At 31.9% G+C, this 144,179-nt stretch overlaps 5 protein-coding genes across 8 annotated transcripts in view; 2 read left to right on the top strand and 3 right to left on the bottom strand.

The window, feature by feature from the left end:
* LOC132733760 (cadherin-87A-like) overlaps nt 1-23,727 on the top strand; it is a 51,980-nt gene extending 28,253 nt beyond the window's left edge. For both annotated transcript variants that reach the window (XM_060720449.1, XM_060720442.1), the window contains 22 exons: nt 1,387-1,574; nt 2,948-3,074; nt 7,241-7,383; nt 7,970-8,303; nt 8,698-8,867; nt 9,583-9,600; nt 9,913-10,065; nt 10,767-10,898; nt 11,630-11,819; nt 12,147-12,364; nt 12,734-12,928; nt 13,747-13,857; nt 14,443-14,545; nt 15,133-15,381; nt 15,616-15,884; nt 16,482-16,570; nt 16,991-17,083; nt 17,691-17,844; nt 19,738-19,865; nt 22,101-22,126; nt 22,750-22,790; nt 23,287-23,727. In XM_060720449.1, the coding sequence (XP_060576432.1) occupies nt 1,387-1,574; nt 2,948-3,074; nt 7,241-7,383; nt 7,970-8,303; nt 8,698-8,867; nt 9,583-9,600; nt 9,913-10,065; nt 10,767-10,898; nt 11,630-11,819; nt 12,147-12,364; nt 12,734-12,928; nt 13,747-13,857; nt 14,443-14,545; nt 15,133-15,381; nt 15,616-15,884; nt 16,482-16,570; nt 16,991-17,083; nt 17,691-17,844; nt 19,738-19,865; nt 22,101-22,126; nt 22,750-22,790; nt 23,287-23,598 (3,443 nt within the window). In that variant the 3' untranslated portion in view covers nt 23,599-23,727. The remainder of the gene's footprint in view (nt 1-1,386; nt 1,575-2,947; nt 3,075-7,240; nt 7,384-7,969; nt 8,304-8,697; nt 8,868-9,582; nt 9,601-9,912; nt 10,066-10,766; nt 10,899-11,629; nt 11,820-12,146; nt 12,365-12,733; nt 12,929-13,746; nt 13,858-14,442; nt 14,546-15,132; nt 15,382-15,615; nt 15,885-16,481; nt 16,571-16,990; nt 17,084-17,690; nt 17,845-19,737; nt 19,866-22,100; nt 22,127-22,749; nt 22,791-23,286) is intronic.
* Nucleotides 23,728-67,479: 43,752 nt separating this feature from the next.
* Nucleotides 67,480-70,781, top strand: LOC132733707 (heme-binding protein 2-like). Its single transcript, XM_060720387.1, has 5 exons — nt 67,480-67,609; nt 68,112-68,268; nt 69,069-69,201; nt 69,538-69,718; nt 70,574-70,781. The coding sequence occupies exons 2-5, from the start codon at nt 68,116-68,118 to the stop codon at nt 70,743-70,745; spliced, it is 639 nt and encodes a 212-aa protein (XP_060576370.1). The 5' UTR covers nt 67,480-67,609; nt 68,112-68,115; the 3' UTR covers nt 70,746-70,781.
* An 818-nt stretch (nt 70,782-71,599) lies between these two features.
* LOC132733750 (ovoinhibitor-like) lies at nt 71,600-78,342 on the bottom strand. The gene is made up of 7 exons (XM_060720430.1): nt 78,187-78,342; nt 77,028-77,132; nt 76,042-76,230; nt 74,389-74,568; nt 73,920-74,041; nt 72,059-72,248; nt 71,600-71,750 (listed from the first exon to the last, which is right to left on the bottom strand). Exons 1-7 carry the CDS (start codon nt 78,209-78,211, stop codon nt 71,683-71,685), a joined length of 879 nt encoding a protein of 292 aa, XP_060576413.1. The 5' UTR covers nt 78,212-78,342; the 3' UTR covers nt 71,600-71,682.
* A 1,356-nt stretch (nt 78,343-79,698) lies between these two features.
* LOC132733728 (uncharacterized) lies at nt 79,699-119,551 on the bottom strand. Of its 3 annotated transcripts, none has more exons than XM_060720420.1 (6): nt 119,396-119,551; nt 115,858-116,005; nt 107,811-107,956; nt 107,139-107,227; nt 105,231-105,306; nt 79,699-79,948 (listed from the first exon to the last, which is right to left on the bottom strand). In XM_060720420.1, the coding sequence occupies exons 2-6, from the start codon at nt 115,977-115,979 to the stop codon at nt 79,887-79,889; spliced, it is 495 nt and encodes a 164-aa protein (XP_060576403.1). In that variant the 5' UTR covers nt 115,980-116,005; nt 119,396-119,551; the 3' UTR covers nt 79,699-79,886. The 3 variants fall into 3 exon arrangements, with proteins under 3 accessions (XP_060576403.1, XP_060576390.1, XP_060576395.1); XM_060720407.1 differs by lacking the exons at nt 105,231-105,306; nt 107,139-107,227; nt 107,811-107,956 and adding exons at nt 96,440-96,617; nt 97,010-97,107; nt 98,780-98,925; XM_060720412.1 differs by lacking the exon at nt 79,699-79,948 and adding an exon at nt 103,875-104,259.
* On the bottom strand, nt 119,546-134,694 carry LOC132733716 (uncharacterized). Its single transcript, XM_060720396.1, has 8 exons — nt 134,628-134,694; nt 127,738-127,785; nt 127,309-127,419; nt 125,635-125,677; nt 124,769-124,835; nt 123,401-123,553; nt 122,404-122,578; nt 119,546-119,556 (listed from the first exon to the last, which is right to left on the bottom strand). Exons 2-8 carry the CDS (start codon nt 127,775-127,777, stop codon nt 119,546-119,548), a joined length of 600 nt encoding a protein of 199 aa, XP_060576379.1. The 5' UTR covers nt 127,778-127,785; nt 134,628-134,694.
* Nucleotides 134,695-144,179: the final 9,485 nt, after the last annotated feature.

Genomic DNA, 144,179 nt, shown 5'->3' with positions numbered 1-144,179 from the left:
AACAGGAATTGTATGTCAAAGGTCAAAGTCATACTTAGTGTTAGTGGTAAAAGGTCTGAAATAAGTGCTTATTTGTTTGTCTGGACTGACATTACTCTGGTTAAAGGGTTTCTCAAATAATTTGGTACAAATAATAACATCAGTAAGACTGTTTGCCCTGCTATAGCTCAAGGGAATCATTGCTTCAAGGTCAATGCCACATCTAAAAGGTCAACCCATTTTGGTCTGTATCTGTACAGTAATTCTGCTATTATGATGGGGGATTTTGAAATGAGTGAGAGCAAAAAACGTGTTGGAGCACCACATTAAATTCCGTATTCTGGTATATACCGGACAAGGCACTTGAATGAATAAATTAAAATTCTAAAATCACACCTTTTCACGCACCCAAGTGCACTTTAGAACTTCTAATTCATCTTTTCACACTGATTTATATACGAAAAAATGAATGAAATCTGTAAGAATCGGCCAATAACGCTTTATATTTTCTGCTTTGTGATCATGATTTCTGCAAGCGTCTAGAGGTACTGCTCCAACACTGTAGTGAGTTAAATCTTTTTGAAATTCATGAGCAAAAATGTGAGACACGATGAGATAGGAAAGGAACTTTTTGTATTGAATTGAATTGTATTCCTTTGTCTTTCTATATCAGCATACTTAGCTAACATATTACCATCTCATTTGGCATCTAGTTATTACTAATGGTTCAATTAATTTGGCCCTGCTTATATTGTTTCATTCCTTGTAAATCATGACTTCATAGATAGTCTTATTTTATATTACTTTAACAGTTTTCTGGTAAATCATAATTTCATAGGTAGTCTGAGTCTTGTTTTAAATGAATTCAGCAATTTTCTTTATAATTTCATGGATAGTCTTGTTTACATTATTTACATTATTTCAGCAATTTTCTTGTAAATCATAATTTCATGGAAAGTCTTGTTAACATTATTTCAGCAATTTTCTTGTAAATCATAATTTCATGGAAAGTCTTGTTAACATTATTTCAGCAATTTTCTTGTAAATCATAATTTCATGGATAATCTAGTTTTACATTATTTCAGCAATTTTCTTGTAAATCACAATTTCATGGATAGTCTTGTTTACATTATTTTCATTATTTCAGCAATTTTCTTGTAAATCATAATTTCATGGAAAGTCACGATTGTTAACATTATTTCAGCAATTTTCTTGGAAATCATAATTTCATGGATAGTCTAGTTTTACAAAAATTCAGCAATTTTATTGAATATCATAATTTCATGGAAAGCCTTGTTTACATTATTTCAGCACTTTCCTTATAGTCTTATTTATTTATTATTCAGCAAACTTTTCATACTCCTTCATACTCAATCATTAATTTTTATCTTGCTTTTATTATTTTAGGTACATCTCTTCTACAGTTGACCGCTGTGGATGCTGATGACCCAACATCTGATAATGGCAAATTAGAGTACACTATAACCACAGGAAATTTAGGTGGGAAGTTTGGGGTGAATAGAATAACAGGAGAGGTATTTGTAACGGAAGGTGCCGTGTTTGACTATGATGTCATCAACAGATATCAAATGCAGGTAAGTCTAGCTGTTGCTCAACTATATCAAGTATAGGAAAAGCTATGCTGTTCATCCAGGTGTTAGAATCTGCATTTATATTCTGGTTTAAAGATTTTGTGGTTTAAAATTATTTTTTGCTATTTCCAGAATTATCTCTTTTTAAACTGATTGCGAATTTCCACTGAAATTGTTATATATTACTTTATTATATTCTTAAAGGATTGAATGGATCTTCAAAAATAATTATGATCCATCACTTACAAGGTTCATATCTCTAGCATCCATTCTAGAACTATCACCCCTTTAATAAAACTCAATTTTGAGTTTTCTTTGAAAATTGTTATATTTTACTCTTTTTTTTGTTTTTAATTTCTTAAAACTTCAAATATATTTTCACAGCCATCACCTGTATTTGTTATAAGGTTTATACTTCTAAAACTATATTTTAGGAATTATCTCCTCTTTGAACGGAAAATTTTGTTATTAGAATTTAGATTATTATTTGAATTATTAAAATTTTTACCAAACTTCATATAATTGTTTCTTATCTGTAACATCATGAATAACAATATTCATAAATCTATGTTTTAAAAGCATTTATATTTATAAAGAGTTATTTTCTTGTATAACTTTTCCTAAAAATTGTTATCCAAAAAGGTTTTCCCTTAACGAAATTTCCAAGCAAACAACTGTATTTAAGCAAACGTTGATATCAATTTGTAATCAGCAATAGTTCTAAAGATAATATTGTAAATAAGTTTAATGTATTTATTATGTAAACATAATTTCTCATAAAGGCCCATTATGCCTCAGAAAAGTTTTTATTTTTACTTCTCAAAGGCTTTTTCATTTTGTTGTACTTTCATAGTATCCAACAAGTTTCTTATCGGCAAACTACTGTAACCATATTTTTTATCTGTTGCTTTTGGCCATAAATATATAGATACATAGAGGATATCTGTTTAGTTCAGTATAAGATCAGAATATATTTCACCGAGTGAGCACCAAAAGGTATATTTCACGAGTGGCACAGCCACAAGTGAAGTATGAACTTTTGGTGTTCACGAGGTGATATAAATTTAGATCTTACACTAAATTACTTCACAAATTTTCTTTTTATTATATACATAGAAAGGTTTGAAAAGACATAATCTAATACTAAATGAAAAGCGCGTCAAATAATAATACAACATGACATCATTTACGACGTCATGTTATATAAGTTGGTTCCTAGTACTGTGCATGCTGGTATATCACTGAAACAACAAAACGGGCTGAAATTCAATGAAATTTTAATGAATTAAAAATTGATTTGTTTCTGAGACAAAATGTGCCTTTAAGTATGTTTTAATCTGAATTATCAGTGCATACATTGTGTTCTTTAATTTCAGGCTGTTGTAAATGACAAAGGTACTAATCGTCTAACTGGAAATGCCACTATCGTTATCAATATTCTAGACAACAATAATAAAGATCCATATATTGACCCATTCTTACAAGAGTTTACAGTCTATGATGGTAAGTTCTTGGAAATTTTCAGCATTAAATTTTATATGCCTGATGATTGTTTAGTTTGCCTTTTAAAGTAATTGAACTTGCTGTCTGTCTGTCTCTATGCCCATACAGTGAAGGTAAACCTTTTTATGCAAGCTTGATTTTTAGCTCACCTGAGCAATGCTCAGGGTGAGCTATTGTGATCGCCCTGTGTCCGTCGTCCGTCGTCGTGCGTCGTCAACTTTTCACATAAACAACATCTCCTCTGAAACAATGACTGCACATCAACCAAACTTTACAGAAATGATCCTTGGGTGGTCCCCTTTCAAAGTTGTTCAAATGGTTCCGGTCTGTTGCATATGTAGGTCACAGGGCCAGAAAAGGATTTCAAAAAACACAAAATTAAAAAATCTTCTTGTCTGAAAGTACATGGGCCAGAGCTTTTGATTTTTTGGTATATGGTATCATCTATGGGTCCTCTACCCAAAGTTGTTCAAATTTTGTCCCTAGTGTCAAAATTGGCCTCGCCCCGGGGTCATAGGTTTTTTCCTTAATATGTCTATAGGTAAATCTAAAAAAATCTTCTTCTCTGATTTGGCAAAGGGCTACCGGATTAGATATTTTGGCATGAAACATTGTGTAGTAGACCTCTATCAAGATTGTTCAAATAATGGCCCTAGGGTCAAAATTGGCCCCGCCCTGGGGGCGTCATTGATTTTCATTACAATACATATAGTGAAACTTGAAAAATCTTCTGGTCTGAAAACTAAATGGGCCTAGAGCTTTGATTTTTGGTATATGGTATCAATCTATGGGTCCTCTACCAAAGTTGTTCAAATTTTGTCCCTAGTGTCAAAATTGGCCCCGCCCCGGGGGGTTCATAGGTTTTTCCTTATATGTATATAGTAAAATCTAAAAAAATCTTCATCTCTGAATTGGCAAAGGCTACAGATTTGATATTTGGCATGAAAACATTGTGTAGTAGACCTCTATCAAGATTGTTCAATAATGGCCCTAGGGTCAAAATTGGCCCCGCCCCGGGGGTCATTGATTTTCATTACATACATATAGTGAAAACTTGAAAAATCTTCTGGTCTGAAAGTAAATGGCCTAGAGCTTTGATATTTGGTCTTGGTATCATCTGAAGGTTCAATACCAAAGTTGTACAAATTTTGTCCCTAGTGTCAAAATTGGCCCCGCCCCGGGGGTCATAGGTTTTTCTAATATGTATATAGTAAAACATAAAAAATCTTTTTCTCTGAATTGGCAAAGGCTACAGGTAAGATATTTGGCATGAAACATTGTTGTGGTAGAACCTTTACCAAGATTGTTCAAATAATGGCCCTTGGGGTCAAAATTGGCCCCGCCCCTCGGAGGTCATTGATTTTCATTATATACATATAGTGAAAACTTGAAAAATCTTCTGGTCTGAAAGTAAATGGCTTAGAGCTTTGATATTTGGTCTATGGTATCATCTATAGGTCCAAAACCTAAATTTGTTTCAAATTTTGTTCCTGGAGAATTAAAATCGGCGCCCGCCCTGGGGGTCATTGTTTTTTCCCTATATGTATATAGTAAAAACTTAAAACATCTCTCTTTTAAAGAACCCAAAGAGCTAGAGCTAAGATATTTAGCATGAAACATCTTCTAATGGGTGTCTACCAAGTTTGTTTCAAATAAAAGCCCTGGGTCAAAATTGGCCCCGCCCCAGGGGTCATTGATTTTTTCCCTATATGCATATAGTAAAAACTTAAAAAATTTTCTTTTAAAGAATGCAAAAGAGCTAGAGCTAAGATATTTAGCACGAAACATGTTCAAATGGATTCTACCATGTTCGTTCAAATAAGAGCCCTGGGTCAAAAATTGGCCCCGCCCCGGGGGTCATTCATTAGTGCGACTTTTTTTTTTTAGATATATACATATTATATATATATATATTCACACATATCCTCACTTACGGGGCCCATATATAAGACCGAGTTGAGTGGCATTATTTCATGCAGTCAGTTTTTATATATGCCACTATATAGGCCTATAATGAACATTTCCATTCAACAGAACTAAGGGGTACTAATTTATATATATAAACTATTATTATTTTGATTTTACCATAGGTGAAAACAATTTGACTAATAACATAAAAACCCATAATAAATATATTACATTTGTGGGACATATATCATTTACTAACTAAAACCCGGCCTACGGCACTATGTTAGAAGGGTAGCCTACGCCCCCATACATCGTTTTAAACATGCCAGAGTTGCGAGGCCTTATATATGCCCCACTTTAAATATACACCCCACAAGTATGGTCTCAAATAGACCGATGCCGTCCGTAAATGGAGGAATGTGTTTGTATATATTATATATATATATTATAATATACATACATATTTAAATATATATATTCACACATATCTTCACTTACGGGGCCCATATATAAGACCCGAGTTGAGTGGCATTATTTCATGCAGTCAGTTTTTAATATACGCCACTATATAGGCCTATAATGAACATTTCCATACAACAAGACTAAGGGTACTTAGTTTATATATAAAACTATATATTTGATTTTACCATAGGCTGAAAACATATGTGACCATAACAGAAAACCCCATTAAAAATATACATTTGTGGGACATATAATCATTTACTACTAAAACCGGCCTACGGGCAATATTTAGAAGGGTAGCCTACGCCCCATACATCGTTTTAAACATGCCAGAGTTGCGAGGCCTTATGTATGCCCCACAATTAAATATACACCCCACAAGTATGGTCTCAATAGACCGATGCCCCCGTAAATGGAGGAATGTGTTTTGTATATATATATATATATAATATATACATACATACGTACATATATATTTACATATATATAAGATATATATATACAATATAGATACATACATAGTTTCATATATACACCACACACCCAAAAAATGCAATACATATATATATATATATATATATATATATATATATATATATATATATATATATATATATATATATATATATGTATGTATGTATATTGTATATATATAATATATATATATAAATTACATATGTATATACATATACATATACATATATATATATATATATATATATATATATATATATATATATATATATATATATATATATATACATAAAAAATCTTTCTTTTAAAAACACCCATAAGCCTAGACCTTAGATGTTTAGCATGAAACATCTTCTAATAGGTGTCAACCAAGTTTGTTCAAATAAAAGCCCTGGGGTTTAAACTGGCCCCGCTCCGGGGGCCTATATACAGGTGAGCGACTTTGGGCCATCATGGCCCTCTTGTTCTTAAAGTTATACTCTGCTCAAATTTGATATTGAAAGTTTGGATAATTGCTACTCAGTCTCTTTGTAAATATATGATAAACATGTTTTTACTTAACACAAATAGATATTTATGTTAAAAATTCTACACAGATATGTTAAAAGTTCTACACACTATAGGTGGTCACAATATGAATGTAATAGGGTCAGTAAAAAAATTGGGACTTTTTTTTGTGAAGAATGGACTAACTTTACTTATTCAGTAATAGGGAAACTTCCCATACATTAAACTTATTCATTTTTATGCCCCCGGGCATATAGTAATTGAACCGTCCGTCCGTCTGTCCGTACGAGGTTAACCTAGAACGGCAAGTTGGATATTTCTTAAGTTCTACCTGTACCAATGGCTTCTTAGTTGAAACACTTACTAATCAATACAAAGTACATGATCTGGTCAAGTTACATAACTATGGCTTCCATATCTACCAAGTTATTGCCCTCTTCAGCACTTAGAAAATGAATTTAGTTGAATTAATATTGGAAACGATTGTCTATTAAAATGGTGATTGAGTAATAATTGACTGTGGAAAATGTTTATGGTACAAATACAAAAACTGCATACGTTATGAAAAGACTGCCCCACATTACTTAATTAGCAAAACCGATACATTCTGTATATTCAGAACAATATTCAAAGAAATTTTCATCAGCTCAGGTGGATTTTTTTTGTTCATAGAAATTTTTTTATAAAGGTTGAAAACAATTTTGGCAAAATGTCAAGTTTTTTTTTATTTTACCTGTTCACTGACAAATTTACACTTGGATGGGCATAATACCTCTCTAACTAATGTCATTTTATCATCTTTTCTTTCCACACAGATGCTCTGCCAGGTTTTAAAGTTGGAAGCATAAAAGCGTATGATCCTGATTTAGATGCATTACTGAGATACGTATTTACTGAGCCGAAAGAAGCCAGTTCAAATGAAGGCAATGTTGTGGATCCTAATATTGTTGATTTTAGGGTTTGTACATTTATTATTTATTTTATAAGCTGGTAATAATTTTGGCATATAATTTGTTATTTGTTATTCAACTGGTTATCTGTTAGCAATTGTGTCTGGTCTGTATCTTTAAAATAGAGAGAAGGAAATTGGAATTATTTGGCGGAAATGTTATAAATTAATCGTAAGAGGATGTGCAGGGTGCAGGTTTGGAATTCCTCTGATACCAAGGTCATTATTTCTGACCAAATGGTTCAGGGTGCTCACTTCAGATCATTTGCCCCTCACATGGGCTTTGCAGGACTTTTTCATGTGAGTAAGTACTCCAGGAAGTGAAAGAGTTCCAATTGCTTGAAATAAGGTTTTAAGGTTTCAGCAGTTAATTAACTTTGCTCTATTGTTGGAAACCAAAATGTCTGTTCTTCTCTGACAGGTTTAGATAAACTGATGCATGGAGAGGCACCTATATTCCCCCCCCCCCCCACCCCACACATGTAACTTAGGAATTTTGCCATATGACACTCTGGAATGCTGCCATATGACCTCTTTAGTGTCAATGTAACTAATATATCTAGAAGTAATGTATGTTTTATATTTTTACTTACAGGATCTCTTTACAATTGAATATGAAACTGGTGACATATATGTAAACAAGGAACTCAGCAGCGTACTAACAGCTATTGTTTCTTACGGGGTAGAGGTTCGTGACATCACACCTACTCCATATCAGGTCGGGCCAGGAAGAATCGTCATTTATGTATTACCTTTCAATAAAGTTCCGCCGCGGTTTGACCCATACGAGACTCCAATTTATATTAATGAGGAACAACCTATTGGAAGCGTGATATTGAGTTTCATTGCTCAAGATGACAATGGAATAAGGATGTATACTATTTTTGAGCAGCCCGATGACAACTTTGTTGCAATTAACCCTAACACGGGTAAGGCTATTCTTTGATTTTTAGTTAACCTGCTTATAGCTCAAGAGGGAGAGCATTGGATTAGTAATCCAAGACTTAATTGCTATAAAAATTTTCTAGACTCTAAACTTAAGGAAGCATGGAGTGGAAAACATTTTAATAGAGTCCATGAGATAAAAATTAAAGTACATGTAATAGATAGGTGCTGTCACACTGATTATTTTATCATAAATCTTTCTGTTATTTTATCTTTATTATTTAAATGTAACATTATGTCATACCATAGCAACTTCATTCAGGATCACTCATATATATATACGTATGTAACAACACATATGATTGTCATATTACATGCAATAAATATAGCAGATATAAAACAAAAATGCTTATATAAAAAATTTCTCATTTATTTTAGGGTCAGTAAGTATATTGAATAGGATCGATTATGATGATGCCCGCCAGGTGTTCAATACCTATTTCAAAGCCATGGCCATTGATCTCGGAGACCCTGAGTTGAGTGCAACAGCTTCGGTCAGTGTCATCTTTATGAATATCAACGACAATTTCCCAGAATTCATTGATCCGGTAAGAGAAGAGCTCAGCTTTAACATCAATTTCTCATTTCTCTTAATGATGATTATTTCATAAAATTAAATGAAATTGCGTTTTGATACAATGTGTATGGAGATACATGTACAAGTCATTGTATATGCAGAAATTTCTCTTATTTTATTATAAACAGGGTAAATTATTAGGGATTAAGATTACTGAATTCTGTCATACTTAAAAATAAAAATCATAAAAATCATTTATTCTTCGACAGTTGATTGGATCTTTAATAAAAAGTACAGGATATTTTGTCCCTTGGAGTTGTGTATATTTGATCTTGATTGTACATTGAAAGTTGCAATAGGTGTGTAAGGTATGATAGGTGTGAAAGTGTGCTACTTATGTGAAAAGTGTGTTACATATGTGAAAAGTGTGTTACCTATGTGAAAAGTGTGTTACCTATGTGAAAAGTGTGTTACATATGTGAAAGTGTGCTACATATGTGAAAAGTGTGTTACATATGTGAAAAGTGTGTTACATATGTGAAAAGTGTGTTACATATGTGAAAGTGTGTTACATATGTGAAAAGTGTGCTACTTATGTGAAAAGTGTGTTACGTATGTGAAAAGTGTGTTACCTATGTGAAAAGTGTGTAACCTATGTGAAAATGTTATAGGTGTGAAATTTTGAAGCGAAGTTCATGTTATTTGTGATCATATTCATCAATTCCTCCTTTTCTTTTTTTCTGTAGATCCGTGGAACCAAGAAGGTATGTTAGAAAGCTTGTTATATAAGCTGTTTATATCTTTAGTTTCTGTGACAAACTTTTAGTAGATGGTCAGATTTTGAAAGTTTGTTTCATTATTATAATATTATATTTGACAGAGATATGATTATTTAGTATATACTTAAGAATAACAGTTCTAAAGGGTACTTCAGAGCATACTTGAAATTTTGGACAGATTTAAAGTTTTGAGTAGTAACTTAAATTAAACACAAAAAATGATTATATATTTGTTTCCTTTTGCATTAAACCATTATTTTTTGTAAACCTAGATTATTTTTTTTTTTTACAAAACAGAACATTTACACAGCTAGAATACCGGAGAATTCACCTGATGGTACATTTATTGCTACCGCTTATGCCTTTGATAAGGACTACCCGGATAACAACACTTACGACCAGGTTCGGTACTTTATGGACGATGACAGATTTGATGTAGATCCAATGAATGTAAGTATAAAACAACTTGTTAAATATTTTAATTCTTACTGTGCTAAATATAGTATATCCTCTGCAGAGTTAACACCCTTTGGGACACAAATATTTTGTTTGTTCCTTAGAAAGGTAAAATATAGTGGAAATCTTTTCTTTTAAAAGAAATATTATTGTTGTTGTAAAGAGTTATTGCTCTACAGAGAGTGTTTCTACAGAGGGCTATACTGTTTCTTAAATGGATGCGCCAATTTTCCAATATGGACAAAACCATTTACCATTTTTAGAGAAAAAATTTCAAAAAATTGTCTGCACTGTTTGCATGGGTAGAAATAAGTTGCCACCAGGAGGTTAAGGGTTAAGTTTTCTATGGACTGTTCCAGATTTAAAGTGGGAAAGTTTCTTGGTTAATTTAGCATTTATAAGGTTTAATGAAGTGAATATATAGTGAAAATAGAAAAAGCAAGTTGTATATTTAATTTATAAAGAAATAAAATTTTGTTACTGTTCCATAATAAGGCAATTTATGTTCTTTTCTTCCTTTGTTTTATGTTTTCAGAGGAAAGTCCTGAATATTGTTGGTAAAATGTATGACTTTTGGTCTAACTTTTAGTGTATTGTATATGCTGTTCTTGTGTCATTTATATAATAATAGAATTATATTGAACGAAATTAATTAACTGAAAGGAGAAACTAAGAGATTATATTTATATATTTAGGGAACAATATTTGTACGTCTACGTAATGGTGCAGTGTTGGACAGAGAGAAGAATGCACGTCTTAATGCACGTGTCTTTGCCATTGATAACCCGAAAGGACCAGCTTCTAATCAGAACAGAAGAGCCGCCTCGGTAAAACTCAATAATCATTTTCTGTATAAAATCTTATGTTTAAACCGAAAATTATGAAAACTTGATTTTTGACTTACTTTTGACTGCAATACAAGATTTAATTTTGTGCTTTGCTGAATTTCTATTGAATAGATTTTTGAAGCAGATATTTTAATAGTCAATACATGGTTTTGCTATGTTATATGATGATGATGATTTCTCAACCCATTTATTATTTGTATATAGTTAATAGATGTCTTTTTGTGAAGATTGGCTAAGGTTGTAAAAACTTATAATGTCTTAAAGCGAAATTTATAGTTTTTCCTCTTTTTTTTATCAAAGCTACCATACAAGCTTTTATAAAAGATTTGTCATCCAACCCAGATGCTTGCCTCTGCCTATGTATTGCCAAAAAAGTTGTCACATGACCTCTACTGTACTAGTGAGACTTAAAACTGATCAACTTCGGAACAATTTTTTTAAGATACCAATTTGAATTATTCTTCATTATGTGAAGTTAAATACCCAGTATCATGCAGAATCCAGAAAAATAAACCGTCAAATCTTTTTACCCTGTGACTGAAATCCTGAGTAAATAGATATTTAAACATGCAAAAAGGTATTTAAACATGCAGATTAGGCTTTTCAGGAAACAAATTTGAGTGTAATGTTGATTGATGTTTAATCATGAAAAAATTCATAACGATAAAGTTAAGAAATTAGATACATGTACAATGTATGTTTTATCACAGGTGCAAGTAGTGTTAACTGATGTAAATGACAACTGCCCGGCATTCTCAAGTAACGAATATCAAGTGACGATCTTCGAAACTATTGGCGTTGGAACTGATATATTACAGTTATTCTCGACTGACCGAGATATTGGAGAAAATGCTATAGCTTACTACAGTAAAATCAGTGGTTCCGGCACAGATTATGACGGTAATTATTTTGTCAGTTTAAAATTGTTATCCATCATCATGATTCAGTTGCTCCTTGGACATGTCTTTGCAAACACTGTCTTTCTAGATCTGTATTCGTGCCACGGGGGCAACAGGGTCTTTCTTAAAAAAATTTCTGTAGCTTTACATTGTATATATCTGTATATGAACTAGTGGGAGGGTTTTGTCTGAAGTATAATTGATGAAAGAAAGACTTGGTAAGTTTTAAAGGGTTTTTTATGCTATAGACCTGGTTCTCTGACTTTGAAAGAATTGTATAAGTTTTCTGAAAAAAATCTTCCTTATCATACCTTATGAATTGTTACAGATTTCTTCGATGTCAGACGAGAGTTTGGACGTGTTTACGTGAAAAGAAGTTTAGTACGACATACAGGAACATATCGGTTCTTTATACGAGCCACAGATAACGTTGGATCTGGATGTTCTAAAAACACGACTGTGATTGTGAAAGTGATGCCGTCTGCCAATGCTCCACCAATATGGGTTATACCTCCGATTGACAATATGACTATATTTGTACTAGAGGTAACATGCTCTCAGTTTTTATATACATGTATAAATCAATAGAAATGATATTACTGCGTTATTGATATTTTTTCCATCAATAAATTACTGCTTAAAGTTTTGTTGTTTAAAACACACAGAAATGGAATAAGGGTATCAGTTGTAGTGGGAATCTGTTTGAATCAATTTCATGACAAATTTACGTCGCTGTATAAATTATTAACATTATGTAATGACTTTTTGAGATATAACTGTAAAATTGTACTTTGCTATGTTTATCACGGGATATTGTATAAGTTGGTTTGATGTTTTTTTTATTATAGAGTAGAAATATTCATAATTTTTCACTAAATCTCTTCTAAACTTGAGTTTTGCTGGGCATTTATCTAGGAGCAGTACAACGGAATGTTGGTATATGACGTGTCGGCTCGAGATGAGGATTCCGGAGTGAACGGTCTCGTAGATTACAGTTTCATTTACAACGGAATAGATACCCAGGCTACACCAGATTTTAAAATTAACAAGGTTACAGGGGTTATTCAAGCTGAGATTGTATACGACAGAGAAAAGGTTGACAAATATGTGGTAAGTCTTAATTTCGCAGCATGGTGATCACTTGCGTGTGCCACTAGTATTGAATCATAGGTCCAGTCTGAACATCTGTTTTGTTGTTATTTTTGTATTTGAAATTGATATCCCTTTAAAATAACAATCTACAGATCCAAATTGTAAAACAGCACAAGTCTTTTTCACTATTTTAGCATAACAATAATTAAGATATCTGATTTAATTTTTTTTGTATTATACATTTTATATACAGAAACAACTAATTGTATCTACATTTAGAATGAAGTTTATTAGTGATAATTTATAAAAATCTTGAAAGGGAGAGATCCTTTGAAAGCAATGAGAACAACATAATTACATGAAAATAGCAGCGTGTTTGATTGAATCTCCTTGTTGGGGGCAGTTTGAAAGTGACACACCCCTCACGCCCCCTAGTAGTGCCGGCTTAGGCGGTAATTTCCATCTTTAACACATAATGTGCTGGAATCAGTGATCTCGATGATTCAGAAACAAAATAACAATCATAATAATCATTAATCATTACATTCACTGGTATCACTCTTATAAGCATTTACCACTTGCCCCTCACCGCTGTGGGTTTGAATCCCTACAGGGACTTTCATGTGAGAAAGCTATCCAGCTAGCTTACGGAACGTCGGTGGTTCTACTCAGGTGCCCGTTCATGCCTGAAATAATGCACGGAAGAGCATCTGAGGTCTTCCTCCACCAGTAAAGCTGGAACGTCGCGATATGACCTATACTGTGTCGATGTGACGTAAAACCCAAAACAAACAAACAAAACTTATAAACATTTAAAATGTTTATTTTAATTTCAGCTGTTATTGAAGGCTAGAGATAATGGTAAAACTCGACTGGAAACAACTCGTTTCCTGACAGTGGTTGTACTTGATGTCAATGATAATTATCCAGTGTTTAATGAAAGAGAGGTAAGTTTTGAGATAGATAAATAAATGCCATAGATATCATTATTTCTTAATGGAAAAATTTCTTATATTATTAGGTGTTACATGTATTTTTTTTTTGTATTTCCATTGTAATATGATGATTGTATGTTTTGAAAAGCAGTATTGAAATGATAAGGTGGGGCATTCGTGGCCAAGTGGTTAAAGTCATTGGCTTCAAACAACTTGCCCCTAACTGGTGTGGGTTTGAATCTCATCCGGGACTTTGCATTCTTTATGTGAGGAAGCTGAGAATCCAGCTAGCCTGTTTTCTTACTTGACCTACAAGTATTTTTGAATATATTTTACTTAAAATTAAGACAATTTTGTATGTTTAATATTCAAATTTACCCTTGTCGTAGTACAATTTGAAATATGTTTTGTTAGCTTCCATGTTAAAATATGAAGAAAAAATATGATAGAAAGAATATTTGTTACCAAACAATCTGATTTTACCTGAAAATTTAATTGATCTGTTGAGAAGAAAAGAAGAAATCGATCTCTCAATGAACACAGGACAAACGAAGAAAAAAATGTAAACATAGTTTAAGTCTCGTGTTTTATTTTCAGTACCAAATTGACATCACTGAGAATGAACCTTTAGGAGATATCAAACAGATACCGTCTGCCACTGACCTTGACCTGAATCCAGTCATTTATTATGATATAATCTGTAAGTTGGTTTAATCTTTTATTACCTATGTGACCTTAGTCTCCCACACAGTGATCTCCCCTTATCAGTACAAAGATTACAATCTGCCAAGGGAGGTAATCACTGTGAGGAGTTTGATGTGACAGTACTTAATTTGGCTTTATAAAGACAAATGGCAACCATAGTTCTTATTAACACAGTTCTGTTAAATTTTATTTCAAGGCCAAGTTTAATAGCCCGCCCAAAAATTATGAAAAATTTATTTTCCTCAAAAGCTTTTACTTTAGTTGTCAAGATACCAATTCTGGCAAAGATGCTCTTTGACTATATACCAGAATCATTTTGATCTAATTCTTTTGCTTTTTTACTATAAGTATACATTTGTACTGAATTACTAGAAACTGGTAGAATCTGGTAGAATCTTTAATAAAGTAAGTTAAACTGACCTAGTGTTTAAACATGAGGTTCCTCCTTACATCCTTTCTACTGAAATGAAATAGTATAACTTCTGTATTGTAACTGTTAGTCTTATTATCGATTGAATTTCAGTTATTTTATAAACTTACCTCACAGTGTGCAGTTTCATGATTTTATTTGTCATTTTTCAGCTGGAAATGAAGACGGTGTGTTCGAACTTGATAGAAATACTCGAATGTTGAGTCTGGTCAAACCAGTTGACCGAGAGTCAAAAGGAATCTATTACATTGACGTTCAAGCGACCAACGGTGAAGCAGACTATACTGTCATTCGTAACCGACGGCGTCGTGCAGCTGATCTGAGCATTATAACATTGAAGATTATTATCGGAGACATCAATGATTTAGCACCTGCTTTCTTGCAAGATGAATATTATGGATGTAGGTTTCGATAAACTTCCTTTGTTTTCTTTTAATAAATGGATAATTTTATGCCACTAGATGGTGACCATTTACTTTGTAAATTGATGAGATATAATTTTATTTGATTGCTGCTTAACTTTGGTTGATGTAATTGATGTAATAGTCATCAATCAAATGATTCCTTTTGTAAAAAAAAGTATTTGTCCAAAGACTCGAATATGTTTACCTAAAATGCAATTTATAATTTCACAGGTGTGTCAGCGCGCGCTCCCTATGACAAGCACATTCTGACGGTACAAGCTGTTGATCGTGACGCTATTGGTACCCCTGTCGTACGATACAGCGTCATCGGTGGTAACGTAGTTAGAAATAAGACACTGTTTGACATTCATCCGAAGTTTGGTGTTGTAACAAATAAGGTTCTGATGAGGAGTTATGCTGATACTACATTCTTTATAACAATAAATGCTCGTGATCGAGAAGATAGTGAGACTGCCGAATCAGCAAACACTGTTGCTAAGGTATTTTTATATCAAATTTTATACGAATAATTACTGAAAGTTGATATTCTAACTTCTGCTGAACAATTTTGCACCCTTATTACACTGAATATCTTAAATATCTTAAAATTGATTAGTCCATCTTTCAATCTGAGCAAACCTAATCTATCATTTTCATAGAAAAAATTATAAACTAAGTTGTGACAGACAAAGAAACATTTTTTATGCAGACATTTATCAAATGGGGTAGATGTGCCAGCTGATAAAGGTCAGCATTTTTCACATGGATAAGTTCCCTTACTGTTAGCACAATAAGGGTTAGTTTCATCTTACTTTAAGTATATAGAAATTGAAGCCATCCGGTAAGCTGACCATAGGTAGAGCATTGGGCTGTAACTCAGGGGCCTCTGGTTTGATTCCCGGAAGGCGAAGTTCACTTTTGTTGTGATTTATCATGAAATCCTTTCTACAGTCAGTTTCACTGTACCTCTACTCTTTTAACCTATTTACATATAATTCATACGTGTCACACGCCTACAGTTTAATTTTTTTGGCCTTTATTTGTGTGTGTGCTTTATAATTATGTGTTTTATTGTTATCTTGATACATTTTCTTCAGGTATTTGTAAATCAACCAGGCAATGAGGTGAAACTGTTGATTACACAGAACACTGGTGAAGTACGTCTATATCAGTCACAAATTCAGAGGTACGATTCTATTTTTAAATTTCTCAGTAGCTGGGTAATGTACAATTTTTGTATTAAAATATATTTATCGTAGATGGATTTTGATGAATACTTTAAGTATAGCTTTTTTTGTCAAGTCTGCTTCCAGATACTTAGCAGTCTGTGATGGGGTCATAAAATGTCGTATATAGGGTCATGTATATGAAATATCATGGTCATTTGAAACCCATGTAAGGGTCAAACTGATCTTTGAGAAACAGACACTGTGCCACAAATTTTGACCTCTGTGATAGTATTCAGGGGGAGGGCATAAACTTCTGAATTTCAATCAATTTGATTGCTGAAAATGCAATGTATAGCTTATACTTGACAGTGTTACATCATTTAAAAGTTGTAAAATTCTATTTATATTGATATTGTTGGTATACTGTGTTTTTGCAGCATTTTAGAGGAAGCGACAGATTTGACTTATGTGTGTATAAATGACATACAAGATCATGTAGTGGACTCAGTTGGTTCAGTTACTACATTATGGTGAGTAGAAATACAAACCTTTTGCTAATTATCACTTTATCTATTTCATATTTAACCCTATCTATTTCAAATTTAACCCTTCACTTGCTAAATTTGCGTAATGGATAAGCCCGCCATTTATTTTGGAACAGTCTATTTGAAATTTGAGAGATTTCAATATCAAAATGTGAAAAATAAAGCTACCAACAGAATAAAGCCTTGTCATACTGCAAGGAGTTGTAGGCTGTCCTGGCTCTTTACTAGTGGTAATTAAAGGCTAATCACTTTTTCTATGAATTTCACAATGTTATACACTGTTGTGCCAAACAATTTTGCAATCACTTGCTCAAGAATCTGCAGTTAAATCTGACACTCTATTAGGCTTATCAGTCACATTGATCATCTTTTTTCTAAGACAAAACAAAGAAATTTGGTTTATTGAATTGACTTTTCTTTTTATATGTCACAAGGAATTTGGGTGATAGGAACAGCTTACCATGTTATATAGGTCACAGCAATTTGACTGATAAATACAGCTCTCCATGACATATTTCATTAATCAATTTGGCTGATTGGTATACTTTGCCATTATAAACTGTCACAAAAAAACTTTACCATTCGTCTATAGGTCTGATGTCTACATCACTGGTATAAGGAGAGAAGTTGTAGATGGTAATGACAGATTTATAATCTTGTCAAACACGGAGATGAAGAACATTGTTAATAGGGAGAGATATGATAGAAAATCTGACTTTGATCTTCTGTATATCAAAGAAGTTGAGGTAAGAACCATTTATTTTATGTTTTTGAACATGACTTAATATATCTATATGAAAAAAATATTTTTACAATGTATTTAGGATAATGATTTTCAACTTTAACTAAAGATTTCATTTACTGTAATTGTTAGTGGAAAAGCCAATTACATTATGGACTTATTAATTGGACTTCAATGAAACTAGATGATAAAAAAGACCACAGTACATGTGGTTGCATTTACATGTTTATGACAAGAAAAAAATTGGTAGTATACAAACTATTTTTAATGTTTTAATTTATATTTTTCTTGGTTTATTATTTGTCACATTTTTGAACAAAATCTAAAGATTTTTTTACTTTTCTAAAAAGAAAAATGAGGTAAGACTTGGTGATTAGATACTAATGAATTTTCTAATGTATACCAAAATGGTTCTAACTACATTGGCTTTGAAACCCCTCAATCCCACATCCTACCTGCTAACTTTCACAATTACCAAAGGAGAAAAATATGTCATATTATTTTGTAAAATATTCCTTTACCCCTTGGCTTGTTGAATTAACCTGTTTTTAACTGAAATTTGCTAATTTTGTATGATATTCAATAGAAGGTAAACAAATTTTGTATCTTAACCCGTAATTTGTTTGATCTTTTATTTATTTTTTTTATTTACTTGTTATAAATAAATAATGAACAAAGGGGGATCTGTGGTCCTTAGACACCATTTAACATTATGTCATATATGTACGTGAAACAAAAGCTTAGGAAATTCTGTGTTAATATGTTTACACCAGTTGCATTAAATTGATATTCACTTCTGTGTTTAGTAAACATGGTTATTTATTCCTTTGCATCATTAGATATAATATTTCCCTGTCCTAACATGTTTTGTCTCTTTTTCATTATATCTACCTCCCATGTATTGTAACATGTTTTTTTTTCCAATTCTTAAACCAAAACCCGTTTTATTTCGCTCTCCCTTGTAACATTACAAGTTTAGTTTTCCAGATTCTTATGTTCAATTATGTTTTGTTTTCCCATGTATGTATTATTTTATGTTTTCCTCATGTATCTCTGTTTTCCCTTTTCTTAAATTTAAATGTTTTGTTTCCAGGTCCTTAGTAAGTATCCTCAGCAAAGAATTGTGTTATATTTGAATATATTTAGTGTTAATTGTGTACATATCATTAGCAAATGTATAGTTTTAAAGATTTTGTTGTGTCCCCTTGTGATTTTTGTTTTTGTTATTCTTATTTGAAAGTCCCATTTAATGATGTACATGTTTATTTCTTCAATTATGTATTTGTCATTGACTATCATGCATGCTACAATGAGCTTAATACAAATCATACTGACCTTAACTGATACACATATTGTTTAAACATGCATTTACAAACATACATATAATACTCTCATATTGAAATGCATCTAGCATGCTCTCATATACACCTATCATTCAGGGGACTATTTAGCATAATTTACTGCATAAATGCAACAATATAATTGGCTATTTTACTTAGTCATTAAGGTCACTATGAAATATGCACTCATTTTCAATATATTAACAGATATACATTTCTTACATCTTTTGATAAACAGTGATACCTCGATATATCTTACCTCAACCTTGGAAGAAAGACTTCCCTTGACCATTGAAGAAAGTCTTACCTTGACTTTGGAAGAAAATCTTACCTTACTTTTGGAAGAAAGTCTTACCTTGACTTTGGAAGAAGTCTTACCTTGACCTTGGAAAAAAAGACTTACCTTAACCTTGGAAGATAATCTTACCTTGACCTTGAAACATTTTTACATTGACCTTTACACTTATCTTTTATTGACCGTGACACACATCTGACATTGACCTTTAAAGACTTGTGTTTTTGACCTTGACATTATACAATGTATGTTATTATTACAGGCGGCCAGTAGCAGTCAGGAGATAGAGCTGGAGGATCAGGCAGTGCTTATTATACTTATCATTATTGCTGTTCTTATTTTCCTCGTCATCATTTTCTGCATCGTTGCATTCTTATGCATCCGTGCTGCGTAAGTATAGTATAATTTATAACCCAATCAAACAAACAAAATATATTTAGGGGAGAACTTCTTTCCCCAGTAATCGTTACTGTGTGTTATTAATCCTAGCCAAAGTGTTTTTTCCTAAGAATGTTAAGAAAAGCAACATGTACGTTCTATCAAACAATTTAGTCATACATGTCGTTAGCAGAGTAACGTCTTAGTTATAATAAGTTACTACATAATTTAGTACTACTTTCACCGATGTACATTTCTAATGCAAAATTGTAGCAAAATTGCCAGAAATATTGTTGAATTACAATAGAAGTTACACTTACACTATTGTGAAGCTTTTATAAAACCTGAAAATAATGTATCTCTTGATAAGATGGAATGCAAAGATGGGAGTCCATGGCTGAGTGGTTATGGTCATTGACTTCAAAACACTTGCCCCTCCCTGCTGTAGGTTCAAGCTGTGCCAATGTCTTCGAATTTTTCATGTGAGAAAGCTATCCAGCTAGCTTACCTTACAGAACTGAGACTGGTGGTTCTACTCAGGTGCCGGTTTGTGTCTGAAATGATGTACAGGTCACGGACCCCTGAGGTCTTCCTCCATCAGTAAAGCTAGAAAGTCACCATATGACCTAAACTGTGTTGGTGTGACATTAAACCCAACAACAAAACAAAATGAATGCAAAGACAAAAGTCAAACTGCTTAAACAAAGATCCAGGTTTGACAAATAAGATCATTATAGATGATAACTGATAAATTTAATTATTTTCAAATTTACTGGACTCTTTATATAATTTTCTTTTATAGCACAAGGTAAAATTTATGAAAAAGTCTCCCTTTAGAAAGTTTGATTTCACTCTTTTTTCCCCCCATTCACCTCAGACTTATATTAACATGCATAAAATGACCCCATCATCTTTCTATCTTGTTCCAGTTTTATGGAGTGTTTATAAATTATAGAAATTTTATGAATGATAAATTTTTACCTGTTTGAATGTGTGTAGTGAGCTGCTTAGTGCTTTGAAGTTGAAATCATTGATTAAAGTTGGTAGAAAAAAGTTAAATGTCAGAATGATAATGTTTAGCCACCAGTTCATATACACATAGTATTGAGTTAGGCTGTTCAGATTTGCAGGTTATCCTCATGGTTGTATACCGGTTGCAAAGTGAAGTTTAATGGTTGCAAAGTGAAGTTTAATGGTAGCAAAGTGAAGTTTAATGGTTGCAAAGTGCTACTATGCTGCTTGCATAATTTCTGTTGAGCAGTCCAATTATCACTCTGCATTTCTGCTTGCCCCTTGATACTTAAGGTTTAAATCCCAACATGCATTTTGGATTCTTTCATGAGAGGAAAGCTTCATCAAGTATGTTTGGTTAAAGCAGTGCCTATTAGGTCTTCCTCTACCATTATAACTTGAAAGTAGCCATTTGGCCTTTACACTGTTGGTGTGACCACAGGAGCTTGACATTATTGATGGAATGTCAAGGTCCTGTGGTGTGACTAAACCCAAATGAAAAGTAGTCCTCTAAGTTTATACCTTTTGCAATAATATCATACAAAGCTTGATTGAAAATTAATTGCTGAATAAAAAACGTAGAGAACCTCACACATTTTGCTTGACTAAAAACATCACTTATAGTTTGTTAAAAAATATTGAACCTGTCTTATAATATTGTTTTGAAAAGCTTGCATACTTTGCTTTAAATCTTGATTGATTTGCTGAATTGATAAATTTGTTTAATTTTCTAATTCTGGTACTAAATAAGAAACTTAAAAAATTAAATGAGCTTAAAACCTTTTTTCTTGTTTCTGAATTAAAACCCTATGTTGTTCTGCTAAACTAATAGCTTTCTTTGATTTGCTGTGTTAAAAAAAACGTAACTTATGAATTGTTTCAAAGACTAGTTTAATATGTAACCTTGATTAATCTGCTAATATTAAGCTGTGCTTCATTTTGACATCTGCTTGACTAAGTTAATCTATGGAGTCAAAACTTTTGTATAATTTGTGGAATAGAAAACCTATATATACTGGCTATAATTAACATTATACCATGAGTTATGTCATTATAAACATGAATAAATAATTACATGTAGCAGTTTAATGTGAAATAATATTTCTGTATGGCTTTCATCAGAAAAGTATGGTATGAATATAGAACATATTTGCTTTATGTGTGTATATAACTATGAGAACAGAATGACATATTATCTTTATTGATGTATAATTATTAAATATTTTCTCATTTTAGCAAACGTCAGAAGAAAGCCATGTTGTGTAAGTATACTTACGGATTTTATTTAATATTTTCATTTTTGTCTTTCCCTATCATTTTTTAAAACCCCTTCTTGGAGACTTAGACAACTACTGCTAAACATGCCAGGTTATTGCTTACTGAGCCAATAAATGAGCCGCGTCACGACAAAACCAACATAATGGGTTTGCGACCAGCATGGATTCAGACCAGCCTGCGCATCCTCGCAGTCTGATCAGGATCCATGCTGTTTGCTTACAAACGGTATAACAAGTAGAGAAACTGATAGCGAACAGCATGGATCCTGATCAGACTGCACGGATGCGCAGGCTGGTCTGGATCCATGCTGGTCGCAAACGCACTATGTTGGTTTTGTCGTGACGCGGCTCAAATATGATACTATTGGCGGGTTTCTACAATTTACTGTCCAATGGAGACCACAGACTGGAAGCAACCGGTGTCGTGATTAGTATATCCCTTATTCTAAACATCAGATATAATGATTATTTTGATAAGATTTGAATGACTTTTTCTCATTTAACTTTTTTGTTTGTGTTACTTTAAATCTGTATTTTGATAGTTTAAATTTTGGGAATAAAGTTGAATGATGGCATTTTATGAATAAACAAGATGTTACCTATTTCAGTACACAAAACACATGCAACGCCACCTCCCCAGATGATGATTGTAAGTTTATTTTAGTTTGTATTTTTTTTTACATTAATTATTAAATAAATTTGTTGACGTAACTATCACAAACTTAATATTGTCACTAAATACTATTTACTCTGTGATCCGTTTTCATAATAAAAATTACACTTACTTGAACCAAAAGTGATAAGCTTTTACTGCAAGCATAGAACCAGGGCATCCAGCACTTTTTGAAATCCCTTAAACTAAATCAGCTTTTCAAAATTTAAAGCATGGCAAATCTGTTTTACAAATTGAGAAGGTTTACAAATTGAGATGGTTAAGAATTAAATCCATACACAGTTAATTTTTCTTGCATTGCTTTGGATTTGCGCATTGTTAAAGGGGTTTCATTTTCAAAATGGGAGTGGTTACTGTAAGAGAGCCATGTAAAACTACACAGATTCTTAGACTGGCCTGTCCATTCTGTACTGGTATTATATGCAAGTCAATATTTTCACCACAATTTAAATGGGAAACTGTTTTGTTTCAGGAACAAGAACCTGTAATTGTTGAACCAGTAATTTATGATAATCGTGCATTTGTTACTGAAGAGCAAAACATAGTGATCCAGGATGATCCACCGAGGGTAGTTCAGCCAGATCCTGTGCATGTGCAATATGCCGTCGTTCAGAAACGTTCACCATCTCCTCAGTACGTTGAAGAGACGACGTATTTTGAGGATGATCAAGACGCCATCGTTGTCGAATTGAAGGACGACGTTCCCAGACAGCAAGATGTTTATGACACTGAACCAGAGTATAGAATAGAAACTGAAGTTGTAACCGATCAAGAGCGAATGTAAAGATAAAAATGCTACACTATATAATATACATGTGCGTAACTCAATAAAATGATGTCAATAATACAAAACTATACAAATGTTAAAGACAATGAGATGTTGTGACAGTTATCATGGTGTCATGACACAAGATATGATGTTATGACATTAATATTGTTATTATGACACAGTACATGTTGATATGACACTGGGGATCATGGCATGTCACTGAATATATTTTATTAAAGCACTAAACATAATTTTATGACTATTGCCATCATGATATGTTAGTATAGACATTACTTAAGTTACATGTAATAAATGATTGACTACTTGTATTGTATGAGCATGTCAGCATGCATTTACACTTTCAGAACAAAGTAGTAGAAGTACCATTATCACAGTTGTTAAATAAATAGGTTGATAAAATGCCAAAATACAGAAATGAATATTTTATATTTTTTTGGCCTCAGGGAATAGGCATCTGATAATAAATTTGTAAAAGGCATTTATATTTTTCTCCTAACTGTGCATGATTTTCATGAGTTTTAATCCATCTAAGTACAAACATTTTCTACAGGTACTCTGTTATTTAAAGAATGAAGAAAATTGATATTTTTGAAAAGTTTCAAAGTAGTTTTCAAATAAGTTATGTGATAGATAACCAATATGAATCGTATCATTGTGTCAGCCAATATTATTTCTTTGAAGTAGAAGAAATTGCTGTTGTATTTTTATATAACTATAGAGATACACACAGTGGTTTAATCACTATCGTGTTCCATATTTGACTCAACATGTACAAATTGTAAATAATATATTGCTTGTATATATTTTATATTAGTGCTATACTAAATTTTATATCCGTTCACAAGAAAATGATTACCCCATGAAGATCCCTCTATAAAGTTTTGGTAAACATATTGAGAATATCTTTTACATATTGATGAATTGTCAACAGTTTGACAACATAAAATTCACCTTGATTTCTCCATTAAATAAACACAAATGTGTAATATAGTTGCCGTTTTTTGTTAAAGATTTAAAATGTTGAATATTTTAGAATTATGTTGTATATTTAAGAGCCATGTTGATTATTTTGTTAAATAGATTCCACATGTGATATTTCTGGAAAATTTAAAGCAATGAGTGAATAATTAAATTAGACTTTTGTGCCCTGAAAAATACTCAAACTGTTTAGATTATGTTCTTCTATAAACTACATGATTATACAGTGTTCAAGAATAATACATTAATTACAACCCCCAAATAAAGAATATTTTTGATTTTTTTCTTTTTCAATTTTTTTTTAAATATGTTTACAGGGTTGCCATCTTTCAAGAAGAACTTCTATTTGAAAGGCCCTGTTAAACGATATTAATTGTAATCTCAATGAATTTCAGATAACAATAAATATTTGAATGTATATCTTAAGTTTATTTTATATGTACAAATAGTACATAGAGATTTTTTACTGTGCAGATATATATTTTTGCTGAATAAAATTAATAAAAAATGATAACTTGTATTTTTGCTAATTACATTTTTTAGCCATTTCCTGCCAAAAAATTTTCCTACCATTATCATGTTGACATACTGTGCCATCCATAAAAACCTTTACACCTCTTGTAATTTGCTTATTGGATGTTTTACAAAGATTTTATACATTTCTGAGATAGATGTTTACACTAGTTGAGTGTAATTGCCTGTAAACTTTATAAACATTATCATTTAAGGTCAATTAAAGAATTAAAAGGAAAATTAATAACATTTTCATATATTAGCGGAAATCCAAAATATGTAAAAAAATTGTTGTTCACATACACATTAACTGGTATCTAAAGTATAATTGTATGCATGTTTAGCATGAATAAAAGATTAGCATGTTATAAATAAGAAATTGACAAAGTAAGAAATTAATATTTGTGCAAGATTATAGTAATGATTCTCTTAATTTTAGCAGTGAAGTAGTCATTCTCAACAGTACACGCACCGGCGCCATTACATGTCCCTCCCTTCACTAAGTGACTATATTGATCCTGTGACACAGTGTACCATCATCCTGGTGCTATTATTTGTTGATCTGGTCCAACAAATGCATTAAAGAAATAGTAATGTCCCTCAAAATGTCAGTGCATACCATGCCATGCAGTCTTCCAGATACTTTCAGCAGTATACAAGTTGCCCTGTACAACACTACATCAACACATCATCAAATTACCCATCATGGAACTTGACAGAGGGAACTTGACTGTTTGTACCATATAGTTTGACTTGGTTTTGTTGACATAAGTAATGATGTTACACAGTATCACATGACTCGTATTATAGCACAGTGTAAGGAAAAGCATACAGCGTATTTGTGATGTCACATTCAGTTGCCAGACTTCAACCTCTGCAAAAACGTAGGGTATGCCAATAAATGAAAGTTGTTAAACATACTCTCTAGCGGACCGCAAGGTCTTAAAATGGACATTTGAGATTTTTGCAATAGATATTTGTGTTGCACAAGGTGAGAGGCAAAATGAAAATACAATCTGTTGAATATTAGAAAAAAGTCACTTCTGAGTGCATTATTTTTAATTAATTTCAATTTCCTTTAAAATTGTGAACAGGTACATGTATACTTTGATGTTATTTTCTTCATTTTCAGTAAAGTTCCTCTGTATTTAAGATAGAAAAAATAAATTATTTTTACTAAATTGATACCAAAAATATTTCTGAAATGGATGAATATTTGTATATCTACAAAAATGTATTTTTCAATGGGTGTAAAGGTATTTATGCATGGCACTGTTTATAAAAAGCTAGCATTAGCATGTCTTGTTGATTCCACACTTGCTTTAAAACAACACATCAAATATGGAACCATCTGATTAGCTCCGAGTTGGTAGAGCATTGGACTGAATCTGGGCACCCGGGTTCAATTCCCCGAACAGTACAGGTCACTTCATTGATCATGAATCCTTTCTACAGTTATTTGCAATGTAATTCTGCAGTGGCGAATTAATAAAGGCTAGATTGAAATATGCTTTCCCAGTAATTGATTATTAATTGCAGTGTTTTTAAAGCTAAAAGTTGTTACAATATATGAAAATATTTTAATTTTGTAGTGTACAAATGTGATAATTCTGGCCCAATAAATTTCGTTTGTAACAAATCAAGAAAACGTGTATAACACACAAAAATTCCCGAATTAGGTCTTTTCGAAAGTCATCCCATTTTTTTCTATTCCAATGTGTGTTCTACTTTCATTATTTATATGGGACTTGAAATCATAAATCCCAGGTATTAAAAGAAACCATTCTTTTAATTTGACATGAAAAATGCATGTAATGTAACTATATTAGTCCCTTTTGTTACGATTTGGTAACAATTGTCATGGATTTCAAAATTCAATCTTTATATGTCAATTTATGAATTCTATGTCATTGCCTAGCAACAGCAACCCATTGGTTCACATAAGGTGGTTACACGCCATTTTCACCTTACAATAGTGCCGCAGTCGTGACATATTTCCCAAAATCCAAATAAAAAAGAAAAGCACGGTTCTGTGCAGTATTTTTGCAATAATCGGACGTTGCATCCAAAAAAGATGCATCATATGAGAACAATACCTGAAAGGTATATACCAACAAGACAATTTGATTACGCTTTCAAGACCTCGTGAGCAAGACCAGCAACACTTTGCAGTTTTCCCGAATCAGAACCGGTTAGGCAGTGCGAATTACCATCCGCTTACAGTCTTCTGACCCAAGCATCTTTTTCTCTGAAACTATATTCAGAGTTATAAATATTGGAATTTTTTCAAATAACTAGGGGAGCAAAAAGTAGTCAAATCTTTGAAACCTTTCAAATCACTAGGGGTATTTAAACCAAAAAGACGTGAAAAAAAATCTTTAAAAACCTTTCTGTCTAATCGATATCCTAGTTTAATTTATGAAGACCTCTCTTAGAATTGTTCAATAAGTATACTACTTAAAGTTTGCTAAGCACCAAGTTTTCCACAAAGTTTCGTGCATTCTACATCATATGATATTGTAAATCGTGTAGTAATGTATCGAGAGCGTACCATGTATACACATAATAGGCCATTTCCACGTGCATGTAGTGCAAACAAGGTGACCCTGTATTTTGATAGTCTTTATTAGACACAGCATACACGTACCAACACATGTAGGGTGTTTATTCTTCGTTTTCCATTGAAATATTGAACATTTAAGATTGAATAATGGCGAATGCAAATGTTAGAGGGCATTTATCAGAAACAGAGTTGTGGCGGGCAGTTAATGGTGGAGCAGGGGGCTCGCCATTGTGATGTTGGTGAGGTTTTTGGTGTTGGCAATACGGTTATCACCAGAGCCTTGGCAAGGTTCCAACAACATGGTTCACCTGTTCGACGACATGGTGGTGGCAGAACAAGGGTGACTACTGACGCTAAGGATCGTTTTCTGGTCATCAAGAAACCGTTTTGCAAATGCAATTCAACTTTGTTCTGACCTTCAAAATGCTTCAGGGGTGCGTGTGTCAACACAAACCATACGTACACGTTTGCATTAAAGTGGCCTGTGATCGAGAAGACCATGTATACTGATCTCGCTGTCTAGAGACCACTTCCCGCTCCGATAAGATTGAGGCATAGACCCTGTTGTTTGGAGCAGGATGGACTGGCGGCATGTCCACTTCACCGAAGAGTCAAGGTACTGCCTGGACTACACAGATAGCCGTGCTAGAATATGGCGAATGCAAACAATGCGGAACACGACCGCTATGGCGGCGGATCAATAATGGTCTGGGGTGGAATTAACTAGAATAAACGAACTGACCTCATTGTTGAGGCACATTGACTGCCTAGCGGTATTGAGATGAGATCCTCAACACCCAGGTAAGGTTGTATGTTGGTGCAATTGGAAATGGGCTCATTTTGATGGATGATAATGCTCGCCCCCATACAGCCAATGTCGTTAAGAGTACTTGGAAAGACAGGGTACAAATGTATTACTCGCTTGGGCTGACCGGTCCGGCTCTTAATCCCATTGAGCATGTATGGAATGAGCTACAGGTCCGTATTTCAGCCCGTCAGGTCCAGCCAAGAAGCACCCAGGAGCTTGGTGCCACCCTTGTCGACGAGTGGAATATCATCCCACAAGCCGTCCTGAGAAACCTAATAGGGAGTATACAACGACGGTGCCAAGCTGTCATTGACAACACTGGGTCACATTCTCGCTATTATAGCAAAATCAGTTATTTGCAAAGGTTTTTTGGGGGCAAAAATGAGTTTTTTACAAATTCCACCATATGCGTCTAAAACACAATTTCATTACAATCAAAACAAATCAACATGAAAATACATTACAAATAGTTACAAATTCCTTAATGCCGTTTATAAATCACTATGTCATATACAATCAGAGGCACTTATAACCCGACACTAACATTTTTTTGTAAAATAGGTTATTTGTGAACGGATTTTTTTCAACTTGGGACTTTACAAAATTCAACATATCATACTTACTACTTGGAATTATATTTACAATTCATCGATGTGAAAATAGAAACAATAGCAAAACAAATAGGCTACTGTAAAATGAAAACTCACAGAATGACTGTAAACATCGTAATACAATGAACAGTCTCTGAATCCCACTTAATCTGTATGTTAACCAGTTCTTACACTGTGTATGTCCTCGCAATTGGCTATAACAAAGTAAACACCTCTGCCTCACAATTCTCTATTCCTAAACAAGGGCTAGCAAATTGCTAGGGGTTTCTGGTCGCTTTCTCACACGCCTGTTCAATTCAGCCGACAAGTGTGGTGTTTAGATCTGGTGATTTGGGACGCAGGGTTTGTTGGAACTCAAGGAAGCCCTTATTCAGGAATGGAGAAATATTCCCCAAGCCATCACTACGTCATAACCATGAGACAGGAGTTTACACTTTGTTATAGCCATGGGGTGACATAGAAAGTATTAGAACTGGTTATTATACAGATAGATTCAATGGGATTCAGAGACTTTTTATTTTGTTACAATTTTTACAGTCATTTTGTGACTTTTCATTTTGCAGTAGCTTATTTGTTATGTTATTTTCTCTATTTTCTTGTGAATGAATTGTTAATAAAATTCTAGGAAATAAGTATGATAAGTCGAACTTGTATGTTCAAAAGTTAAACAAAATCCGTTCATAAATAACCAATTTACACCGAAAATTGTGAGTGTCGGGTTATAAGTGTCTCTGAGTGTAAAAGAACAGAAATAAATCTAATATTTGACTAGGTACAAAACTTCTCTTGGTGCTTAGAAAACTTTGAGTAGTATATACAAACTTACTCTACTAATACATGGGGTTGTAGTTGTTTTTAATCTCTGTAAAATTGTAATACTTGTCAACTGTTTAAAGACATATCCTACTGTTTTGGAAAAATAATTCTTTATAGAATTTTCTTATTTCTTTGTATTGCATGGTGAATAGAGAAAGAAAAATATACGTAGACGTGTTGGATGTTTTGTAAACCGGAAGTTTCTATGGTAACCGTATATCCAGAAACTGTAAAAATTGCCACACTTCTTTTTATAAAATGATAAAAATGTACCAGACAGTTGAATATACAAGACAGTTGAATATACACAACAAACAGGATCTTAGACATAAATAACTTTATCTTTTGATGATGTATGAAATAAAGAAATAAATGATCTGAATATATTTTTACAAAATAAGTTTTTCATATTTACAAAGAAAAGAAATGAGAAAACTAAACATGAATCCTGTAAATAAATTTCTTTCATGGAATTTTCTATATTTATGATATATAAGCTAAAGGTAAAAATCAGCTAATTAAAAAAGAAAAATATATTGACTTTTTAGGTTGTTTTTTTTAAAGGGCAGTCTCCATAGTAACCGCATATGCCAAATTGTCAGAATAAGCACTTTTTCTTTAAAAAACAATGAATTGTACCAAATGCATTGTTACATACATCACAAACTTTATAACAAATACAAATTACTTTTACTTCTGATGTTATATGAAGTAAATCTGAACATTTATTTTTAATATGTCTTCCATATGTTTTTTTTTATATCTTTTAATGAATTATAACAAAAAGTAATAAGTACTGCAAAAAATGAAGATATCTGAACATTCTTTCATAAATTTGTATATTTTATTCTATTCATCATTTAGCAAAAAAATGATATGCATTTTTTAACAAACACATTTCGCAATAACCATCTTTAGTTCAGTAGATATTACTAAACAATTTAAAATTACTTCTAAATAGCAACCACCTTGTCAATATGATAAATGACAAAATAAATATGCATCAATTCATGCAATGTTCACACTGATTAGAGATGGTAACATGCTCAAATCCAAAGTCAGTCATAAATAACTGAACACATTCTCTATCAACTGCAAGACTCTGAGGTGCTGATTACAGACAACTTTTGTCTATTTTCATTGTCATCAGTTAACTATAACAACTTGTTCCTATTGCATATAACAGTGATATATAGTTTACATCAGCTTTCTTTTCAAACATATATGTGTGTATTGTTATACTATGACAACACATCTTGCCAAATTTATTTTAGTAAATATGAGTTTATGTAAACTACACACATCTTCAAGGACATTATGAGCAGAATATTGAGCATTCATAACAATATTCACAAGATATTCTTGACTATATTTATCTAAACCTGGAATTTATTCTTTACACAGAGGCAGAGTATCAACAAAACCTATTATTACAATTTACAAAAAAGTCAACAAAAGACATAGCTAGTTCATCTTGGAAAGTCAAAAATTCTAAAATTATCACCTTTCAGTACACATATATTTCTTTTTTCTAACCAAACTACAAAAGTAGAAACTGTTCCAAGGCTGTTCTTAGAGACAGTTCATGTACTGGCTTTCCTTTTTAACACAACAAGTTATTTACCAGTCAATCCAGTCACCTGCGTTACTCCTAGAGTAATTAGTTGGGTTGGAAAAGTATACTGGTTAAAGTTGTTTCCCTGACAGAGCAGCTATTTGTGTCATATCACAGGATTTATTAAGACCTTTTTAAAATATCAATTGATTTGTTCACCTATGCCACATATGTTAAAAATACTATAAACTCTGTTTTGTTGGCTACTTGTTACAGAAAGATGGCAAACGCTATGGTGCTTTACATACAATCATATTATTGAAATACCCAACATATTTGGTAATATTTTGTCAAAATCTTTATTAAACTTTAAAAAAATGAGCAAAGATCTGTTCTCATGATGTGAGTCCCGGTCATATGGCAAAGAACTTTGTTTGTATTCTATGAATCAATTAGGTAACCACACCAAATATCATTACAATGACCATGTATATAATCCGAAAACATGCTGACAATTGTAATACAATGCTTTTGCAAGCACTGCAATAGATTTTTTCTGGGCTACTACATATCTGAACCATTTCTGAATATATTGAATGAGTTGTAGGGCACTTGTTCTTTTTGTTTTTTGTTTTTTTTTTTGCAAGGGATAAAAGCTATTGCTAAGATGTTTTCTTGTGCGATTCATATCTCTCCACTTAAAATGAATGGTTTAGCTCCACTCAAAGCTCACTAGCGGTTTGTTGTGTCGGCATTTATTATCAACACATCCACTTGAACGTTTATATTTTGTTCAATATTCAATACAACTTGGGCTGTAACATCTGGTCCCATTGATTTTGATGAGCCATCCCAAAGTATATGAAGAAATTCTCAATATTTCTTGATTGTTTACAGCCCAGACAAGATAGTTAGAGGAAAATGAATCATTGATGTCTGTTTATGGAACATAAGGGTATATGATAAGTATTTTATTTTGTCTATACTTTGGACTTTTACGGCACGTTAACACATAACTGGCCATATCTGTATACAATGGATTTATATTTGATAAATTAGTTTGTGAAATTACTTTTTATTTTAAGATATGAGACTTTAGTTTCTACTTATTTACTAGAATCACGTTCATTAATACTGGGTCAATAGCGTGTGTGACAGCCCGACAATGTTCGTAAATAATATATTCAAATCTGAAACGTTTAAGTGAATTGGTCTATAATGAAAGGTCTGTTATACAATGGATAAATTACGTTGTTTGTATTTAGTATTAGACGTTACAAAAAACCATGAAAGAATTCTACAGTGTGAGATACATTATCCGATATTACATAAATTTATAAAGCAGATAGTACAGTGTGGCAATACCACGTGACATTGACGCCATTTTCGGCAACATTTCCAAGACAAATGTTGCTCGATTCGGAAAAGAAAATAGCCGTAAATATTTTATTTCTGTACCCATTTCTTTGGGATATGCACCAGTCTACGGGGGAAAATATAAGCTTTCCACGGAATATTGTATCTTCGTCAGTTTATAAGCCGTTTTGTCAAACACTTTGCATAACCTTGGAAGTTGCTTGTATTAGAGCGGGCTTCAGTTGCAAGCGATTTCGTTTTCTGGCGTTATCTGGTCTACGTCATGATTAAAAAGTCAGGTTTACATCAACCGGGAGTACGGAAGGCAAAACTCTACCTAAATATGTTCATATTTTTTATTATGAATGACATAAATCTTAAATTTTTCTTCAATTGTCAATTCTGGCACCAGTTCCAAGTCGAAAAAAAGGACTACAGTTTAAAGCAGATTTTAGAATCCGTTGCAAATGCAAAGCAACATGCCTACCGTTCTCTTTCTACAATTTAGTTTTTCATTGTTGATCTTTCACAGAGAGATTGTGAAAAAACTGATTGTTCCTTAAAGCAATAACACTTACTTGTATCGCAATAGTGCACGTCAAATCACGTAGATTTAGTCCTGTCGGAAAATAATATTTTTGTTTCGTTTTGAAGATGTTTAAAGTATTGCTCATTTTATCCTATGTAGTAAAATGTGTTTTATTCTATTTCACAATGGCGAAATTGATAAGAAATATATGTGCTCTCAATGAGAGAAAGAGTTAAAAAAACACTTTTGTATGCTATGGAAAGGGTTACACTTAAACGCGTGTGTTGTAAAGCTAAAGGTATTGTTTCAGTTTATTTTTGTAAAGAGTAACTGACAAACACTGACACTCGTGAATGTGACGAATAGGTTCTTCTGTCCTCAAAAGACAGACTTTTAAAAGGTATATATATTTTTTCTGGAATTGTTGTATAATAAATTTCTATAGAGTTTGATAAACGAAATCACAAATTGAGCTTGGACTTTGCCGTGTAAATCTGATAGTATTATTACTTACATGTAGTTGCATTACTTGTGATTCTCTATATATAAAAAAGACCCAAAATAGCCATGAATAAGAACGAGAATGGACGCTTTTTGGAGTAAACAAAGTAGAAAATAGTAAACAGATTAATGATTTTACAAACCAACAGCCATCGATCACAGTCAAATTTCTTGAAACAAAACATTCAAAAAGACGGAAATAACAATGATTATCAATAATTATATAAAATATTTACATTAACATCTGTAATAGCAACATCGGCAAGATCTATGACTGGGGTCCATATGCCACTGATGCGTCCATTGAATAATTGGTAGCTAACATAAGCTTAGTAATATTACGATTTCATTTGAAGAGTATATTTAATTTTTATCCTTCAACTGTCAAATGACTTACTTCTTTATTTACATATCAGATAATTACTTATTTAGTATATGCGTCATGTTTATCATGGTTTAGATTTTAATGTGTGGTCCTTTTTCAAATCTTAAAATGCTACAAAAAGCCTGTTGAGGACATTTGCAGGTCATGCCGCGTGCAATAATCCATGCATTTACAGCCAATGATCGCATCGTTAAAAAATAGTCCCAAATAGCCCTATCGTTTTTATTCAGTTGAAAGAGACATTATTGTTAAAAAGTTCTATTCGATTTAAATGTTTTCAAACCATAAATATTCCGTTCCCTTCCTCTCTTTACAATGTATATTGGTGAGCTTTCTGATAAAGCTGAGTTGACTGATATAATAAACTTAATTTGTCAGATATGCAGTTTATCAACAGAAATAAATGCAATTATAAAATAGATAGTGTTTAATAGTGTGTTTAAAAGTGATCTTAAGTGAACGAAGTTATATCCAGTTCACGAAAAACGGTTACCGTGGGTATGAAAACAGGATGTAAAAATATTTTTTATCAACAAGTGCCACTGTGTTAAAAAGCTGAATCTATCATACTAAAACATTGCTACAGGTTCTTTATATATATATATATGACTTTAAAATTGCCGCGTTGAGGCGTAACCCTTTTCAAAGCATACGAAGTGATCCTGAATGTGCACGTTCATTGGACAGGCTAGCTAAGTCATTCCGAGCCTGCAACATTTTCAATTTTGCCGTTTTGGGCGATATTTAGGGTTTTTGTTTTCAATTCCACGTTTAGTATTGCTACATGACACAAATAGATTTTTCATAATCATTACCGTGAAAGAACAATGATTAAAGAGCAAATCAATTTCTTTATAAATACAGACAACAATTTTACGACTTTTAAAATCACTTATATATATATAGCGCAGCGAGTAAAAATCATTTAAATATCCATTTGTGTTTATGTAAATCGTATAGTAAATAAAATGTTTTTCATGGTTAACATAATTATAGAAAGAGAACGGTAGGCATGTTGCTTTGCATTTGCAACGGATTCTAAAATCTGCTTTAAACTGTAGTCCTTTTTTTCGACTTGGAACTGGTGCCAGAATTGACAATTGAAGAAAAATTTGAGATTTATGTCATTTATAATAAAAATATGAACATATTTAGGTAGAGTTTTGCCTTCCGTACTCCCGGTTGATGTAAACCTGACTTTTTAATCATGACGTAGACCAGATAACGCCAGAAAACGAAATCGCTTGCAACTGAAGCCCGCTCTAATACAAGCAACTTCCAAGGTTATGCAAAGTGTTTGACAAAACGGCTTTTAAACTGACGAAGATCCAATATTCTGTGGAAAGCTTATATTTTCCCCCGTAGACTGGTGCATATCCCAAAGAAATGGGTACAGGAATAAAATATTTACGGCTATTTTCTTTTCCGAATCGAGCAACATTTGTCTTGGAAATGATGCCGAAAATGACGTCAATGTCACGTGGTATTGCCACACTGTAGTAGAGTGTTCTAGAATATTATTATTCATATAAATGTTCATTCTAAACAGGTACGTATATTAATATACGTACCTGTTCTAAATCACTTCGTACCTGATCAACGTTTTTAAATCAATTTTATATGAACATACAAATAATACATTTATATTGTTTGTATCGATATTTGAATATTTATGCAAAATGTGACCATTGTAGACCTTTCCACAAATACCTTGTCGTTGAAAAATATATAAGTGTGCTAAGGTATTGTAAACAGTAGACAGAGTATTCAATTTTCAATTTTGAGGTAATAGTGACCTTGACCTTTGACCTTGTGACCCCAAAATCAATAGGGGTCTTCTACCCAATATGGACAATAATCCTATGAAGTTTGAATATTGTGGGTCAAATGGAACTTAAGTTATGCTCCGGAAACTGTTTTCAGTTTTAAGGTAATAGTGACCTTGACCTTTGACCTTTTGATCCCAAAATCAATAGGGGTCTTTTACCCAATATGGACAATTATCTTATGAAGTTTGAACATTGTGGGTCTAATGGAACTTAAGTTATGCTCCGGAAACCGAATTGCTAACGGACGGACGTACGTACGGACGGACGGACAGACGTTCTTACCAGAGCTACATTATGGGGTTTTCTTTTGTTGTTTCTTTTGTTCTTTTTAACCCCACAACGCAGAAAATAACCCCACAAGAGAAACGAATGAATGACATCAAAGACATCTATTGTTATGAGAACAATAGACCAAACCCCATAATGTAGTTCTGGTTTGTACAGACAGACAGACAGACGGACGCCAGGGGGTATAACATAATATGCCCTTTCGGGCATATAAAAAACAGTATATTTTGACATTATTTTCACTACTTTGACATTACAACCGCACCGCACCCCTGATTCAATACAAAATTGTACTACATCTATCACACCTTATCAAAATATTGTATTTGGACATTGTTCAACAATGAAGATCAAAGATTATTGGTAATATTTATACTCTAAATTCAATCATGTTTCTATCTTTATTTGTGTAAATCGTCTAAATGTTAATTAATTGTGAATTTAACATCATCGGTTGACCTATGGAGCTTCGACGTGACAATATTTCAGTTAGCAACAGGAAAACTTCCATTTTAAGCGTATATACACGACTTCCACATTATGTAAGAGGTCACTGTAGGTGAATTCAAACTGCATACATGTCGTTAAAATGGCATTTTTTCAACAGAAAAATATACCTTTCTATATTGCTTTGTTTTCTTTTCAATGAAATCGTATGCGCAATTACGAAAGCCTAATAGTGTCAAATGAAATAAAAAATAAAAATGCAAAGGCGTTATAACGCGAATAAAGGCGTAGTAACGCGAATCAAAAGGCGTAATTACGCGAATCAAAAGGCGTAATTACGCGAAAAAAGGCGTAGCAACGCGAATAAAGGCGTTATAACGCGAAACAAAGGCGTAATAAACGCGAATATAAAGGCGTAGTAAAAGCGAATCAAAAAGGCCGTAATAACGCGAAATCAAAAGGCGTTAATTACGCGAAATCAAAGGGCGTAATTACGCGAAAAAAAGGCGTAGCAACACTAATAAAGGCGTTATAACGCGAAACAAAGGCGTTATAAACGCGGAATAAAGGCGTAGTAACGCGAACCAAAAGGCGTAGCAACGCGAATCGAAAAGGCGTAGCAACGCAAAAAAGGCGTAGCAACGCGAATAAAGGCGTTATATAACGCGAATCGAAAGGCGTAATAACGCGAATCAAAAGGCGTAATAACGCGAATCAAAAGGCGTAATAACGCGAATCAAAAGGCGTAATTACGCGAATCAAAAGGCGTAATTACGCGAAAAAAGGCGTAAAGCAACGCGAATAAAGGCGTTATAACGCGAAACAAAGGCGTTATAACGCGAATAAAGGCGTAGTAACGCGAACCCAAAAGGCGTAGCAAGCACGCGAATCGAAAAGGTATAGCAACGCGAAAAAAGGCGTAAACAACGCGAATAAAAGGCGTTATTACGCAAATAAAGGCAAAAGGCAGTAATTACGCAAAAAATAGGCGTAACAAACGCGAATAAAGGCGTAATAACGCGAATCAAAAGGCGTAATAACGCGAATCAAAAGGCGTATTAACGCGAATCAAAAAGGCGTAAATTACGCGAAAAAAGGCGTAGCAACGCGAATAAAGGCGTTATAACGCGAAACAAAGGCGTTATTAACGCGAACAAAGGCGTAGTAACGCGAACCAAAAGGCGGTAATAACGCGAAATTGAAAAGGCGTAAAACGCCTTTATTCGCGTAATAACGCGAAAACAATAGGCGTAATTACGCGAATCAAAAGGCCGTACTAACGCGAATAAATGCGTTATAACGGCGAATCAAAAGGCGTAATAACGCGAACGCAAAAGGCGTAATAACGCAAAACAAAGGGCGTTATAACGCTAATTTAATACCATATAAATTCCAAAACAGTGGCCTATTAATGTATGGAAGGAAGAAACAATGTTGATTTAAATGAATTGATCTAGATGTAACGTTTTATTAATATGCCCGAAAGAATTTCGGGCATATTATGTTATACCCCCCTGGCGTCCGTACGTCCGAGCAAACATTTTTTGGTTTAGGGGCTATATAACAGTAAAGAGAACAAAAGAGAAAATAGGTTCAATCCGTGATCAAAGGGTTTATGGGCTAGTAAGCCCTTAAGAGAACAAAGAAAATAACAAAGAAAATAGCCCCTAAACCCAAAATGTTGGAACGTGCGTCCGTCCGTCTGTCTGTCTGTCCGTCCGTCCGTCCGTAAGCAATTTGGTTTCGGAGCATTTAACTTAAGTTCCATTTGGGCCCACAATATTCAAAACTTCGTAGGAGGATTGTAATTTGAAGGAGGTAATACTTTATAAACCTTGTAAGTCACCACTTCAACATCTATCTATATTGGGCAAATATTAAAGAGTCTTTATTAGTTTATGACCAAATAGTTTTGCATAATTACTGTGCAAAATAGAATGAAAGTTATTGTAAATGTTATATTGTATTTATTGTATACGAGTTTATATCTTAAGCCAATAAAATTCAGATTCAATAAAATTGGTCTTCCTTTCTCGCGAAATTTGATTAGTATAAATATGGTATTAAATTGGCATTATAATGTTTTTTTAATTGCGTTATTACGCCTTTTTGGTTCGCGTTACTACGCCTTTATTCGCGTTACTACGCCTTTTTGATTCGCGTTATTACGCCTTTATTCGCGTTACTAACGCCTTTTTATTCGGGCGTTATAACGCCTTTATTCGCGGGTTACTACGCCTTTTGATTCGCGTTATAACGCGAATAAAGTCGTTACTACGCCTTTTGATTCGCGTTATAACGCCTTTATTCGCGTTGCTACGCCTTTATTCGCGTTATTACGCCTTTTGATTCGCGTTGCTACGCCTTTATTCGCGTTGCTACGCCTTTTTTTGGCGTTTTGCTACGCCTTTTCGATTTCGCGTTGCTACGCCTTTTGGTTTCGCGTTACCTACGCCTTTATTCGCGTTAAAAAAGCCTTTTGTTTCGCGTTATAACGCCTTTAATTAGTGTTGCTACGCCTTTTTTCGCGCGTAAAATTACCCTTTTGATTCGCGTTGCTACGCCTTTATTCGCGTTCTTAAGCCTTTTGATTCGCGTTGCTACGCCTTTATTCGCGTTCTTACGCCTTTTGATTCGCGTAATAATGCCTTTATTCGCGTTATAACGCCTTTGCATTTTTATTTTTTATTTCATTTGACACTATTAGGCTTTCGTACGCAATTAATCTTGATTTGTTTTTCAAACAGCTGTAACACAAACATCACAAAACGGCATGTCTGTATGATGACCAACAGCCAACTTATTTTTAGGGGCTTGTGTGTTGTAAAAAGTTAATTTTTAAAAAAAAAAAATTATTTTATGCATAAAAATTTTGGAAAACCCCATTTTTTTTCCTTTTGAAAGAATGCTATCGATTTTTTTTCTTGTCAAAAATTTTGAACCAGCTTTGCTTATTTGGGAAATTTCCCCAAATTTTTAACTTTAAAATAAATTTTGATTTCTAACTGTAAAACGAATATATATGGCAAAAACATGTACATGTATAATGAATGATTGAATTACTAATAAATCTTTCAATCTTGCATGTTAACAGAGTTTAAAATACATGGCAATAATATTTCATTTTGACAGTTTATGTGTTCTAGTCTAACGTAAAATCGTCATGATTTCAGATATCGTTTTCCCTGGGTTTGTTCCGAAAAGAAAGAAAAAAAAAACGCAATAATGTAGAAAAGTAACGTATAGGTCTGACTGGAACATGCTATTAAAACGTGTAAAACCTAGAATTTGGGGGACTTTCCAGTGTTGCGCTTGTAAACGTAAATCAGTTTGATTGGTACGTCAATTTAAGTTGATGACCTTTTAGAAACAAGGATTGTAAAATAAATTATTTAGATTTTAACGATGGAACAAACAGGTAATGCTAAGAATATTTTTATTATAAAACACTTATTAGGTATGAGAGAAATTTTTTTTTTCACATCTTTTGTTTCTAAATTATTATCATTTGTTTTGTTCGTGCATATAAGTAACTTGTAAGTAAATATTTTATTAATATATGGCTACTGGTAAATTTTCAACACCTGAATGTGACACATGTCAGTTGATAGGAAAATACTCATGGTATCGCATTTGAATATTATCTTGTCATATACATGTAACAATCGTTTTGTTTGGTGATTTTTGATAACAAAATAAATCCAGATCTTAGACAAAGGTAACAACGGTTTCGAAAACTAATTAATTTCCATATTAAGGGCATTGAATGCTTGTAATACATACAATTATTTTTTTGTCATAAAAATGTGTTTTTTATTGACAAACTGTCGTGCTTTACATTTCAAATTAAATATATGAAGGTCATATTCAACATAACCATCGAGGGTCTGTCTTAGGAAAAGGAGTGCTAATACATATTAGTTTAGATAGTATTTTAGACAAAGTTAAAGATCATGTAAACTAATCTCTTTTGATCATGAAGGCAATGATGGAATGATAATAATTGAGCCGCGTCATGACAAAACCAACATAATGGGTTTGCGACCAGCGCAGTCTGATCAGGATCCATGCTGTTCGCTTACAGACCCTATAACAAGTAGAGAAACTGATAGCGAACAGCATGGATCCTGATAAGACAGCAAAGATGCGCAGGCTGGTCTGGATCCATGCTGGTTGCAAACCCATTATGTTGGTTTTGTCGTGACGCGGCGGCTCATATAATGATAATATAATAAATACCAAGCAAAACTTGTAACTTGTATATATTTATCAATATTTGTATCATACTGTGCGAAATAAATTATATAAAGTATAAATGTCACACGTTATCATTTTAAAACAATAACGAAATATTTAATCATAAATGATATTAACATTTAATTCAGTCACTGTTGAAATTTTCCTGATTTCTGTTACAACTCTATGTGACCACCGGTCAAAAGTTTTTGAAATGCAACGCCGTCCCCTCGTGGGTCTGATAAGAATATGGATATATAGCATAGGATAATTGTTCCAATCTTGCTGAACAGCAACAGAAGGTTTCCAAATGTTGAACAAAATTATCATTTGTAAATACCATACTTGTGATTTATTTTTTCTTTTGTTGTCCTTTAGATTAAATACATGACATTAAGATAATTTTGGGGGAAAAATTAGAAGAGAATTGTGCCTAAGATATTTTCATTATTTCACTCTTCACAATTCCTTTATAACAAACGCGTTACAATTAATAGCTGGAGCCAACGGAAGTGGAATAATTCGAGCTCATAAGAGCAATTCGACTTACAGTGCTTTATTTGCTATACTTAGGTGTAATATTAGTGATTAGAAAGGACTTAAGATATAAAAAGATATTTGTAATAAATTAATTTCTAAAATTATAAATGTGTCATTGTGACATGCCTCGTGACTTTTGTCACAAAGAAGAAAACCCCGGTGTTCATGTGTGTTCATAATTACTAAAATTTATATCGGTCCTTATTTGGTTATAATAGACAAAGCACCACATTGCGATTGATTTTTATCATTATTGATTAAATTTTCTTTTCTTACCAACTTGTTCTTATCATATGTGCGTATCTAAACAAAAGAATAAAGGAAAAATAATTATTTATAGATATATCTTTGCGTCAAAGAAATCTTTATACAGATAATTATATTACGCTTTATTATGACCTTGATATGCCTAGTTTACATTTGAACATAACATTTATCTTTTATTTTACCCTTTTTATGCACTCGTTTTTTGTAATACCGTACAATATTAATAACGATTAGGCAATATTTGGTATAATGAACATATATTAAAATAGCGAAAATAGACGTTGAAATGAATGTTCCTAGGGTTAGTATCTCGAAGCTATCGTTATATTGGCGTTTACGAACGTGCTAACGATTGACGGAAGGTTGGTGAACGAGAGACTAGCGCGGGTATCTCGAAAGCGATAGTTAAGCAATCGTTCGTTCCTTACTCGTTAGTTATTAACGATTTAATTATGTAAACATTTGAATACCGCGAAAAGTGTGTTAAAGCAGGAAGGAATGGCCGTAACAAAACGTAAACCAAGAAAAAATGCAAATGTTGAAAATTCCTATGAACTTGACGTGATTACTATTGAAAGGTAAAAACTTAAAATAGAAACAGCAAGACTAGTAACTGAGGGAGAACGACTGTACATAGACTGACGATTGTGCAGTAAAGGCTGCAAGTGGAAATCAGACATTTTAAACACTTTACTAACTTAAAGTCAAAGCAAATATTCTGGCCATACCCTCCCTCATTTTTTTCAGGCTACAGCAATTAACATGTTGCAGGGTGTAAGTATACTCTCAAGATTCAAACTTGAAAAACGTTGCTTTAATGGATGAAATATTTGAATTACAAATATCTAAATGAATGTAAATAGCGAATTTTTTTGAATACTAGTAGTCTGTTTATTTAAACACATATCAGGACAATAAATTAAGATTCAAGTTAGTCCATAATTCGGCTTAGTATACAATGTAAACGCTTAATCTCACCATAATTAATCTAGAATTCTTTTTTCTTATGTAAGTTAAAAAAACGATCGTGATATACCAGTGACAATGCTTATTTCTATGATAATGATGATGATACAACGACGACAGCGAGTATGGGTTAAGTTTTAAAGAAATATTAAGATGTTTTTCGTTTGAGTGAAATATAGAATATGTTCACGAAACATGATAAATTTCCATATATTTTCACGAGCTGGAAATCTTAATTTTACACTTTAAAAAGAACTTCCGATTTCGACGCTTTATAAATTCGTTATAAATATTCCTGACAAATTATATGGCCGTATATAAACGGTTGTTTGCAATATAAACCTCGCCTGACGGCTCGGGTTATATTTACAAACAACCGTTTATATAAGGTCACGCAACCTGTCTAATATTAAATTTTTTTTTATTTTCAGTGGATATTCACTAAGTTCACTTCAGTGTTATTATATTTTTTCTGGTCCTTCGGGATCATTGATGCCAGCACTATTAAGTGTTGAGAATTGTGTTCCGCTTAAGCCTGTGCTAGGGTGGCGATAGGGATGTTCCACGTATTCATTATCCCTAATGTACAGACTCGATCAAACATGAGACTGCAGTTCTCTGTAATTTTGTTGTGATAAATGCTTCCAGGGGTCACTTTGTTTCCAGATTTTTATATAATCTTCTGTTAATTTATGGATAAAATTTTCATTTTGTTCTTTAACAAAGGATTAAGAAAGGATTATGTATTACAAATTTAAATATAGCAAGTAAAAAATTATATAACAGCTGGTGTGGCAAGAGCAAAATATTTCAATCTGTTACGTTAAACAACCAAAATTTCCATATATTTCATGCCTATCTGTTGTACTGATTTTTGCAGCGTAATGTAATGCATTTTTCTTCTTGTCATTAAATCATTACATCACAGGTAACTTTTCGAAATATAATTCTGTAAAAAGTACAGAATTTTGTCACATTTTTAACATTATGTACATGCAAATATTTATTTATATTGTCTTGTGCAAAATTACACATTTCAGAGTTTATTCCTTTCGATGCTTCAGTTATTATATGAATTTTTTTCATCTGCATTTAAATCTATACATCTTCATGTAAACTAAAAGAGCACTTACATGTGTTTGATATGTGAGAAAAAGAAATGAAATATCATATTTATGTAGGTTCATCATTTCTATCAATAAGTTGATATAATTCTCATTTTTTTGTGTATTTTAAATTCGAAGTATTCTTCCTTTTGTGCCAAAGTGATAGTAACGAGAGCTATACGACACCTTCAACGCAACCGTTAATAATTGGGCATTTTAACGATTATTCGTAAATTACGAGAGTTTCGAGATACCAGTAAAAATCTTAACGAGAGGCTTACGACAGTCGTTATGCTAACGATAGCTTCGAGACACTGACCCCTGGTTATTTTTTGTTCTAAGAGTACAATCAAAGCATAATGAATTCCGTTACCCATTAATCTATCTATATCTATGAAAACACAAAATAAGATTGTTGGCAAAAGACCGTGGAATAAGATGGGTTACCATTGGTCAAAAGGGCAGCAGTTATGAACTCTAATGCTAAAAATTGAAATTAATTATTTGATATTTTTAATATTTAGATAATTTTAAGTATATTACAACAAAAACATTGAGATCGTCAAGTATTACCATTTATACTAGTAATTTATTAATTTCATAATTGAATTGACAATATTTTAATTAAACGAATTATTTAACATAACTATACTGAAATTAAACCGATTATCTGAAAAGAAAAAATTCTTGTTTAAATTCAGACTAGCAAATTTGTTAATAACTTTGTTAAAGTTACATAATTGCCCAACCAAGGGTACTGTTGAAAGTGAAAATAGCTTTTCATTTTACCATAATACCATTCAATTCTTTAAGTTTCTGCACATGCACGATAAATAACCCAATGGCTCAAGAAAATATCTGTAAATATTCATTGGTATTTACCTGTAACGGTCAATTCACAAAGTTTAGGGTTTTTTAAGTTTTATCCTTAGCATTTTCCAATATCAACTGTTGGCCAAAAACTATTATGACAATCTTTTGAAATATTTAGTCAATTCAGATGAACTTGACAATTAAAAATTGAGTTTAATGTCACTTTATATTAGCAATGAAATGTGTTTGAATATGATAACAGGGAGTAAAACTAAATGATTTAAAGATACAGTGTACATTCAAATAAAGAAACATTTTGAAATTGTACAGTATACACAACATTTATCGAAGTATACAATCATTTTGTGTCAGTGAATCAGGATCGATATATAAAATCAAATTGAAATTGCAGTTTAAAAAAAAAGAAAAGACAAAAATATCTTAATTTGAAAAGATAGTAAAGATTTATTGAATAAAAATAATGTCATTTTTTAAAAATAATTTCAAAACAATAATTAAAATAATAATAATAATAATAATTAACCATAACTTACTACTACTTACTACTGCTACTACTAACTATTGCTACTACTAACTATTGCTACTACAATGTACTAATTACTACTGTTGTAATAATAATATTGATAAAGATTATTTTTATAATGATAACTTAAATCACTCACTGCTTTTTGAAATAGCCAGATTAAATCCATAAAGCATTTTGATAGATCAATTAATATATGCATATACTATACTACTCCTAGTGATGAGTAAAAAAAAATATTTTACTTTTTTCATTCTATTTTTTACATGCATTTTTTTTTTTCAAATTTCTAATCTGAAGTTCAATGTAATTTTACCGTAACAATATTATTTTGAAAAAATGTTTTTAACAAAATACATTAAAATATAAACTGCTCTAAAATTATCTTCAGTAACATAATCACCAATTATTATATATATGTCATTTTAAGATCTATTCGATTATAAATAAAGCGTGAATCAGGTATTATTTTCAAACAGTGCTTAATGGTAACTTGGTAAGGGTTCAATAACACTTTAAAATCCCCCACTGATTTGAGTCAATATACTGGTTTGTAAATGTATTTGTATTTAACAAATATGGCATTCGTTATTCGTATCGATATACTTTTTTAATAATCATTTTTCTTCGGTCCACTTATTTTTTTCAAAAAAGATAATTGATCAGAGCATTAATTGTAAGGTTAAGTTGATTGAAATATGATTCAAATGAAGAACTAGATCATAAGGTCGGAAAGGGTTGTTCCAAAACTACTAAAATATCCTTGTTTAAGATAATTATTGCATTAGCAGTAGTGCTATCAATCAATCAATCAATCAATTAATTAATCAGTCAGTCAATCAATTAATCAATCAATCAATATTGTAATTCTCTGGTGTCATTAATTACGTTTTATTTAAAGAGAAAAAGCTAAAACATTGACTTTTTGGTATGTGGTTGTTCAAATTTTACCCCCATCTTATGTTAAAATCCAATATCAGAAAACTACATATACCAAACTAAATTCATTAGAAAATCAAATAAAAAAAGCTGTACTTACTCATGCATTGTATAGAAAAAGACCTGTCGCACAGAAAAACATGTGATTGCAAGAGCTTATTCTTTCACTTTGTTGTTTTATTTGTTGTTTATTTATTGTTTATTTGTTGTGTATTTGTTGCTTTATTTCATCTCATTTTTTCAAGGAAAAAGTAAAAAATTCGATTTACATATCATACAATATATATGATTTATTACACATAGATATGTTATATATATATAACATCATTGTGTTAAAGTTATTGTTACTCTGTAATTTTATATACGGTTATTTTGGTGGGAAGATGAGTTATTCAATGATGAGCATAATTATTCTTAGCTTAGATGTATTGCTCTTTGTTTAAATTTACATGTAGTTATTAAATATATTAGTGGACATCTATTTAATTTTCTGTACGAAATCTGCTGTGGTCATAGCATTATTTTTACAATAGGTTTATCTCTTAGATTTGGTTCGCTAAATTGCTAATCATGGTCATGCAACTACATAGTTAGGTGAAGAAGCAGGCGCTTGTTTTGGTTGAGTCTATTATGTTTTGTTTAGGGGGTGAGTTGTCATACAGAAATTTACAATTTATATGCATTTATTTTTGCTGATTGTTATTATCTTAAATGCTTCTGGGATTGTTGTTTTATCAATTCATTTGTAAATAAGATTATTATATGTCTATTAACGGAATAATTTTAATGAACACGAAATTAGTTCACACCTACATGTGTATTGATAACGTGATGGTTTAAGCCAATGAAAACACGTCAATATTATTATACTCAGGCAGAGAAAAAGTGTGCAAAGAGTAAATCGATAATCTTTATGTTGCAAGTATTTTATCATATCTTTTCGGCAGGATAAACTGTCCGAGGATTCGTATCGTAAAATGGCTGCCATTTACAGTATCAAGTGATTATCCCAAGCACCACCGCGACTTAGCGCGGGAATATTAATTATAGCTAACCTCGGCGCGTATACCTTTTTCATATTTTATTGTAATAAATATTTACAAACTGTGTCTTTCGGGGTTTTTTTTATCAATATATAACCAATAATAATGTAAATATGAATAAATAATCATATCTCAAATCTTTGACTATGATTTACAATGAAATTCTACCTTAAGTGTATTAAAAGGGTTTTTAATTTCCTGTAATTTTATTATGTGATTATGCTTCAAAGCAGTCAATTGACAGTGAATTTTCTTTTCATATTTTGATTTCCTTGAATCAGTTTTCTCATCTAAAGGCATGCAACTTTAATATGGTGATACATTAATTACATTCCATGAAAATGTTTAAAGATATAAAATATCTCATGACATGTTTGTTCATTTTACATTACACCTTTAATTCAGCAAACATAAAGTCTTCACAAAAAGTATTATGCAATCGTACCTATATTACATACGAATGTATGTAATATTTTTCTTGTTTATTGACATTTCAGCAGCCGTTTGAAAACAATCTTTAGGCACATTTATCTTTCGATAAATTTTCTATTCACAAAATATCTTAAGAAAGTCGTTTAAAAGTGCAAAATATGTCGTAAATTTATTATTTTACGATAGGTAAGTTACCATTTGTGAGTGTTAAATTTTCATTTTAAGAGTAAACTTTCACGTATCTTTTATCATAAGAAAAAATAATAAGCAAAAATAAAATAAAAATGGAAGAACAAATAGATTCTATATTTGAAAACATCATTTTGAAAACAACACAAAATAAATCAGAACTAGTTCTCAACATATTTCTCAACACGATTTTTTATGACGTCATGTTGAAGAGCGCAAGAATTTTTGAAAACATGTCGTGAGTTCGATTTCACTGCCAGCAGATAGATAGATACTTTTTTATCCTCCATATTTGGAGAGCAAAACATATTTACAATTAAATACATTGTCACATCAACAATATATACATATGTACAAACAACATTCACTTTACTTTCTATAAATAATACATGCACAAACATTAATAAATGTATATAAACCATTCGATTATTTACGCCTTGAATTAGTATTTTAACATCCAAATTTAAGATAAATCGTAAGATCATGCTGTCATCTAAATAGCATATTCTAAAAAATATTTATTAACCCCTTCTGAATAGCTATACTATCGGTTTAAATTATGTGTTTATTATTAATATTTCTAAACGGGATAATTTTTAACGGATATACATTTATCTTAAAATTAAAAAAAATCATTCAATGAAAATGAATAAGGTAACTTTTATTATTTTACATTCTTAATATTTCATGATGAATTTAATTACTGAAATAACTATATAAACGAAATTTGTTCATTGTACTAGTGTTTAATGATGATATGTTAGTGTTTTTTCCTCATTCTTTTTATAATGATACGAATGTGCCAGTAAACGGGATAGTTTATTTAATATAATATAAATAATAATAAAAAAACTAGCAGAAAAAATATTCCATTAACATGGCTATATTTTAATTATAAAACAACAATGACGGATTTTTGGTATATTAATAATAATGATAATAATAATAATAATAATAATAATAATAATAATAATAATAATAATAATAATAATAACAATAATAATGATAATAAAAAATAAAAATAATAATAAATAATGACAATGATGATAATATAATAATAATAATAATAATAATAATAATAATAATAATAATAATAAATAATAATAATAATAATAATAATAATAATAATAATAATAATAATAATAATAATAATAATAACAATAATAATATTAATAATAATAATAATAATATGAAATAGTTCTTATCATTGTTATAACTAAAACAAAACAATATTAAATTGAATTACAAAATTTATCACTTCACTATGTTATATTCAGAATAAAGACATTGTTCAATAATAATAATAATAATAATAATAATAATAATAATAATATATTATTATTATTATTATTATTTGTTTCCTGAAATTAATCAAGATATTTTACATCATCTACAGTTAACCTTCTTAAAAGGAAAAATTATCGAATATACAGTGTACACGCTCAATATCTTTACCATCCTGATTGCCTATTATTTCGGCGTCATATTTAGGGTTGATCCCATCAAAGAATCAAATAGATTACATTTTTCTTGTTCAGATAGGTCTATTTTATTAAAAACAATTATTAAATTATGTAAAGCACATAGAAAATGTTGAACAAGTTTCTTTTGTGTACGATAACATGGCCGTTTTTAATACGCAAACAGCAAACGGGCGAGCAATGCAGACTTCATGGGGCACTATTAGGGAAATTTTATAAAAGTAATTATACTCATACAATAAAGTAAATTTAAAATAAAAAAAAATAATGACAATTGTACATCGTTTATTTCCTTTTTTTTGGATTAAAAATATACATGATTAGCAAATTGCAATATTATTAAATGTATATAGGTTGTTTACAAGAAGATCCTTAAGTTATCACCTCATTCTGTCGTGTTGATTTCTATTAATAGACCTATCGTCATGAAAAATATCAAATGTTTTAGTACAAAGGCTTTGAAAAAAGTCTGAATGTAAATTTTAATGTTTTACTATTTTACGCAAGAATTCTGATACAGTTCTTATCAAAACTAATTATTTAATGTATAAAGCGTTAGATGCATTAAAAGCACTTTGATTCGTCTAAATTCGAATATACTGACCTGACGTGTCTTTTGGTTTCCCATTAAATATTAAAATGGCGGATTTGTCTAAAAGGGGTAAGCTTTCAAAGTTTGTAGGTTAACATAGTGTATACACATGTTGATGCCTCAGTCACAAATGACAAAAGGCCGCCGGGCGACATCTTTTTCTCCAAAATTCGTAATATCGACCGGTGTCTGTCCGGCTACCGTGACAATCGGACGGCGGCAGCTGAAAATTTTGCTCAACGGGCGGGCCCGTTGAATTTTAGGTAATAGTCAACAGCTAACGCCGTCGGTCCGGGCCATAATTTTTGGGGTCAGTGAGTTGAAAAGTTATCTAATGCCCGCCGCTCGATGTTTTTTGGACCGGACGATTAATTTTTACATAAAAACACCGTCCGATTTTTGAGGCACCCTGACGGACATCTCCCGGGCCCCATCCGGCGCCCAAATAAACACCCGTTTGCGAAAGATTATCACCCGATACGCAGACGATTCATGCACAGGCACCGGGCGGTCATTGTTTTGTCATCGTTTTGTCGTTTCTCTGTTGGTTTTCCATCAGATTTTAAAATGGCGGATTTTTCTACATGTTTTGTTACATCTTAATTGACATTATCGGCAATTTACATCATATTTATTTGTATCTGTTGTTTTACTAATTAAGAAATAAACTGTTTGTTGATTTGTTGTTGATTTTGCTAAAAGAAAAATACATTTACGATAGTAAGATAAATTTTAAACAATTTGACATATTTTCATTCATGTAACATGCTATTATACTAATTTTTAGCTTACTAACCAAGACTTTTAGATGCATGAAATTAAAAATGTTTATTGTTTTTTTTTCAATCTTATGTTGCGAGGCAAATACCTTGAACAATATGTAGTTGTGAAACTAATGTCTCCTGTGTTTTTATCTAGTTTGTGTTTACACATGCTAATCGGCTGTATTCGAAATTATAATGACCAAAACTCATCATGGATACGACATCTTTTTAAAACATACCCGTTTTGTCAGGCGTTAATTCACGGCAATCATATGTTTTGGGTTCAGAACAGAGCAGAACAGAAGCTTTATTGAAGAAAATTTAATACAGATTTGTAATAACAAGTGCGCAAAACATATATCAATCGTTAGGGGTATCAGTATTTCAAGTCTCCTTTTGAGGAAGTGGATATAATCAACATATATAGTTTATACGAGTAGATGGAAAAGTACGAAAGAAACTATATACTGGGGCATGTTCATAGAAATTTTGACAATTTAAACTGACGTTGTCTATAGAAAATCGGAAAAGAAATATATATCAAAGTCAGATTCATTAAACGTTTGAAATGGCTCTTATGTAAAGGTCAGTCAACTTTTTAAATATCAAGAAAACCTTACGTGTTCCTCCATGTAATATTACTTAATTGTTAAATGAATAACCTTGATATGTTACAAAGTGTCGTATTGGTAATACTCTGAGAGATTCTTTGAATTCTTAAAAAAACAACAAAAAAACACAAAAAAACAAACAAACAAAAAAAAACAACCAAAAAAAAATAAATAATAACACACACACACACACCTTCTAACTACGTTCACCGGCATCTTCTTATAACTTGTTTGAAATCTATCTCTATTTGTTATTTTGTGCCTGTATCAATTCAATACAAAGGCGGTTTTTGTCAGAATACGTTTCTTTCTTTTTTTTTTCCAAATTAAAGTATAAAGTTTATATACATGTATATACTTTATTAGTAGCATTGTTACTACATGCACTTAGTTATCACAATTTTTAAGGATAATGCATGATGATCTCGGTCGTGAAACTTTTCAGTGATTGGACTGTCAATTAAATTTAAATCTGGTCTGTTAAAATGTTGGTGAAGGGTAGAAAAGAGATCAATGATAAATTAAGAAATGTCATAGTTTATTATGTAAGGAAACTCTCTGATAGCCCAAGTACAATCTGTTGTAAAGTTTTATACACATTTTATGAACGGCAAAATGCAGTTTAGAGTCAGTTTAAGTGCAGACAAAAGCTTCTTTTTTTTGCAGAAAATACAAGAACTTAAGTCTTAGGAAAGTGGTTTATCTGACCTTGAAAAAACATGGCCTCCATGACATGTGTAAAAAAGTAGTACCATGAAAATAAACACCATTTATCTATTTCTTGTGTACATGCCAAACAGACACACTTCACTGTTACACAATAGAAAGGTTAATTTTTAAAGTTTAATTGTGTTTTCATTTCAATTGTGGTTTATAAGGCTATAAATGATGATTGTCTTCTTGCACTACTTTTTTACAAACAATAATGGAGGCCATGTGCTTAGAATGACATAAGATACTGCTCTATTTGGAATTAAGTTTTGAAAGATTTTTGTATTTGCTGCAAAAATAGCATTTGTCTGCACCAAAACAGACTTTAAAATGGATTTTGCCATCCATTAAAAGTGCATTAAACTTTGCAACAGAATGTTCTTTGTCTTCAGATATTTAGCACATTCAAGGTAAATATTCTTATTGTTATCATTTGTATTTTTGTTTATGATAGTTCTTTAAACATAAACCTGCAAGTGTACTTTCAAATGGTTCATCATTTTATATTTTGAGCTTTGTTGTTATATGAATTTTGGCCTTCTTTAAGTTTGGACAGACTTAGTGAAAACAAACATGGCTGACGAAGCGGAATCACCTTAAACATTTAATGAAATATTAAAATTCTACATATGAATGTGATTTTTTCCGTAGTATTTAAGTAATGTTATAATGTCACTTTGTAGGAAGAAAACGTAAACTGCCAGTTGAGCAGGTAGAGGAAGTCAACCCGAAAAGAAGTCGAAAACACGGGGTGCAAGAGGAACAAGCCGGTAATTATACATTATACATTTTTCAAATGATTCTTAACGTAACACAACACTAAATATCTTTACTGCAATAATTTTAGAACTATTAAATATTCCCCAAAATAGTCATTTATATAGATATAGTTGCGTGTGACCATACATGTACTCCAAAAATTTTGGAAATATATTTAAGAGTATATTTTTATTTTGATATTGACGGAATAAAAACATTATTTATATATTATATGACTCATCATGCGACAAACTTAGGCAAAGTCTGAGGTTTTATATCAATTATAGGCTATTTTAAAATATCAATAATTGGACAACTTGCATTTTGTTTCAATATGTTAACGGTGAATTTTTAGAAAAGGGTGACTTTTTCTTTACTTCCTGCTTAAATTGAATATCCCTAACAACTCCTTCTACCTGAAATGTTTTTTATAGGTTATTTTTATATTGTGCTATGCCAAAAAAAAAAAACATTTTAAAACAAATGTGTTAAAATTGTAGAAGAGAGTTATGAACATTTGAAGTCTGTAACAATTTTTTAAAATATTTATCAAATATCACATTGAACTGTGCTTCACAAGCTCTCATTTTGTAGACCCACCTGTTAAGTATTACAAAGAAATTGGCATCAATTAAAAAAAAAGGTATGAGTCCTTTTAGGCACTGGCCATAGGCCTATTTGTGTCCATAGGAACAGTAATAAACTGGTTTTTAGTGCATTTCTTGAATATTGTATGCAAACTCATTCCTTGGGGCCAGCGAGATAAACAATAAATCATGAAAAATACTTTTTGGTGTTACGCATAATTGCATCGCTTCCATTGAACGATATTTGAAAGAAGAACTGATTCATTGTTTCAAACAATCAATCAAAGATTGTTATGCACATTTAATTGATATATTATATGATGAACCATTTTGTTGAAGATACTATCTTTACAATCTTTAAAGCTAGAAAAAAAACAACAACAAAAAACAACAACAAAAAACCCCCCAAAAAAACAAAAACAACTAACTTTATGCAGTTATTAAATTAACACAGAATACATGTTATGGTTGTATGTCAACCGCACCTAACCATTAAAAACACATTGTGTACACCTGTCTTACTGACCTGTGTGAAACCACTCTAAGCATGATGGGAACGGACTACCTTTTACATGGCGGCTTGAACATGGAAGTGATAGAACAACGCAAACGGGGCCAGTTGAAAAAATAAACTGTTTCCAAATACCCTGTCGGCAAAACAGACATCCCATCATTTTTTCTTAAAACATGCATCAAACACCCCTTCTGAAAATCCTTTAGTGGTTTTACAAACCCAGTTTCGTTAAGTATGTTTATAACCGAAAGTGAAAGTAGTTTTGAATATATGAATAAATAGTAACACAGTCGAACTATCAAAATATTTGCACATGCAAAATTTAACTCTGGAAAACAGTGATCCCTAGAAAGCAATAAACGATTTTAATCACTTGAAAATATATATTGTGTTTTATAAAATAAAATTGTCATCCCTACGCGGACTTCTTTATGTCGGAGTCATTTTTACCCTCATTTGGGGTGAGAAATGCGTCGTAAGACACAGGTCGATGTATATACAATGTTAAAAACATTTAAACCTGTCCACGAGCATGTATAACTAACATTATATTGATTTTCCGTTATTGATTGACACAATGAATGTCTCATAATGGCGTTTAATAAGGACTGTACGAGTATTGAATTGCTAGCTTTCTAACAGGATTACCATTTGAGAAAGGTCGTGAAATGAATATTAGTTTAGCCAGTTAGGGGTCTTTGCCGTCGACTTTACTGAGGTGCAAAGTCTAAAAACATAAAACAGATCAACCTGGGCACTAAAACAGAAAGACATGTAAAAGATAATTAAGCTGTTTTTGTGCTATTCTTAGCCCGATTTGAGTGAAAAGCATTGCAACGTTTATCAATTTTGGGCGATTTTCAAAATTAGAATAATTTTTCTGGAAAAACGGAGAAAGAGAATCAAATGAAATTTTGCACTTAAGTTATTGGTTTAGACGTTCATCAAATGGAGCATTAATTTCTAAACAATTAATTCCAGTCCCGTCATATAAAAGCATTTATTTAGTGGATTTACTGGAAGCCTTGAAATGATCTCTATATTTTCTTTCACTAAATTCGTTATACATGTGCATAGTTAAAGAAATAGAATATTTTATAATTGGTCCTTATTGTTTATTAAGTGATTGTACAGTTTGAAAATATAACCTGCTTTCTTACCCGTAATTTATAATTTATCAACAAAAGTAAAATGTTTACTAAATCAAAATTGAATGAGTATTATTATTATTAGATATAAAGATTAATAATTATTGTTCAAAACGCTTTTGAGAATAATTTACCAAAACTTCTTGGCTAGGTTAAGTCTTTAGTACAAATAACCGTTCATATTTAATATGATTTTAACGATTAAGATTTTTCATAATTGCCTTGTTATTGGGCTGAAGTCATATTAGCTTGGGGCCTTTATGCCGAAAGCTAATATTACCTTCAAGAACCCAATAACAAGGTGATAATGAAAAATCTTGCAATTTTGCATTGCAAAAAGAACACAACATTTTTGATTATCTTGATTCAAACATAATATACTCACAAATTCCATGAAATATAGTAAGTAACATCAACATCATTTTTGTTTGTTTACAAAACATGCATACATCCGACAGCTACATTTAGTAGAATTGTACTATGTGTAGCACTGGCTTCATAATGGTCGAGTTCAACAGCCATTGAAATGTCCAACTTTCTTAATGGCTGACATTTTTCGTAACGGCCGTGTTCTTTTATAATGACCGAGTTACTGTTCTGTTCTGATCAATTCTGTAACAAGAAAAAAACAAAAAAAAAAACAAAAAAAAAAAAGAACATCAATACTAGTTATGTCATAAAAACAAAATACAATTAAATGGTTTCCAAATCAGTGATCAATGTGTCACAGAAAAACTATTTTAAGCACTATGTTTAGTAAAGGATAGATCATGAGTACCAGTTGGATGTGAGATTTATCAACGAGCGAAGCCAGTTGATAAATCTCACATCCAACTGGTACGAGCGATCTATCTGACTTAGACCACAGTTAGTTTTTTCTGTTTAATGTGAAGATTAAACATGAGTAAACGTTTTTCTTTCTCGACAATTACATAGGGATATCCAAATATTATTTTATTCAATCTATATGGCCTTATTGTAGGCAAAGAATGCACGAGAAAATGGCATAATTCATGTTCTCTCTTAAGTTACTGAATACACAATCTATTGAATGATAGATAGATTTCACATTCGATCGCAAAGGTGCAATCAGAAGAAAATTGGGAAGAATTTAATATTTTTGAATGTGATAACATTATAATGTCGCAACTTGGGAGATTTTGTTGTTATTCCTGTTGATTTCTCATTTCAATGATTTAATGACATAATACCGTACACAGCGCTTGGAAGCAAGACTGCTTGCCGAAATATACTCTTAGACAGAAATCATGGGCTACTTATCAAGAGTGGGCTCGTTGGAGAAACGGGCAGGTAACTTTCACTCAACGTTTTCTATAAGGTGATTCCGCTTTTGTCAGCCATGTTTGTTTTCACAAAGTCTGTCCAAATTGAAAGTAGGCCAAAAGTCATATAACAACAAAGCTCACATTGTTATATGATGAGCCATTTGCAAGTACACTTCCTGTTCTATGTTTTAAAGACTATTTTAAACAAAAATAAAAATGATAACAATAAGAATATTTACCTTGAATGGGCTAAATTTCTGAAGACTAAAAACATTCTGTTTCAAAGTTTTATGCACATTTCATTAATGGCAAAATCCAGTTTAAAGGCTATTTTAGTGCCAACAAATGCTATTTTTGCAGAAAATACAAAAAAAAACTTTAATAAACATAAATCTAAGGAAAGTAGTTTATCTGACCTTGAAAAACATGGCCACCATGACATGTGTACAAAGTAGTACCATGAAAATAAACATCATTTACCTATTTCTTGTGTACATGACAAACAGGCACACTTCACTGTTACACATAAAAAAGGCTAGATTTTAAAGTTTGTTTGTGTTTCCATTTTAATTGTAGTTTATAAGGCTATAAATGAAGATTGTTTTCTTGCACTAAAAAATAATGGAGGCCATTTGCTTAGAAGGACATGAGATACTGATTTATTTGGAGTTAAGTTTTGAAAGATTTTTGTATTTGCTGCAAAAAAAAAGCTTTTTTTTTGGCACTAAAACAGACTTCAAAAAGGATTTTGCCAATCATGAAATGTGCATAAAACTTTGCAACAGAATTTTGGTCTTCAGAAATGTAGCACATTCAAGGTAAATATTCTTATTGTTATCATTTTTATTTTTGATAATTGTCCTTAAAATATAAACCTGGAAGTGTACTTTCAAATGGTTCATCATTTTACAATAAGAGCTTTGTTGTTAAATGAATTTTGACCTACTTTCAATTTGGACAGACCTTAGTGAAAACAAACATGGCTGACAAAGCGGAATCACCTTAATGCTTAAACAACTCTAGGGTTAAGGATTGGTTCCGACTGAAGTTGAAAATATTTTACTTGACGTATAGATTCGTTTATTTATTGTATGCTTTATATACATCCTGCATTGACTTTTACTTCATTCATGAACTATAAAAATATTACAAACGTCCCTCTGAAGCCTTAAAGCATATAATTTCCTTAACGTTGCAACCGCAGCCCAGTCACCGTTCGGAAACTCCAGCCCCCTTGCCCACCAGTGGAATCCCCTCTTCCCAAACCAGTAAATGAATGTACATCTACAGTTTCTGCTATTAAGAGTGAGCCAGATCACGGTGCCTGAAAATATTAGCACTAAAGCCGTCGTAAAATTTAGATACATATATAGATTTAAATAAATAGATAAACGCATTTCACTTCATTATTGCTAGTTTTTTCCAATTTACAAATACAGTAACTATTCTTGTAAAATGATGAAATGTTGAAATAAATTGGTCAAATGACTATTGCTATCTGTTTGTTTTTTAAGAAGGGAATTACACTATTTACTTAACATTAAACATTGAAATTTTCCCCGCATAAAGCGTGCACATAACAAGGTTTTCCTTTCAGTTGAATTCAAACATGAAAGTTATATCAAACACTTTACTGTGATGTGTGGGATATATCAAACACGTTTAAGCCTCTCTGATTGGCCGAGAGAAAACAGCTGTGGTTTAATATGTTTTATATCTTGATATTTCAGAAAATGCAAATAGAAGAGTTGTGAAGAAAGCAGTTCGGAAGAAGGGCAGTGCCAGAAAACATGGTATGTACAATGAACAATATTACTTTAATACAATTTTTGGAATGTCATTTGTTTTTCAATCAATTTGTCAAATAAATGTTATACATTTGTAGTCACTCTGTGTATAAATTAAGGAGAGGAGTATAATAAAAGGTGTTTAATCATTTTAAAGCAAAGATGAAATCAATAAAATATGGCTTCGTTTGTTACAAAAATTAGACAAATTTTATCTTCATTATGTACAAGAAGGAAAGCAACCCATAAGACCGAATGGTGTAATGGTGTCTAATTTTCATTAACTCTCATAGCCACATGCAGTAATAACGAAAATTAAGTCATTTAGATATCTAGATAAGGAAAGTAATAGATATACAAAACATAATAATATTCAATGATATATTCAATCAATTGTAGGCTGGTCAAACCAAACTTAGTTAACGTGTTTTAATACATAAGTTTCATGAATTATTATTCAATCTTAAAGATCTTAACAAAATGTCTCAATTTAACATTTTCAGTAATATTGGTGGAACTGAGGATCCAGATAAGTTTTGTGTTTGACATAAGCTGTGCAGAACGAGCAGGTCTAATTTCAGTTGATACAATTTAAATACAGAGATACTTAATCAAATTCATTGTTGTCTAAGTTGGTAAAGCAACAAGTGCTTTCGTGACCTGTATGTTCATTTAATCTGATATGTGCAATAATTACAATATTTAATTTCAGTTATAAAATGCAAACTTACTTTTTGTTTTAAGTCTTTTTTTATAGTAGAGGTGACACGATTTTACAAGAATTTCGCTAGTACATGTATACAGATTTATCGTAATTTTAAATGGCTTATGAAAAGCCGAATGCTTTCTTGTTGACAGAAACATTTTCAAACTTAATGTTGGTGTTCTACATTTTGGTTTTGCACAACAGCACTAGTGTTCTTATGCCAGAAACTATTGTAGATCTAATATTTTTTCATTCCTTTTTTTTTCAGGTGAAACGAGACGATTTTTCGGGCCATCCCATCAGGATGTACCACGTTTGTATAATTTTAAATTGATTATAACTGAACAATTGGTGGTTACCCGATGCTATAAATGGCAGTTGAAATTGTTGTAGTATTTTCTTTCTTATGTCAGCATAAAAATCTTTCTTCCTTACTTTTAAAGTAATATTTTTTAAAATTAGAAATCCTGTGTTATATTTTAAAGTTACTTCCTTACTTCTTTTAACACATCTTGTTTTTATTTACAGTTGCTAACTTCAGTCGAAGTGTGAAATCATTTGAAGAAGAAGGTAAGTTAGGAAAGCTTGTATGATCCTTTTTATTTTCAAAATAGGAGTTATCAAACATACTAGTATGATGCTTAGAATGACATTAGGCACTTAAGAATCATGGCAGTCTTACACTCATGCTAAATTATCAATTTTATCTCTTTACTCGTCAATAATCTTCTCTTTGGTTAAAAATATGATTTTTCTTTTGGACATTGAATTTGAGAACAATCTGAAAAGTTATTACATAAAATAAATGTCCTAAACTTTATGTATATAGTTTTTTATTGATTGTTTAAAATACGTGTATTCCGCTGTTAAGTATTTTATTATCGTGACATGTGCATATTTATTATAATACATATCTACAAGAAAAAATAACATAGCTCCTGGCCCCATGGGCCAATAAGTGACCAGAAATCATACAATAATAATTATGTAGTTACATATATATCGTGGTTTGTTTTCAAATACCAATTCGAGTCTAATTTGTATGATACTGATACTGATGATTCCAGAACCTTTAATCAACATCTTTCAGAAACGAAATCAAAAAAAAAAAAAAAAAAAACTACAATAAAATAAAAAGTCAACAAGGTACTCAATTTTAAAGATTCATAATGAACAGTATTGGTTCAGTTATAATACATAACAGAACTTTTGTGGAGATAAGCACTTACAACAAATTAAGCACATTTTCTAGGACATTAACATATTAAATGTTTGAATTTGCAACCGTCTGTTAGGTAAGTAAAGTCTTGCAATTCATTTTAATGAGTAACAATACAAAATTCTTAATGTACTGTACTGATTAGGTATCATCAATATGTTTCTTTAGAAGGCTACATTTTGTTTTCTTCATAATTACATGTAAACACAGACTTGCAAAATGTACTGGCGATAGAAGCCTCGGTGCATGGGCCCATGGATATGCTCGTACCAAGTGGTTTGTGATTAATATTTTACCGTTTACTAATTTATTCAATGCTTTGATTACATATCATCATTTTATGCAATTAGTTTTTACAATATCTTGTCAGAACAATGTTAAAAAGAAATCACTTAAATGTTGTACTGGTAGGATATCAAGAAGGGTCTTTTACTTTTAATAAAACATACATATTTTACCTTGGCATTTAAAGTGTTTAAATTAAATTTTTACTGAAAAATAATAAACTCAACTTATATCAATCTCTTATCTTCGAATTATAATGTATGACTACACTTTTCAATTTACATTGACAGCTGTACAAGATTTACGTAGTCTTCTAGCCATGGTACATGGACAAAGGGGTCAAATAGAACCAAGTGGTATGTGCATAACAGTTGCCTATAAATTTAAAGTGCAAAGATTTCATGAACTATGTTATGAACTATTAAAATATGACATATATTAACTATAATATTTTAGATATGATTCTGACATAATTGTTTTTGAATTATTTATCCAGAAATCCCACAACAATCTTACAAACAAAACCGAAGCAGGATCTTGCTAGATCCCCTCCTCGTGTTTCTATTTGTGTTTTCAAAATACAAATTTAAAGTAATACTATATTTGGCTTTCCACATTGCTTTTCTGAAATTGATAAAATGAAAGAAAATAAATGTGCAAAATAAGAAAATACACTTATATGTTTATAGAACTTAAATAATGATCTGCCATTGTTATTTTTTAATGAACATTAAATATATTCAACGCTTTTTTTTTACATTTTCAGCGATCACTTATATTATCGTTTCTATTTGTTATCAAATGCGGATATATATGCCAACAGATAAAAAAACTATTTCTCCAAAATGTGTCACATTTAAGTGAAAATGATAATTTAATTTGTTGTAAAAGCTACAAATCAGACTTACACACTATAATTCTATTTGCAGGCTTCTTTGATAGAAATGAGTAAGACGGAAGCAGCGATTACTGTTGATCACGTGTTGATAACAACATTATATTTGAAAATTAAAAGCATTTGTATAACATTTTCAATGGGGAAAAAAACAACAAAAACAAAAAACTGATGTGTCTTATAAGACATATAAAATATTGTATATTTAAGGCTTTCAAGATTTACGTACAAAGGGAAATAACTTCTTTTTCTATTAAGCGTGGTTGTTGTTGTAATATCAATATAATGTTGTATCAGTTATTCATTGGCTTTGCATAGATTTCTTTAGCTTTCACTGTGAGAATGTTTAGGAAGTCGATTAGCTGTAAGTAAGAGCAGGTTGGGTGGGGGTGGGGTGAGAAAAATGTAACATTAGACTAGGCTTTGTGAGATGAGACGAGATGAGGACCTGTCCCGAGGCTATAAAGAAATTCTCCGAGCTCAAACTCAGATCTCAGGTGTTTGATTGGTCAGAAACTGCAACAGAATGTACAATGACCAATAAAAATCCTGAGATTTGAGACAGAACTTAGGTTTAACCGGAATGGACTTTAAGTTTACCTCCTGTCCGTCTGTCTGTCCGTCCGTTCGTCAGTCCGTTCGTCCACAAAACTTGATCCCGCTATAACGCAAAAAGTACTGAAAATATTTTTATGAAACTTGATATATGGTTAAATGGCAGTATGGAGATTATGCACGTCTTTTTTTTCTTTCTATGTTGAAAATTCTGGTTGCTATGGCAATAAATAGACTAAAAATATGGCAAATTTAACACATGAACTTGATCCAGTGATAACGTAAAAGTACTGAAAATATTTTTTATGAAACTTTAAATATGGGTAGATGGCAGTCTGGAGATAATGCACATCTTTTTCTTTTCTACCAATGTTGAAAATTGTGGTTGCTATGGCAACAAAAAAGACTGAATTTCAAGATTTCTGATTCTAGTTTTTACGCTTTTTCACTATAAGTTCTTCATTTCTTAAGGTATTTACTTCAAATATAAGTTTCTGATCATCAACCACATCATATGTGAAAAGGTTTACAACTCTAGCACAAAAATTATCAGAATTACCTCCCTTGAACTTAGAATTTTCATGAAAAAAATGTTGTTTCTTTGAAAGAACTTCTTTATTTTAAATTGTATCTCTTTCAGACTTCATATATATGTTTCTTATTGTCACTCAACATTTGTGAGAAGGTTCAATCCATTAGCAAGACTATTTCAAGAATTATGACCCCCTTGAACTTAAATTTTTTTTCGAGAAATTGGTATTTTTTAATCCAACTTCTTCATTCCTTATAGGATTTACTTCAAATTCCCACATCATAATAATATGATAAGGTTTATAAATCTACAACCCATATTCCCAGAATTATCTCCTCCTTAAATTTTAAATTTTTCTTATTCATTCTTTAACTCTCTTATTTCTTCATGGTGTATTTGAAATTGTTATGTTTTTTACATTTCTTCTTTGTGACTATAAGTGGTATCTTTAAACTTAATTGTTCTTTGTTACACTCACATCACAATGAATATGACAATGTTCATAAATCTAGCATCTTTATTTCAAGAGTTATCTCTTCTTTACGAATTTTTCTTTAAAAACGTTATATTTTGTTTACAGGGATGTTTAACAAATTAACTTTAGAGTCTCATTCAGTCTGTCTGTCTGTCTGTCTGTCTCTTCATAAAAGAGTGTTTCCTGAGATCACTTTTAAAGATTTTTTAATTTATTTACAAACTTAATTCATTCATTCAATGGTAAAAATGAATGGCCAATGGCCCATCAGAATGTTGCTGGGGTTCTAACCGGTAGGGGACTTATGGATAACTTGCAATACTATGATAATTGCTTGTTGACATAAGCATTTTGTGTAAAACAAATTTTACATTTTGATAAACTGCTCCTCTTTACAGCCACCATTTCATGACAATTGCTTTTGTGAAATATTTGGTTTACTGGTTTACATTGCTTTTGTGTCTCTCCGTTTTTGTTTCTGTTCTTTTTTTAAACTTTGCGTTTTTTCACTTATATGACAAAGATAAGAAATGTATTTGAAACAAGATTACGCTTGTAATATATTAAGTATCAACATTTTTTTTTATCATAGCACTGTACACTAACTATATCTTGTATTGAATCTTGTTTGTTTATTAATGTACTAGTAAATACGGAATGAGTAAAAAAAACTATCTAATTGTTTAAAAATATTAATAATTAATAATTAACCAGATTAATATTTCAAAAAAGTATTTAGATTATTTTGTAATTTTTAACTCATTTATATAAGTAAGTAAGTAAGTAAGTAAGTAAGTAAGTAAGTAAATATTTTATTATAGTGACATGTGTATGACAGTTTACAAATAACGAAATTAAATAATTTAACATAACACCCGGCCCAATGGACCAATAAGTCACCTGAAACATATATACATTATAAATAGTTCACATGAAATTATTATACTGTACACATCATCAATATTACAGGATAAATATTTCAACGATTAAATAAGGATTTCTTTCTTTTACAATAAGCATTAACAAAGGTATTTAGCTACTTTTCGTGGAAAACTTACAACAAGATATTTCATTTTCATATCATCGTTCATGCTCATAAAATCTTCATTCATAAATTGTTCACTAAAAATGTCTACTCTGATGTTGTTGTTAAAAGGGACACTGGACTAAAAAGTGTTTTTCATCTTCTATTTTATTATCTGGACAAAACAAAACAAATTCTCTGCTCTGGTGTTTCACTGATATAACGTCCAGTTTCAATCCTTAACGGTAGAATGCCACATCTAAATTGAGATAACATTGATCTTTCATTTTTATTCAAATTTAACTGTACATATTTTTCTGTTATAAAATTGTCCTTAAGGGTAACATAGGTTCGTAATTTCGGTACTTTTTGTATGTCAGTTTTCCAAAATATCCGTATAATATTGAGTTATCCTGGTCCCTTAACGTAATCTAAGCTTATAACGGTTTTGTTCTCAAAATGACTGACCAAGTTCAATTTTGTCATAACTGTTTTAACGTCACTGCACCAATTATTACTGCATTTATTGTAGTCCATGTTGAAGACGCGTTTAGTAATCCTATTATCATGAATTAAAATAAGCCTATTCCAATATCGTATTATTATATCCAACGGCGATAGTTACTTGGTAGCCATCCCGTGTCTCCAGTAAGTGCAAGTTTTGGGGCGAAAACGGTGAACACCGAGATAATAGCGGTTATAGCACGGTATTGTATATTGTCTATTGATTGGGTAATGTTTGAATCCCCATACAGAAGCACAATAGTCTAAGATTGGTATCACACATGATTCGAACAGTTTTGTAAATGATTTTATATCCACAATCTTTATAGTTATGAATTTTAAAGAAATAATATTTCCCAATGCACGACCAGCACCTTTCGCCAAAGCTTCACAGTGATATGAAAAATCCCCTTTATCATTAAGAACAACACCAAGATACTTATATCGATCCACTGTTTCGATAATATTTTCACCTACATGGAAACTAAATGTAGTCTGCACAGCACGAGATTTTCTAAAATGCATGTACTTGCTTTTCTCTGTATTTATATATAAGTAAGCTTTATTTTTGCTTGAATATTCAGTTTTTGACACAATGAATTTATCATTAATGTACTTTTAGTCGCCTTATTTTCTACTTAATATGGATTTGCTTGTTTATTTTAAGATTTTTAAAATAAAGTTTTTTTTTATCTGAAAATAGTGTTTTTGTTCTTTTCCAGATTTTTATCATTTCGTTATGAAAATACGTAATGGTAGTGGACTTGTTCTAAATAATCTTTTGATAAATAAATAAATAAGATAACAAGAATAATATGCATCTTATGTGTCTCCTTTATTGTTTATGGTCTTGAGTCTAAAGTACTTGTTCGAAGGAATAATTTCTCAAAGCTTAATCGTCAATCCATATGACAGTAACATAAATGAGAAATATATTAAATAATAATTGTAAATCAACGGTTTGGCATGCGTTTGTGATTTTATGTTAGTTAAGTAACAAAGAGTGCAACATATGCATAGCGTCATATAAGTACTGAGTGAATCGTTTTTTTATGTGTGACCAAACCCTAAAACAACAAAATATAGCGATTGTTTTAGAGACACTTTCATAAGATTCCTTCTCATGATTACTAGCCACTTTATAAGAGGTATCTCTTTTTATGGAAAACAAAAACTACAGTGATTGTTTTCAATTAAGCGGCATTTAGATAATTTCTACAGCACCTATGTGAAATAATGCATTTTATGCAGATATTCTTTATTATTTTATGGTTTTCAGTGGATTACTGATTTATCCGTGAAAATTATATTTGATAATTTCACAGTGAAAATTATCAAAATATAATTTCACTTTTTTCAATGACGAAACTACTTTTTAAGATTTTCCCCATGTGGTACCTCAATTTTATTTTTACTGACAATTCTGACAATGTCAGGCTGTTAAAAGAAATAGCAAAGCTGAAATAGATAAATAACTTAAATGTCAAAAGTAATAAAAAGAAGAAAACTTACTTCTATTCATTCAAATTCCAATCACCAAATTTCGTCTCTAAATTTTTTTGTTTCGTTTTTACAGTCTGAAAAGTACATTCCTTCCCCATGCAAAACTGCTCTTGATGACATTTGGGCATATTAAAGTATCAGGAGACTACGAGCAATAACTGCCGTATGCTTTATGAAAAATTGAAAAGCATTGACAGCCATCACTCGTAGAATAAGTAAAACAACCCAGCGTTCCTTAGCAAGCTTCCAAGTTTTCCATTTTCCTAGCTCCTTTTCTGAATGTTTTCACTTCTGTCAACACTTATTTTTTGTCTGTTACAATCCTCAAATAAGTTTTCTTTCTTTTAAAAAGGTGTATGACTAACAAATCCAAATTATATCCCTCTGAATCTTACACAATTATTTTCCTCCCATGAAATACACAACTTTAAAAAATGGCTGCCGCTTACATTTTACAAAGCCAGGTCTAAAATAAATTCGCAGTAAGTAATAGAGATATGGATGGATGGTTGGACTTTTTCTCCTACAAGAATTGTTTGTTTTTATTATTAAAACAAGCGATCATTCATATTTTTTTAATAAAATGAATAAATATCCCCGTCATTTAACTTTGATTGGCGGACTTGTTTTTCAGCTCAAGACTTCTTGTTTTTAATGTGAAATTCCGTCTAAATGGGGCTCTCAATGGGGGAAACAAATTTTAATATTAACGTTAAAATTATGGAAATTTCGTTTTAACTTGTTTTTAAGCATAAAATAAAAAGAAAATTTGTCTGTTTGTTGTGTAAGATGTAATTTTATTTCATCTCGTGAACTTTAAAAACAGTATTCTCGAACGAATGATGGATATATACAATGTAGCGTCCTACAGTACTGAATACGTCGTGATCATTATTTCTGTTAAAATAATTTACCAAGGTATGTATGCCATAGAAAAGAAAAAAAATCACTAGGACAATATGTGCATCGTGTACCTAAATAACATAGTTGCAACACATAAATATTGTCACAAATACTGGACTATTTTAAACAAACACTCACGTGATATTAATCAATGAATTTTAAAGAGGATGGATGGAATCATCCATTATTACTCGCTATTTTGATTCAGCGATTAAAGAATTTTACTGAAACAAGTGTAGTTTCCCTCTGCAATTTTATAATTCAAGTAACATTCAAAATGAAATCCATCATCAATGTCGTTTAAATCACATAAAAAAACAAAAACAACCTCACACACACATAACAATTTTCTTTGTGTTAAGTGCCCCTTATATTTTAAATAATATATATTATCATGTGAAAATGCAACATTGACAAGGTATATTTTATTGCTTGGTTACTAAGTAAATATTAAAATCTTACCCGACATTATTAATTAAAAAAATACAGTACAATACAGTTCAAATAAATCTTATCATTTTTCTTCTCATAACAATTATATCCACTATGAAAACAAACAGAATAAATATCACTTGATCTTTGATGAACGACACACTCCTTTCGAACTTTGAAAAGAAATCATGTGAAATATCTAGACTCTATATATCACAGTTCATCTGTACTTAAATGTCAATGGATCAGAACTGTTCTATTGCGATGTTAAAGGCGTATTATATGGCCCTTGTTGACGTCTATTAACAAAACAATGACCTATCAGATAAACATAATGCCAGGTCTCGTGACACGACAGCTTTATCCAAACGTGACAGACTGAAAACTTATGTAAATTTAAGAACTTCATAACTAGATATAAATGCTATGTTTACGATAATTTAATCATTTACCGGAGAGGTTTGGAACAAAGCGATCTGTAAGTTAATTATTTGAATTATTACTTGATTTTTAAATGATTAAATATAGCATGACATAATTTTGCGTCTGTTTGTCTCTTTTTTCATTACCAAAATGATGTCATATTTATAAGGTATAAAATTTTGTACACTGTTCAAGACATAGAAACTATTTGTTCTTATAATCAAAATGTAACATCAAGCAAACAATCGACAGCAAAATTATACAAATAGCGACAATAAAGTGACATCTTACCTATTGTAGGTATTTAAATGGCTGACACCTCACTAATTCGAAGTTTTGTAGTGTTGAAGATCGATTAGTCATTAAGCTAGTGCTGCTGGTTTGTGAGATGTTGCATGTCCATCTTGTCTAATAATTCGGCTCAATGAAACAGAGCACGCATTTTCACCTATTTCTTTCGTCCCGTTGCTCTTCGTGTGTCCTCTTTGCCATAGAAGTTCTTCATCCACCAAATGTATTTATAACGAAAAGAAATTTTACATTTTCATTGAATTTAGCACAATGAATTTCTTGACGATAGCAACATGTTTTATGTGGACAAGTCAGCTTGTTATTGGATTGCCGCATGTCTTAGAAGTAGAACCCGCCAACGATGAGCCAGCATTCTGTCACAAACTTGATTGCCCTAAATTCAGTGTCATTGAAACTTTCAAGGTATATTATCTAATCTATATCGACTGCTGTTTTATCTTCATTTGCCTTTAAGTATCGATAATTATCAAGTTTAAAATGGCGGAAATACAAGTATTCGCCCTGAGTGGTAAAAAGTTTGTCAGCCCTGACATATAGATTGATGATATTCTAGACGTCAAAGAACAACGCCAATGTCTCAATAAAGATATGTGTAAATATGGAGCTACCAAATATGTAATAGTTTAGCATTTGAAGTTTGTTGGCGTAGATAATAAAAAAATCCCTTAGATAGGATATTATACTGAAAAAAATATCGTAGATAAACTTTTTTTTCATTTAAGCGAATCATATCAAAGATCCTGTAACTCAATTTTTTATGGTTTTATATCATAAATATGATGATCAAATAAAGATTTATTAACATTGTAAGCTCCAAAAATCATTATTTATAGAGATATTACCGAATTTACATTTTTGTGTAATGAAAGGGAGGTAATTAGAAATTTATTTTCGATAAAGTCTAAGCCATTTTTTCAATAAGAAATGAATGTATATATTTTAATGATAACTTAATGCGTATAAATATTTGCAGTTCATATTTGACATACTCTTGAATGTCTGGAAATTATTTTAGAAGAATAATTGTATATATATGTAAAATTTCACTTAAGTGTTGTTACATCCTTAATTACAACATACAGGATCTTTAATATTTCTGCTCAAGTTACAAATGAGAAAAAAATCCATGAACAATATTCATTAAAAACTCATACAATCGTCACATGTAGCATTGCAAACTGACCGAGTCTATTTCATTTAAGACATACGAACTGAGGAAGTATATGCCTTCAATGTGGGTGGCAACTAACTTAACAAAAATGGACTTCAGCGACAAAGACCAGAAAGATTTATTTGACAAACTGTTTTACTACATATCTGGAAACAATACTGCACGTAAGATTTCTTTTAACAACCACATGTTCTTTTTTCATATTAAATTGCACATTAAATCATAATTGCATTCTTTCATACACTATTATGTTCTTAATGACGAATGCATGTAAAGAAAACTAATAATAGATGTTTATTACTTTTCTTTTGTGATAAAGCACTGGGTTACCGTTCAACATTATAACAATTTTTATAATCCTCATTTATAAAGCTTTGTGATCATAATAAACTATCAAACAGATTGATTTTATAACGTACGAGTTTTAAAACATAGAACCATTATGATTAAACGACTTATGTGTTATTTGAAATGAGTCTTTGTTGTTTTATTTTTTTAAGACATGAAAATACCAATGACGGCGCCTGTTGTTAACACAGTTGTGCATGGACAAGGCCCAGACTGTGAGAGCACGTTCACGTGTCACTTTATGATACCTTTTGACCTTCAGAAAGCTCCTCCAAAACCCACTGCAAAAGATGTTTACATCACCACCTTACCAGAAATGTCTGTGTATGTCAGGTAAGAAAGAAGTAAGATATTGTCAAACCCAAATATGTCGAATAAAAATGTCTTTCAGTCTTTGTGAAAGCTTTTTCCATTACCTCCCATGAACAGATTTAATCTAATCGAGACTGTAAGCCCATTTCCAGATTTTTTCCACGCACAACAGTTGTCAAATGTTGTGCGGTACCTGTAATAACTCGCCGCGTGCTTCACATCAGTGTTATTTGATACGTGTATTCCTTCAAATTTTGTTTTAAATCTCGAATTATTCATAAAAACAGAAATATATTAGTACTGGTGTCTATTACCGAACAGTCATTTTTTTAACTTAAGTGTCGTTAATACCCCCCCCCCCCCCCCCCAGCTCTAAAGATAAATCATTATCAGTTGTAATCTATACATTTTTACAAATTGTTTATTATCTCAGGTACTTATCACAATTATAAAACCCATTTGATGACAGAGCAATTTGCTTGCACATAAATGAATTAACAATTACTCACGAACATTCATTTTATTTTATAAAATATGTATGACCCTCCTAGGAATGTTCATTTTTAAATTAAGATAGTGGCTTTGTACAAAAAAAACTCATCAAGTTATAAATATTAATGAAATTATGCTGCTGTATATCCTTAGACACAAGTCAAATAAACATGCATATTTGAGTGACCTTACATACATCTAGCCGTACTGATTGTTAAATTATTCATTCATTCATCATTCATTTGCAATGCTTCAAGATTATCTTATGCAAAAACGTTACCTTATTTTCCTAGACATATGAATTCAATCTTGGTAAGTTATTTTTGTTGCACTTTAAAATGACCTGGCTGGCTTTTTATAAGAATGTAACTTTTGTATTTTCAGGGTATTTGGAGGATATACAAATGGCACGACGGTACAAAACAATATTCTAGAGCTGTCTGAAGATATAAATGATTCTAGCAAGTACATTACGAACCCTTACTATTACGCCGGATATGATAATCCCTACCAAGTCCTTGACAGACATAACGAGGTCTGGCTCCGAGCAAAATAATCAACATATTGACCAATGAATCTTTGTAAATGTATATTGTTACATTTGTATGATATATTTTTGTTTGTGTATACAGTTTACTTTGACTTTTTCATTATGTAATAAATGTGATATTTTGTATAGATTTGTCATTTTATTGTACCTACATTTTGATAACGGTGCTGCAGAAATGCTATAAGAAACTTCTTTAGATATGACAGCAACTAGTTCTTCTGAGCTAGATTTCAATTTTTATTTGATTGTTCATTGAAAGAATTTTTTAAAAAAAATGTAAGTCAACCGTTTTGCCTTTCTTCGTATATAAGTGTTTGAATCGGGTATTCATGCAGTTTATGTGGAAGTATTATTCCATACTGGGTTCTGGTGTGTCAAAGACGTGCAAAACATTTTAAGAAGTTGTCACGAAAAACAGACTCGTAATGCAATAATTATTTTACTGGCATCTGACTTAACATTCAAACAAATCCTTCTTATAATATTTATTTGGCTTCAAAGGAACCTCTGGTAAAAAAATTAAAAGGAAAGTTACGAAGGTAAAATACCATTCAGAAAAAGATTTGAATCATTTGAAATGATCAGAAACTGTGAATTATTATTTTTTGCTGTAACATAATGTTTTCGTGCAAACATTGATCAGCGAAAAAGTCACATTATTTTTTTACAATACCCAATTTTTAGAATTGGGATTAACATGGAGTTCACCCTATTGTCAAATACTCCTTAAACATGCGTAAAAGGAACCTCACTTTGAACAAGACGTTAACTTTTGAAAAACAAATAAGGATGAACTTCGTATGGTTGTCAAAATGTATGAAAGATTCATATCATTTTTAAAAATAATGCAAACACTGTAAAACAATGGTCTTGTTGTTGTTGTTTTTTTTGTTTCTCATAACACAACAATGTAACAATGCACATTTCATGAAAACCTCTGCTTCTATCCAATAATGATCTGATGATGACATCTTCCATCATACGAGATTGCAACGTTCAGTTCTGTGTATGCTGTAACAAAATACATAAACGTGTAAATATCGTGCTATAATTATAAAAAAATCTCCAACTGCTATATTACCGAAACGGGAATAAAGCATTTATTCATGGATGCCTAACTGAATTTAACCGTAAAAACACAATATGAGAATGTTTATTCAAATTTCACACTTCAATAACAATTACACCGTTCTTGTAAATAGAAACGATAAAAGAAAATAAAAAAACCCACAAAAAACCGCATATAGCTATTATAATATATGGTTAGATACCTTAAATCATGACATTACTCGTACATAATTTTTGACGATGTAACTTACTAATTTTATGCATTGTTGCCATTCTATGACAAAGACTACATTCACTCCCGTATGTAAATCCATCAGCACACACATATGTGTTCGATGTATGGTTACAATGGTTTATCTTGACAATCTGCTCGACACCGCCTTCGACAGCAACTGGAATTGATCCCGCGTAACTCATGTCCGCGTACTTGGTACAGTCAACCTGTTTAAAAAATATATTTTGAGCAGAATAAAAACAAAAATACCTCATAACTGATGACTTAAACAAATAAGGCCGGAAGATGTTTACCAAGCAATTAAAAGAGAGAGCATTGTTGCGCTACATAGAACCAAAAGTTCAATATGCAATTTGACAAAATGTTTCTTTTATCACATTCTAAGATCATACTTTTTTTGTTTGTTTGATTTTACGCCTTTTCCCAACAGTATTTCAGTCATATAGGCGTGTAGTTTTCTAACCATCGTTCCTGGAGAGTTACACCAGTTCTAGAATACCTTCCTCCGTGCTAACTACCAAAGCATCTCCTAAGATCATGCAAATTAATAATAAATTCTGTTATAGGCTACAGTTTATATGCTGCTATGTATCCAGATTATAGCCACAACATTAACATGCCTCTCAGGTTAATAGTGCATATTAGCAACCCGAGAACTGGGGCGTACTACACCCGGAAAGAAATACACTATCCATTTATCAAGGGGGATAACTAGAATATATCATTTTCCTCAGTCTATATCGATTACTCCCCCCTTGGAAATATTGCAAAAAAAATATAATGACATGTGCCGTCACGTTAGTATGGTGGCTGAACTGGAACGCTTTTGTGCGTTGTGTTGGCGCCAGCGACAACAGGGCAACGCGCGAAACGTCAGGATGTTAGACTTTCGTCTTTTCGTCCTGTCGCTCACGAAGTACGCCAAACGGCGCGTTGTGTGCGGCGTGTTGTCGCGATGTCACATTGTCGCTCGGTTCAAATCGACGGATTGAGTTATAAGTCAAGCGACAGTTCGACAACGCGCCGCACGACAACGCGCTGTTTGGCGTGCTTCGCTAGAGACAGGACGACAAGACGACAGCGCGCCGTTTGGCGCTGCGACAAGACGAAAAGGCGATAAGGATATTATAGGTTACGTTGTCGCTATAAGCCCTTTTTGAATTATTGCAGGATTTAGTTTTTGCAGACACAGACTAACAGAAGGAGGGCAAACATATAGTCACACTTCCGCCATCGGTAGACCGAAATCGGACTATTTAAAACATACACAGTATATCGTAGATTCGAAAAGTTTTTGTTTCATTTTTGAGTATTGAAGATATGTAATCGTAGTTGTATTTCCAATAAGAAATACATGTAATCGCTAGGGTCCGAGGTGATAAAGAAATTTCCAAAGCTCCGTCTCAAATCTAAGTCATCTGAATCGTCATAAACTTCGACAGAATGTATAATTACCAGTAAAAACATACATTTTGAGACAGTCATTTGAAAAACGTTTTATAACCTTGAGACTATTATCCATCAAAAAGTCAAATAAAGTGAAAAAATAACGGCACTCAAACGACAAAATGCACTGGCTCGGTTTGACTGAGCCTGTTCATTGACGATATGGTAATTGCAAGCTACCATCTACGCCCAAAGCATCGGCTTAAACAGAATATAACATTTAGACATACAATGGTAAAATTTGAATTTAGAAACACCTTTCAAACTATGTTTACAATCCATTCTCAAGCCGCAAAGTATGAAATTTAATTTAGTACAAGTCCAAATTAGAATTTGAACGAATTATATGTAAAATCATACTGGAAGCATTATGTCTTCAGTTGTTTGCAATTCAGCTTTCAGAATAAATGATAAATGGAAATGCATCTTACATTTCTAGACTGTGCCGTTGAATTGTCTTTACACTTGCCTTCATGCAGAATCTCAATTGGATCAGCGGCGTTGAGGGAAGATAAAAGTCTGCATTGGGCTGTTCTCAGGTAGCATTCGTTGGCTATACATTAAAAGAGTACACTGGGATTGTAATAATGCTGTATATACATTAATTCGACATTCTGAAATTCTTTCTTTCGTAGACAAAAAGTAGCTTACGACCCTTTGGCATAGCTTTCTATGAATTGTCAAAGGACTACGTGTCTTATATTTTGGTATTATCACTAAAATGTCATAAAGATCATATTTAACCAGTTAACTTACATATTTACAATGATATACCAGTTTATGCTGTCAATTAAACATGATTATATGTTTCATAACTATGTATAACATAGAATGTATAACCTGATCAAAGTATTTTCGGCAAAGTCTTTTGTTCAAATGTATTTTCTTTTTTATTCTTACCATATGTATATCCATTAGTAGCACATACATATTCGTTTGTGTGAGGACATGTATGTTGGTGGTTTACATCTACACAGGAGCTATGCAGGTCGAGGCATGGTCCATTACTTACAACAGACAAGTGGGTGCCGTTACTGTGTGTAGCGTTACATATGGCATTGTTAGCATCGCACTGTGATGCTAATAAAAAGAAACAAAGTAGAGCAGTTTTATAAGAAGTTACTTGACTTCTTATATGGGTTTTCAACACAACATATCGTTGCTAAAGCGCGATATTTAACGTTAAATGATTATATATTGTTCAATAGCTCATTAAATTTGACATTAAAGATCCTGTATGTCTTGTGATTGACATTGTTACTGTGTGTATACTTGTGTGTGTGTATTTGCGTTTATTTATACTCGCCACCGGTTGCCCATATGGGCGAGTCCTCCAGAAGAGTATTAGTCATTTTATTTTTTGGAGGATAGTGCAATTACAGATACAGAAAGATGCCCCAATTCCAGAAGCTTCTCCTGGTTCTTTATCGTGCCAAGTGTTTAAGCACCCATACACGGGACCTCGATTTAAAGTCTCATCCGAAAGACTGATTAGTAATTTTAGTTGGCCAGCCCGGGAATCGAACCCACAATGTCGAGATTACAAGTCTCGCGCTCTAACCGATTGAGCTATGCGGGCTGGCATAGTGTGTGTATACCACACTCGCAAAAAATTATATATGTATATAATTATGCAAATAAAACAATTTTCAAAGATCCAAGAATATGTAAAATGTGTACTGCAAATATTTGTGCACATTATATTTAATCAATAAATTACATGCATTCATTTCTTATTGGAAAATTTGACTTAGAATTTATAGAAAATAAATTTCTAATTACCTCCCTTTATCTACATGAAATTTTAAATTGGGTAATATCTTTATTAATAATGCTTATTGGAACTTACAATATTGACAAATCTTAATTTGAGCATCATATTTATGAAATAAAACCATGACAAAATTGTGTTACAGGATCTTTAATGATAAATAGATTGCAAAAACGATCTAATTGTATGACATAACAATGTTAATTGATACATATAACAAAAAAAAAACACATATAAACAACTTAAAAAACAAAAACAACTAAGATTGAATAATAAAATTAAGAAAAATGAAATGATCCCCAAAGAACGACTAAAACGACAAAATTGAAAATGTTCGGTTTGATTTAGCCTGTTCATGGCCTCTTAATGCAAGGTACTGCCGACGCCCTCTCGCATCGGTTCAAACTGAATTCAACATTAAAACATGGTATGGTGAGATTTTGAGATTAGAAGCATTAATAGTGTCCAGAACGACTTGTTCAGATATCAATTTGCTTGAATTTATAAGCATTTGATCATGAAAAATGGTTAATGAAACTTTAAGTGGCTGGTTTCAAATCACTTGCCTTTTGGATTCCGTTAAAATGATACCTGTATGTGAGGAAATTTATATCAGAAACTAGTTCTACTCAGATGCCTGGTTATGTCTGTATGAATAAGGCACGAAGGGGCATCCGAGGTGTCCTTCCACCAATAAAGCTACAATTTAATCGCTATTTAACATTAATTCTAATGTGTTTGCGTACATTAAAACGAAACAAAAACAAAACAGTAATATTCACCATAAGTTTGTCCGTTACTAAGACACACCTGCCGGGTGGGATGCTCTTCATCACAGATTAAATCACAGTGTTTGAGGTCAATATGTGTAGCAGATGTCGCGTGGTGACAAGAACCAGAATGGGCCAAGGCCAGGTGACGGTGCTGTTGTTTATATATACATATTGCGTGGGTCAGGTAGCAATAATTGGCTGTTGATTATAACGACAAATACATTAAATACATTTTGTTTATCTTTTTTTTTTTCAAAAGTATCAATACTAAAGAACAACGTTTTTACATTTTGTTTATTTGTGTTAACGAAACAGATTATTTAGAGCAAGTTTTGTTCGTGAAGTTAACTTGTTCTAAAACTGTTAATGATTTATTTATTCTGTCAACAGAATAAATACCAGTACAAATGTTACAAAAACTGCGCTCATGGACAATCGTAAGAGCAAGAACGTTTGTCCATGAGCGATGTTTTTGTAACATTTGTATTTCTTGTGTTGACAGAACAAATAGATGATAAACAGTTTTAGAGCAACTGAGGTGAAAACGTTTACATTTTGCTATTTAGAGTTTACTTTTAACTACTAAACCTTATTCAGAATGGGTTGTTAATCATAACGATATAAGCATTTTATTCTGTTGCTTGTTTTCGAATTAACTAGTTTAACATTTTTCCCGGACAGTTACGCAAAGCTCGAAAAAATAAATCGAGCGTTATATAGTAAAACCTTCAATGGAGTCCCTTAAAAGTACTTGTTGTTTGAGAATCTTTTTTGATCAGAAAGAAACTCGCCACACTATCAATAAAATGCTGTCACATGACAATTTACTGCCTTGTACATGTATCTAAAGGGCAGGTTAAGCGTCCTTCATATTTATAATACATGTAATATATGAAATTTATTTGATAAGACTATCCTAAAAATGAGTCTGCGTGTAAAGATAAGCTACGTAGGCCTATAAACATATGGATATGTGAAATATAATAATAACTTACAATATGTTACCCCATTGCTTCCGCATACTGGCGACTTATGCTGATGTGAACAAGTGGTAAGGGAGCCACAGTTTTGTCCACTGCTAACACCGACCAATACAATAACTGTAGAAGTACAGCAATATTTTTGTTAACCAAAAATGATGACCTATGTCTTGTAGCGAACATGTGTTTAAAATATTAACTTTATTATCTAATTTTCTACAATCAATTTTTCGTGGATAGGAATAACTTCTGCAAGCCATGAAACAAAAGTATTATTGCAATAGAGTGTCACTTATGATTATTCTTAAGGCGAGGATTTCATATCAATGAGTTATGCGACCTTGACCTAAAATCAATGAAGGTCATGCAGAATGTCCCTACAAAGTATAACACATCTTAAATTGTTATTTCTCAGACAAGAACGTACACTATGTTATTGTGACATGACCAACTGACCTTAAACTCAATAGGGATCGTCTATTGGAAATAGGACAGGTCAATACCGAATTAAACACATTTCAGCTTTTTACTTCTTAAGTCATTAAAAGGAAAATGGATTAAGTGTCACTGTGACATTATTCAATCAATAGATTCCAGAAACAGGTCATGGTAATGTCCCTACTTAGTTTTATAATTTTTGACCTAATAGTATATTCCTTCTCTGTGACATTATCTTTTGACAACTCAAAAGACACCAAAAGCCACGGCTAACACATTTTCAATAATTTGTTAGGACAAGGTTAATTGGACGTATAACGTACAGACTGAGGCATGCAATTCTAAAATGAATGTTTTTGATCTTTTTTTGGTCGATTTGAAACAGGTTGTCTATAATCACACGCTTTAAGCAAAGAAAGATAACTAATAAGCTTGCAAGTGTTAAAGTGTCCTTAAAAGTATCAGTTTAGAGTGATTGATAATTAAATAAAATATTTGTAAATGCATACGTCAAAGTACTCATCAATATGATTTATTAAGGTTCTCAAATTTTCGGAATGAACTAGTTCGATCCAGTCTTCTTACTCAATACGAATACAATGACACTTTAAATATTTCCTCGTATCGCGTATATTATTCCGAAGTGCAAATTTATACTCATAATCATATACTATAAGCACAGAATTATTAAACAGCAAAAATGGTACGAGTTTAAAAGAAATAAATAGCTATTTACCAAAGAAAAGAGACACTCCTATCATGTTGCTAACAAAGTTTAACTCCAAAGAGAGTCCAATCACGATTTCAATTTTTTTTTATCAGTAAGTATGTAACATGTGACCATTTTATGACCTTATTCTTATCTCACAGACAATGAAGATAGACAGAACGGTGTATAAACACAGCATAAACGGTGTTTCTGCCCGCAATGATGAATTCAAATCGGTCATGACTTTTTCTTTTTAGTGGATTTCGTTTTCTTGGGGACAAAGACAAATAGACTGACAAAAAATTATCTTGAGCATTTCCCGGATAATAAATTTAAAGATACTAATTTTCTGAAAGTAACTATCAAGTTCTCACATTACCCCACAGACACTTAATGTGCGTAGCCCTAAACGCTTTAAAATCAATATTAAATGTATATTTGTCGATCCCAGCACATATCATATACAAGTTTGCTTCTTTAAAAAGAAGCATGTGAGAGGTCTTTTTGCAGCTGTGGAAGATTTGTTTATTTCGAAAATATTGGAAGATATTTTGCATAAAAAACAGAAATTTTCCAAAACGGGCATAAAGTATATTAATCAAACGATTTTAAGTCCCAGATTTACATTGAAATTATATATATAATTTGATTGCAATAAACAATATATACTTATGCAAGCCTCCAACCACAATATTTCAAAAAAAACAACAAATTTTTAAACTTAATTCAGAAAAAGTGGTGCCATTTGCACCAAAAAATCTCCGTTGCGTAATTTAGTCATACCATTTCAAAAGTTAAATGAGCAGCAAATTTTCGGTACACAGTTCACTCGGTCATATAATAGTGCATGGTGATATTGTAGCTATAATGTTTACTGTTACTATTTCTAGAACATTAATTCAGAAAACAATTATCGAATTATACAGTTTAAAAACGGAGTGAACCATTGCTCGTAGTGTAAGTAACGTAAATGATATTTTCCGATTTTTCCTTGTACCGATTTGTTCACTTCGATGTTTATTTTTCGTTTAAGTTAAGTCGTATTTAATTTGAAGTGGAGCATGCGCATAACAATTTTTGTAGACTGGTTCTAATGATTTAAGGCTTAAAATGCAATACATTAGCTTCATTTTGATACGCAAAAATGGATGCCGCCAGCAATTATACTCAACACTGTGGAGAGGTCTGATGACCTTTCCAGTAACATGATTTTTTTTTTCAAAACAGCTTATATTAAGATTTTTTGAAATACATGATATGTATTTGTGCTAGGGTTGACAAATATACAATTTATTTGGATTTTAAGGCGTTTGGAGCTCCACATCACAGTGTCTGTGCATTATCCTTATATTGTCAATATGTGACAACATCAAGTATTGCAATAAATAATGGGATAAGAACAGAAACAACACATGCTACGTTGTTTCCCTTTTCTAATTGTTGCTTTGGTAACACTTGTCATAAAAGTTTATTCTAGACTGTTTTCTTAAACAACATTCTTATTAAGCATCATTCGAAATGACAATTGAACTCAGAACATTGATTTCGCAACCTAAACTTTATTTATTTCTGAACATGAATAAATAAATCAATTAAATAAACAGAGCATATAACTGAATGAATAAGAAATGAACAAACTGAGACATTGAATGAGAATTCATATGTCTGAAATAAATATCCATTTCAGAACAGGAATAAACCGTCTAATGGTCATGTGACCATCTGCTTCATAACAGGAGGACCAGCAGCAGGGCAACAATAAGTCTACCAGACATTTGTGTGAACAATCCTGAAAAATAAATTAAAAACATAAGATATAACCCTAATTCTGCTGACAATGTGTGATTTACGAGTACCTGTCTTACAATAAAGTAATAGTTTGGTCCTTTAACCTGAGAGAATCAAACATATGTCCATATTATCCTCTGCCATCAGTATAAAATGGGGCATGTCTGTATGTTCATGTATCTTGACCACATTTTATACTGTTGGTAGCTAAATTTATGTATCTATATTGAAATCCCAGAATTATTATATGAACTGTTTTCAATTCAAAATTACGTAATATGACAAGTAAAGGGTTAGGGGGCATCTCAGCATAAAAATTGCTAGCACTAAGCAGATAGCAGTAAAGAGACTGAAGTGCATTTAGACTCATTGGAAGCTTTTACACAACAGTATTTGATACATTGATCACGAAATGAAACAAACTGATACTAACTTGAATATAGCATTTGCAACTTTAAGTGCACTTGTCATGAAAATGTTAGTGTTATCTTTTTGTAATATTCTTAGTATAGAAATCAAAACGTAAAAAAACCCTTCAATCCGATTCAATCTTATTTAAAAATGATCACACACACATATATTACTCATGAATATGACTTAAATTTCTATATTTTACAATTAAGAACACTATTTTAGAGCTGAGCACTAATATTTTATTGCATATATAAATATAAATCAATTCATTTACATTAACAAAATTACACAATATACAAAAGGGTTGGGCCAAAAGTTTTTACAACATTATCGTGGGCCCTTCCCTGTAAATGATTAACAGTAAAGAAAGTTATACATTAAAGTAAATATGCATTAAGTAACAATACATTTTCATTTTAAGATGAAAAGATTGAAGAGGGAAGAAAGAAAACAAGAAAAGAAATGTTGCTGTATCAGTTGTGTGTCGACACTACCACCAACCAATCCCCATCATCAATTGTTAAGCAGATACCCATTTGTTTTAATGAGCAAAAATAACCTAAAGTACTTGTTATAGTTAATTACCATAAAAAACAATGTAGTAACGTTTATGTAAACCTCTTTGTTTCTTTGATATACAAGTATGGTTTGATATGATCTTTTATTGGTGTTTTTGTAGTACACTGCGTATAAAAGTTGCTCAAATCTTTCATTTAATCCTATTTGCTGATAATAGGAGGGTAAAGTACAAGAATCGTTCAGATAATTCTACATGCAAACCACTTTGTATGTAAAAAGACAGATATCTTACCCATCATATTTCATCGAGACCGAATTTCATTAAATATTCACATACTCGTATATCTATTGTTGAAATTACCAAAATGGGATATTCGAAACAATTTTGTGAAAAATAAATATTGTAAATGGACTGTTTTCTAAAACAAATTGATTTCTATAATAAATTAAATAACACGTTTTAAGCCATTTTATAGTTGAAAATGTATTTAAGAAATCGGATTTATTGCCAAAAACAAAGCTTCACTTTTACTGGTGCTTATTTTAATCCATTACTTAATACAAGAAAAGCATTGATGCAAAGCATCAAAGGGCGTCCAAGCAAGAAATGCAGCAGGTGAAGATGAACTAGTAGACATATGATGACAAGATATTCTTATAATCTTTACAATGGTTAATTGGTTTTTACCAGAATTGTATATCACTTATGAATGAACGGACGAATTATGAACTTTCATTGGCATGCTATAGATTAGAATATTACTTGTTATTTCTTTATGATCGTGATTATTAATAGCAACAAATATACATGTATACAATCATTTATAATCCATATGTGTAACGCATGACAACATCACACTTGTGTAATTATCCCTTATTATGTTATTGATATTAGCGAAGAACCCCTCTTAAGGTATCTGTTCCCACTAAGTAAAAATATGACACTGGTTATATTACCATGTTGATCATGTTGAGCATAATTGTTTGTTATACAATAATTGTAATATCTATTTTAATAAAATTTTTTACAGATTTTATGAATATTGTTTTCTTTTCTTTTTTGTGTTTTATGTTCTATTTTGATACTGAGTTTTTTACGTTTACTACTATTACATTTTTTTTAATTAAAATTGTAAAATAAATTTAAGAATTCAATTGTCATACTGACCGACGATTATAAGTCAAAACTTAACTGGAAAAAGTCAGTAAATTATGGTTAATCTTTCAATATATAATATTGTTCATTCTTAAACCATGTACATTTGTATTTTTATTTTTTCTAATTTTTTATCAATCAATTGAATAATTCATAACTTTGAATAATTCCTCGGCATCTTTACTAAACACGAATAACAAATTAAATAAAATGTTTCAAAGTTGATAGTATATTAAAAATGTACCTTTTTTCCTCAATTATTGTACATATCTATTGTTTTTATCTCATATAGATAAAATGAAACATGCTATTGTTGTTGTTGTTGGTTTTTTTTTTCGAATTGTATGTTTATGTATAATAATAATCAATAAATTTGAGAGTTGATCTGTGTTTATTTATTATTGTAACCAAACTAAGTGACAAACATACATTTTATAAAAACAAGCAATTATCATGTATGTATGAAGTTTGAAGTAGATACATTCAGAAAAAGAAGTTATTAAAAAAGTTATTAAAAAAACAATGTTTTTTTTCATGAAAATTTTAAGTTCAAGGGAGGTAATTCTGATAAATTTTGTGTTAGAGTTGTAAACCTTGTCACATATGATGTGGTTGATGACAAGCAACTTATATTTAAAGTTTGAAGAAAATACCTTAAGAAATAAAGAACTTATAGAGAAAAAACTAAAAAAACTAGAATCAGAAATCTTGAAATTCAGTCTATTTGTTGCCATAGCAACCAGAATTTTCAACATAGGAAGATAAAAAAGGATGTGCATAATTTCCATACTGCCATCTACCCATATGTCAAGTTTCATAAACATATTTTCAGTACTTTTTGTGTTATCACTGGATCCAGGTTATGTGTAAAATTTGCCATATTTTCAGTCTATTTGTTGCCATAGCAACCAGAATTTTCAACATAGGAAGAAAAGAAAAAGACGTGCATAATCTCCATGCTGCCATCTATCCATATATCAAGTTTCATAAAAATATTTTCAGTACTTTTTGCGTTATCGCGGGATCCAGGTTATGTGTAAAATTTGCCATATTTTCAGTCTATTTGTTGCCATAGCAACCAGAATTTTCAACATAGGAAGAAAAGAAAAAGACGTGCATAATCTCCATACTGCCATCTATCCATATATCAAGTTTCATTAAAGGTACTCCACTGAGGTACGGCCGAATGTCACAAAAAAGTAAAATTTCACGAACCGATATTTTTTTGTTACCTGCGAGTTAGGGACATTCAAACAGAATCAGTGATACATTGATATGTGTTCTTTAGATTGGCAAGTCGTTTGAAATACATATTTTCTCCAATTTTGTGGGAAAAGCGTTTAAACACCTTTCAGTTTGCAAATCTGAATAAAAACAACGGTCATGTGATGATTCTCGGGATGACTAAAAAGCGAAACGGAGAATTTTTGTGTGTATCGGCAGCAACGAAAGTGCGAAACCGGAATATACCAACAATCCATAAATTTAAAAGCAAATAATGGGTTTGTTTGTTAAATTTCTTGTTGTTCACATATGTTCATGTGAGAAAAATCTTTCAAAAGCAATTTCAATATATTTAAAGCATTACATTGTTGTAATCATGTTTTTTCCTCCATTACAATGATGAATTTAGCTAAACGTACGGAGTTCGAAACTGACATACACAAATTTTACAAATATTCTATGTTAATTTGAGAGCTTTCGTGTAATTATTAAATATTATGTATTAACTTTGTAATGGTTAAAATATCATGATATCTAGGCTAAGAAAATTTTACTTTGTCAATCAGTGTAATGGGTCCTATTTCAAAGGTCACTTTGGTTTATCTGACACCCGTTCAGGAAAAAAACTTCGTAATACTTTTATACAACGAACATGAATTTGAGTATTGTAAGCATAAAAAATCACACGCACACACAGAATGTTATTCCAGAATTTTCTCTTTAACTCTGATCAAAGCACTGAAAGCACTGGCTAAATAGAGAATGAATCCGGCCTCATTATAGGACATTTAGGCTTCAACTTTATTAGATAATATTCCTAATGTATGTCTAGTGCACATAATTAAAATTCTTTAAGAAAAAATCGATCTCCTTTGCTAGATAGATCTGAAATTTAATATTTATCATTTTACATACATACTTGCATATTTATCCGCATTGGATGTAAACTTTGTTGATGAAAAGATTACTATGTTTTTGATCTAGACATTCAAAACTATAGGTAATTGATACCTGTTTCATGCACATGGTAAACATTATCAAGAAGGTCGGAAAAGAGTTACAATCTGGCTCTATTAATATTATCATTATCATTATTAATTTAGCAGATATCCTGATAATTTTTTTCTTATTGGAAGGCTTCCGTACTAGTGATGGGTCAATTGAGCTGTGCTTTAATGTTACCAATATATTGAAAGCTTCCCGGTGGAAACGAAATTGAGAGCGTTATAAGAGTAAAAAAGGAAAACTGGAATAAAGACAACCAAGGCGACGGCAACGTTCACATGACGCAGCCCCCGACATAGTCAAGCTTCTACAGCAGGGTTATTGCCGTGACTAGTGAAATAAACTTAAAACTGATTATATAGTTGTTGTTTTTTAAATCCTAACTTTCTTTCAAATTAAACGAAACAAACAAAATCATGATACAGCAAGACAAATGTGAAGGGCAGGTAAGTAAAAGTAACTTTAAGAATTCAGTAAGATATTATTAACCTCACCTCATACAACAACCATTGCTTAAACTATGTTTTATAATACTTCCAACTCCTAGACGGTAAAGGGCAATGCATATATAAACCATTGTTTTTACTCCTTATAGCCTGTTTATCATGGCATACTCATTGTTAATAGTTTTTGTAAATGTTTTGGTAAAAAAAAGTCGGGTTCATTTCCCGACTATTTTGAAAACACGAGTGACTGGTTTCAAAAACTACAATGGCTAAATATTGATCGGATGCATTTCATTGCATAAATAAGTTAGGGAGAGAACGCTGCTTTTCTTTCTTTATAGCACGAAAACCTTTACTTTTCTCTACTTTTGTCTCTTCTTTCTTCCTGTTTTTCATTTTTGTTGTTTATTCTTTTTATTTACCACTTGAAAGCCTGAAATTAATGTTTTCATTGATAATTTAGCTGTGGTCCTGTTTTGCTTGGTCGTGTGGGTGTTGTATATATTGAATGTTACCATTCCTTTTTGTATTTCTGATCGAAGATAAGGAAATACAAAGCTAACATTCAATCTCTGACACAGCGGTTTCACGACAAAACTAACAACAAACAGTTCTTAAAACACCTGAAAACTACCGATTTAAAAGAAAGAAATATTTTCATTTTGTTAGAAGTATCCAACAAATTACAACGCATTCAAAGTTTAAAAGTAGCTTTGGCTTATAGAATTGTCAATGAATGCACATTCACAAATTACGCGGATGAATATCATTTTAATCAATGAAAATGCTATTTTAAGCGATGTCGAGAGCTTATTTCACAAATAAAATCTGACTGTCGAGTAGTGGAATATATACATGTCGGACTGTTTTGGCGAGAAAATTTTTGTTAAATTATTTACATCAATGTTAAAGAACAGGTTTATCTTGAACAAAAAACCTCGAAATTAACCCGAAATGCAGTGAAAAATCTAAATTTAGTATTACTTGAATTTATTCAGGCATTGTTCGTATATCTTCTCCGTGGTGCAAGGTAACGCGCTCGTTTAGTGTGTCTGGGGTTCAAATCCAATTCAAGGCAATTATTTTTTATAAAGTTTCTTTGTTAAGGAAATAGCCACGATATGCAAGAATAAAGTGTGGCTGTCATAAAAATGAACATAAATGATTTTTGATGCAACTCTAGTCATGCAAAATGTTTCAAACTCTGGTACCAAGCAAGAAGAATCATAGTACATAAAAATAAACTTATACAGGAAAATAATACAGTTGTACAGTGCGATTTATATTGCAAAGATCAGAAAATACCACAGAGCTTGCAGCCTTTTGATTTATCTTGTTTTTCGTATGTATTTCTGGAGATTAAATGGGTGGTTCTCGTAATACTTTAAGATTCATAAGATTGTGTATTAAAAGCCTTTGTAAATTGTTTCGGAAATACTGGATATCGTTTTGAAAATTTTAGAGCTACTTAAGTATATTAAACACGTGAACGAAAAATTTCACAGTAACAGGAATTAAAATTAATTCCTAAGTATTTCGATTATAGTGATTATACCGTAATCAAACGTTAAAGGTCTCCTAAAAAATGTTCTTTGGAATTAAAAAATAAGTGTAAGCACTAGAACATAAACCACCAGATTGCTTGCAAAATCTTTATCGGCAGGATAAATTGGTTCACAAAACATGATTTTTCACAGTCAAGATCAAATGAACAGACTGTCATTTTCTTCCTGTTACCGAATGATACGAACAGACTGTCATTTTCTTCCTGTTACCGAAAAAAACACACCAGGAAGATTTCAAGTAGAGGACACGTCACTGACAGAATGTTCTTAATATTTGAATAGAAAAGAATTTGCTAAAGCCAATTTATGAAAGAGAAATCGGGGATGCTACTTATTAAATTATTTGCCTATAAAAGAGGATCTATAATACTCGTTTAGATTATTTTCAAAAACAAAAGTCTCAAAAAGCAAAGGTTAGCTGATATTAAGATGTAAACCGCGACAGATAAAATTAATTTTGCTGTGAAACTGGAGTGAAAATGTGATAGTTTATCCGTTTTTCTTCAGTGCCTTCAGCACTTTGATCTTATCTGTAGTACAAGTAAACTATATCGTTTTCACCAAAAAATCATTAAATTCTAAACAAGTTTCTAATAGAATCATAAACATTTATTGTATCATAGTTTGAAGACTTTTCTGTTGAAAACGTGTCAGAGTTAAATCGAATTCATATACATGCACAGTGCGTAACTGGAGTGCAGGTAATAAATACCAACACTCCAGAGCATGCCCATTGATGTATTCATTCTTTTTTTTTGAGGGGGGGGGGGGGGGGTGCTTTTATGGAATAACGATAGAAATGCCACATTCAGAAGCTAGTTCATAGGTTTTTTTTTCTGGGGTTTCATATTGTTACAATAGGAAACGTGCATTTAATTTTGCCTATGGTATGAATATGATGTAATTGTGTGTGGAACGTGTATGTACGATCCTATCAAGATAGCCTACGAAACGTCACTCATTACATACACAGATGCCCGTTTGTGCCAGAAACAATTTTGCAAAGGGGGTACCTGAGTTCTTTCTCCACCAGTAAAACTGAAGAGTCGCCAAATGACCTACACAGTTTTGTGTGACGTAACCCCCACTCCATCCCAAATACAAACAATCAAATCAAATGAGACATGTCATTAACTGTATTTGATTTAAATACGTTATAGATAGCGTTAAATACTTTTATTAGTGTGATAACACTGTGCTCGTTTTAGTATAAATATCACCGATGCATTATGTTTGCCTTAGAATATTGAAATTGAAACTGAAATGTCAATGAAAATAATTGTACATGTATATAATATCTTTCCGTTTTGTCTAGAAAATGACCGCTTCGCTGGCGTCTGATTTTTCAAGACAACGAAATTGCTACCTTGATTATCTTTTATACAGTTTTTCTTCGTTATACTCAAGTTATATAAACATGATAGGTTAGAGAGTTGAGAAAAAATCAATAGACTTTTTTACCCCCGTTTACTCTGTTGTTCCAAAAATGTCTGTTGCGTATTTTAGTTATACCCGATGAATTGTGGGTAACTTCTGTACATGTCTGGGAAAACCAACCTTCATTTTTGCATCAAAAGCTAATGTGAATATGCATTTTCTAGCATAATTGTTGTTAGAGGGTTGGTTAAAGTGTAAGTTATTGTTATTTTAGTCATAATATTGTGATTTGTGGGGAAATTTGTATACATTTTTTTTGGACACCAAATTACCCGTCAGACCTCAGTGTAGCCCCTTTAAAATATTTTCAGTACTTTTTGCGTTATCGCGGGATCCAGTTTTGTGGACGGACGGACTGACGGACGGACAGACGGACGGAGGGTAAACCTAAAGTCCCCTCCGGTAAACCGGTAGGGGACTAAAAAGCTTATTTATCTGTAAAATATTTGTTCTGTTCTGTAACGATATCAAACATCTACCCCCAAAACCGGGAGAGACCGGACAATAAACGTGTGATACTATTAGCTGGTCACTAGTAAATCCCGGTCAAAATAGACCGGGAGAGACCGGGAATTACCAATAGGAGTACATCCCTCTATAAATAGATTTTCGGAATGTTTAGGTCATCAACTCATCATTCTATTTACAGCTTTCGGATACATGTACAACAATAACATACCATAATAACCCACTGTGTAGTACAAAATGATAAATAAAAAACCCCGAAGAGCGCTATTTATTGACGCCTGTACGGAAAAGGTTATTTCATTTGAAAATGTTTGCATTGCGAAATTCTCCAGTTCGCTATTCATTGTACATATCGCGACATTTCATTTTTAATTAATAATCAAGCACCCTCATACCGATCGGAATGATCGGCTTTTATTATGACCGACTAAAAGGCTCGAGAAGTTGCTGTCGCCTTATCACAAAATCTGATTTCATTCCATAAGGGGCGCCGCGCTTCGGTGCGGACGCCAGTAAACGTCTTTTCACGCCTTTTTACCACCCACCCCTTTTGAGGCCTCAAATAGTCTTATTTAGACCCCAAACACTTGTTTTCGCTTAAGAAATGGTGTTTAGGCGTCATCGCTTATCAAATAGATACATCAAGGGGTGCCTGATGGAGGATGTGCCCCTTCTGCTTGGGGGTTTGAAGGGGTAAGCAGACACCCTCATCTCCAAAAAGTTTTGGACTTGTGAGAGGCTAAAAATGGCCTTAGGTCGATCTTAAGATAACGTATGAACAGAAAAGGGCTGAAAAGCCTTTGACTCTATCTCAATCCATTGAGAAGAAGCAGCACTTGGAAATCTTTTGATGGAACAATCAACGCAAAATACTGATTTTTGGCAATTTTGAGATGCACCCTCGTTGCTATGGTAACACGAATTTGCCGTAACAAACGCAATCGTTTTAGCGTAGGTGCCTCTCTTTTATTGTCATGCAATGTGTGCTATGCATTTTAATTAACAAATCATAACATCTAAAGTGTGATGATAATTTAAATTATTGTAATTCAATTGCTGTAAACTTATTATTATTTCAATTTTTACATTTAAAATTATACAAGCATAATAACTTTATGCATGTTATAAGACTTTATGAATTATTTCTAATATTTTCATATGACTTTTATTGTTGATGTTTGGTTTTCTTGCATATAATGATCTTTAAATGTTATTTTGACTCGTTCCAATTTGTCTATGAATAAAAAGTAACATTATACTAAAATTATTATTAATCCTTGCATTAAATTACATAAATAAAATAACATCTACTTGAAAACGCCGTTATGCTTATGTGTTTATAAGACTCATATCACACACAAATCAAAGGGTAAAACAAGACTATTTCAAATTGAGTATGTGATTCATGCATATTTTGTCAGTCCTAAAGTTAGTAAAATACATACAGTCATGTGTTTCATTTGTGTCAAGGAATTTGATCATTTAAAACTTTTGAATAAATGTATGACTTATTTTATTATATTAAAGCAAGCAAAGAATTTGATGAGGAAAAATGCAATGAAATTGTTCATTTTATTTTACAGATTAAAGAAGAAAGAAAAAGTGATTTTACATTCAAAACATCAATAAGACGTATACTGGATATTAATATAAACGGCGTTAAATAAGGAGTTACCATAAAATACTGATAAAAAATATAATGTTTGTTTAGACAAGGGATGCATCGAAACAACCGCATGACGAAGAAGACATCATTCATAAACGTTTAACATTGACGTTACTGAAGTGATTTTGGTATTTTCAATTTATCATGTTTCAACTTTCTTTGTTTTCTTCTTTTTTTTTTAAAGGATCAAACTTATTATTTTATTTCGCTACAATACAATTCCGGAAAATGTATGAATATTATGTTTTGTCTGTGCTTTGAGTTTTGTGTAGTATGATATTGCGCAATATTATATAATAATTAATAATTATGGATTTCTGAGACATATTGTGCCATAAACTTCTGGTTTTTCATAATCTTTGATATTTAAACTTAAAACCACGTCATGCCTCAAAAATGCTGTTAGTTTCATTTCTCAAACACTTTTATGTGTGGTATCTTGTTACAGTTTCTTAAAGAAAGTACTCACTCATTTTCTATATAGAACAATTTTGCGATTGACGTAATTATTGTGAATTAGTTTTCGTATGGAAGTCAAAATACTACTTTGTTTACATTTTGCTACCTTTACGACACATTACTGCACATCCAACGATACTTTCCTCGTCCGTTTAACATCTAAAATGCTCTAATGCTTTATGATGTTAACATTATTGAACACATGTTTGACATATCTAAAGATTTCAAAAATTATGGATTTCTGAAACATACTGTGCCATTAACCTTTTAAAAATTTTGATACTAGCGTTTAACATCCGATATCTTTCTTTCATACACATCTTTTTCTCAACATGTTTCAATGTTCAAATTGATTTTTATTTTTGATTTTGATTTTCGATAATCTGTTAGAAAATTAGATATGAGATCAGAATTCTATGCATAAATTTTATGGCGAGTTAAATGTTTAAAGCAACAACAACAAAAAAATAAAAGAAAATAAACAAAGAAAAAATACACAAACAACATGGTGAAAAACGATCCGATAAAACATATCATTGAAAATTCTTTAGAATATATTTAGGACTATAGTTGTAATATAAATAACAAAGCAGTCTGGTTTAAAACAGCCGAGCATTTTTAAGATACTTTTGTTTTTAGATGAAAATTACAGTTTCATTTCCAGTTATGTATTCATATTGACTCTTTTGATTGTATTTATTTAAATTTAACTTGTGTGGCATAATAGTTATCATAAAGTAAACGTTATTATAAGAAAGGTATTTTTATTATATTATTTTAAAACCTCATTTATTCTTTTCAATGAAATACCTGAAGATAGTGTAGAACTTCTCATGAATTGTGTATCTAATCAACTAAAAGTTTAACTTTCATTATTTCTGCATAATGCGATTGGACTATAGACGCCTTGTTGAATTTAAGGTCAATTTCAGGTCACTCACGTTTTATTTAGTGGAGACAGAAAGCTGTTTTCTGATAAGCCTCCAGAACAAGTTTAAAAAGAAGTTATTTCACATTAATTATACTTAAATTGTTAAAATAAGCAGTTGTTTTTAACAGAATATATCTAACATGTTTCAGATATTTGTGAATTATTTGATGTTTTTGTCTGTTGGTTTATTTGGGGTTTGTTTTATGTAAAAATTAAGGCTATTACTTAATAATGGTAAATAAAATAGCTAACGGTTAAAAGTACATTTGTAATGAAATATTAAAAATGAAAAATGCTTGCATTATTTAGGTCAGTGTATTTATTGACTACTAGCACAATGATTAATGTGAAATCGACTGTCAGTAAAATGGACATTATTTTACAATTAGAGATTGTACGGTTAGCCTAGAATGATAGCTTATAAGATTTGCAACTTCTTTGAGTAAAGATATTTTAGAACATTGAATTGGCACTTTTGCAACATGCATGAATAGCAAACAATTATCTGTTAAACGTCCGAAAAATTATGAATATTATTTCAAAATTATTAACAGCTGAAGATGTGTCATATTACCATAAAAATCTTTTGAAATAAAATTTTGGTTGAATGAGCTTTGTATTGTTATATAATCATGATATTTACTCAGCATTAAAACAATAGATTTTCATGACACCAATCAATTACATCATTGCATATATAAATAATATTGATAAACCGCATTTTTATAACAATTTTAACCATTTAATGTTTTTATCACATTTCAATCACTTTATATTAAATCAATAATTTATGTATTTTTATTTATTTATTTTTAAATTAATAAATTAATCAATTATTTTTTTCTTTTTATTTAATTATTGTTTTATTATAATTAATTAATTGTCTTTTATTTATATAGTTATTTATGTATTTACTTATATGTACTTATCTATTCATCCCTTTATTAATTTGTTTATTTATTAATAATAAAAAAATAAAAGTAAAAAGTAAAAATCTCCCTATCATTAAATGGTTTAATGCTATCCATGTATTTTACGAGTAATTAAATTTCATGTTCATTTTGTTTAAAGTTAGAAAGCAAAGGTGCTTATCTTTCACCTATTTGCCACTTTTCTATGCCAATACTGAAGTAATGGGTAATTTGGAAACACATCCCTGTAAATAAAACAGTTATATTGTTAAAGCGCAATATGTTATCTGATATCTTCTTTAAGACTTCTAAGCATAGTAGTAAAATGAGAAAAATAATTAATGTCAGTTTTCTTAGAGTATAATTTTATACTAAAGATAACTTACATTAACTTGTTTGTTCTCATTTTAATATCATCCGGGCAAATAAACAATCTTCTTTTTAAATGAGAAATATAAGTTGATGTCAGTAAGTTATATGAACTGTGAAATTTTTATTATTATTATTATTATTATCATTATTATTATTATTTGTTTATTATTATTTTTTTTCATTATTATTATTATTTGTTTATTATTATTTTTTTTCATCTATCACAATCAATATTAATATATTTTTTGCGCTAGTTTTTTTTTTTACTAAAAAAGGTGATAATTAATGTAAATAATGATTAAATTGTAGTTAAATGAATAAGTTTTTTGTATAAATAGATGGTTGATCTGACAATAATATGCTACTACTAGCTTAAAAAAGATATAATATTGATATCAGTTTTAGATAGCTTTTAACTTTTTTTCTTATTTTTGTTGTTTATTTACTACATATTTTCACTATTACAATATGATGTATGATGGAAAATGTTAAATAAAGTAACGAATTGTCCCCCCAAAAAAACAACAAATGTTTGCGTTATTTAACTAGAACTGCCACTATCATGGCGTGAATAGCCCCGCATACCACTTTGTCAGAATCAACAGTGGCAATTTAGAGCTCAAGGACAACCTCTCTGCCAAATCTGAGGTTACTAAGCCAGTGCATTGCTATGTTATGTATTCTACATGCTTCAAATGTGAAAATGTCAAAATCAATACATTGCGGACAGGACATTCTTTAGCAATTGAGAAGAAAAGTTTTTTTTGTCAAGGTCCCTGTGACTTTGACCTTTGACCCAGTGACCTCAAAATCAATAGGGGTCACCTTATAGTCATGATCAACATCCATGCCAAATATGAAGACTGTGGGTCAAAGGAATCTTAAGTTAATGGGTGGACAAACTTTTTGAAGTCAAAGTCCCTATGACCTTGACCTTTGATCCAGTGACCCCAAAATCAAAAGGGGTCATCTACTAATCATGATCAACATCCATGCCAAATATGAAGACTGTGGGTCAAAGGAATCTAAAGTAATTGGGCAGACAAACTTTTTGAAGTTAAAGTCCCTGTGACCTTGACCTTTGACCTGGTGACCTCAAAATCAATAGGGGTCATCTACTAATCATGACTAACCTCCATGCCAAATATGAAGACTGTGGGTCAAAGGAATCTTAAGTTATAGGGCGGACAAGCTTTTTGAAGTCAAGGCCCCTGTGACATTGACCTTTGACCTCAAAGTCAAAAGGGGTCATCTACTTATCATGACTAGCCTCCATGCCAAATATGAAGACTGTGGGTCAAAGGAATCTTAAGTTATTGGGTGGACAAGCTTTTTGAAGTCAAGGCCCCTGTGACCTTGACCTTTGACCTGGTGACCTCAAAGTCAAAAGGGGTCATCTACTTATCATGACTAGCCTCCATGCCAAAATATGAAGACTGTGGGTCAAAGGAATCTTAAGTTATTGGGCGGACAAGCTTTTTGAAGTCAAGGCCCCTGTGACCTTGACCTTTGACTTGGTGACCTCAAAGTCAATAGAGGTCATCTACTAATCATGACTTACCTCCATGCCAAATATGAAGACTGTGGGTCAAAGGAATCTTAAGTTATTGGGCAGACAAGCTTTTTGAAGTCAAGGCTCCTGTGACCTTGACCTTTGACCTGGTGACCTCAAAATCAATAGGCGGTCATCTACTAATCATGACTTACCTCCATGCCAAATATGAAGACTGTGGGTCAAAGGAATCTTAAGTTATTGGGCGGACAAGCTTTTTGACGTCAAAGCCCCTGTGACCTTGACCTTTGACCTGGTGACCTCAAAATCAATAGGGGTCATCTACTACTCATGACTAACCTCCATGCCAAATATGACGACTGTAAGTCAAAGGAATCTTACGTTATTGGGCGAACAAGCTTTTTGAAGTCAAGGCCCCTGTGACCTTGACCTTTGACCTAGTGACCTCAAAATCAATAGGGGTCATCTACTAATCATGACTAACCTCCATGCCAAATATGAAGACTTAGGGTCAAAGGAATCTTAAGTTATTGGGCTGGGCGGACAAGAAAAAACCGACGGACGGCCGGACAGCCGGACGGACAAGCTGATTCCAGTATACCCCCCTTACAACTTTGTTGTGCGGGGTATAATTAACCTGTATTTTGTCATTGATTATATTATCTTCATTAAAACGGGTGTAAACCATATATCATGAAAACATAGATCATACATAGCCCCTGTCAGCCAACACACACTCTCTCTCTCTCCCTCTCTCTCTCTCTCTGCATGTAATTTTGTTGCTGAAAAAGTGCCTCTGGGTCGACCCCCGGAAAAAAGACATCTGGAATTTCCTTTTTTATTCTGGAACGAATTTATAGTGAAGAAAATAAATGATTTAAAGTCTTACTGATGTTTGACTAAATTGCACATTAATAAGTAAAATTTCTCACTTTTATATATTTAAATTAAGATAGAAACACACAGAACAAACATTATATCCCTTTTCAATGTAACCTGTGACATCATTTTCTAATGTTGATCGGATTTAATTGAAGGTTTTGTTGATTTCTTTCTGTAGACTGAATAAAAAAATCAGACCGATTTAGATTTTAATTCTGATGAAATAACTGATTGACCTTTTCTTAAACATTATACCAGATTGCTCACAAGAGTATTACAGCTACATATTGCAATATAAACAAACCATGGTTAAACGATGAATGTAAGTAAGCGGTAAGTAAATAGAAAGCTTCTTTTGAAAAATTCGGGCATTGTCCAACATCCAAAAACCTTAAAATCATGAATTATTTAGAGCCAAAGCTAGTAGACAATACGCCAATCTAAGCGCAATTCGTGCAAGTCATATGTTTCATATATAAATGCAAATATCCCTATAAGGAATGTATGGGATGCAGTTTGATAGAAATGCTTTGAATAAAAAAAAATATAAAATATCCCACTGTTCAATTTAAAAGTAATAATCATTATGGTTAGATGCAAAAACTCTAAAGATAATGAAGGAAGCATTAGTAAAAACATTTGCAAAAAAATAATAATATACAAATGCGTTTCTACAGCATTATTTTCCCAAAGTAACAGGAGATCAAATGACAAAATGCACAATGCTCTCTTTTCTTTAAAATTCGATCAAGACATCAAAAGATACAGCAGCAGAATTTCAAACATTGTGTTAAATATTATTAAGTGACAATATGTTACATTGTATTCTGATGAATATACGTATAAATGAGAGAACCTGGCGTTAACAGTAGAAAGTGTCATTAAATCGACGTTGATAGTCTATGGATCACTTTTTAAAGAAGTCTTCAGTGATCACAGTATAAATCATTGTTCTTATATTGATTATAAGTTATTAAAATTAAACTTTTAAACTTCATTTTATTCAGTCATGACTCATCAGGTGAAATCCGAAAAATCTAAAAATTAAATGCAGAACCATAAAAATACTATACTGGCGGCTATATTTACTACAATATCTTATTTAAAATATTATGTGCAACTCTTCAAAGATTTTTTGTTTGTTTAAAACACATAAGAATAACATATAATCTAGATATTGCATTATTTTGCAAAAACATTGTAAATTTAACGAAGGCTATATCAAAATTTAGGATGAATTTTGAATTTTAGGCGCCATTTTGATGGCTGGGGTCTCGATCCAAAACAGCTAGACAGACATTAAACTAGGATAATCCAAAGTCGTTTGCTTGTGGAATTAATAGAAGAAATGTATGTACTTTGACTCTAACTATAAAATGGCATCATAGTGCAAAGCAAGTAATTTTAGTAATGTGAGTGAAGTTGACCAATGAATCTGCATAAAGTCAGCTTTTCTAGTGGGCTCTTTGAATTTGAATTTTTCTAACACAAGCTCAACAAAAAATAAAAACTAACTTATCTTACCTATTGCTGAGCTATCACCATTGTCCTTTCTTACTACTTCTTCTAAAGCTTCTTCCCCGCCAGTGGCTTGACCTTCCAGATATTGTTTCTGCTCCTCAGTCATCGCTGCTTTCTGGTCATCTGTTACAGATGTTGCTTGGTCATCTGTGAATGATTTTATTTGATCATTCGTCATCTCCTGAAATTTTGTTATTTTTTTTTAATATTAGCACCTGGTCTGACTGATACAATAAATGAATATTATACACAGGAAGCAGTCTTATGGCATGAATATGTGTTTGTTTTGGCAAATAAAAGAGTTGGTGGTGCATGTAAATGGGGAAACAAACATTCACTTTAGCATGATTGCATATTTTATACAATGGAACAATTCAATTTATTTCAATGCAAAATATATATCAATGTGTTAAGTATTATTTTTGGCATCAATAACATTTGCCCAAGAGATCCATAACTCCTTGTTACACAAACTTATCTCAACCTATAATACATTTTTTCCCATCTTGTAACATACACATCCATAATAATGTTACACATATGCATGTACCCGTATCATGTAACATCTATTACCTTAAGAACATCTTTTGGTATTACTGGTATGACATCTGAATCCAGCCCTTCTATTGCTTCAAATGAAAGTTCTTTTATCTGGATTCCAGACAGTCCAGCTGTAAAGAATATTTCAAATTTGATGTCTCTCTGAATCTCTAAGACTTATTGTTATCAAAGTCCAATCTATGTAGCTATGAAGTTAAAAAATTGGCATACTGTCTTTATTCTAATAAACATCAATGAAGTGCCTCCGATATTTATAATTTTTTAATGCAGACATAAAAGTTCTCATTTTATGATATTCTAAAGTGTCTAGTCACTATTGAGTATGATGTACAAATAACGAATTTAAGTATTCCTCCTCTGTATTGAAGAGACATTATTATTTTTTATGATAAGTGTATATGTACATTTAAATAAACATTTTAGCCTGCAGGGATTAATAACAGGTGGCGTTTAAAGGCGATATCCCCAAAGAAACAAGCAATTATCATAGTATTGCAAGCAATCCATAAGTCCCCTACCGGTAAGAGCCCAAGCAACATTCTGAAGGGCCATTCACTTATGTTCCTATTTTAAGTTAATTTGTTGAAAAAGTTCTTTAAAAGTGATCACAGGAAACAGTTTTTATGTACAGACAGACGGACTGAAGGACACTCTAAAGTTATTTTTTAAACATCCCTGTTATCAAAATATATCATTTTTAAAATCCTATCATGATTGAAGAAGTTGGGGTAAAAATTACCAATTTCTCAAAAAAAAGTCTAAGTTCAAAAAGGGGCATAATTCTGGAAATAGTCTTGATAGAGTATTGAACACTCACAAATGTTGAGTGACAATAAGAAACATTTATATGAAGTTTGAAGTAGATACATTTAGAAAAAGAAGTTATTAAAAAAAAAAACAATGTTTTTTTCATGAAAATTTTAAGTTCAAGGGAGGTAATTCTGATAAATTTTGTACTAGAGTTGTAAACCTTGCCACATATGATATGGTTGATGACAAGCAACTTATATTTAAAGTTTGAAGAAAATACCTTAAGAAATAAAGAACTTATAGTGAAAAAACTTAAAAACTAGAATAAGACATCTTGAAATTCAGTCTATTTGTTGCCATAGCAACCAGAATTTTCAACATAGGAAGATAAGAAAAGGATGTGCATAATTTCCATACTGCCATCTACCCATATGTCAAGTTTCATAAACATATTTTCAGTACTTTTTGTGTTATCACTGGATCCAGGTTATGTGTAAAATTTGCCATATTTTCAGTCTATTTGTTGCCATAGCAACCAGAATTTTCAACATAGGAAGAAAAGAAAAAGACGTGCATAATCTCCATACTGCCATCTATCCATATATCAAGTTTCATAAAAATATTTTCAGTACTTTTTGCGTTATCTGTTTATGTGTAAAATTTGTCATATTTTCAGTCTATTTGTTGCCATAGCAACCAGAATTTTCAACATAGGCAGAAAAGAAAAAGACGTGCATAACCTCCATACTGCCATCTATCCATATATCAAGTTTCATTAAAATATTTTCAGTACTTTTTGCGTTATCGCGGGATCCAGTTTTGTGGACGGACGGACTGACTGACGGACAGACGGAGGGTAAACCTAAAGTCCCCTCCGGTAAACCGGTAGGGGACTAAAAATCTTTAAAAGCAGGGCTGCTTCTCATTCTGTGAAAAATGGCATTGGATGTGATGAATTTCATTTTGTCATAATTACCTCCCACTACCCCCCCCCCGACTTCAAGGATATCAATAAAATATCAAAATATATACCAATAAGATATCCAAGTTCTTCAATTGCTGAAGCTTCTAGTGTGCTCACTGGTCCATAAGCATCTACATGGGTAGCTAACTTCACAAGTTGAGATAACTGGTCTATAGCACATTCTTTTAGCTCACCAATATGTGCTCCACTTTTACTTTTGAAAAAATAATATATCTTGTTTTCAACATTACAGTTTTAATAATAGGTACATCCTTTTTAGCCTCTTTGTCAATTTTAGAGTTATATGTGGTTTAGGGTACTTTGACATTTCAAGTAAAAGAGTTGCCTGTCAAAAAACAAATACTTCCAGTGGCATGTTTAAAAGTAGTGTTCAGTTTTAACACTAAATCATTGATTATACATTGAATTAAGATATAAATCAATTAAAAATCAGTATCAATCTTTATTCAATCTTATGAATTTAGATTCGAGATGAAAAGGAGTGAAATGAATCACGGAAATGCACAAGACACTCATAAGCTTTCATAGCTTTCTGCCCTATCCAAAATGTATTGTGTAAATATTGTTCATCATAGTGTAAATATATCGAATAAAATATGTTTACACCAAATGCACTATTTTGAAAGATTTTGGTCAGGTACATCCTAAAGGGCATTAAGTTAAACACCAAGGATTCTATAATATACAATCAGTGCATGTCCTTTGATTAAGTGTTGAATGTAAACAGAATAATAAGAGCAACATTGTCGCAAAAAACGCCCGTCAAAAAGCTTTTGACAGAGATGTGGGTATTATAGATTTTCATATAGGAGATATGCTATGGGCATTATCCGGACAATATCTGGATATTTTATCATCTCTAGTGAACTTGACCTTGCAAATATTACCTAAATTACACGTGTCACACTTCATGATAGTTATCATTTCTGTAACAATCCACCATAAATGATGATTAAATGTTCCCTGTACATATCTTCTGTTTTATCTTTACTTCTTTTGACCTCTCTATGTGACCTTGAATTTGGTAGCAGGGACCTGGATTATGCGCACAATACTTAGTCTCAAAATGTTTACTATTTGTGCCAAGTTACATTAAAATGCCCCGATATATGAAGCATAGGTTTTTCAATAACCTCTAAGTTTGACCTTAACCTAGAGACCTGGTTTATGCACGTGACATAGCTTATCATAGTGGTGAACATTTCTATGGAGTTTTATTAGAATCGCAAAATGCATGTAGGAAATATGCTCTTGATATAATCTCTATATTTTTATAATTGTTAGTGACCTTGACCGTGCATATATTAAACTAAATTACGTGTTTCACACCTGTTGTCATGATGATGACGATTTGTGTTTCAATCCCTCAATAAATGATGACTAGATGGTCCAAATACAAATTTTTATATCTTCATCTGAACTTGGAGCCCTATTTATGACTTTGACCTGCAGGGTCCTGAATTTTGCATGACACTCAACCTTCCTTTAGTGAGCATATGTGCCAAGTTATATTACAATTCCTCTATGCATGTAGAACTTGTGTTCCGGACAAGCATTTTTTAATGTCCGCTAAGCGTGACTCTGAACTTTGACCCATTTGTGTGACATTGACCTTGGCTGCAGGGACCTAAATTTTGCACGCAACACTCCGCCCTGCAATGAACACTCTGCCCTGCAATGGTGAACATTTGTGCCATGTTTTATTGTAATCTCTCTGGGCGTGTAGAAGTTTTGCTCCGGACAAGTGTTTTTCAATGAACTGACCTGTGTGACCTTGACCTGGTTCATACGCGCGACACAGTTTGAAGTCTCATTCAAATTCTTTCATGCGTGTAGGAGATATGCTCCGGGGAATATTTGACGCCGCCCGTCGGGGGGACTATAATGCGACCCGATTTTTAAACAGGCGAATAAAAATGGCACACAAAAAATGGTATGATGTTCCACCGGCATCATCAAAATTAATGTGTGGCAATATTTTGTATGTGGAGAATTTTAGATTCTGGATGTTTCGGAAATAAATCTCGACTTTTAGTGATCTTAAACCCACTGTCATAATATGGCACGATATGGAGTTCAGATGCGCAGTAATATAATCACGAAAGCCTGAGGAAAAGACTGAGTGATTAATTAATACAAACATCTGAACGACATACCGTGCTATATGTAACACAGATCACTGAAAAACAAGATCTATTTCAATTTTTACACTTCAAGAAAATAAATAAATTATATAGCGTGACTAAATTTTTGCTGGTTAAATTTGTTTTCGCATCAGTGTTTCTAATAGCAGCATTCCTAAAAGGTTTTTTCCAATTGGTTTGAAAAAATAAATGTCGTTAAATCTACTCTTTGTATAATCATTTTGAGAAAAAAAAGTGTAAACGTTGATAAACTGTTTTGTGTTTATTTTATTTATTCTTATATTTTTCAAGCAAAATACAGAGTATTGAAATAGCGTGCCTAAATTTTTACTGTTTTTGCACGCACTGTTTGTTGCTAATTTTTTTTACTGTTTTTGCACGCGATGTTTAGCGCTGCATTCATTGAGACGTCATGTAAACAACGCTCCAAAAGTCTGAACAGCATTAATGGCTGAATTAAAGATATTGGTGTTCGGATTTAATTATTTAGCAAGACCATTAAACAAAATAGCCGGCTATTTGTCAGTTTGCAAATACGGAGAAGGGAAATAAGAATGGTGTGTGTATCTATTGTGAAATTTATCACGCTTCTAGCTTTATTTGTTTATAAAAGGGAACTCTCTGATAGTGTTAGAATGTGTTATATGTAGATTCTGCAACAAAATGTCAACATACACAGGACATGTTCCAACATGGAACAGAAACATTGAATTGTAAATTAAAATGCATTGCTGAACGAAATACACGAGCTTACCATGTTGTCCCCTTCCCCCCACCAAAAAAAAAAAACAACACAAAAACAACCTGTGACTTTCTAAAGGGGAAAATAGTGCTGTAATCAAAAAAAAAAAAAAAAAAAAAAAAAAAAAAAAAGGGGGGGAGGGAAAAGCTGATATCAAACATATATATATAATTTTTCCATTTAAGTTTCTTTTATTTTCTCAATTAGAGCTGTTTATTTAGTAATTTAACTTTTTTGTGGAACTTTTTTTCGGTTCAAGGGGAAAATATGACTTCATTTTAGATGAAAATAAAGCGGAAAAACAGCCTTTGCACTTAACAACTTTTCTATCGCTACCAGTAGCCTTTTCGCAATATTTCTAAAACTATTGAGGATATTGCTTGAAATTTTCATTCACATTTTGACAACATTTTTGTGTGGTTTTTTTTAAACAGATTAATATTATTTAGCGCAAGTTTGTTCGCGAAGTCAACTTGCTGTAAAACCGTTTTGTTATGTCAACACAAGAATAAAAAACGATATAAGCATATCATTCCATTGTGTTGCTTTTTTTGGACATTCGAATTAACTATTTATGCACCTTTCCGAACAGTTATGCAAAGCTCGGAAAAAAAATGCAGACCAGCAAAATACAGACCTGTCATGTCAGAAAAATCAGTGGAGTCCCTTAAACTGTTATTTATTGTTGTTTGATAAGAAAGGAACTCCCACACTTTCTATCATTTATGGAATGCTGTCATGTGACAATTTAGGGCAGTTCAAGTGTCCTTCATATTTATATTAAGTACATGAAATTTACTTGATAAGACTTTCTAAAAAAAAGGAATCCGAATGTAAAGATAAGGTACATGTAATTACAAACGAATGAACGTGTGAGATAAAGTAATACATGCAACCATTATACTTTACTATATGTTACCCCATTGCTTACGCATACTGGCTACTTATGCTGATGTGAGCATGTGGTAAGGGAGCCACGTACAGTTTTGTCCACTACTAACACCAAACAACGCAAGAACTGTAGAAGTACATCAATACTTTTGTTAACAAAAATTGATAACTAATGTCTTGTAGCGAACATGTGTTTAAAATACCTTGACCTGATGACCTTAAAATCAATGAAGGCAATGCACAATGTCCCTACAAAGAATTACACATCTAAGCGTGTTTTCTCCAGACAAGGACGTACACTGTGTCATTGTGACCTATCCAACTGACCTAAAACTCAATAGGGGGGGTCGTCTACTGGAATACGATAGGTCAATACCAAATTTAACACATTTCGTCCTGTTACTACTTAAGTAATTGATCGGAAAAGGCATTTGGTGTCATTGTGACATTATTCAATCAATAGATACCAGCAACAGGCCATTGGTAATGTCCCTACTTAGTTTCACAATTTTTGACCTATATTTCTTTTCAAATCGCAGGCAGAAAAATTAGTGTCACTGTGACTACAAGACATCAAAAGCCATGGCTAACACATTCTCAAGAAATTGATAGACCAAGGTTAAGAGGACATACGAACGTACAGACCGAGGCATGCAATTCTGAAATGAATGTGTTTGACACAGTTTGTATATAATCACACGATTGTTTCTTGTAAATTTAAGCAAAGAAAGCTAACCAATCAGCTTACAAGTGTTATATTGACCTTAAAAGTATCAGAGTGATAGATAATATCAACATTTCGGAAAATACATACGTCACAAATTTTCGGAATGAACTAGTTCGATCCGGTCTTCTTACTTACAATACGTAATACAATGACACTTCATCACGTATATTAATTATACTGTTGAAGTGATAACGACGCATACGACAACACTTATGATACTGTTAGCAAAAGATAATTAAACAGCAAAAATGATTTAAACGAGTTTAAAAGAAATTAATAGTTATTTACCAAAGAAAAGAGACATTCCTTTCATGTTGTTAACGATGTTTAACACCACAGAGAGTCCAATCACGAGTATGAACGGCGTTACTTTCCGTAATGATGAATTCAAATCGCTAATGACTTTTCCTTTTTAGTGAATTTCGTTTTCTTGGGAACAAAGACAAGCAGACGGACAAATCATCTTGAGGATTTTTGGATAACATGAAAATACTAGTTTTCTGAATGTAACAGTAAAATTTTCACAATACCCTAGCGGCCAGGAAATCAGATGACTGCTGTCAATACATAGTCAATATATGACAATATCAAGTATTGCAATAAATAATGGGAAAAGAACAGAAAAAACACATGTTACGTCGTTTTCCTTTTGTATTTGTTGCCTTGGTAACACTTGTCATAAAAGTTCATTCTAGACTGTTTTCTTAACCAATATTCATTTTATAAGCATAATTCGAAACAACAATTGAACTCAGAACATTGTTTTCGCAACCTAAACTGTATTCATTTCTGAACATGTATAAACAATTAAATAAACAAAGCATTACATATAAATGAATGAATAAATAAATAAGGAATAAATGAACGAACTGAGACATTGAATGTGACTTTATATATCTGAAATAAATATCCATTTCAGAACAGGAGTAAATATAGTCCAATGGTCATGTGACCATCTGCTTCAAATCAGGAGGACCAGCAGCAGGGCGACACTAAGTCTAGCAAACATTTGTGTGAACAATCCTGAAAATAAATTAATAACATAAGATATAACAGTAATCCTGCTAAATATGCGTGTGATTTACGTGTACCTGTCTTACAATAAAGTAATAGTTTGGTCCTTTAACCTGAGAGAATCAAACATATGTCATTATATCCCCTGCCATCAGTATAAAGCAAGGCCTGTCTGCATGTTCATGTATCTTGACCACATTTTATACTGTTGGTAGCTAAATTAATGTATTTTGAAATTCCAGAATTAACTTTTTTAAATTCAAAAACTGGCCCAAATCATTACATCATATGTTATATCACTAGTAAAGGGTTAGGGCATTTCAACATACAAATTGCTAGCACTGAGCAGATAACAGTAAAGAGACTGTATTTGCATATTTACACAACAGTATTTAATACATTGTTCAAGAAATGAAACAAAGCATTTGTCACTTTTAGTGCACTTGTCATTAAAATGTAATTGTTATCTTTTTGTAATATTCTCATTATAGAAATTAAAAAGTAAAAACCTTTCAATCTGATCACACACATATATTACTCCTGTATAGAACTTGAATTTATATATTTTACAATTTACAGCACTATTTTAGAGCTGAGCACTTTATGCGTTTATACTGACATTTGAATAGTTTTAACCATGGGTAATATTTAAATTCTCATTTATGTTAAAGACAAACACCCCTACACAAGTATTTCATGCCACATTCCAATAGTACACAAGTATGGTTTGACATGTATTTTACATCATATTTTATTGTTGTTTTTGTATTACACTGCTTCATTACAGTTGCTCAAATATACCATTTAATCCTAATTAGCTGGTAAAATGGCGTCACAGTGCAAAGCAAGTATTGTTAAATAGACTTGAGTGAAGTTGACCAATGAATGTTCAAACAGTAAACATGATAAATCAGCTTTTCTAGGGTCTTTGAATTTTCTAACATAAGCTCATAAAAAATAACAGAACTAACGTATCCTACCTATGGCTAAGCTACCACCGCTGCCATTTGTACCTGCTTCTGCTGCGAATGATTTTAATTCCACTGTTGACATCGCCTGAAAATTTTGTTCAATTGATTTTTTCAATACATGTATTAGCACCTGGTAAGACAAATATATGACTATGCTGGATTAAAGGAAAAGCCTAAAACAACTTAAAAATTACAAACATAGAATTGTTTTGAGATGAAAAGAGCACAATAGATCTGTACTTTCCAAAGTTTGTTCCATTATATTTAGGGAATATATGCAAACAATCAGTCAATGTTTTATCGTTACAGTAGATCTGTATTTTCCAAAGTTTGTGCCATTATATTAAGGGAATATATGCGAACAATCAGTCAATGTTTAATCGTTATTGATTTCATTAGGTTTATTATCACTTTGTTTTGTATTTGTTTGTTGCAAATACTTATTGTTATATTAAAAAATACACTTTTGTTTGCAAATCTGTAATTTAGTAATTATGCTAAATTGTATTATGCTAAACCTATTTAGAGGACAATTATGGTCATTTCTAATTGGCCGATGAGATTTGCAGCATCTTTTGTGTCTTAAATATGAATGTAGACCCTGCTATGTTCACATGTTTTCAAAAGCTCAGAGTTACATTTAAGGCGGCACGAATTAGCTTGCATAATTTTTTTTATCTTTGACTGATACTCCGTGGAAAGTGCATGGCGGTAAATTATCACCACTTTGTGCTTCCAAATTAACTCTTTAAGGACATGACTGGTGACATGTCCCGGGTCCGTACTCGACAGATAAGTGATTGTTTTCAATTGAGATTACAACACTGTCTGTTGTGATTAAATTTAATTTGTTTCTATGAAATAATAATACTGACCTTTATATCGCAATAGAGTAAACTACGGGTTTATAATTTCTAAATGTCCTATGCGTTGTATGATCAAGACCGTGTATGTTCTTTTTTTTTCCTTATTTATAACTATTTTCAACATTTCTGAAGGTATGATTGTTTTTTATGCTGTTCTTTTCGTTTTTTAATATGTTTTGCACTCACTTATTTGGGTAAGGACTATACTCTTTTGAATAAGAATTGGTTTAAGAATTAATGTTTAAATTTCATCCCGAATAAAAAACAATAAATGTCATTTCAGTGCCGTAAAAGACTATGCAAAACGAGGCAAATCAGTGTTTCTAAGTTGTAATATATTCGTGTTGACAATTCTGCAAGCACTACTTGGCCATTTTCATTAAAATATACTTTAAAAATGAAGAACAGGTCTAAAAACAATGACAAAAGTAGGGATCAAACGACAGAACTCTCATATATTAGGTAATATCTTAACCGACTGTAGAATGTGCTATTGCGAATGTGATGAGAATCCAAACAAGCTAGTGTGACTTTTCTAAAACATTAGTTATATAATCAATATTAATTCTCGTAAAGAATAAGGACAGAACCATAGTGGGAATGAGTATTTAAATGAGTGATGTAATGTATTCATAATAAACAGGTCAATAAAATCAGACTATACTCACTAAGCCCTTTCTTCAGAAAATAAATTTTATTGAACTTTCAAAAGAAATAATTAATAATTTATTATGCCCTCCATCTGCTCTGAAGGCTCAAACCCATCCGACTGTCACAAGTAACCTTGAATAGCATGTGGGACAGCCAGCATGGGTCTTTGTGCCACATAGATGAAAGCTTCTTACAGTCATAATACAATCACTTCTATCCTGAATTGATAATTAAACACTGATTTAAAAGTACAATTTTATTTTTATTGCAAATGTCTTTAGTTCATTAGTAGGCATTGAAGACAAAAAGTAGGAATAAAGTAGGAAAAAGTAGGAAAAGAAGGAAAAATTTGACAGTCTGAAGATCGCAATTCTGAAAGACAGTACTAGGTAAATTTTACCACAAATGGTGTTGTTTGTGTGACATCTACTTCAGGTTTCTCTGTTACTTCCCATGAAAGTTTTTCTGTCTCAGTTGCAGACAGTCCAGCTGTAAAGAATATTTCAAATTTGATGTCTTCTTATCTTCTGAATCTTTAAGACTTATTAGTATCAAATATGAAATAAAAACATTGGCACACTGTCTTTATTCTATAATATATCAATGAAGTGCCTCCGATATTTATAATTTTTCAATGCAGACATAAAATTTCTCATTTTATAATATTCAAAGGTGTCTGTCGATCACTATTTACTATGATGTTCAAATAACAAATTTAAGAGTTCCTCTTAGTATTGAAGAAACATTAATATTTTATATGACAAGAATATAATTTTACTATGTACATTTGAATAAACATTTAGCCTGCAGAGCTTTTTTCATTCTATAGCAGGGGCCTCAAAGAAAAATTGCTTGAAATCCTTCAGTTTTCCAAAAAAATTGAATTAACATCAAGTTTTTTTCTTTCTCTTTTGCAAATATACTGTATAATTGTTCACAAAAACTAAGGGGAAGCAAGCTGCGTACCCAATCTGTGAAAAAAAGCCCTGGGCTGTCATTAATTTAACTTTGTCATAATTATATCCACCCCCAACTTTAAGGATATCAATAAAATATCAATATAGCATTATACCAGTAACATATCCCAGATCTTTAACTGTTGAAGCTTCAAGTGTGCTCACTGGTCCATTAGCATCTACATTGGTAGACAACTGTTCAAGTTGTGATAACTGCTCTATAGTACATTCTTTTAGCTCACCAATATGTACTCCACTTTTACTTTTGAAAAAATAATATATCCTTTTCTCAACATCATAATAATAATGGTGAGAGTCAGACAATGACATCATTTAATATTAATTTAATAATAGGTATATCTTTTTGAGCCTCTTTATCAATTTTAGAGTTATATGTGTTTTTTTTATTACACTTAAACATTCAAGTAAAAGAGTTGCCTATCAAATAACAAATACTACAGTGTTTAATTTTATACACTAAATCATTGTTCCTTTGGTGAATTCAGATTAGTAATCAACCAAAAAATCAGCATAATTCGAGACAAAAAGTGGTGAAATGAATCACTGAAAGCACAAATGCACTACCGGCGGAACGATTTTTGTTTCAGGTAGTTGATCGGTTTAAGGGCAATTATGTCAAAATATAAGTCTTTGTGATGTAATGCAGAATCCAGTCAGTGCATGTCATGTGTAAACAAAATAAAATGGCACACAAAAATTACCGGATTTCATTAATTAATGTGTGACAATATCTTGCATTGTGGAGAATTTTTGATTCTGGATGTTTCGGGCAAAGTAAATCTTGAGTTTTGAGATGATTTGCGGTGTTTATAGATATAGCACGTATGGAGTTCCAATGCGTCCTTAATAACAATCATGAAGGCTGTAGGCCTGAGTGATTAATTTCTAACATACGAACGACATGCCGTGCTACATGTAACACAGAGCACTGAAAAGCAAGATCTATTTCAATTTCAACACGTCATAAAAATATAGTTGGACTAAATTTTTGGTGGTTAAATTTGTTTTTCGCCTCATAGTTTCTAATTGCAAAATTCTTTAAAGGATTTTCCAGTTGAACTTGGTTAGAAATATTGTTAAATCTACCATTTGAACAAACATTTTGAGAATAACAAATTTTGAAAACGTTGATAAAATTAATTTTGTGCTTATTTTATTTCTTTTGATATTTTTTCAAGCAAAATTTAGAGTATTCATATTGAAATAATAGTGATATTCAACTGTTTTGCAACACTGAAATAGCGTGCATTTCCTGAGGAAAAACTGATATATCAAAACACCAACAACTGAGATTGTAGCATTGCCATACTTAAATTAATTTTTCCACTTTGGTTCTTTCATTTTGTAATTAAGAGCTGTTAATTTAGTAATTCAACTACTAATTGCAGTACCAATATCTTTTTTTTTCGTTTCAAGGGGAAAGCATGACTTCATTTTAGATGAAAATATAGCACCTATGGCTAGGGGAAACAGCCGATACACTTGACAACTTTTCTAACGCTACCAATAGCCTTTTTGCAATATTTTTAAAACTATTGAGGACAATTGCTTGACATTTTTAGGGCAGTGAAAGAAATATATCAGACATTGCTTGGGGGAAAACAAAGTACAGACATCTCCGTAGTTTAAGTTAAAAGATTTTGTATTTTATTTGATGCAATCCCCACTTTACAAGGGCACAAAAATTATCGGACATATACAATTACTAATAAAATGAAAGTACTTAGTAGTATTAACAAAGCAGACATATTACTGATGTGAGGTGCACGTTCAGCATTCTTGCAACCTGATAAAACAAAATTTGCAGGCTTCTGAAATTGGCCTAAGTTATATTTAATTTCTTTTTTAAATGTCTGATAGAAAACAAAATTATAATGACTGGCAAAATATAAGTATACACTTACAACATTGTAACTTGTACCACCTGCAATAAGACCAATCACTCTTGCTCTTTCTTGGTTTGACTGATTCTGCATTTCAAAATATTTGCTAATAACTGCTGCAAATGTCATTGTCCATGAACTTAACCGTTTATTTTGTAACTACTTGGAAAGTACATGTATTTCTAACCAGTAATCACAAGTTTCACGTGAACCGCGCCTGTTAAACGAGTTCTTACCCCGGTGTATTTATGGGGAAAAAAACATAACAACATGGAAACTGCTTCAAAACCCTTGAAATAAAACAGTTTTACAAGGTTTTTTTTTTTTCAATTCCATTTGGTTTTTTTAATTCCAAGGTTTTTCTTAAAACCTCGGAAATTTTATCCAAGCTTTTTGTATAAAATATCTTGGAAACTAATTTCAGAGATTAAATACTCTGCCTAACATCAGCTTGGAAATGAAAACTTTGTAATTTATTTGCCCGGAAAAGAACTTAAAAATAAGATAAAAAATTTACGTAAAATTTGTTGCAAATTTTTAGCTTGGAAAGTACCTCCGAAAATTGTACTTAACTAAATTTTATCTTAGAAAATGTTAAGCATTATCATGGATTAAGCTTACAATGGGCAATAAAAGCTATGATAAAATTAAAGCTGGCAGATTTAACTCAAACCAAGCTACAATCCTGGCTGTAGATTGTCCATAGATATTTTTTTCAATTCATTTGATCAGAGCAAAACAATTGTCCATGGTTAGTACATGCAAAACAGCAGGAAAGCCCGAGGAATTTTAACCAGGGGGAAATCAATTTTCAGCAAGGACATTCACTGTCCATGACCAACTACCTCTCAATAAACTTGTACTTAGAAATTTCTGAAGCGATTTTTTTGGGAGGAATTAACTGTGATTCTCTTTCAAAAAACTTATCATAATTTTTAAAGACCATTTGATATAGTCATATCTTCCAATAATGTAAAAATAAAAATGATGGAGTTTTGATATTATGACGGACATGTCCAGGTTATATCTGTTGAAAAAATTTGAATCTCAGACATTTGGGTTCAGGGGCTTATCAAATAGTGCAAACCTGGATTGGTATTTCCAGCAATTTTAGAGATATCTTGTTTTAAATGTTAGGGAGAATATTTTGGAATTTTCAAAGAAAACATTTATCTCAGTGTGACAAGATTTAGGAAGTGTTTGGTTGTTGTAATTGAACCGAATATCAATGACCTTGAGGCAGGGAAGAATAGGAAAAGGAATACCATAAAACAGTTAAAAAGGGCTTCAGGGTATAAATAACTTTTAGATAAATTTTAATTGCCATGTAATTGCAGAAAAAAAAATGGTTATTTTCAAAAATATATAAAATCTTTTAACAAAACCTACTTTTAGATGTATAGTCTTTTTGTTGCCCCCAGCTTTAAAGGGGCGGGTTTGGGGGCATGGGGGGGGGCAGGATTTCAGATTTAAACCCCTTGTCCGTCCGTGCAGTCTGTTTCTTTTTTTTTTTAGTGTCAAACGTATCAAAAAATTTTGACGCTAGAAGTCATACAACTTTACAGGAATGTTTGATCAGTGCCATGTCAGTTGTGCACCGGGGTATTTTTGTGTTAAATATGTAGTTTTTTTTTTAAGGAGTTATTGCTTCTTGACTTTTAAGTGAAAATTTTTACTTAATTTATTCAATTTTGGGGTGTCGCATGTAACTCGCAAAAGAAGTATTTGACCTTAGAGCTCATAAAACCTTACAGGAAATTGTTTGCCTAAGTGATCATGGTGGAAAGTGTGGTGCACCTAGGTTTTTTGTTTAAAAAAGGTTCCTGAATATATTTAAAGTATTTTTAGGAGTTATTTGCTCTTGTAAATACTTTAATGTAAAAATTTACAATTTTCAAATTTGTGTTTTGCACGTAAAAGTCAAATTAAATAATTTTGGACCTGGTTCATGAAAAACTTTTTACAGGAATGTTGCTCAGGTAATCTGGTGAAGGGATGTGCACCTGCCCGTTTCCCTTTTGTGGAATTTTTTTGTATTTGGGTCAGAGTTTATTGCCCTTTAAAACTTGGTAAAATTTGCAATTTTTCTCAACTTGTGTTGTCGCCAACATAGCTCAAGAAGTATTTTTACCTAGTAAGTAGTCATGAAACTTTACAAAAGATGTTGATCAGTGCATTTGTGTAGTTGTGCACCTAGGTATTTTCGTTTAGATTTTGATTTAGTATTTGAGAGTTATTGCTCTTGACATAGTGAAAATTTTTAATTTTCAAATATGCGTTGTGCGTACCTCAAAAAATGTTATTAACCTAGAGTCATTGAACTTAAATCAGGAAATGTTTCGGTCAGCATATGTAGTTGTGCGCCTTTTTGGATTTCGCTTGTGGATTTTATCCAGTTTGTATTTGTAGAGATATTGCCTTGACTTAGTAAAAAAACTGTTTTCATTATGTTGTGTTTTTATTTAAATTTTTCCTTGAGTGTTTAAGTTAAAAATAAATAAAAATTTTTATTTTGGAAAAGAAATTTGATAAAACCATCACTTAAAAGCTAGGGCACCGGGATTTTGCATGTAGATTTTTTTCAGTTTTTTTTAAATTTTTTTGCCATTTGACTTAGTAAAAAATTTTTGAAATTTTTCCCAACTTTTTCCCAATGCATACCCTAAAAAGTATCTAAACCTGTAGGGCCTGAAAGTTTACAAAAAAAATTGTTGGTCACCTTTTTTGTGCTTATGCACCCTTGGGGTTTCACTTGGGTTTAAAAATTTCAGTTTTGAAAATTTTTTGTTGCCTTTTTACTTATTTAAAAGGGTTTTTTTTGGTTTTAAATTGAAAGGGTTGGACATGTACCCTAAAAATTTTTGTGACCCTAGAGTTTTTAAAAAATTGAAAAAAAACAGGGGATTTTTGGGGGAAACCAGTGCCCTTTTTAGGGGACATTTTTCCCTTTAGTTCCTCTGTGAGCTAGTTTAAATACAATTGTTTATATTTTATGATATACATTTTATGTTTGTCTATGAATTTATCAAACAAGACCAGTGCATGAAATTATAATGACATTATTTACAAACTTTCATCTTTTATTTGAATTTAAATTTTTTTAATTACAGTCAGCTTGAAACAAAGTTTGCAAGTGTTCCAAACTTCATCAAGATGGCAATCCACCATTGTCGTCTCTCATATAAAGCAAGGAAATATACTGGAAAGTCAATTTGATATGGGGAACCTGCAAAAAATCAGGTAAAAGGGGGAAGCCAAAACTGTTTAGACCATAAAAAGGTTTAAAAAGGAAATATATTACAGTATGCTTTTTTTTTTAAAAATACACTAGGTTTTTTGGAAGTTTCAAAGTGGAATGAAATGAATGAAAGTTTCCCAGAACTGATTTTTTATTTATACTTCGTTGAATATTACTAACACTGTAAATTTTAATGATGACTTTCCAGATTTATTGTTGAAGGAACACATTACATGCTCCTATGAGCAAACAGATAATGTCCTGAGTTCCTCCATCACGGGTGTTCCTTAAACTAGCTGGATAGCTCCGTCAGACGGAAGAAGCCAGCCCTGGAGTCAAAATTACAATTTTGTAAGGCAAGTAGTTTGAGGTCGTTGATCTTAACCACATGCATCAGTAGCAATCAAATCCTTTACTTTTTCTACCATTTTTGACAAAGTGGCATGCATGAGGTTGCATCTTTTTACTGAAACTCCACACCACTTTGAAATTTCTTAACCACCGTGTGACATAAAAAAATAAAGTTCATTGTTTCCCCATAAAGACAAAAACATATTTTCAAATCAAATATGTCTTTTGCCTGTATACCAAGAATACTACAGTTGGTTTTTATTTATATAGGGACCGTACTTGGTCAGTGAAAGGAAACCTTTTTCCAACCAGTTTATCTTTAGTCGACACCAGTAGATAGCGTTCATCGAGCTATTGTTAAAGCTAGACTGAACTGATTTACACATGTATGGTATTCACTATTGACCATCTATGCAATACATGTACATTATAAGTTCCTGCAAAACATGGTTAAAAGCGAGATATTGGCTTAGTTGCATTCATATTTGGACACCCCTCGTAAAAGTCATTGTGTTTCTTTTTTCCTTTTAATCATAGTGAGATACACTAACAGTGTATTAATAATAACTAGAAGCAAACAAGTCTAAACATCGTCTAAATATGAGTTTTAAGATTGGCAACTAAGTCTTAAAATATATTTAAAAAAATTTGGTGCATGTATTAATAAATTTTATAATTCTGCAAGTTTGTAACATCCCTTTTCATTGGATAATATTGACATTTATATAGTTTTATGCAGACAGGCTGGTGTTGATTTATAAAGAAATCTCGCTTTATTCCTCTAAAAATGATGCTTGCTGTATCGTTAATTTTTTATAAATATTTCTGACAGGTTATTTGGCCGTATATAAACGGTTGTTTGCAATATAACCCTCACCTAGCCACTTGGGTTATATTTACAAACAATCATTTATATAGGGCGATATAACCTGTCAAAAATATTTATAACTAATGATATTTAGGTTTTCAGTATGTCCAGTTTCCAATACAGAACCTGCTGTAACATTAATCAGTCACAATAATTGATTGATAGAAGCCTACAAAGAATGAACAGAGGCAACATAGCAGGAGAGTGGGGACAATTTCCGTAGAGAAAATGGACATTGTCTATGGAGAGCATGGACAATGTCAATGGATAAAATGGACACTGTCCCATGGAGAGTTTGGTGGACAATGTTCATGGGAAAGGCATGGGTATTTGTCCAAATTTTTCCTGTGGAAATTGGTGCCATGATTTAAGGCTTCCCCAGGACAACTTGGACATTATCGATTGACAGTAATTTTTTTTTGATTGGTTGATGTTTCAATACATGGACAATTGACCATGCTTAATCCATATTTGGGGTAAAGCTATGGACATTCTACAGTCATGGGTTCTTATTGTTGTTAGTTTGTGGTACCAAAAAATTATTAAAACTGAACAAATGAGTGGCTAATATTTAACCATTAAAGGTACTAACTAACTTAAACTTTTCATTTGTGTGCTGTTTTTTAGTATTATTGTATTGTTAAATTTCTAATTTTCCCAAATAAATGGCATATCTATTAAAGTTACATTTAATAAATTTCATAAAAACGGAAATAGCGACATTTCATTAATAAATTGGGTTTCATATCGACTCCAGGTCTTATTTTGGTGTCCAGACAACCGAAATGAGTTTTATGAGCATACAAATATGCAACCTCATTGTGGCGAATTCGGAAGTACAACTTTTGTTTGCATGAGAAACTCCGCCTTCAGATCATCGGTACATCAATGTTAAATCAACAAACATTACTATAAGTAGCAAATCTAATTTAATGGTATATTTTCCGCATTGTAACGGTTATTTTCATACAAATTTAATTCTTTTTTATGAGATGATTATTTTTCTGAACCCCAGGCCTAGTGCACCGTGAAGTTTAAACGGTTAAATTGTGTTTGCACAAGAATATCTTATATTTGCTGTGTTCCGGATAGCAACTATAACACCGTGACGTGGTGCATACACGAGCTGATTATAGTCTTCATTTGCATGTTAAAATTCTTATACGAACTTTAGTGTTACCGTGGGGTTTTCCATTTAAAATCCTAATTTATGAACAGTATTTGATGAGATTTATAACGATACTGTTAAAAAGGTAAATGAAACTGTAGAATGCTTGGTTTTTAGGCCGACGGCAAAAATATTTTTACATATTTATTTAATGTAGCTTTAATCTATATTTCCTGAAAATATTCAGTTCCTTTCGTTTGTTTTAAAATTATTGCAAAAATGCTACTGATAGCGTTAGAGAAGTTGTTAAATGTATAAGGCTGTAAAATATGAAAACAAAAATTACTACCATGCATTACAATACTCTGTTACACTCAGCTGAGCGTTTTTTTTCTCTACTTTGGGAATGGTGCCGGTACCATACTGACTGGGAAAAATGAGTTATTTTGACTTAAATTGGGATTTTTTTCATGCATTTTTTCTGTCTAAGTAGAACTATTGAGTGGTGATTTACATGAATATATTGGATTTAAATGATTTCAGAGAAATCACTTGGCCTTGTGGCAATTTTGAACAGCTTTTTTTGGGAATTTAAACATTGGAAATTGGGAATTTTAATGTCTATTTTCTATTGGGAACAGTACCGTTTTAGGGTAGTAGTTATATAAAGAAAAAAACATACTGTACAGCTTACCCAATTTCTGCAGCTGGTAAAGTACCAAGCTGACTGGCAGTAAAACCACACAAGATTGATCCAAGCATTGTGATGTCTTCAGATGTCACAGTTGCAAGGTTAGATAAACTTTTAACACCCATGTATCTTGTGGCCAAGGCAGATAACTGGAATTACAATTTGTAAAATTAATCTAAGATAAGAAGTGTATATCAATGTTGTAAATAACAGTTATTTTAAAAGACATACAGGAGCTGATTTATTGATTTTCATAGACTTTAAGATAATCAACCTGTTTCATTTCAAGCTTCTCATATATTTGATCTTTGACATTGAAATTTTAACAAAGGACTATAAAACTGAGATTAACGCCACTCTTTTTAAAGCACAACAAATTTCTATTGCCTGTATTTATAAAAAGTGAATATCAGCTATCGAGTTGTAATTTATTCTGATTATTATGACACCTCGCAACACAAATTATTTATATTTTATGTTGTATAATTGCATTCACCAATTGTGACAAAATCATTTTGAACTGCTGCAAGCAGTGCTTTTTTTTGCCTTTGTTTTTAAATTACAAAATCATTTTTTATCATTTCTTATTATAATAGTCTATCAAACATAGTTGTTCACAAGAGCCATGTTAACATGGCCATCCCCCGCCGAATGTGTTTGCTCATTGGAAGAATGATATGTAGTAGAGCAGAATAATTCAATTTTAAGAGGTCTTTTGGTAATGAAAACTGATGGCTGAAGCGACTTGAAACCTATGTGAATACTGATGGCTGAAAATAACAAAGGGCAATAACTGAAAAATAATGCAGGGTCGGTTATCATTCTTGTGTGCTGCACTCCTTTTCAATGAGATCTACCCACCTATGAAGTTTCAAGTTGATACCTCTTTTTGAGATAAGCTCCGGACAAAAAGTATGAAAAGTAACAAAGGGCAATAACTGAAAAATTATAAAAGGTAGAGTTATCATTCTTGCGCACAGCATTCCTCCTCAATAAGATAAATCCACCTATGAAGTTTCATGATGACATCTCAAAGACATTTGAGTTATGCTCCACTCTGGTGGAAAAATAAGTATGAAAAATAACAAAAGGCAATAACTCAAAAATTATGAAGGGAAGAGTTATCACAACACACCTCCTGAGTGAGATACATCCACCTATGAAGTTTCATGTTGATATCTTAAAGGCTTTTTGAGTTATGATCTGGACAAAAATTACGTTTGAAAAATAACAAAGGGCAATAACTGAAAAAATTATGCAGGGTAGAGTTATCATTCTTGTGCACTGCACTCCTCCTCACTATGATCAATCCACTTTTGAAGTTGCAAGTTGATATCTCAAATACTTTTTGAGATATGCTCCAGACAAAAATGTCGGACAGAAGGATGGACAGAAGGATGGACAGACGGATGGACGGAAGGACAGACAGATGGATGGAGACTAAGTTATATTTTGAGTTTCAAGTGAATACCTTATATAGTAAATACTTAATGAGTTACTGTCTGGACAAAAAATAAACTTGAAAAATATCAAAGTGGAATAACTGAAAAATAATGCATGGTAGCGTTATCACTCTTGTGCGCTGCACTCGTCATCAATGGGATCTATCCACCTATGAAGTTTCAAGTTGGTATCTCAAAGGCTTTTTTAGTTATGCTGTGGACAAAAATTAAGCATGAAAATAACAAAGGGCAATTATAACTGAAAAAATATGCTGGGTTGAGTTATCATTCTTGTGTGCTGCACTCCTCCTCAATGAGATCTATCCACCTATGAAGTTTCAAGTTGATACCTGGTCTAACACTTTTGGAGATAAGCTCAAGACAAAAATTATGAAAAATAACAAAGGGCAATAACTCAAAAATTATAAAAGGAAGAGTTATCATTCTTGTGCACAGCATTAATCTTCAATAAGATCTATCCACCTTCATGTTGACATCTGAAGACTTTTGAGTTATGCTCCACTTAGGTGAAATATTAAGTATGAAAAATAAGAAAGGGCAATAACTCAAAAGATATGAAGGGTAGAGTTATCATTCTTATGCACTGCACACCTCCTGAGTGAGATCTATCCACCTATAAAGTTTCATGTTGATATCTAAAAGGCTTTTTGAGTTATGCTCTGGACAAATATTAAGTTTGAACACTAATTGACAAATGCCCCCGAAGTATTCTAGTTTTAAACCACTTATTATATCATGTTAAGTGTGGTGGTAAAACTTGACAAAGTTCGAGCCCCAGCAGTGACCTTTAAGTGAGACAAAGTAATCTGGGTCTTGTTCACAACACAATTTGGCCATCTATGGTGACTTTCTATGTTTAGATAAAAATTGAAACTTTCATGTAAATGGAAGTTACAGAGCAGACACAACAGCCACCATTTATATGTATATAACATAAATATTGAACAAGTTTAAACCTCAACAGTGACCTTGAACTAAGGCGTAGGAACACGGGTCTTAAGGGCAACACATCATACATTTATGATAATTTCATATGTGAAATAAAAAATACAATCCTCTATGCATATTAGTTTCAGAGCAGACATGACCATCTTTGCCTATATGTATATTAACATCAAAATTGACAAAGTTTGAACCCCCACAGTGACTTTGACCTAAGTCGTAGAAACCAGAGTCTTGTTCGAGACACCATACATCTATGGTTATTTCATATATGAAAGAAAAATTAAAAGCCTTTCATGCATACTGAAGTTTCAGAGCAGACACAACCACCACATTCTATTTTTATATAACATAAAAAATAACAAAGTTTGAACCCCCACAGTGACCTTGACCTTAGTGGTAGCAACTCTAGTCTTGTTCGCGACACACCATACATCTACATCTATGGTTATTTCATATGTGAAAGAAAAATTACAATCCTTACATGCATACTGAAGTTTCAAAGCAGACACGACCACCACCTTCTATATCTATATAGCATAAAAAATGACAAAGTTTGAACCCCAAAAGTGGGCTTGACCTTAGTGGTAGAAACCAGAGTCTTATTTGCAACACACCATACATCTATGGTTATTTTATATATGAAAGAAAAAGTACAATTCTTCCATGCATAATGAAGTTTCAGAGCGGACACGACTACCACCTTCTATATTTATATAACATAAAAAAAAGACAAAGTTTGAACCCCCACAGTGACCTTGATCGTAGTGGTAGAAACCTAAGTCTTGTTTGCGACACACCATACATCTATGGTTATTTCATATATGAAAGAAAAATTAAAATCCTTTCATTCGATTTTCGATTTTAATATGCCACCCTTCGGGGCATAAAATTAACAAAGAGCAATAACTGAAAAATTATGCCAGGTAGAGTTATTGTTCTTGTGCACTGCACTCCTCCTCAATGAGATCTATCCACCTATAAAGTTTCAAGTTGATACCTCAAATACTTTTTGAGATATGCTTCCAGACAAAAAAATGTTGGACGGAAGGATGGACGGACAGAGACTATTTCTATATCCCCGCCGCCTTTCAGCAGAGGACAAAGACAAATATATATATCCTAATTCCTACCGTCTGTAGAATTCCATTCTCTTAGAATTCCAAGGGAAGTAACCAGTCCATTATCAGCCAAAGGGAGACAACTCAAGTCAGTCTCACTAAAAAGAAAGGGCAACAACTCCTAGATTCACTAAATCTATTGTGTCCATGTCACAAACATTAACCTTAGACAATGCCTGAAATGAAGAAATTCATCCAATTCTAATTTATCTTACATGATTACAATGTGGTATACATAAAACTATAAAGTTCTAATTATAAAATAGCAGAGCCCAAGCTAATACAGACACTTATTTTTTACTGAGGTGCACACTCATATGCTAGAGAAGACTTCCTCCAAGCATTAGAGTCTGAATATCTCTATAATGACCTTGACAATGTCAGTGTCATTTAAAAAAAAAAAAAACACACACACAACAAAACACACACAACAAAAATGACTTCTTAAAAGATCCTTTTGAAATAGTTATCAAATAAAAACAACGAAAACATTGTCACAAAATATGCCCGTCACAAAAGCTTTTGTCAGAGATATTTGCAATTAATAATTTATGCATATACAGTCAACTATTGTTATCTCGACATCGCTTATTGATATTTCGTTATCTCGATGAAATTTTGAAAGTCCCGATTTTCTTCCTTCTTTATCTATATTGGAAATATTTGTTTATCTCGATATTTTTTTTCTCGATATTTTCAGTATCTCGATGTACAATTTCAGCCCCGACAGTTATTTTCACACTATTATCCTTTGTTTATCTCGGGTAATAGTTTTCTTTCGTCTGTTCCCTTCAGACGTGTGAAAAACACAAACTAGACGATAATTGCTCAATAGCGCGTGCCATAATGATGATTGTTTGTAAGATGTTTAGCTGTTTTTATCTAGTTTAATCTATTTAGGGTGTTGATTGACTTATGTCCAAAATGAGTGAATATTACGGTCTTTATAAATATTCGAACACTGTATCAATTCATTTTGACTTTAGATGTAAATGAAATAGTGAAAGTATAGCAACACTATCGTTGCAATATTGTTTCACAACATGACACCACCAAATCAATCAGCGGTCAAACAACATCGAGAAAGACCCGGTAAAAAACCCGGGAGGATATCCGGATCAACCACCCTGAAAACAATGTTTTCACTATAATGGTGTATTACTGAGTAAACCTCACTATGTGTTTTTATCACAGAAACGGGTCTTTTCGCTGGTAAATATCCGCTAATAATACTTTGTTAAATATTGACTTGGCCTATGAAAACAAGACATGGGGATATCATAGTTCATTTGACATAAGGTATGCACAGTCATGTCTTTTGTAAAAATCAGTTTCTGCCTTATTCAAACCCTAATATGTTTATCTCGACATTTCGTTATCTCGATATTTTTTGGACGGTCCCGATGACTTCGAGATAACGAGAGTCGACTGTAGGAGATATGCTCTGGGCAATATCTTGATTTTTGATTTTTTTATAGTCTAGTGACTCTAGTGACCTTGACCTTACATGTGACACATTTGTAGTCATGATAGTTATCATTTGTGTTACAATCCATCAATAAATGATAACTAAATGTACACAAACTTTGACCTCCCTATGTGACTTGTACTTTGGTAGCAGTGACCTGGATTATGTGCACAATACTTAGCTTCACAATGGTAGTCATGATAATGACCATTTGTGTTTCAATCCCTCAATAAATGATGACTTAATGGGCCGAATACACATTTTCATCTGAACTTTGACCCCTATGTGTGACCTTGACCTTGGCCACAGGCACTTGAATTTTGCATGTGACACTCCGCCAAGTTATATTGAAATCCTTCCATGCATGTAGAAGTTTTTTTTCTGGACAAGTGTTTGTCAAGAACCTTAAAGTGTGACCTTAACCTAGAGACCTAGTTTATGTGCATGACACTGCTTTTTATAGTGGTAAACATTTCTGTGAAATTTCATTAGAATCACTCCATATCTGTAGGAGATATTCTATGGACAAAATCTCTATATTTTATCATCTTTAGTGACCTTGACCTTGCATATATTAACCTAAAGTACATGTTTCACACACATAGTCATGATAATGACCACTTGTGTTTCAGTCCCTCATTAAAAAATGGCTAAATGGTCTGAATACACATTTTCATATTTTTAACTGAACTTTGACCTTATGTGTGACCTTAACCTTGGCTGCAGGGACATAAATTTTGCATGCAACACTCTGCCTTACAATGGTGAACATTTGTGCCAAGTTATATTAAAATCCCTCCATGCAAGAAGTTTTGCTCCAAACAAGCGTTTTTAAATGACCTCTAAGTGTGACCTTGACCTTTTATCTATAGACCTGGTTTATGTGCATGACACTGCTCATTATAGTGGTGAACATTTCTATAAAGTTTCATTAGAATCCCTCCATATGTGTAAGAGATATGCTCTGGACAAAATCTTCATATTTTATCATCTTTAGTGACTTTGACCTTTCATATATTAAATTAAATTACAGGTTTCACAACCGTAGGCATGTAAATTACCATTTGCGTTTCAATCCCTCAACAAATGATAACTAAATGGTCCAAATACACATTTTTATCTGAACTTTGACCCTATGTTTGACCGTGACCGCAGGGACCTTTACTTTGCTGTGTTTGCATGTCCACCTCACAATGGTGAACATTTGTGCCAAGTTATATTGAAATCCCTCTATACATGTATAAGTTCTAATTGTGACCTTGACCTTTGACCTGGTTTATGTGGGTGACACAATTTTTCATAGTGGTGAACATTTTCTATAAGTTTCATAAAAATTCCTTAATGTGTGTGTAGGAGATATGCTCCGGATAAAAATTGTGGCTTGCCACCCATCCGCAATACGGACCAGTTTTTTCAAATGGGCATATATAAACATCTCATCAAGTTTTTTAAATCTTAGCTTCTATATATTTGATAGAAACAAATATTAGATATAAGATAAAATTTTTATATGTATTAGTAAATCTTTATAACTTGAATAATTTTTCAAAATTACCGTTTTTTGCTTTAGAAAGCAAGGCATCCTTTTGATTACTTTTTAAATCTGTCAGTTTCCCAATATCTGGTATACAATCAATAAACTCTGCATTACTCATTGCTGAAATTTCTGCTTCTGTTTGCAGTAAGAAACAACATTGGTGAAGAGCGTATCTGTGAGCAGGTCCATTCAACTGAAAGTAAAGAAAATATGCCTTTTTTCCCCTGCTAAAATTCTATTTTTGATTTGTACTGGTAATAATACTGACTGCCACCCCAGTATAAAATAAGACCAGTTTGAACTTGTGGGCAGTCTTGACATGATACTCAATTTTGGATTTCCGTATTAATATGTAACGCCCTACATTTAACAATGAAGGCAAATGATTTTATCCATGATGCGACCAGTGCTAATTACTGGTAGGAACCAGCCAGCATATACTACAACAAATTTTCAAACTGTCAAGACAATATTAAAAAAATATGACTGAAATTTCTGAATTCTTTTGATAAGAATAGATAAGAATAGATTAGTTGCAGCAATTGTTCTTTCATATACATTATGTCCATATTTTTGCTTTTCAAACTGAAATTATTATTTTGTCTAATAAAATCATTCCATTCATGGTACATTTATTTATCTAATCACCACCAACTGGTTGAATACTCATCCATTTTATCAAAGTATCATTTTATAATCTGCTCTGTGTAAACATTTTAATGTGCCAGAATATACCTAGTTTCTTTTAGCTAAAAAAAAAAAAAACAAAAACAAAACAACCCAACCTCAGTTGATCAAATTTCAGATGGATAATGTTTCATACTGGCATAAAAAATCCCAGGAAGGTCATGTAAACAACCCTTCACCCCTCCCTTTGCCTCAGCACATGCTCTGAGTAATTAGCCTTTAAAAATTTCTAGTCTATTTCAGAATAACACTGTTTTATTATTAATTTATTCAAAATAACACACAGAAAAAAATATTCTGTTTCATTTAAATGTAGCTAAAATTTTACATGCAGTTCTCCTTTTTCCTGTTTTTTTGCTGGAAATGTCTTTACACTTGTTATCTCATGATTTTGTAGCGCTTTCACTTTATCAACATCAATTAACTTAAGGCCACCATTTCCCTTATGATATAACCCATTGTCTGTTGTCAGATTTACTTTCTGTAACAAATATAACATGTATGATTATTATGTTACTATTTAATGGGCAAAAAAAAAAATTAACTTAACCATCATTCATAAATTTCATTTGTAGGAAAGTTACCCTTTGAACTCTAATGGGCCCATCGTGTTTTCCGTAGTCATTTAAGCAGTTCCCATATGCTAAATACAATTTAAGTCACCAGCATTGCATGCTCAGTGATAAATGCTGTGTAAAAGCTTGTCTTCTGCGTAAAGGGGCAAACCCCTTACCATGTAGTATCTTTAAACCAATTTTTTAAGAAATCATCAATAAGTGTAAGAAAGGAGAGATGCTAACTCCAAAAAATTATAAACTTTTTCAGAAAATTAAGACCTGTGTCTTGTAAACTGCGTAATAGTGTGCCCCGAGTGTCATGACTTACAAGCATTCAAAAGATTTTTAAGAGATCATTCTATGTAGAATTTGAGCAAAATTTTTCTGAGTCAAAAGGGGGCAATTAAAACTCATATATTGCTTTCAGGATGATGGCCCTTGTTTTACTACTGCACTTGTCCTGATCACGTGTTCCAAGTTTCTTGTTAATATCTTTCATAGTTTATAAAGCATTTCAACTTAATGAGCAATTTTGACAAAACTTAAGTTAAAAAGTGGCGTAACTCCAAAAAATAGAAATGTCCCTTATAATACAACTGTCTCTTGTCAAGATGAACAAGTTAAAAAGGGGCATAACTCCAAATATATAGCTTTCAGATTAATGCTCCTTGTCTTACAAACTGCCTTTTTTTATGATGAGCAAGTAACTATTGCAAGTTTTTCTTATTTTGATACCTTTAAAAACTGTTTGAGTAATGGGGTATTGGGCTCCATTAAAGATTTTCAGAACAACGCAGCGATCATAATATCTCGACTTTTTCTTCAAAACAGACAAGCTTTTAAATATTTTAGATGAAAAAATTATCAAAACATCCGCCTAGTATAACTGTTCATCATAAGGATTTAAGGAGTATATTGAAATAAAGTTAATGAAAAAGAAATATAGGTAAAGACACAGTATAATGCATTATGGTCTGATCGAGTATCATCTATGGCAATCTGTATTAGAACTGTTGATAGCAGATACAAAGAGCAGAGTTCTATCTTAAAATTCATATATGATATTCTTCACCTTTTAGGAACTGTACAAAATTGAAATAAAATTCTATTTTTTTTTAAATAACTTAAGAGATACTCACAATTAAATTGTCAATTTCAAAACAGCCATCTTCAAATATTCTGTTTTCTTCATCTGTGAACAACTTACTACAAATTTTATAACTTTTAATAAATTTTTACATTATTTTACTCTCAAGTTCATAAAAAAACATGAAATGTATTATAACTTATAATTGATTTTTTACTCATTAAATCATATTAATATTCATAGAATTAATTAATTAATTGTTCTTGCAAATCTTCATTGGAATCTTAATACTTTGAAGATGTCAAAATATAAAATATTGATATTATTAATTATGAACTTTTAATGGTTAATAAATATTTGATAAACACACATTTAAACTATTTTGAAAAATACATAATTATCTCAGTTAAAATATAATTTGATTAAAAAATTTCTTTACATAAAAATTTAACATTTTTTTTTGTACATATTTATGTATATATTGTACGAAAAAACATCTTAATCACACAAAGCCATCACCTCTGTAAATAAAGAATATTCTTAAATCACAGTAGATAAACAAAATCACTATCATGCCTTCCAACCCTTTACAATTCAATTTGTATTATTGTCCTGCGATAATTCAAAGCACCTGCTACTTTCAATCACTTTCAGTTATTGAATTTAAGATTTTGAATTTACTGGCCCGAATTCCAGTTTTGAATTTATTCTACTATATATTTAACTAAATTTTCTTAAAATTTACACTGGCCTGAGGCCATGGGCCACCGGGCCAGTGCTAAATTTGATGACTGCACTTTACCTTTCATAGGAGCCTAACTGTTTTGGGAAAGTAGGAAGTAGACCCTTTATCGACTGAAAATGCTAAGGAACTATAAATGAATAAAATAAATAGATAAAAGGGATGTTGTATCTTACCGGGAATGGTTCCGCTGCTTTTCCCTAAATAGTCTGCATTTTTTACTGGAAATATGAAAAGGAGACAGTCAGAGAGATGAAACTCTTTAGTGTTTACAAGATTTAATAGAAACTATTTCACCCAAAGTGTTTATATACAGCAGGTATAAATTCATGTGGGGGAAACTGATTTTATTTCCAAAACAAATTATTTCCCAATAAATGTACACTACCTTTATAGCAGTCTGCCTTTTCCAGATTTTATTTCCAAGTTTACAAATAAACTATATTCAAATTGAATATATGTGCATAACATTATGTTAAGAAAATTGAAATACAAAGAACTGTTAAAAGCTTTGCTTGCATTTTTTTTATATACACCCTGTTTATTGGGCAATGTGTTATCATTTCACAATGGTTAACAAGACATAATGGTAGCATGCATGCCTAAATGAATGATGAGATAGCACAAACTCTTAATCTGCTGAATTTCTTAAATGGACTTTTCCAATTTCCATTTTGGAACAGTCCATTTTCCATTTTAGGGGATATCAAGGTGAGAATTTCAAGTTGGCCAGCCAACAGTATAGAGCCTGGTCAGACTGCATGGATGTGCAGACTGGCCTGGCTCTATACTGGTGGCAAAGACTAGTGATGGAAATCGGATGAAATTTATCCCAATCGATAATCGGTTCAGTCGGATAGGACATAATCGATAACTTGTCGAATAATGTCGCGTTAAAATGAAATAGGGAAGTAACATTGCATGCCAAGGCACTTGATTATATTCAGTAACATGAACTTCATTTAGCACTTTTCAATACAGTTTTAACCTTTTATAGTCTTTTTTTTGTTTTGTTTTGGGTTTTACGTCACATCGACACAGTATAGGTCATATCGCGACGTTCCAGCTTTACTGGTGGAGGAAGACCTCGGGTGCCCTTCCGTGCATTATTTCAGGCACGAACGGGCACCTGAGTAGAACCACCGATGTTCCCTAAGCTAGCTGGATAGCTTCCTCACATGAAAGAATCCAAAGTCCCTGTCGGGACTCGAACCCACAGCGGTGAGGGGCAAGTGGTTTGAAGTCAACGACCTTTAACCACTCGGCCACGGACGCCCCCTTTTATAGTCATAACTTTACGAAATAAATTTTATTTTTCAATTGGTGTCAAATAAAAACATTCACATCACATTATATAACTATTGTTTACATATCACTTATTGATCCTGTTCATCTCCAAATTGTCTCTAAGATGATTTTTTGCGATCGGCGAGGTGTTCCTTAAAGAAAATTACCGTCAGAATTAATTCCCTTTGATACTTTAAACATTTTCGACGATGTCGCGGAACAAATTTTTTGAATCGATTATTGTCGCTTTACATAAAAGTAACTGATTATCGGCGACTTGCGACAATCGGAACATCACTAGCAAAGACTGATCACTTTGGCCTTCAGCATGGTAAAGGCTAATTTCTTCAAATGTCGCTTATCCTTTTTATGACTGAATTATATAAATAAATTAACAAGTTTAATTTAAGCAGCATAATATTTCAGTGATGTTTAAAAATTTATTATATCCACAAATTATGGTACACAAAAAAATACTGTTGGTCCCAAAGTAAAAAAAAAAAGACAGTAATTAATCAAGTTTTTGTAAACTGATTAAAAGACCACATTAAATGTTAAATTACCTGTCAAATCTGCAAGAACTTTCTTAGAAATTGTATAATTCAAAGGACTGTTTTTTTCTCCTACAAAGTTGTCATCTTTTACAATACTTCCACTAGCAATCCACAGTAACACTGAAAGATAGAAAAAACAACAATTAAAAATCAGAAATAAATAACCTAAATTGGTAAAGATTCCCCTTTTTTTCTTTTTTTTTTAAGCTTTTATCTTTCAAAATTAATCCAGTGAAATAAACTGTGAAATAAACTTTTGTTTTATTTTTTTATTGTCAAAGTCTCAAACTTAGTCCTTAAAATTGAATCTCTTCAATACAAGGCTTATATGGTAAAAATTTCTTTAATACACTTTTAGGCATAATTATTTGGTACAATTTCTTACTCTTGACATGAAATATCCTCTATTTATTATAAGGAAAAGATTTAGTATCTTACATAATGATACTGTTGATGACAAAATAAACCCTTTAGCCATAGCACAATCTGAAATAAATTTAAAGGATTTTAATAATCATGATTGAATTGGCTTAAGTTTTCTCTTTTATGAAGTTTATAAACATACTATTTTGTCAATACACATGCAATATTGTTATTTGAAACAAGTTTTCACTGTAAGATTGGTTTGTTGGAAAAATTTGTATTTCAGTATGGAAAAAAAATGCAATCAAAACAATCATCTGATCAGACAAAAGAATTTACTTAAAAATAGGTAAATGGTTATCAAATTGTTACCTTTTTACTTTGTGATAACTGATAAATGTTGAATAGAACTTTAGTATCATTAGCAGTCATGGACCATTTACATATGTTTTTTTTTACTTTTTATTGATTGCTTAAGTCATTCCTGGTATTAAGTACATAAGGTAGATCATGGGTAATGGGCACCATAAGGAACTGTAAAATTGACAACATAGGACAGTTATATGTCTTCAAGGTAATCTGTATGCAAAATTTAACTAAAATTTACTGTGTGGTTTATGAGTTAATGATATATGTCTGAACTAAGACTTTGCCATTAGAAGGGCTTATTTTCCGAAATGAGGAAACTCTAAATAATCTGTAATATCATCATTATAAAAAATGTTTTTCTATTGTTCATTGTTAAGAAACAAATAATAACATTCAGGTAACAAATTACACAAGCAAAATGTTTGTTTGTAAACAAAATGTTCTTAATATGTATAAAAATGTTACCCTACCCTACCCACTTTAAACACTATTGTTACCATTTCCCTATCTAAAATGCCTTATTCAATAATGAGGGGCCGTTTTCAAAGCTTGACTAAATTTTTTTAAAGGTATATTGGTTGATAATGCGAAATATAAAATACTTTTACCGTGTAGTTTTTATCTTATTAAACTTTGAAAATATCTGGTATCATATTTGCTATAAATTTTGGCATTATTTAGCAAATAAATACCTACAATAATTATATAATTTAAATCAAACTCTTTTTCCTTCCATAAGGGTTCAGAGAGATACATAAGTAATGTTAAAAAGAAAGAAAGAAAAAGTTGCCCCTTCTGGGGTTTGAACCTAGCCTATTTGAATACTCTTCAAAGTGGAGTAAATGCATTACCCATGGTCTACCTTAAAAACAAAAATGGCTGCCACTCATATTAGGTTATTTACAGAACTAACTTTTTGATGTATACTGGTTGGAAAGATAACTTAGACGCATATCCGATAACCCCGACACTTGGTTCAATTTTTTTATTTATCATTTAGCTCGACTTTTCGATAAGAATAAGAAGAGCTATTGTAGTCACCCGATCGTCGGCGTTTGTGTTGGGGTCAACGTAACCCCTTATGTTACAGTTTTTGTAATACCTCAAATATTTTCAAAGTCCATTGACATATGGCTTTGAAACTTTGCACACTTGTTCACCATCATGACCCCAACCTGTAGCATGGAGAAGGTAACTGTATGAAGCATTTTGACAGAATTATGCCCCTTTTTTGACTTAGAATTTTCGTTTTTGTAATACCTCAAATATTTTCAAAGTCCATTGACATAATGGCTTTGAAACTTGCACATTAATGTTCACCATCATGACCTCAACCTGTAGACAGGAGGTGGTAACTGCAGGCTTCGCGAAAGTTGCCGGACCGTCGGACATGTCCGACAAAAATTAGGCCGGTCCGATATTTTTTTCCGAGTTCCGGACCTTATGTCCGGTATGAATACCGGGATATATCCAAGACCAATCAAGACCGAGTTTTCTCCCTTGAATAAAAAAATGTAAAACGAGTTTTGATTCGCCGTTTCATTTTTAGTGTCCAATCAAATTCTAGATACATACAACTTTCAATGATCTTGTACTCAGAAGAAAATGTCGGTGTTACTGCATTATTAAATTATTACGTTGGCGCTACGCCAGGCAAAAAACGTAAATTATCTAATGAAGGAAAAAAGCGAAACAAAAGAAATACGAGTCCAGGCGCCTGCCGAGAAAATTTGTGGGTAAATGGAAAAATGGCCGCTCGTGGTTGGTTTTTAACGAGGAAGGAAATAAGATGAAATGTACATTGTGTCATAAATTTTATAAAGATCATATGATGATGATGATTTTGATCATGAATGTTTAAATTTCCAGACAGAGTCCATCAATCTGGATAAACTGATGTTTTATTTAAGAGAATTAAATTGTGTTGCAAATCTTTAAAAGTTCCTATGTCTTTAAAAAAACACAAAGGTATTACCATATACATATATTTGGAAAAAAAATTCGGTCAGACAAAAGTTCTTTCGGTCAGACAAGAATTGAACGTTTGTCTGACCGAATGTCAGGCAAATGTTTCAGCAGTTTCGCGAAGCCTGTAACTGTATCAAGCATTTTGACAGAATTATGCCCCTTTTTCAACTTAAAATTTACATTAAAAATTTTGTAATCCCTCAAATATTTACAAAGTCCATTGACATTAGCTTTGAAACTTTGCACATTTGTTCAACATCATTACCCATACCTGTAGACAGGAGGAGGTAACTGTATCAAGCATTTTAAAAGAATTATGCCTCTTTTCTGACTTAGAAAAGTTTGCCACCTCAGATATTTTCATATTCTATTGACATCTGGCTTTTAAACAAGTTGAAATTTTATACTCTTCTTTGAGAGCATAATAGGACTCTCTCCAAGGCCTATAACTGTAATATGGATTTAAAGAAAAAATTTGCCCTTTTGTTAACTTAGAAAATTTTACATTATCGAGGCTCTTTTACTATCAAGCACTAAGAATAGATGAGCGTTGCTGTCCTACCGACAGCTCTTGTTTTGTCAACAAACAAGCCCATGGTCACCTAGTAATAAAGGAAAAGGACAGTAATGAGATTTTTAAGTTTGGTAAACTTTTAAATGTGTTTATGTTGACCACATTTTTTGTTACAGAAAAAGTCCACAAACCTAATCTTTTTACTTAACTTCCAGACGGTAGTTAGAATCGCCTTGAACACAGCCTCCCAAAATTGTTAAATTATCAAGAAGGCATAGATAAAGCATATAAAATGTAAAAACAATTTATTTATTCTGATTTTCAAGCTAGTTTTTAGTTTAAAATTTAATTGTTGACTTTATCTACAGTCCAGGGTTAAAAAGACCATGTTTCGGACACCTTATTCAAGACCTTAAGGAAGTCCCAGTTTCCATTTCAACAAGAGCCATGTTATCATGGCCATCCCCCGCCGAATGTGTTTGCTCACTGGAAGAATATATATGTAGTAGAGCAGAATAATTCAATTTTAAGGGGTCTTTTTGTAATGAAAACTTATGGCTGGAGTGATAAAAGCTATTGAAACCTATGTGAATACTGATGGCTGAAATAAGTTTTAAATCTTCAAAAAGCTTCTAACTGAAAAATACGATACAGGGTCAGTGTAAGAAATTCGGATTTGAATCCACTAGGCCGGTTGGACTACCAGATTGGAATATTCACTAGCCTAAAAGACATTTCACTAGCACGATTCATTTGTTCAAAACAGTTGTTTATATTGCCTCTAAAAATACAGTAGTCTGGTCGGGCTTGTTTCTGTAAAAAGTTGGTAGCCCAAGGAGAAATTTAGTAGTCAGCGGCTATCGGACTACTGCTAATTTCGAACACTGCAGGGTAGGCTATCATTCTTGTGTGCTGCACTCCACCTCAATGAAATCTATCCACCTATAAAGTTTCGAGTTGATACCTAAAACACTTTTTGAGATAAGCTCCGGACAAAAATTATGAAAAATAACAAAGGGCAATAACTGTAAAACTATAAAGGGAAGAGTTATCATTCTTGCACATAGCATTCCTCCTCAATAAGATCTATCCACCTATGAAGATTCATGTTGACATCTTAAAGACTTTTTGAGTTATGCATTTGACTCAGGTGAAAAATAATCAAGTATGAAAAATAACAAAGGGCAATAACTCAAAAATTATAAAGGGTAGAGGTATCATTATTGTGCACTGCACACCTCCTGAGTGAGATCTATCCACCTTTGAAGTTTCATATTGATATGTCAAAGACTTTTTGAGTTATGCTCTGGACAAAAATTAAGTATGAAAAATAACAAAGGGCAATAACTCAAAAATTATGAAAAGTATCATTATTGTGCACTGCACACATTCTGAGTGAGATCTATCCACCTTTGAAGTTTCATGTTGATATCTCAAAAGCTTTTTGAGTTATGCTCTGGACAAAAATTAAGTTTGAAAAATAACAAAGGGCAATAACTCAAAAATTATGCAGGTTGGAGTTATCATTCTTGTGCACTGCACTCCTCAATATGAGCTATCCACCTATGAAGTTTCAAGTTGATACCTCAAATACTTTTTGAGATATGCTCCGGACAATATTGTCGGACGGATTAAGGATGGACAGAAGGATGTACGGAGACTATTTCTATAACCCCCGCTGCCTTTCGGCGGGGGATAATAAAAGGAAATTTGCATATGTTTATAAATGTTTGAACTGAACTTTGTTTGGTGGGTAAAAATTTAAAATATACACAAAAATAAAAAAATTATTTAAAAAAATAGTGATTTAGTGTCAAACTCGAAGTTATCTCTCAAACCAGTACTGGAAAGCTATTTTAATACTGGTAGTTAGATATATTTGGGACACTTCAGTCTATATTTTTGAACACAGAACGTTAGATTGATGAAATAATGCCTCAAAGTTTATCAGTAGGTTCACATTTCATAAAATTCGCCGCCATTGCTGCCCTAATTATCACATGACTAGCAAGAATTTAGGTTCGGATACCTTTGCTTGACATTTGGTGACCCATGACCAAAATACTATTTTTTATTAATTGAAACATGGCTTTGCAATTATGAATAATGTTGTATTTATTCAATAACAGACATTGTACCAAAAACATTTTGGATTTATATTGTTTTGAGTGATGATTCATGAATTATTTGTTTGTTTCTATTTAAAATCGTACACTTACTAAAAATATTGTATGGTCCGTTTCTAAAAAAATAGATGCTAAAATTCCCAAAACTTGAAGTCCCGCGAGATTTCATTTGAAAGCAGACTCCATATTGGTAAGCATTTTCTACATATTTCCCTAACAAATGGTTAGGTACACAATGTAATTGAAGTTTCATTTAAAAACAAACATGAATTGATTCGAAATTGATTTGTTTATCAAATGGTATTTTTATTTTTACCCAAATTTGATTAATAAGGGTGATTTTAACAGGTTTAATGTACGGATTTCGAACTGCCAAAATTCTGGTAGCCTTTGCAAATAGGGTTGACCGATAACTTTACTGTCACACAACGTCAAAATAAAAGCGACATATAAAGTTATGAAAGCCAGAACTAGATCCCAGTACAGTTAAATTATCTTTTGGAAAATTGTTATTTTCATAAAACAAAAAATGGTAGATTCTACAGAAAATAACTATTTTATCCTAGATTTTTTCTGTGTTATATGATGGTGGGCCTAATAAGGTTTACATTCCCGGTAGATAGTATCCCGGAACAACCAATATTCAATCAGTTAAATTGTTTTTAGCTAATAATAAATGGAAGGGGGAAATTATGCTTTAAATTCATTTTAGATATTAATGCATCTATCAACATTTATTCATTTTAAGGTTGGTACCTTTTTTAATATGTCTTAATCTTTCTTAGAAAAACCATAAAAACCATATGACCCACTTGGGTCACTTCCAGGAATATTTTAACCTTAATTCAAACAGCAGGGTAATTACCACTAAAAAATTTGTTCAAGATAAATCAGGGCTACTAAAAATTGTAGAAAATTTCACAACAGTCTTTTCAATGATTTTCAACAGTTTTTTCAAGATTTTAAAAAACTTACACTAAATGTTATAACATGTGTACAGTACAATGTATGGTATGACTACTGTTAATGTGTATAAAAAAGGCAGTTTAAGGTGTCACTTTTCAGTATGCCATTTGGGGTGCAAAATGATAGATGCATCCAATTATTACAGCCTGGTACCTTCCCCACTTTATAATATTACCAAATATGTATACTTGTCTAGATCTGCCAAATGGCATGGCTTACAAAGATTTATTTTACAACTGAAAAAAACTTGATTACAAGTCAAGACTTTATCAATAAGGACCCCTATGTAAAGTCTGATGAATATTTAGAGGTACATCATATAAATAAATGTTTTAAATACACCTAAGACTGAGGTAAATGGTAAAACTCTGTAGCCAATACTTTATAAAAAAATTAACTTGCATGGAACAATTTTTATCACTATTTTAAACAAGTGACTATTTTGAGATAGTAAAAATTGGGCAATTTATATTGTGTCACTTAAAATAAGCAATTTCTTACTGTTTTTCTGATAACATCTGACAATTAATCAAGTATGGCATTCCTGGAAGTGTTTAATTTAATACAACAAGTGACTTTATGTACTTTAGTCAGACATTGCATCAGCGCCACAGAATTAAGAATGTGTTTTAAATTAGGTTGTGATTGAAAATTGGTTGTTTCGGGATACAACCAGGATACAATTTCGTCTGCACTCTCCAAGAGAGGCTGGGGTGCAAGGCACCATGCAGATGAGGTCATATCGCCATATCCTGTGGAAAACATACCAGTTCATTAAAACACAAACGAAAATTGAGTAGAAATTCACTTGAATTTTTAAGAAAAAAAAACCCACTAAAAATGGGGGTGTGCGGAACCGCGTCCTGTGTGAAACCGGGATACACTGACTCAAGCTATCTCAGAAAGGTTGTTTAGTTCTTTGGGGCCAGTTTTTTTTATCAATTAAAGAAAAAAATGGGTTTTAAATCTACATTAGAACTTTTGTGTAGAACTTAAACTAGAAAAAAAACTCCGTAAGTAACCTGTTAACAGCAAAAGTACTTTGAATACTTTCCCGCCAGAAATTTCTGAGAAAATAGTTTGTTGTTGTTGTTGTGACGTAAATCAATGTCTAAAACCCGTATTTGACTTTAATACCGGATATTTATCAAATCCGCGGATATGTCCAAAAATAAGGAATATGACTTGTGATATTGAAACATATTTTTGATTTCTTTTCCTTTCTTACTTTGATAATTTATAATAATAAAATAATATTGCATGCAAAATGGACTCGTAAATAAAAAGAAATATAAGTTATATTAGTTGTACCAGAGACGTTCTATATAAAATCCATATCCGTAGCAGACAGAATTAAGCTACCGAATATGACTCTTCTATTCCAACTGATCTTTTTCACCTAATTTCTTGCTGTGATAATATATAATAATATCCATCTATTCCTGTATTCTTCTGTAACAAATATTATATTACGTTTTGGTCGAAGAAAAGGAAGGGTTTCAGTACGCCTATAAAAGCATGTTTTTTCCTATTTACCTAGCTGTCTGGATTTATCAGGATTTCTTAAATTCTTATTCAGATATATTTAGTATCCCTGTACTGTATAGGAATTCTTAGAACCAGATCAAATTCAAATAATTATAACAAATGATAATGTGATCAAATGTGAAAGAAACTGTATGTTGATAAACATACTTATAGCATAAAGCAGCTGCTAAAAATAAAATATAATCTAGCAAGGTTGTCTATATGTATACATGTATTTTTCAAATATTATTACGTGTTAATTTCTATTTTTTTTTATTTTTTTTTTTTTTGGTTTTAAAGGGAGAAAAAAGGAAAACAGCATTGATAACTGAATAAGAGGGTCATGTTGGTAATATATATATCGCTCATCTGTCTATCAAGGGACAAATGCTTTATTGATAAATCTTGTGACATGATCAAAACTTACAATAAATAATATCAACGTTTTATTCAAATTCTTAAACTGATGTATAGTCCAAATTTCTTATATGTAGCCCAACATTTAAAATTGAGTTCACAGCAATACTGCCTTGCAAAAAGCAAAATGTGCACTTGTATACAGGAAATGTTGAATACTTATATATTTCAGCAAAATATTAGCATATTTGGTATCAAATTTATAAAACGTATTGACAATACGATGGCTACCATTTGATTGAAATTTTATTTTCATCGGAAACGTTTGTTTATGTGTAGATAGCGTTCCGCACACTTACCTGGCTATGGAACTTATCAATATTACAGACTTAGTAATACCTTCATTTACATGTCGCCCATGACGTCCGTTGACAGGTCCTGGAGTGGTTTTAAAAGTTTTAGTTGCAGAATATCAAATATTGAATGTATATAATTTATTATTATGTGTAAAACAATGAATATCTTTGTTAATGTCTTAAGAGAAAGAATGTTCATAATTTTAATATGTATATAAATATATCAATATGGAACTTGAAATTTCAGACCTTACAATTACAATGCCTTAATAACAAAGAACATCGTGCACTCACATACTTCTTTGGTGTATAACAGGTTCACACCCATTTTCGCATTCAACGATGATACAGGTTGGTTACCAAGCCAATATTAACGATGGGCATTTACTAGAAGTATTATATGCTTCTAGAACAGGCCTCTGTTAATGGATGACAACAGATTGACAAAACGTTTACGAGTTATGTTGTGACAATTAAACAAAATTCCGATTATCTCGGATTAGGACAGACTTTTGATACACCGACAATAGCACGTGATCGAATCACTCACTTCTACCCGTGAAATCCAAATTGTTTCAAAATCAAGAATCTATGGACTATTTAAGTAAAAGTACCGCGAAAGCGGGGCATTAAACGCATGAATGTAATTTTTTTGAGTATTCAAAAATAACCTTTAAATGAGGGAAGTGACCAAATTAAGAAACTAGTCTAAAAAATGTTTTATCTTAATTGTCCTTGTGTTACTATATGACTTCCAAGGCGGTTATATTTTGTTGTAATTGTAATTTGGAAGAAGAAAATTTGTATTTCATAATCATGACTCTGGGTAACATCAATTGTGGCACTTATTTTACCATATGATAATGATTTGAACAAATGCTACACAATGCTGCATACCAAATATTTAAGTTTTAGGCATTGCAATAATAAGAACTTGAGTAAACAAGAAAAATATTACATACTTTCGTATGTGATATAGGTACGATTGCATACTACTTTTTGTGAAGACTTTTTATATTTGCTGCATTAAAGGTGTAATGTAAAATGAACAAACATGTCATAAGATATTTTATATCTTTAAACATTTTCATGGAATGTAATTAATGTATCATCATATTAAAGTTGCATGCCTTCAGATGAGAAAAATTATTTCAAGGAAATCAAAATATGAAAAGAAAATTTACGGTCAATTGACTGCTTTGAAGCATAATCACAGAATAAAATTACAGGAAATTAAAAACCTTTTTAATACACTAAAGGTAGAATTTCATTGTAAGTCATAGTCACAGATTTGAGATATGATTATTTATTCATATTAACATCATTATTGGTAATATATTGATAAAAAAAACCCCGAAAAACACAGTTTGTAAATATTTATTACATGTACAATAAAATATGAAAAAGGTATTTTCCATCCTATGCGACGCGCCGAGGTTAGCTATATTTATAATTCCCGCGCTTAGTCGCGATGGTGCTTGGGATAATCACTTGATACTGTAAATGGCAGCCATTTTACGATGCCCTCCTCGGACAGTTTTTCCTGCCGAAAAGATATGAAAAAATACTTGCAATTCAAAGTTTGTTTGCTATATAAAGATTATCGATTAACTCTTTGCAAACTTTTTCTCTGCCTGATTGTAATAATATTGATGTGTTTCCATTGGCTTAAACCATCACGTTATCAATACACATAAAGGTGTGAACTAATTTCGTGTTCATTAAAATTATTCCGTTAATAGACATATAACAATGTTATTTACAAATGAATTGATAAAACAACAATCCCAGAAGCATTTAAGATAATAAAAATCATTGGAAATAAATGCATATAAATTGTAAATTTGTGTATGACAACTCACTCCCTAAACAAAACATAATAGACTCAACCAAAAACAAGCGTCTGCTTCTTTACCTAACCCCCCCCCCTAACTATGTAGTTGCATGACCATGATCAGCAATAGCAAACCAAATGTAAGAGCTAAAGCTATTGTAAAAATAATACAAGTAAAATGGTTTCCTGCGGGGAATGATATAAAGATATTTCATTTAACTATTTTCAACATTGTTTTGGGAGAGGGAAATAAATAAACGTTTGTATCAGGAATATAGTTGACAATAATCGATCAAAATAGAGGTCTTTGGAAACTGGTGACCGTTGATGACCGGAGAAGGTCGAACATAAAACAATTATTTCTTTTTAAGAAAATGATTAAATATTTTATGAATAATTCCAAGCAAAAAAAATGAAATAAAGTAAACACACAAGTTTACGCAGAAAATATCTCTATTTATTATGGCAGATGCCACTACGAATATTTTAATTTTGTAGATTTTCAGTATAACCTATTTATTGTTTGTAAAATTTGAGATACAATGATAATTTTCAAATACATCATTCAAGTTTTTCCACCTTAAACGGTAAAATAATTATAGAAAATTAGAAATATCACGTAACACGCCCGTTTAACTCACAACGAGTGAAAAATGTCCATCGGTAAAAATGTTGTGAGCAACTTCCGTTCCTCGTTGTGAGCACCCATCTATGACGAGTGACACGATAAACAAGGTGAGTTTTTCATAATTTTTGAAGATTATATACATTTAAGTAAAAATATCGGAATGCAGTTAGCTAGCGATGTGTTTTCCGAGTATGCACATTTAAAGATATTGCCTGTTGGTGGACAATTTGATGGAAATACCGTGCGACGCAGTCACTCGGGGTAGCTGGAAAACTGGAGACAACTTCTCTTTGGACCTAATTTAACATTGAAAACGTCGATTCTGGTGACGTTTTGTGCATTTTAACCTAAAACAGATGCCAACAAGTCTTCAGCGTAAATTATTAGCTGAAAGTCTTCGTAGAAACGAAGATATACTCTTTTTTGCTTTAATCCTCGTTGTGAGCACCATAACCTCGTTGTGAGCAAGACAAGCGCAGTGCTTGTCTGGTTTTAATATGTAATTCAAATGGCAAGAATACAATTTTCAATCTACCAAAAGCAATCAAAACGTTTTTTACAATAGTTTTTCTTTGCAATAGTTCTTCTTTTTCTTTTATTGAAAATTATTCTTCATATTCACAAGTCATCAGATTAACAGAAGAACTAATCAGTCGAGGTAAATCAGGTATTTTATTTCGTATACTCCAGTGTGGCTCGAGTGAACATCACGGGGTGTTTATGAATATTTCAACAATTTCACAATCTGTAGGATACACACATACATGTGTTTATCCTGAGCTGAAGACTGACCAAGTTATGTAAAACAAGAACTGTCACGGTAAGTTGACAATGCCCCTGAAGTGGTGCTTTGTCCTTTGATATATGGACCAGATAGATTATTTGTTTTTGGACAATTAGATCTTCAATGTGAAGGTAATTCAAGGTCAAGGTGAAATAAATATAGGTCAGTTGGAAGGTCTTGTCCAAAGGGGCATTGTGTCCAAATATGAATTAATTCCACTTACTTATAAAGAAGTTATGACCAATGTTAAGGTTTTTGGATGTTCTAGAAGGTCATTCACGGTACAAGGTAATAAAAAATACAGATCAGTTTGAAGGTCTTGCCTAAAGGGGTGTTGTTTCAAAATATGAGTAGAATCCGTATACTAATAAAGAAGTTATGACCAATTTTTAAGCTTTTGGACAATTTGACCTGTAAGGTGAAGGTCATTCAGGGGTCAAGGTCAAAAGAATATAGGATAGTTGAAAGGTCTTGTCCAAAGATGTGTTGTGTCTAAACATTATGCCAGGACAGTATGGCCAATCTTAAATGTTTTTGGACAATTTGACCTTCAAGGTAAAGGCCATTCAGGGGTCAAGGTAAAAATACAGGTCCGTAGAAAGGTGCTAAGGGATGTTGTGTTCAAATATGAATCAAATCCGTTTACTTATAAGGAAATTATGGCCAATGTTAAAGTTTTCGGACAGATTGACGGACTGGCAGACGGACAGTTCAAGACTAATATGCCTCCCTTTGGGGTATGCACAACGTCTTGCAAAGAAATGTTGCTGTGCAAAAACGTTTTAATTGCTGTGGTAGATTGAAAATTATATTTTCACCATCTGAATTACATATTAAAACCATACACGCACTGCGCTTGTCTTGCTCACAACGAGGTTATGGTGCTCACAACGAGGATTAAAGCAAAAAAGGGTATATATTCGTTTCTATGGAGACCTTCAGATAATAATTTACGCTGAAGACTTGTTGGCATCTGTTTTAGGTTAAACTGCACAAAACGTCACCAGAATCGACGTTTTCAATGTTAAATTAGGTCCAAAGAGAAGTTGTCTCCAGTTTTCTAGCTACCCCGAGTGACTGCGTCGCACGGTATTTCCATCAAATTGTCCACCAACAGGCAATATCTCTACATGTGCATACTCGGAAAACACATCGCTAGCTAACTGCATTTCGATATTGTTACATAAATGTCTGTAATCTTCAAAAATTATGAAAAACTCACCTTGTTTATCGTGTCACACGTCAAAGATGGGTGCTCACAACGAGGAACGGAAGTTGCTCACAACATTTTTACCGATGGACATTTTTCACTCGTTGTGAGTTAAACGGGCGTGACGTAATAAGTTTTTGTTCTTAATTAGGTGTAATTCTGACTAATTACCTAGAGGTTATTCTGTAACGTACCGACAAACGGTATTTAGCCAGGTTTTCGAAAAGGTCAATTAACCAATCGTGTACGGTTTACAGATCACATGCTCCTCCATTTACCGAAAACAGGTCACGTGCTCCTCCATGCCTCAAAAGTTAAACGCGTACCAATACCCTGCGGTCTCCAGACCGCAGGGAACTATGACCACAGCAGATTTCGTACAGAAAAATGAATTATCATACGTTTAATTATACACCCGAACAAATTTCGGCGTATATTGTTATGCACCTGGTTGTCCGTCCGTCCGTCTGTTAGCAGGTTTTTGTTTTCGGTTTCAAAAATGTTAACCATAATCAGATGATACACAAAGCGCAGGTTTGACCTTTCTCATGGTCACACTTAGTCATTTTGTATCAATATCAAAATGTTGTGTCCGCTCTGTATCTTTTGAACAGGTAAAAAGAGATTAAAACTTTTTTGCAGAAATATTACTTATATTGAGACGGTGTGCAGAACACAAGTTCGGACGGCCTAAGATCAAAATTGGCCCCACCTCGTGGATTAATTGAAAATATATAGACTTTTCTACGAGTTTTCGTGTCCAGTCTGTATCTTTTGAACTGGTGGAAAGAGATTGAAACTACGTACTTGGAAGAAATGTTAATCATTATGAGACGATGTGCAGAGTGGCGGTTTTGACCTTCCTCAGGTCAAGGTTATACTTACTTATTTTGTAGCAATATCAAATTTTGTGTTCGCTTTGTTTCTTTTAAGAAGATTGTAGGAAATTAAAGGTATTCGGCAGAGATATTTATATATAACTGAGATGATGTGCAGAGCGCAGTTTTTTGACTACCTCGGTTCAAGGTCACAATGACTCGCTCAAAATTCTTATATAAGTGTATATTATACAATATAAGTGTATATTATACAAAGGGTGATTACAATGTATGAATTCATTAATATGTTCCTCCCAATATACAGTGAGTATGTTACCTCCCTTCATTTCCAAAATCTATTACTTTTAATGCTCTTTTTAATCAAACAGTTTTAGATTTTTTTATGTTTAGATTTTAATAATTGAGAAGATTATAGGTTTATATGATTAAATTATTTTGAAATAAGACAATCTTATTGATTGAAACTGATGTTACTTAAAATATGTAAATTCGCTAAATAACAATAAGTTGTAAATGATACATATAAAATGTCGATTTTTTAAGGCATATTATCAAACTTTTGGACTGAATTACCGTACCGGCAGTATGAAAAAGAAAGAAATAAAAATACCCCCAGTTGTTAATTTACAATGCTACCTCCGTTTTGCCATATTGGCAGTCTTTCTCAAATTGAAAGACCGATATGGGTTGAAGGGCTGATGTAAAGTGGCTGCACCTGTTTTATTATACATTAAAACAAAATACATTCTTGTATATGTTTAAAGGAAGAAATACAATTATGATAAGTCGAGAAAGTTTAGCCCATGACTACTACTGCATTTTTTAATTGCTAAAATTTAAAAGCTTTAAATCAGGGGAGGTAATAATAACACATTTTCATATGCACAAAAATATTATATTTATGTAAAAGCTTAGATATTTTGCATGAAGCATGCCTTATCGACATAAACAGCATTTATATAAATCATGCTCAAGGGGTAAATATTGGCCCTGCCCCAGGCGTCACATAGATAGAAAAACTTATTTTCAAGCATGTGTTATTTCAAGATTATGTAAAGTTTTAAATCTTTGGCATGTATCATTACATAGGAAAACCTTGCAAGTGTTTCAAAAATCATTTCCCTGATATTACAAAATGGCTATGTCCAGTGGGTTGGTTGGGGGATGGATTGGTTTCGCACAGTTGACTATCTTGATTATCATTAGGCTTATATTTTGCGTTATCATTAAAAACCAACATAAAACGATCATTATTGTTGTTTTTTTTACTAAGTATACATGTATATCTCCGTGACAATTTCATGGAGGTAAATAATCATCACTCTGTGCTTCGTAATAAGCCTTTATATAAAGTGCATGGCTGGTGATATGTCTGGGGTGTCCACAGCGAAAGCTGCGGCATATATAATTGTCACTAAGTAATCACGAGACAAGAGCATAGCGCTTTGGCATGTATCAATGTATATCTTAATATTGATACAAAATGTAATTGAAATAAAACATATTGTGAACAAATGTAATAAATAGGTATCCTCTTTGTTTACTTTTTTTTGATAACTTTAAATTTTATTCTCTTAAAACAAATTTGTATTCAGGCCTAAATTGCCATGCCTATGCGATTGGAGCCAAATCGCATGCTTTTACATTTGATGAAAGGCGCTCTTCATTGTTGATCGTTGTATATAAGTCTATACATGTAAGATTATGTGGGCCAGATTTAGATCATGATTTAGCAAACATGTTTTATAAGGTCCAAAAAGCACATGCTTCGAACCAAATATCTAAGATGAGGCATTTGGGTATACAAATGTCTCTATGTTGAAATTAAGTGATCCAAGGTGGGCCAATTTTAACTCCAGAATCTTAATTTATGCAGACTTTTTAACCATTAGGCAATAATTCAGTCCAAATATTTAAGCTTCGGTAAAACTGTTCCTGTATGAGACTATGTTAAATTTAAATAAAAAAAAAACTCCCGGCGCAGTAATTCGTTTCACGTCGCAACATCACTGTTATATATGGCAATTTTCAGCTTAACTGGTAGAGGAAAAATGACAGGCTGTTTATACCTAAAGCTTAAGCTTTTTTGAAAAGATTCACTTTTAGATTATACTTAATCTTCTGTCAAGTAGATACTCAATAGACCGGAGCAATATGATTTCTTTAGAGACCTTTAATTTGACATTGGTGGATGCCAAACAGGCTTCATTGCAATTTGATTTACATAAAAATATAATTTGATAGGCATTCGGCAGAATTACATAACATGAACTATTCATTCTTTATTTTTGTCACTTTCGAACGATATATTTAGAAATTTAATTGCTATAGTGACTTATTGGGTCATTTTAATTCGTTCCGCTCAAGAATTCTTTTCAGATTTTCGCAGACCGGATTGTTCAGTACCGTGAACGCAAGAATTAGCGAGTAAATATTTTCGCGCCACAAGATTCAGACAGATGGAAAAATACAAAACATAAAAGGTTGTTGAAACCTACTGGTTGAAATCGACGAAATCGTTTTTGCGTTGAAAAGGAGGTAAATGCTAGTGTGATCTCATGTATCATATTGCATAATAAGAAAGACATAAGTATTAGTTTAGACTCCCTATATGCCCATTCCTACGCAGCACTCCAATCTGTCAAGGGAGGTAATCATCTGAGGAGTTCTGTGTTCACTAACGAAATATTCAGACCAAATGATCCTGATTTTATAGTCATTGTTTTTTAAAAAATAAAATTATCCTGTTTTGCTAGAAATTAAATGATACTTATTCAAAGTAGTTTTGGATTAAATTTTATGGAATAACAAAACAAAAATAAGAAATAATCAGATTAATAATAGGGTCAATTTTTGATCAAGATCAATATTTGGATCAACGGATAAAATGTCTTGCAAAATAGCAATAAATTTATTTAAAGATTTATAACATGGCCTTTTCAAGTCCAATTCTATCAAGTTAATATTTTAAATCTCGTATGAATATAAAAAGGATAATATTGAGGTTTAAAATTTGATCCTGATCATTGATCCTTAAAT

The sequence above is a fragment of the Ruditapes philippinarum genome, unplaced genomic scaffold, assembly GCF_026571515.1.
Source record: "Ruditapes philippinarum isolate M1 unplaced genomic scaffold, ASM2657151v2 ctg4024_1_1_1_1, whole genome shotgun sequence".
Classification (NCBI taxonomy): Eukaryota; Metazoa; Mollusca; class Bivalvia; order Venerida; family Veneridae; genus Ruditapes; species Ruditapes philippinarum.
This window is presented reverse-complemented; position numbering and strand designations above follow the sequence as displayed.

Excerpts from the sequence above, each read along its gene's own strand:
- LOC132733707 (XM_060720387.1), top strand. The coding sequence starts at position 68,116 with ATGAATTTCTTGACGATAGCAACATGTTTTATGTGGACAAGTCAGCTT. Across the intron at positions 69,202-69,537 it reads ATCTGGAAACAATACTGCAC|ACATGAAAATACCAATGACG; the intron begins GTAAGATTTCTT and ends TATTTTTTTAAG. Across the intron at positions 69,719-70,573 it reads GAAATGTCTGTGTATGTCAG|GGTATTTGGAGGATATACAA; the intron begins GTAAGAAAGAAG and ends TTGTATTTTCAG.
- LOC132733750 (XM_060720430.1), bottom strand. The coding sequence starts at position 78,211 with ATGATAGGAGTGTCTCTTTTCTTTG. Across the intron at positions 76,231-77,027 it reads AAGCAATGGGGTAACATATT|CCAATTATTGCTACCTGACC; the intron begins GTAAGTTATTAT and ends TATAATCAACAG. Across the intron at positions 74,569-76,041 it reads TAGTAACGGACAAACTTATG|CATCACAGTGCGATGCTAAC; the intron begins GTGAATATTACT and ends TCTTTTTATTAG.
- LOC132733728 (XM_060720407.1), bottom strand. The coding sequence starts at position 115,979 with ATGGGTGTTAAAAGTTTATCTAACCTTGCAACTGTGACATCTGAAGAC. Across the intron at positions 98,926-115,857 it reads TTACCAGCTGCAGAAATTGG|TAAAAGTGGAGCACATATTG; the intron begins GTAAGCTGTACA and ends TTTTTTCAAAAG. Across the intron at positions 79,949-96,439 it reads TGGTGATAGCTCAGCAATAG|GATTGTTCACACAAATGTCT; the intron begins GTAAGATAAGTT and ends TTTATTTTTCAG.
- LOC132733716 (XM_060720396.1), bottom strand. The coding sequence starts at position 127,777 with ATGGCTAAAGGGTTTATTTTGTCATCAACAGTATCATTAT. Across the intron at positions 127,420-127,737 it reads GTCATCAACAGTATCATTAT|TGTTACTGTGGATTGCTAGT; the intron begins GTAAGATACTAA and ends TCTATCTTTCAG. Across the intron at positions 125,678-127,308 it reads AGTTCTTGCAGATTTGACAG|AAAAATGCAGACTATTTAGG; the intron begins GTAATTTAACAT and ends ATATTTCCAGTA.